This window comes from Spermophilus citellus (assembly GCF_964194105.1).
Source record: "Spermophilus citellus genome assembly, chromosome: 10".
NCBI lineage: Eukaryota > Metazoa > Chordata > Mammalia > Rodentia > Sciuridae > Spermophilus > Spermophilus citellus.
Genome location: NC_138197.1, coordinates 98002543 through 98146721, shown reverse-complemented (window position 1 = coordinate 98146721; position 144179 = coordinate 98002543). Strand labels below are relative to the sequence as shown.

Below are 144179 nucleotides of genomic sequence, written 5' to 3'. Positions count from 1 at the left end.
TTTTCCAGAGCAGGTATATCATTCTATATTTCCATCAGCAATGTCAATTGATCTAGTTTCTCTCCATCCTAACCAGAATTTGATGTTCTCCTCCATTTTTCACATGCCTATTTAAAATCTATACATTGTCTTCCGTGAAATGTCTTTTTCTCACTTTGTAATTTTTTTTTTTAACTGTAGAGTTTTGAGAGTTTTTGGTTTGTTTGATGTTTTTGTTTTTGTTTTTTACAGTACTGGGGATTGAATACAGGAGCACTCTACTACTAAGATACCTCCCCAGGCCATTTTATTTTTTATTTTGAGACAGATCTTGCTAAGTTTCAGAGGCTGACCTCGAACTTATGATCCTCCTGCCTCAACCTCCTGAATTGCTGGGATTACAGGTGTGTATCCCTTTGCCCAGGGAAAGTTCTTTATATATTCTAAACTTTAGTCCTTTTTTTTTTTCATCTCTTTAACAGGATCTTTCACACAGCATACATTTTTTTTTATTGTGATAAAGTCCCATTGATCCATTTTTCCTTTTCAGTTTCTTTTCTCTTTTCTAGAGTTCTTTTGTTTTTGCAATGCTGGGTGGGGACTGAAACCAGAGCTTCATGCATGCTAAGCAAATGCTCTATCACTGATATACACCCCACCCCTTTGTTTTCTTTTTATGCATCCTGTTTTTGTTGTCAAGTCTAAGATCTCTTTGTCTATTTCTAGATCGCAACTTTCATTTTTTTCTAAAAGTTTGAAAATGTACATTTATGCCCATGTTCCATTTTGAGTTAATTTTTGGATAAGCTCTGAAATTTAGGTTGAGATTCACTTTTTCAAATGAATGTCCAATTGCTCCAGCAATAGTTTCTTTTTTTTTTTAACCTTTATTTTATTCATTCATTTATTTATTTTTATATGGTGCTAAGGATCGGACCCAGTGCCTCACATATGCAAGGAAAGAACTCTACCGCTGAGTTACGTTCCCAGTCCCTACAGCAATAATTTTAAAAAGGCTTTCTTCCACAGTCCTTCCTACTACATTCTTCTTTTTCAAATTAGTTTTAACTATTCCAATTTCTTGGCCCTTCTGTATAAATTTTAGAATAATCTTGCCTATATCCACAGAAATCTTCCTGGGGTTTTGGTGGTAATTACAAATTACATTCACTTTGAATATCCAATCAGGGAAAATCAACATCTTTACTGTGTTGTCTTCTAATTCCTAAACCTGGTTTGACTCTCCTTTTATTCACATCTTTGGTTTCTTTCACCAGTGTTTCATAGTTTTTCAGTGGAAAACCCTAGTACATATTTGGTGATATTTATGCTTAAATATTTCACTTTTTAAAAAAGACAAACTACATTTTAACAAGTGAAAAATAATACCTATAAATATTATAATACATTCTTAACCAGTGATTGTATCACTACCTTTTTATATATATTTATTCAAGCAACAATGTTCAATAAACATGCAAATTCTCATTAAGAGTAATGCCAGGGGCTGGGGTTGTGGCTCAACGGTAGAGCGCTCGCCTAGCACAGGTGAGGCCCTGGGTTCGATCCCCAACACCACATAAAAATAAATAAATAAAGATATTGTGTCCAACTACAACTAAAAAATAAATATTAAAAAAAAAGAGTAATGCCAGATATAGACACACCTAGACAATGCTTTTTTTGAGTCAACAACAATCATGTAAAGAGGAAGCAAGTGATATTTAAAATACTGTTGCTGCTTTGGGTTCATTATGCCCATAAATGATTTTTCACGGTGTATATTTTTGATCTAGAAAGACACAAGGACAATCTCACAAAAAGTCATTTCTATGAAATAAAAATCTTATAGAAACAAACATTCTAAAACACAAATTTAGCTCAAAAAATAATAGGGAAAATCCCCAAAAAACAAAGGACAAATGTTCTCTCTGATAAGTAGATAGATGCTGATCCATAATGGAGTGGGGAGGTGGGAATAACGGAGGAACTTTGATTGGGCAAAGGGAAGCAAATGGTGGGGTGGGGGAATGGGTCCTAGAAAGATAGTGGAATGAGATGGCCATCATTACCCTAGGTACATGTATGACTGCATATACGGTGTGATGCTACCTCATGTACAACCAGAGAAATGAAAAGTTGTGCTCTATTTGTGTACAATGAATCAAAATGCTTTCTGCTGTTATATATACCTGATTAAAATAAATTAATATTTTTTAAAAAACAGTAAAAATTAATAGGACAAAATCAATTTTCTTTGCCAAGAAATTACTAATTTCTTACAAAATGTTGGGTTTGCTGCTGTGGAGACGCTATCTGAACATTTCTTTGGTATGTACCAAAGAACTGAAAAGATTTAATAAACTATATTTAAATAGACTTTAAAAAATTTTTCTTAGATGTTGATGGACCTTTTTATTTTATTCACTTATTTATATGTGGTGCTGATAATTGAACCCAGTACCTCACACATGCTAGGCAAGCTCTCTACCACTGAGCCACAACCCCAGCCCTTAAATAGACTTTTAATAAACTAGTTTATTAAATACAGCATATATGCTGGGCATGGTGGTACACACCTGTACTCCCAGCAGCTCAGGAGACTAAGACAGGAGGATTGAGTTTGTCAGGTATAGAGTGTTGTTGGTTGATAATGCTATTGAGTTCTGTATCTTTACTGATTTCCTATCTAGTTGTTCTAGCCTCTATTAAGAGAAAGGTGTTGAATTCTCCACAGATATTATTGTAGATTTGCCTATATTTCTATTCAATTCTGTTTTCTTCTTTACACATATTGCAAATATGTTTATTGGTACACAAATATTTAGGACTGTCACGTCTTTGTAGTGAATTAACTTTTTCCCCCCTTTACAATGTTCTTCTCTGTCTCTGGTTATTGTCTCAAGGTTTCTACCTTTCTGTATTTCCCTTCTTGTCCTTTAGTTAAAGAAAGCAATCTTTTTAGGGGCCATTCCTTCTCAGTCTGTGCCTATTGGAATTTTTGGGTCATGCACTTCTCTTGCAAATGATTCAAGATATATAAAACAAAAAGAAAGCAAACAAAAAATTACTACTGTGTCATTCCTTGAGTCCCAAGATCCCCAATTGTTCTTCCTTCTCTATACTATTCAGAGATTGTCTTATAGATAATACCAGAGTTTTGAGTTTACTTAGTAGTATCAGTATGGAAAATTATGTTTAGTCTGTCTTCCCAGAATTGGAAATCTCATTTCTGGTCTTTTTGAGATCACAGTATCTACCTGCTGTAGAAAATAATAATAAAGATATTTCACACTATGTGATTAAGATCAAATACAGAAGAGATTGTTCTTGTTTAAGGACTCTATGAAGCAAGAAAGATTTGAGCTCTCATCTTAATAAGTAAATGTTTTCCCATAATTCCTACAATTCTCCAAATAGTATCTAACAAAAAAACTCAGAAAGAATGAGCTTTTTTTAGTTTTTACTATAAGCCTGATACTGCGTTTATTGGCTTAAATGCAGTTATATTCTCAACAATCAAATGCAGTAAATATTATTATTATTATCCCTATTTTGCAAATCAGGAAACTGACGCTTATAGACTCAAAATAAATAAGCTAGGTTTTGAATTTGAAAAACTTTTGTCTAAAACCAAATAATGAACTTTAATCACTCTACAATACTGATTTAGTCCTTTTGCAATCAAAACACATGCTTTTAAAAGGACCTCTGGGCACCATCTGCCAAATGCAAACCAAAGCTAAACAGGTACAGATAAACAATAAGTGAAAAAAAGTATTTGATAAAGAAGCAAAGATTTTACTTCTGACAATGTCAATTGCCTTCATGTTCCTCAGTTTCTCTGTGGGAGGATGATGTGTAGAAACAGGCACTGTTCTTTAATTGAGTGTGATGTAAGATGTGCCAGCATTATGAATCAACAAGACAATGAAATATTTCATGTGGCTTTAAAGCTCTTGAGCCTCAGGGGAAAACACATTCCTGGTCAATGAAGTGTTAGGAGGTTGTACATCAATTTCTACATTTTCAAGTTATATAAAAGCACTTTTCCTTTAACCATTAATGTTGTCCTTTTCATTAATCAAATGCATAGCAACTGTATCATCTTTGAATTCATTATTTTTCTTTTTAAACACATGGGTCTCTGGGAGTGTCATTCTAGACAAACACCTCTCACAATAATTTGAAAACTCAATCTGAGTCAGTCTTTTCTTGTTTGTATTCTACTTCTCTCACCAAATTTCAAAGTATATATTTAGCAAATATCCTTGGTCTTTTATTCTGACCATTTGAATCTCATCATATGTAAAAACATTCTAGTTCAAAGATTGTCTCCTTAGAGTTGAAGACTGTGAATCAGCATAGCTGTGCTAAAGCTAAATAGAAACACAATATAGGGATTTGGATCATGAACCACCCCTCAGACACATGGCATCCCCTTTACTAGGCATCTATCAATCCTGTGTTGCCTCTCTTCATTGACATACTTATCAAAATGTGCTTTTGTTTACCAGAAGACCAAAAAGTATTTTGTTTCAAGTTTTTATATTTCTGTCACACAGAACTTTATAACTAGAAATTGTGGTTTTTATTAGTATGTTAAGTAATATTTTTAATGTTTCTATATGATCCTCATTTACAAATTACTAAATTCTTCATATATTTGAATTATATAAAATGGAGTCCTTCCAGAATTTATATATTCTTTAAATGTCTAATTAGCTTTTTAAAGAATTAACTAGGCATTAGACAACTACTGAATATTTAAGGACAGGTTTGTGAAATAAACAACATTTTAAGCTTTTTTTAAACAATTAGATAATTTTAGAAGAAATATCTATAGCATACAGGTCAATGTACTTAACTATTAATAGTAATAGCTACCACTAATTAAGTACTTTATAAGATTTTGGTTGAGGATTTTAAAAAATAGTTTCCTTTATTTTTTTACAACAAATATATGAATTAAGTACATTTTTTGCCCATTTTACAGATGAAAAAGATGATGCTTAGAAAAGGTAAAGAAATCCTTCCAAAGACAAACCCAGATGTGTTTAATCCCTAAGTCTGATCTACCCTGGAATATCTATAAAAATAATTAGGAACTCCATATTCTTATTTCCCCCTACATCATGACTGCTATGGTCATAGTTTTCTTTTTTGACTGAAAAGGTCTAGTGGGGATAACATCCATCTAGTAGAAAATTGTTATATGCCAAGCACAGTTCTAAGCTCTTTATAGTTTTGTCCCATTTATCTTACACAAACCAAATGAAGTATTATCATTTTCCCCTTATGCAGGTGAAGAAACTAAGTCAGAAGAAAGTAAGTTACTTGACCAAGAGCACAGAGTAAGTAGAATAGACAAGATTCAATGAAAGAAAGTCAGACTTCAAAATTCATATCTTAAAGAACCACTATATGATGTAGCAGTTCCATTACTGGGTGTATATAATTCAAAGGAAATGATATCAGTATGTAAAAAAAATCTGTATTTCAATATTAATTATATATGTTTTTTACAATAGCCAAGATATGGAACCATCCTAAGAGTCCATTAACAAATTAATGAGTAAATAAAATGTAAGACATACAATGGAACATAATACAGCCTTTTAAAAAAGAAGAAACTATATCTTCTGTGACAACATGGACAAACCTGGAGTACATTACATGGAATAAAATAAACCAAGAAGAGAGAAATGCCACCTGATCTTATTTATATATATTTATATACATGTGAAATCTAAAAAAATTGAACCCATAGGTGTAGCAAGTAGAATGGTGATTTCCAGGGGCTGGCGGAGGAGGAGTTGGGAAAATATTTGTCAAAGGATACAAAATTTCAGTTTGATAGAAGAAACAACTTCAAGAGATCTGTTGTAAGACAATAGCAATATTTTTTGTTTTGGTTTTGGTACTGGGGATTGAACTTGGGCACTTTACCACAAAGCTATATCCCCAGCCTTTTTTTATTTTATTATTTTGAGATAGGGTCTCACCAAATTGCTTAGGGATTTACAAAATTGCTGAGACCAGCCTTAAACTTGTGATCCTCCTGCCTCAGCATACTGAGTTGCTGGAATTATAAGAATGTGCTGCTACGGAGCCCAGCAGTAATAAAAGTGTATCCTTGAAAATTGCTGAGAAAGTAGATTTTAAATGTTTTCATCACAAAAAGGTAAGTATGTGAGATAATACATATATGTTCATTGACTTGGCTTAGGCATTCCACAGTGTACACATATTTCAAAACAACATATTGTATAGGGTAAATAAATATGTATATAGTGTATTAAAACATTTTAAGCTGGGTGTGGTGGTGCACACTTGTAATCCCAGAAGCTTAGTAGGATGAGGCATGAGGATTGTAAGTTCAAAGCCAGCCTCAGCAATTTAGCAAGGCTCTAAGCAACTCAGCAAGACCCTGTCTCTAAATAAAATATTAAAAAGTGCTGGGAATATAGATCAGTGGTTAAGTGCCTCTGGGTTCAATTCCCAATACGAAAAAAAAAGGTTTTAAGACTCTTTAAAAATAATAACAACGATAAACAATCTATATTTTAACCTGTAAGCTATATAGTCTCTGGTTAATACTGATACTTTCATTTTTGTGGAACCCTTCAGAAGATTAATGTGGCATGAACATATCTTTTACTTTTAAAATAGTTTTAATCCATTTCAGCTTTTTTCTGTGAAGTTTAAGCTTATGAATTGGCTGATATTAAACCATTTTTAATGACAAAATGGCAATTTTTTGATAATTTGGTGGAACATGCTTGTCTTATCTTACCTCTCCCTTGATTTCTTAAATGGCCCTGCTATTTTCTCTCACTGCCCAAATCTTTCACAACTTTATAGACACACAAAAGTATCATCACACAAGAAAAAGAAATTTTGGCCCCATTCTAGGCAAGCACTCTGCCACTGAGCTACAACCCCAGGACCCCCATCTTCACTCTAATATGGGCCTATTGCTTTCTGATCTGCAACCTTTTGAACATTACTTGGTACATTTACTGTAGTATTTATACTGTAATAGCTAGAGCCATGGGGAAATCAGTCATGATTTTAGGGAGTTTGAGAATGGCTATGTTTTTCCCTGTTATTTACCTAGATTTGAAAGAAATAGGCCCAAGGCAAAAATACAGTTGGATTTTTTTTTTAAACTCAGGGGTACTTGACCACTGAGCCACATCCTCAGCCCTATTTTGTATTTTATTTAGAGGGTCTCACTGAGTTGCTTAGTGCCTCGCAGTTGATGAGGCTAGCTTTGAACTCTTGATCCTTCTGTCTCAGCCTCCCAAGCCATTGGGATTACAGGCATGTGCCACCATGCCTGGCCAGTTGGGAAATTTTTCAAAGGAAATTTCTTCTTTCAACAGTTTTCAATCAGCATGTATTAAGTACCCAAAAAGGTATTGGCATTCTATGAGACTCTGAAGTATAGAGGGTTGTAAAATGGGGGGGGGGGGGAATCACCTTGGCCTTAGAAGAACTCCAAGAATAATTTATAATTTTTACAAAAACTGAACAATTAAGATTTCTTTGAGATTTTCTGGTTTCTGACCATCAGCTCATAAGAGAATGATATAGAAAAATCTGACAGGGGATCTTTATTTTTCATCTATTGTTGACTAACTTTGCAAATTACCAATTAGGATTTTTAAAAAATTCTGATTGAGAGTTCACAAAATAATTTCAAAAGTAACAGCCATATGAATCAACTGATTATCAGTCTACAAAGTTGGCTGGCAAAAAGTCACCTCAATTTCTTGGATCACTCCGGTTGGTTAGTCTCACAAACCTGGATTCAGGGAACACTGAAGACACAAAGCGTCCTCGAGTTCTTTCATGCTCTGGGGCCCACACCACACCAGTGGACTTTACACTGGGGGCTGAGACTGTAGGAGGGACCAAGCCTTTTTCTTTGATCCTGACTTGCTCCTCCAAGATGAAGTGATGTATATAGTTCATAACTTTTAGGTCTCATGTTATTTATTAAGGGTGGTTCTTTTTCACATTCCCATCATTTACTTATTCATTTGGCAAACATTTGCTCAGGGCCTGCTTTCTTGCCAGGTCCAATGCTACATTTTGAGAAAATGACAATGTACTCAATATTTCATTAACCTTGAGGATCAAGTTCATGCAAAAAAAGGTAACAATTATAAAATAGGATAAAAGTAAAATACAGAGGAAGAAGCACTCAGATCCTTTGGGAGTGGGCATAAAGAGCATCAAAGAAGGTTTACTAAGGGCAATATTTGAGCTGTTTTTTAAAGGATAAGTAGGTATTTTCAAAGCAGAAGAGGGAGAAAAGGGAAGCCACTATAGAAGAAGAAAATAAATTTTTACATGCTAGTCTGTTTGTATGTACCCAGACTTACCTAAAAAGCAGGTAAAGACAAGATTTTTAAAATAGATTATGAAGAGGAGACTTGTAACTTACACCAAAGCAAACTAGAGAAAAATATTCTTGTAGTGTATCATTCAATTTATATTATGGAACATCATTCTCCTTTTAATGTAGAGAGTAACTTCATGGTTAATGGGGTTTTCCCGTCTAGAACAGAAAAGAGTTTTCCAGACTGGAAGATAAGGCAGAAATCTGAGATTTTGAAAGTAGAAATTCCAGTGACTGGTTATTGATAGAACATGAGAGTTGAGAGAGGGCAGCCTGATGATGACCTTTAGGTTTCAGACTGGATTGTAGTAATAATACATATTTCATCAATTTTAAGAAGGACCTTTTCACATTTTAACATCTCTGAAATTGAGATTCATCTTATATTTTATGGTCTATCTACCTAATTGGCAGTGTTTTATTCTTCTGCTGTGATAAATATATAGTGGTACAACCTCCACATGATGACACATTAGATTTAGTAAAATATGGGAAATAAGTTTTTAATATAAAACTGCTTATTTTAAAATAAGCAGTTTTTAAAGTGAGAGATCAAATTTAGATCATCACCTGTGAGAGATGAGAGAGATGGTGTTGTTTGGTGCTAGGGAGTAAACACTACTCTACCACTGAGCTACACCCACAGCCCTGGAATGATGTTTTAACCATTTTACATTACTTCATTAATTAAAACCCACATTCCAATTCTCTGCTTGAGTTGATAACAGGACATGGAACACTTTATTATTGATTAGGCAGATGAAATTTTCTACTCATATTTCTGGACATTATGGACAGAGCTCAGGTTGACATCTTGGTTTACAGAAAGATGAGGCAGTTTCTCACTGACTCATCTTCTTTTGAATTTGGAAACCTTCATTGTTAGATGTTAATTATTAATAAAAACTCTTAATATAAATGAATATCTCTAAATCTTCAATCTTGTAGTACTTTAGCAGTGCAAAATACTTCGATTTATCCCATTCTAAAAAAATAAATAAATGATCACAATCCTATCAGCAGACACCATGAGTCAATATGTGCTACTCCTATGGTGCCCTAACGTCTCTTCACCTTTTGCTTCTTCTTTTGTATTCATCACATACCGACCAGAGTCATCACTTAAAACTAAAATTTCATGTTATCACTATGCTCAACCCCGCCCCCCCCCCAGTATTTTCTATTACCTTTCGAATAAACTCCAAATTTATCTCAGTCTGTAAGTTACTGTATAATCAGGGCTACTTACCTAACTGACCTGATCCTTCATGTTCCTCTCTAGTCAAACCTGCCAACATCACCATTGCTTTGTCACCTCAGGATCAGTGCCTGAGTTTTTCTCTCTGCCTGGATTGTCCTGTATCTAGATTTTTCCAATGTATGTCTCCCTTCATTTGGGTTTCTCTCTGTCAAATATCACTGATCCAGTGAGGTTTTGCCCAAACACGTAATCTAAAACATATAACACCCCACACTGCCATTATCTCTGTCTTCAGTCTATTTCACTTTTCCTCATTGTATTTACCACAATCTGAAATTGCATATTTAATTGCTCACCCCATAAAAATGTAAAATATAGAGGACTTTATCTGATTCTAGAACTGGGCTCAGCACAGTAAGTTTTCAATAAATAAATATTCATTGAATGAATACTATAGCATTCAAGATCTGAAATAAATGTTGCTGTACTAGGTAAAAATCCATGCTGTTTTAAATGCCCAACATGGCCACAGTGGTCAAAGATCCTTGTGTATAGATCTCAATATACTTTGCCTTGACTGATTAAACCAGGGAATGAGCCATCAGAACCAAAGACTAATATGTTTAGGTTTACATCTCAAAGTGTAGTCAAGCATTAGCATCTCCTACAAATCTGTTAGAAACAAAACTATCCCAAAACTATTGAATCAGAATCTGTGTGTGTTTGTATGTGTGTGGTGTTGGGGATCAGACCCAGGACCTGATACATGCTAAGCACATGCTGTACCACTGATCTATACCCCAGCACAGATTCTGGGTTTTTTTGTTCTTGTTTTCAGTACTGGTGATTGGCTCTAGGGTGTTCTACCCCAAGCTAGAGTCCTAGCCCCACATTTCCCACTTGTATTTAATTTTATTTTGAGACTAGGTTTCACTAAGTTGCTGAGGCTGGCCTTGAATTTGTGACCCTCCTAACTCAGACTCACTGGGATTATAGGCATGTGCCATCACACCCAGTCAGACTGTGTTTTTAACAAGATCCCTAGATGACTTGTGTGCACACTAAAATTTGAGAAGTAATGATCTTAGTACTATTTTATAACTCTCAGAGTTACAAAATCAATTCAGCACATACATCACAACTACAAATTTTTAAATGTATACAGTAGAATGGAATAAGATAGGATTAAGAATAGAACCTATCAGAAGATAAAACATAGATTGGTTAAGTATTATCTTAAAAAAGCACATGCTTGTATGCATAAGATCACATGTAAAATTTTTTTATTACTATGAATTGTCAAAATTCTTGATAACTCTGATCCACAGAGCAGCCTGGAACTTGATGTGAGAACCTATTGAGGACCACAATATTATATTATAACAATTGAACCAATTATATCTTCTTTCTCCTGGATTTTTAATACTATATATGCTAGGGAGTATGAACTAGTAAGGAAAAGTAGAGTGAGTGAACAGGAGCCAGTAAGCCATGAGAAAGCAAGATTACTGAATCTGCCTTTGTAATTTACTATAGATGTATTTTATTTAAGTCTGGCCTTTTCTTTGCTGCCATGACTTCCTTTCTTCCTCACTTTCCTTATTTTTTCAATAAATCTTCATCACCAGACAGACAGACCCTGCGTATAGAGCTCACCTAACAACTGGAAACAGCCCAGAACATTGGCCATTGCCGGTATAAGGTTGTGAGAAACCAGCCTCTGACGCATCTAGAAGTCCTTAACACTCACTTAAGTGAGTCACTGAACTTATCCACTAGGGGAATCTCAGGACCGGGGAATATATACTTTACTATTACCACTGTCCTAAGTAGACTGTTTACATATCTACTTTACCATGCAGGACCTAATTATTGGACTAGAGTTCATTTCTCAAATAACTGTGGGGACCAAGCAGGTAGGAAAAAGTATTTGAGGCAGCTGAGTGAAAAACAAAGGAGATAACACAGAGATTAGGAACCTACAGAACTGACAAGTGTTTTACCTTCAAAATGATTAAAATTATGTTTAAAAGACAAAACAAAATCAAATAAGAAAGCTAATGTGCTAGTGAGGAAAAATCTGAGAACCTGGTAGCCACCAATTTGAGTCCTGTGTTAGAGGCTATCTAGTGTTGCTTCTAGCTTTCTCTGATTCTGAGATTCCTCTATTGGATAAGTTTAGTATCTCACTTAAATGAATGTTGATGACCAGCCATCATCAAAAAGTATCATGTAGTACAGAAAACTTTATTTCCTGGGATTATCTTATATATTAACTGTGTTGAAATTATGAAACATTGAAAGTGACTCTGAAGATAAATATGAACATTTTCTTATTCAAATAAAAATGTTAGAGAATTATTATGAAACATTTCTTCCTAATTAAAAAAAATTTTTTGTAGTTGTAGATGGATAGCATGTCTTTATTTCATGTGTTTATTTTTATGTGGTGCTAAAGATCGAACCCAATGCCTTACACATGCTAGGCAAGTGCTCTGCCACTGAGCTACAGCCCCAGCCCTATTTCTTCCTAATTATATTTCAGTAGTTGAAACTACTAAGTCTGAGCTGTATCCCTTAAGTAGAGAAGTTAATATTCTAAAAGGAAATCTTTATTCAGTTTACTTATTCATTTAACATCATTTAGTAAGTGTCTTCCAATTGATTTGAATATTAATTATGAAATATACTAACTTATAGGATTAAGGTCTTTTTTATCAATAGCTCATATCAAATGAATAGCTAAGAGTTCAGAGAATTAAACCAATGGGGCTATTCTGAAGAAATTGTTTTTCCCAACTATTAAATTTTTTTGGTTTTGTCCTTTCACACATAGAATATGTAATATCACACGTATTCATTTCTTTGTTCCCACCACTGAAATTTGAAAGACAAAAATAAGAGACTAAAACATCTGAAAAATCAGCAATTTGGGCATTAGAAATATCCTTACCTCAACATATGTACTCTTAATAAATAACAGATTTAGAGGTTATATAGTGCCTTGGGGGTGTTTTAAAGGGAAAAGAAAAAATATCAGAGGATAAAATAAATTTTATTCATAATGCTTGATAGTATTTCAGTATAAATCCAATTGTTAGCAATCCATTAAACTCAATATTTTTGTAGCAATATGACATTTTGAAACTATCTGCATTTATCACCTTTTTAAAAGCTGATGCATATGTTAGACTAACTAAAGTGTTTCATTTGTTCGGCAGACATTACAACACATCACAAATATGAAACCACACAGGGTGCACTAATTACCTAACATTCATTCAACAGATATTTTTAAACATCTGTTTTACTTAAAGCATTGTGGAGAATGAAAATGAAAGCCTTTGCACTTCTCAAAGCAATTTTTTTTTGACAGGAAATCTTGAGTATTGATAGATTATATAAGTAGAGACCAGATTTTTGTGTTTGAGAAAAAAAGAAATAATCTCTAAGCTAAGGCCAAATTTTGGCTAATTAAGGATTGATGAGTTTGTGTACTACTAGGGAACTTGACTCTTTTAACTTCTTCCTATTCTTATTTGGCAATTTCATTATTTACCAGTACATCCATTAAAAAATGCACAATTTCAGAGCAAAAAGTAAAATTTTTATCACTTACAAAAGGTTTCCTTTTGGAAAATGTTGCTGCTGAATATAGCCTATAATTCTTGAGGAGATAAATTTCAGACAATCCCTTGTTGTGTAAAAGTGTAAGGAAGATGTTAGTTTAGCAAAAAGAAAAAAAAAAAAAAGAATGAAAAGAGTAATTAGCAGCCATACTGTCAAGGTTTCTCATCTCCCTTAGTTTCCAAACAACCTTATGATAAACACCCATTACCAGAAAGAACCTATGTATAATCATCCTTATTTTCAAGGAGTTTGGTTCTGGGTAAAGCACTCAGATTATGATGATTAAAAACCTGTCAATTTATTTATTTTTTATTTTTTAATATTAAAATTGTTATTTCTTTTCTTTTAAAATTTTTTTTTATTTTTAAAATACATGACAACAGTGGAATGCATTAAAATCCTTATTACACATATAGAGCACAATTTTTCGTATCTCTATATATAAAGTATGTTCAAAACCTGTCAATTTAGACTTCAGCTTCTAGCTATGACAAAGCAACTTGTATGGGAGTTCCATTCCCAGCAATGTCAGGAGTAGATAAAGGACCTTCCTTGTCACCAGGACTATTCAGCCATCACAATTAGTTAACAGAAATGAATACAAATAAACACTGGGAAAACTAAAGCACAATAGTCATTAATTGCTAATGGTAAGTGATTATTTACCTGGATAACTTAAAAGAATCATATGATAGCCTGCTGAAAATATAAGAATTCAAAATTAATATATTAAAACTAAAGGTTTTTATATAAATGGAAGAAAAAACTTTGAAAAAATAAAGTATACAGAAAATATGAAAGATTTGTATGAAGAAAGCTGAAACACTACTGAGAGATACAAAATAAGAGGTATCAAATGATATATGGAAGTCTTGCTGTAGAAATTTTAGCATGACTAAGGTTTCGATTCTCCCTAAATCGATCCTATGAATTTAGTACAATTCCATAGAAATACCAAAATGATTTATTTTGGAACTATGTAAGTTGATAGTAAGGTTCAAATAAGAAACAAGCGAGGAAAGTAAAAACAAAAAAACAAAACAAAACAAAAAAAACACAAAAAAAAGTAAAATGAGATGCATTTCTCTATCAGATAGTAAAATGTAAGTTCAAACATTGTTAAAAGTGGCACATGTGTGCACATGTACAGAACATAGCCTGGCACAAATGATAGATATTTGTAGAATAAATGAACAATCAAATCAATGGAATTGAATAGAAAATTCCAAATTGGAACCAAATGCTTTGGAATTTGATATATGGAAAAAGAAGGAGTTCAAATCACAGACAAAAAGAATTATTATTCTATAAATGGTATTCAGAAAACTGGGTAACCAATTGGAAAACAAATGAAGACATGCCTATACCTTATACAGAATGAATTCCATATGAGTCAAGTATTAAAAATTAAGGATAAAATACTAGAATAAAACATAGGAAATTTTTAAAAGTAATTTCGAAGGCAAAAAAGATGATTTAATTGGACAAAAAAATAATAAAAGTTTCTACATACATTAATACTGTCAAAAGGAAGCAAACAAGTTGGGTAAAATATTTACTATCCTCATCCCAAAGGGTTAAATTCTATACTAAAGCAGGGCTTCTACAAATAAAAAATGAAAACATGCAAATAAAACCAAAACATTCCACCACCATCCTTGAAAATTAGCAGACACAAACAGTTTACAGGAAACAAAATGATCTGAAAACATATAAGAAGACAGACACACTCTATCAAAAAAAGTGTAATGCAAATTAGGTCTATTATAATGGAATTTTATATTTTACTCATCAGGTAGGCATATATAGTGTTTATATGACTGCAAGCTCCTTGAACACGAAGCTATTATTCTTCTTTGAACTCTTTTGCCTAGAATAGTAACTTGTGTGAAACAAAAATTAGGGGCCATCATACTTTTGGACTGAGTTCCTGCACTAGATACCAACAGATCAGACCAAATGAAAATGGTGTCATTCAAGCTAAAATCAAACCGAAACTTTAAGGAAGTGTATAGATCTCAAAATTGATCTGTTTTCCCAGAAGAGAGGAGATTCTAGTCAATTCAATAAGAAAGTCCTTCTGCTTTAACCCTTACCAAAAAAGTTACCAGATGTTAGCCAGTTAGATTTTCCCCTCATCTTGTTCTGTTTCCTTGTTTTCACAAGGAAGACCTCTGCTCTGCTGTTGCTCAGTTTCTGGCAGCTCCATTCTATTTTGTATAATGAAAGGTGTCCTGGTTTCATAAATTGCAAATAAAAACTGATTGATCATAATAAAATAGGTGTAATATTTTTACAGTTACATAGAACAAGCCTGGCACACAGTAGGATATACTCAATGGTAACTTTTGTGTGTGCTTGGAGCCAGGGGAGATTGAACCCAGGGACACTTTACCACTGATCCATATCCCCAGTCTTTTTTACTTTTTATTTTGAGACAGGGTCTCACTAAATTGCAGAGGCTGGTCTCAAACTTGGAATATTCCAGCCTCAGCCTTGAGTCACTGGGATTTCAAGTGAGAGTTGTCACATCAGGCTCCAAAATGTATCTTGAGTGAAGGACTGTGATCCTTTTCTTCATGTAGTTTATAAAATATTAACTTTAAAATTAGGAGCAATTTCTGTTAGAAGATGAAGAACTCTTTTGAGTGGCCTTTGAAAACATTAGTCACCGGTACTCTGAAGTTATAGTAGAATGGCCACTAATAAAATTGCCCTGGGAAAATTAAATTTTTTAATGTTAAAAAATTGATTTTGCAGATCTTTTGGTTCATAAGCGTGATGATTGAGTATTCACGCTATTGTATGATATGTGCCTCCCCCTAAACCTTGTTACAACATGAACTTTGAGAAAAAAAAATTGACTTTGCAGATATGCAAATTCACTTGAAAGAGATCTGACCAAATAAACATAATCATAACCAGACTAAAAATCATGAGCATATACAAAGAAAGAATGTGTTTCTCAGTAGCAGGGTTAGTCAGCCTTCTTAGCAGACAGGGTCCCACTGCAAAGGTCCTGGGAAGAACCATTCTGTTCTGTTCACTTTGGCAGGACTTTCCTTATTTGTGGAGACATGTGTTGTGCTCTCTTAGCTGAGACCAGTAAATACTAGATGCCTCTAATTAACCCTCCCTTATTCATTTTCCATACTTACCAAGTAAACTGCCAGTTACGCTTTCATTACTGTGTAGGTCTGCCTTCTTGGAAAATACAACACTGATCATGATGACTTTAACAATCTTGTATTCCTGACCATATATTTTTTTTCATTATCAATAAATTATCTGGGTCTAACCCATCAGGCAAATGGGCTTTGTTAATGTGACTGTGCCCTTGAGACATTAATATGCTCTTCAGATGTGATAAAAATCAGCATTCTAATCAATTTTGCAAGACTGAGGATCGAACACACTCTATGTACAAATATCAAGAAATATTTCCTCAACCCAAACTGTCACCGTGTCTCTAGCAAAGACCTGGGATAAGTGAGCTTCTTCTGAGGCAAACTCAGGAGTCATCTTGATTGCATGCCACTTGACAAAATATTTATTCATTGAGCACCTATGGATGCTGCACATTGATGCAAAGAGCGACCAAAAAAGACTCCCTATGCAGCCCAAATTATGTGGTTGATTTAATCCAGTGATTCTTAGTCTTTTAATGATTATGAAGCCCTTAAATTTGAAATCTGAACAAATGGTCACAAAAAATGCACAAAAATTAAACTGTTTGCATTCAGGGTATTTTATTGCATCGAAAATTAACTCCTTTGGTATATAAACTATGAATGGGCTCCAGAATCAGAGAGATGTGTGCTGAAAGACTTGGCATTATGTACTAGTTGGACAAGTAACACTGGACAAGTTACTTTATCTGTTGTGCCTTCTTTTTCTGATAGGTAAAGAAAAGTAATATTAATGCTCCTTTCATGGGACTGAAATTAGACTAAATTAGACACTATATAAAATGGCTAACATAGTGCTCAGCTTATAGTAAGAAGCAAATCTCTGCTATAATTATTAAGCAAAATATTATATTTAGCAATTTCAATTAAATCCAAGTTCATTGGTAAAATAAATTCAATTTTTAATTTTGCTCAATGGTAAAATGGCAGTGGAAGACTTTACTTTTGATTTGAATAAGAAGTTAGGTTATGTTATCTATGTTATGCAATTTATTTCTTCTCTTTTTTTTCTAATTGTAGGAAACACCAAGAAACAGTGATTAATATAAGTCAATACTGAAAGATGAAACTGAATTCATGTTATATCACCATTATTGTACATCAACAGAATCATCTTTGGTGAAGTATATATCTTTGAAGCATTTTTGTAGGCCAAACAGGATGATGAATTCATATTTAATTTTAAATTCATCTAAGCAGAAGTAACATGCAAAAGTATCCAGTGGTGATGTTTAGGTATTTATACAGAGTATAAATTTTTGCTTGCAAAGAAACCAGCAAGCTTTTCAATGTGCTTCAGACCATACAAAGTCTTTCGTCCTCCACATTCCACCTCCACTTTTTGCAATTGTGATTAAAATAATTGGAGTATGGCAGGTGCAGTGGCGCACACCTGTAATCCCAGCGACTCAGGAGGCTGAGACAAGAGAATTGCAAGTTCAAAGCCAGCCTCAGCAAGGGCGAGGCACTAAATGACTCAGTGAAACCCTGTCTCTAAATAAAATACAAAATAGGGCTGGAGATGTGACTCAGTGGTTGAGCGCTCCTGAGTTCAATTCCCGGTACCAAAGAAAAAGCTGGTATAGCTTCTTTTAGCAGCATCCATAATATTCTGTGTAGAATCAAAAGATTTATCTTAGTCTCATGATAAAAAAAAAATATACAGGCTGGGGATATAGCTCAGTTGGTAGGGTGCCGGCCTTGCATGCACAAGGTACTGGGTTCAATCTCCAGCACCAATAAAATTTTAAAAAATATTTTTAAAAATCTACAATGTATTAAAACCATTAATGATTTCTCCTAAATTGTTCTGAGAAGGTCTCCCCCACACCAACTTACCCCTGAATTTCAACCACAAACTTCAAGATTTGTTCCTTGGGAAAGTCAGAGGACAATGGGTACTAGAGAAAAGCTTTCTATTCTGATCTTCTTTTTAGACAAAATTTCTTGAGGACACTAAGGTCAGGATCCAGCTCCGATAAAGCTGATGACTTTCACAACAGCAAACTCCTTTCAAACTTGCTGGCGCAGCCCCTGTTGATGGAAGGAGCAGTGAGTCACAGCCATGTATGGAGCGTCTGCAGCAAAGCAGCCAGACCAGGTGTGTTTCTGAGCTTCGGTGCTCTGTTGTGTAGACACACTGTCTCTATGAAGTTTTCTTTGACAAAGATGCTTTTTCACCATTTTGAAAATGAAGGGGGTTTGTCAAGTTTCCAAGAGGGGCTTCAGTGGCAATGGCAATGGCACTGTTATACAAATAAAGAGTAACAATGAAGAGCTAAAATGAGAGGCATCAGCAGTTTTGCCCAGCTGTTTGCCTGTGAAAGTAAAAAGGTTTAGGAGCCAGTTGAGATCTGTTTCCAGATATTAGAAGAAAGATCAGTGAGATTAGAAGAAAGATCAGTGTTTCTAAAGGGGATGGTGCTTTTTGAAATTGGCCTGGCTTCAGTTTTCTTTTGCTCCAAGCCACAAAACATTTCAAATATTTCCAGGGTACATGGCTTCAATAAGTTCATCCCACTTATGTGGGGTTTTTGCTTGTCAAAAAAATAGGGAGGTTTTAAGGTTACCCCATGACAAGCTGGGACAAGTCCAATTTTGTTAAAGTTGCAGCCTTTTAAAATCAATCTGTTCTTATAAAAATATTTATAAAAATCTAGGCATTTTACTTTAAAAATTACTTAAATTCTGGTATATTTCTAATGTGCAAAAGTACAGAGTATAAAAGTATCTCAAATACTCCCACTCAGATTTAAGATTTTTATTAGATCACTTTCTTTTTAAATAAAACATTATAAAACCACAATGTCTCAGCTTCTATACTTTTTTCTCTTCATTTTTTCCTAAGAAGTATCTAATAAAGGGGTTGGGGCTGGGGCTCAGTGGTAGAGCGCTTGCCTGGCATGTGTGAAGCAGTGGGTTTGATCCTCAGCACCACGTAAGAATAAATAAAGATAACTGTGTGTTTGTCTACAATTAAATAAATATTAAAAAAGAAGCATCTAATAAACTGAATTTTGATGTACTTGTATTTTTACTACAAATGTATCTATCAACAATAAATGTATCATTCTTTGTACATTTTAGAAGTTTATATGAATGGTATCATGCTTTTGATGCCCTTTTGAAACTGTTTTTTAAAGATGCTTCTGAAATGCTATAAAATGGTCCATTATATTAGAAACAGATCCACCTGACCGCTGGTTAGTCTTTCCACTTTATCAGTCTTACCATTAGTTGCAATGCACATTTACATCCATGTGTCCTTGTGGCTCATCTTTTCACTGTTTATCATGAGTGACTTTTTTAGTGTTAGTCAAATTATTCAGTCTTTCGTGCTTCGGTGCCTTAAAGACATTTCCCCTCATTCTGCTATCTTAAGGAATTCTTATTTTCTTCTTTTGGCCATCTAATTACAAGACAGAAGATACTCTTTCAGCTTTGGTGAAATAACCTTTTATTGGCAACAGTCTTTCTATATAAAAGAATGCTGTGGCTTTTGTGTCTCAGTATGTTCAGTGGTTATGTAAAAAGCAAAGTCAGAGGATAAGTTTCATTTAGTATACCCAGTAATATGGTGAGGTGAATATTATGACAGAAAATTTAAGTAATTAATGTCACATCATTATAGTGAGCATGAAGGAGTATAATTTAAGTTCCTGTTCTTGACCACACCTTACCTACCTCTGTAGTACTTTCTTCTTTAATATTTATCAACTTTCATATTTACCAACTTAAACTAGGTTTGATATAAGCAAAAGCAGAAGCCCATTATTATAATGACAGAATATATTAAACTCCTAACAATAGACAGATCATAATATGAAAGTCATACACTACTTAACCATATTAGTATTTCTTTAAGTCATAATTTGACATACTAAGTAATTTTCTTTGTATTCAGATAAATTTTATTTTTATATATTTTTTCTTTTTTTATTCGTTCTTTTTAGTTACATACGACAGCAGGATCCATTTTGATTTAATTATACAAGCATGGAATCTATCTTATTCTAGTTAGAATCCCATTCTTATGACTGTACATGGTGGTGGGATTCATTTTTTTTTAATATTTGGGAAAACTAATACATTTTAAATAAGAAAAAATCATCATGAAAAAATAAACTGTTTTTCTCACTTGATTTGTAAACCTTCCTAAATCTATCCAGAGAATTCAGATTAGTTGAATACCTCACATTTATTGGCTGGCAGGTTGAATACCTAATATTTATGGGGAATTACTGGTGTTGGAGATACACCTGTGAAGAGAATAGGCAAGATATCTGTATCAGCATGTTTACATTCTAGGGTGGGAGAGATTGTCAATAAACATATATGGAAGGGGGGCTGGGGATGTGGCTCAAGCGGTAGCGCACTCGCCTGGCATGCGTGCGGCCCGGGTTCGATCCTCAGCACCACATACCAACAAAGATGTTGTGTCCGCCGAGAACTAAAAAATAAATATTAAAAATTCTCCCTCTCTCTCTCTCTCTCTCTCTCTCTCTCTCTTTAAAAAAAATTAAAAAAAAAAAAACATATATGGAAGGGCTGGGGATGTATGTAGCTGAGTGTTAGACTGCTTGCCTAGCATGTACAAGGCCCTGGGCTTGATCCCCTGTACTGCAGAGCAAAAATAAAAACAAAAAGACTACCTATGGCTAATTTCCAACAATGATAAGTGTTGTAAACACTATAAAACAAGGGACTACAATAGTGACTGAGGTTTGGGATGAAGAATTTGACATTTTTATATTGATCAGGGAAGGCATTTGGGAGGAGGTGACGGTTAAGCAGAGACTAGTTAAAAGGCTGAACTTAATAAGAAAGGGAACAAGTCAAAATTAATTGTAAAGGTGGAAATTCTATCATCTAGGATCTGTATAAGTTAACTTTTCATTACTTAAATGAAATACCTCAGGGTAACTTTATAAAGAAAAGAGGTTTAGTTAGCTCACAATTCTGGAGATTCAAGGGTATGGCATTGACATCAGTTTGGCTCTGGTGAAGACTTCATGGCAAATGGCAGGAGCATGAGCAAGAGAGAGCAATCACATCACCAAACAGGAAGGCAGAGAGGCTAAAATCCCATAGTCATGCTCCCAGTGTCTTAAGGACCTCCCACTAGACTCCACCTCTTAAAGGTTCCATCATCTTACACATTCATCCTGGGGACCAAGCCTCCAATGTATGACTCTCTGGAAACAAACCAAATCCAAACACTCTGTCCCTTGCCCCTAAAGTTCATATTCATCTCACAGTGCAAAATGCATTAAAATTTTATCCTCAACAGTCCAAGATTCAACTGTTCCAAATCATTCAAAAATCTATGTCCAAATGTCCTCTGAAACTCAAGGCAAACTCTTACAACTGTTAACTCTTGTAAAATAAAACAAACAAAAGCAAACAAACAAAAAACCAAGTTATATGCTTCTAAGACAATGGTGAATTAGGGATACGATAAACATTCCTATTCCAAAAGGGAGATGGAGAAAGGCAACTCAGCCCAAAAGAAGATCAGAACCCAGTAGGACAGACATTTTATAAAATCCTAGAGGTCCAGATCCAGCACCCTTGGCGCAACTCTGTAAGGGGTAGAACCCCAAAGCCTTGAGCAGCCTCTTGCCCCTATGGCTTTGCTGTTTGCCACCTACCTGGTTGCTCTCTCGGGCTGCACACTGATGCTGGAAGCTTTATAAAATTGGCATGGCACACATATGTCATTCTACCTTCTGGGACCCTCCCTGTAACTGTACTCCCACAGCTCCACAAGGCATTGCTTCATTAGGTGCTCTCTGTGGGGATCCAACTCAGGAGCAAATTTCTCCTGATTGCCTTTGCTTTCCTTTGAAATCTCAGTAGAAGCTTCCAGAACTCCAGAACTCTTGCATTCTGTACAACTGTAGAACAAGCACCACATGGGGGGAAAAAAGGTGCTGCTGGCATGAGCTACACATGGGACTATTCAGATCAGAGCTGCAGGCATGGAAGGGTTTAGGGATGAATACAGGGAAACAAATCCCAAAGCAGTCCTGGGTCTGAGTATATTTTGAGAAGATCATTCTGGTTGTTATGAAGAATAAATATATTTTGAAATTGCTGCTGACAGGATGATGGACTGGATTATGGGGTAAGGGAAAGAAATGAACCATGGAAGGCTTTTAGGATTTTGCTCAAAAAACTGTATGGGTGATGAGACCTTTTATCATGATGGGGGAGAGATCAGAGAAGAAAGGATTGGGCCAGAAGGAGAAGTGGCTAGAGAATTTTATTTGGCTATAGTCATTTTAAGAGGATTTTTAGACATTCACATGGAGATGTCAAATGGTCATATGGGATATGCGACTCTGGAATTCAGAGAAGAAAGGTTACTTTGAGTTTTGGCAGTGATTTGTAAAACTAAGGGATTCCATGGCATCATCTAGGAAGAGAATGTTGCCTGAGGGGAAAAAAGAGGGCTAATGACTGTGTCCTGGGAAGACCTTAGTTTTTAAAGGTTAAGCAGCAGAGGAATGGGTAAAGGAGACTGAAAAGAGTATCCATTGAGGTTGGAGGGGAAAGAAAACTTTTCTGGTGGATTAAAACAAAATTATAAGAAGGAAGATTTAAAGGATGAGGGAAACATTATTTGTGCCAAATAATGCACACACACACACACAAAAACTAAGTAGGATTTTTTTTTTAAAAGATATAAGCACTGGGTTTGTCGACATAAGGTTTACTGATAATTTTGACAAGCATAGTGAGTAATAAGTGGAGTGGTGAGGAGGACCAAAGACCATTTGGAAATGATTAGAGAAAGAATGGTGAAAGTAGAAGCAGCAACAGTGACTAAAGATAATTCTTCCAAGAATTTTGAACTGAGAAACAGAACATTGACCAGATTAGATTCTAGAGTCAAAGGAAGTTTATTAAGATGGTGTGGTAGACAGATAATGATCCCCCAAAGACTTCCAGGCACTAATCCATGGAATTGGTGAATATATTTAGTTACATGGCATAGGGGAATTGAGATTGATAATCAACTGACCTTAAAATAGTGAGATTATCAGGGAACATCCAGGTGGTCCCAAGGATCCTTAAAAGTGGAAAAAAAAAAGGCAAAAGAGAGACTCATAGGGTGATGTGAATATGGTGCACAAAGAGGACCACCAGCTTGCTTTGAAGATGAACAAAGAGGACCACCAGCCAAGGAATGTGTGTGGTCTTTAAAGGTGGGAAAGAAAAAAAAAACATCTAAAGGATTTTCCATAAGAACTTCTACCTTCTAAAAGGAAATGTGACCCTATGGGCCTCTTGATTTTAGCCCAGTGAATCTGGTGTAGAACTTCTTAAAAAAAAATTATATATATATATATATATATATATATATATATATATATATATATATATATATAAAAGTTGTGAATGGACCTTCATTTTATTTATTTACATGTGGTGCTGAGAAATGAACCCAGTGCCTCACACATGCTAGGTAAGCGCTCTGCTACTGAATCACCACCCCAGCCCCTGGTATACAGCTTCTATCCTATGAAACTTTGAGAAAGAAAAGTTTAAAAATGACTTGTGGAAATGTCTTGTAAGAGTAAATAGGAAACCAATCAGAGGGAATTAATAGAGCTCGTTTCTGTGCTTAAGAAAATGATTTAATAGAGAAGAAATTGATTGTACATGACAGTTATAATTGTAGGATCAAAGCCCTTAAAAGGAGAGACACAGGCAAAGAAGTTCATCTTAAAAATAAGAAGGCAGATCAGGTGGAGGTATATGGGCAGAGTTGTCTTAGAAAGATGAGGAGCTGTATTCTGCGTAGTTACTACTTTAGTCAGTGAAGTATGAAGGCAAGTTCATCAACTCAAACTAGTCATTTTAGAGGACAGGCAGGGAGGCCCACTAGGATTTGCCAGACAGTGTGGACTTCCCAGTCAACTGTCTTGCATTTAAAATGGGATTAGGAAACATGTCACATTGTTTTAAACCTAACCTTATTCCACTGAGCAGGTATACACAGAGAGGAGGCTGATAATGATAAACTTCAGAACTGAAGCTGAATAAGGAAGTTAGGACATTCAAAGGATAGGCAATGAAAAGTTAGTAGGACCTGTAGAACAAAAAAAAAAAAAAAAAAAGGCTGGAGTAGGGGTACTAGAGTAGGTATGTAGAAGAGGTGGGAGGTAGTGGTTGAAAAATAGAATGGCCAGAGCTGAGATTTTAGAGGTACAAGTACAGGTGATGATGAAGTCAAAAGACTAACTGTGGGTGAAGAGGGGTGAAGAGGAAAAAGGTTACTGGGAGTGAGGAGGTCAAATATCTGAGATTCCAGCAGATTAATGATATTTTTAGCTGTTATCACTAAGAACTAGACGTAAATAGGAGTGCAGAGGAAGATAGCCAGTCAGCAGTTCCTTGGTAAGTAAGAGTAACTGGGAAGTGGGTTGATGATAGAAATGAGGAAATTCTTCCAATTATCAGATGTGTAATATAAGCAGAGAATTCTGTTTTCACTGACATCTAGTCAAAACTGAAGTTTTATCTTAACAGGAATATAGTAAACCATACAAGGAATAAAACATGAATGCTAGGGCTGTGGCTGTGGCTCAGTGGTAGAGCGCTTGCCTGGCACACGTGAGGCACTGGGTTCAATCCTCAGCAGCACATAAAAATTAAATAAATATATCTTGTTCACCTACAACTAATATATATATATATATATATATATATATATATATATATATATATATATCTCCTCATACACACACACATATGAATGCTCAATGAATTATTATTTTTTCCTTATGGGAATAGTATGAAACAGAATTCTTGAGTCTATGATACATTGTTATACCTTTAAATATGAGCTCATGTGTGCGACAATGCAAGAAAAATTAGAGGTAAGATGACTGGATTTTGAAAACCTTAACCTAATCAGTACATTGATCCACTGATAGGATTAACTGGGTGGTCACTGTAGGCAGGTAGGGTGTGGGTGAAGGAGGTGAGTCACTGGGAGCATGCCTTTGGGATTTATATTTTGTCCCTAGTGAAAAGAGAGTTCTCTCTGCTTCCTGATTGTCATGTCTTGAGATATTTTCCTCTGCCCACACTCTTCTTTGGTGATGTCCTGCCTTACTTTGGGCCCAAAGTAATGGAGCTGGCTATCCATGGACTGAGACCTCTGAAACCGTGAGCGCCAAATAAACTTTTCCTTTTATAAACTTGTTCTTGTTGGATCTTTTGGTCACTGTGATGAAAAAATGGACTAAAATATGAATAAACACATATTTACTTATATTACAAATAGTGAATACATCTGGATGTGAAATTACACATACTTTATGTACCAATATATAATAACAAAATCAATAATAAAGTGCACATACAACAATATTGTGAATAGGTCAGGTTTTTAAAATATTCATCGAATTTGTCAATTTGTTTAAACATAATTAAAAATATTTTTCATTCAAACTATTTATTTTTATACCTATTCTTTCTTAAAGAAGGTTCAAAAATTGTATAAGCTTCAGGTACCATAGAACCCAGATCTTTCCTGGTAAAGCCAAAATTCTGGTATTAGATTACCTGTAAGCAATTACAAGAAGATAAGTCTCTGGCTATATAATGTATAGTTTACTAGGGTTAAAGAAAATGAAACAGCTGGAAAAGAGAAATACATCAGTAAGTAACACAGATGTCAGAAAATTTCCCCCCTTTTAAAAAAATAATAGAAGCATCGTATAATGTAATGCGACCACATAGTAAAAACAGCCTACAGAGAATAAAACATTTTGTAAAGTTCTTTCTTACAGTGATAATCAGTAGTGGCTTAAGATGTGTAATTCAATGACTAAAGAAATAAGATGTAGAGGTCTCTACTGATCTGAACCTACAGAGCACATTTCACAGTATCTGGAAATCTGCAAAGTAGATGAATTGGATTTCCTACTATAGACAACAGATTAAACACACGTTTATCCTTTTTTCACTTAAGTCACTTCACTGAAATAAAAAATAAAATGATAAACCAGTAACAATGAAGAGGATGGGATATAAGAAGGTAACACTGGAAGATGCAAGATGGATAACAGCAGGTAAAGATGAGTTCTAATGATGTACAGGAGACAGAGTCAATAAGGAGTCATCCTTTTTGTTCTGCAGACCCCTGAAGAAAGTTTAGGAAATTGTAAGCAGCAGCATATAATTCTGAAAAGGAGCAAAGGATGGAGAGAAAACAGAAAGATTAGTTCAAAATTGACACAAGAATGGCTGGATTCTCGTGTGCTCTCTGCAGGGCTCATTAGCAAGGAAAGCTCTTTCTCCTGATCCTGCTGGAGGACTGAAAACTCACCTTCTGCAGATGTTGAATCACAAATGCACTGCACTTGAGAATGCCAGGCATACTGAGCATATGCATTCATTAGAAACCTGCAGATTGAATAATGAGACTCCCCCTGTCCTTCTTCCTTGCTTGGCACCTGAGACAGTTGGCAACAGGCAACACAGGCAGAGACACATTTTTCTTATGGAAACTGATGCAACCAAAAGAGAAGCTGCTTAAATGCTGACATATGTATGACATGACACATGTCTCCACAAAATGCCTGGGACTTTTTAAACCTACACCCTTAAGTCATCAGGTTCCACCCTTTCACAGAAGGGCTTCCAATCAACTTTCTAGTGCTTCAATCAATCTTAAAGATGAATGAACAGATGATTGATGAACAAAGCTCTCACTTGAAAGATTAAGATTAAACAAGAAGGAAAGAAGGGAAATATAGGCAAGGAACAGTGCAGGATCAGTAGAAATTAAAGACATTTCCTCAGGGAGGGAAAAGATGCTATAAATGTGACCTAAAAAACAGCATGCTATGGAAAAGGAACATTTAAAGAACAAGAAACAGATCTTAGAAAAAAGTAGTGACAGAAATAGAAATTTAATATGCTGGCATATAAAATGGAGAAAATGTCAACAAAAGTAGAATAAAATCCCCCAAAAGACTGAAAATAGGACAGAAAAGATTAAAAATGTACTAGAGAAATCCTAACAGTCTAATACCTACTTAACAGGAGTTTTAGAAAGAGAGAATGGAGAAAATAAAAGGAAAGAATTATCAAAGAAATAGGATAAGGGAATTTCCCAACTGGAGGGCAGTTAGCAGATTAAAAGGGTCTACTGTAAAGCTAACAACAATGAAAAAAGATCAAATCAGAGCATATCTTCAAGATATTTCAGGAACTCTCATTAAGAAAGACTCAAAAGCTTTCAGGGAGAAAACAGAAAGGAATCAGTCTTTGAAACAGCAACTCTGGAAAATAGCAGACAATATACTGATGACTTCAGAATTATGGAGGAAAATGATTTCCAACCTGGAGTTCTGTTCCCAACAAACTATTAGTCAACTGGGAAGATAAATTTAAACTAATTTCCATCATGCACAGTCTCCATGAATGTGTAATTTATACCATCTCCAGAATATACTGAGGATGGACTTCACTAAAATAAGTGAGAAACAACAAGAAGGAAAATATGGAATTTGGGAAATAAGTGGTCTGCACAGAAAATGATTCCAAGTGTTATAATAAAAACATAATTCCTGGATGACGACAGAGAAAGAGGCCTTAAAATCAATCCAGGGGATAGAGGGCTCCAGGAAAGATGTCCCTAAAAAAAAGAGAAACAGAACTGATAGATTACCAATGTGGGTATAAATTTGTGTATAATATATAGAAAACCATGACAGTGATTAAAACAAACAATGGGGAGTTGTAACTGCAGAAAAAGGAATGGTAGTTCTTTTTTTTAAAAAAAAAAGCGAGAGAATTTTTTAATATTTTTTTTTTTTTTTTAGTTTTCGGCGGACACAACATCTTTGTTTGTATGTGGTGCTGAGGATCGAACCTGGGCAGCACGCATGCCAGGCGAGCGTGCTACCGCTTGAGCCACATCCCCAGCCCCAGGAATGGTGGTTCTTTAAGGAAAAACAATTGTAAAAGACATGACAGAAATGCATTCATAGTATACCACATAGCTCTGCTGTATTTGTATTGTAACCATACTATACACATTGAATATGTATTCAATAAGAATTATGATATAAATACAGTGGGAATATAGGAGTAAGAAAAGTATATGTATAGCTTAAGACAGCTAAATCCTCTCCTTTAGTAGGACATCTAAAAATGTAAAAATTAAGTACACTAGTAGATACATACATTAAAAAACTCTTACAAGCAGCACAATTCATAATAGCTAAATTGTGGAACCAACACAGATGCCTTTCAATAGATGATGAATGCATAGGGAAACTTTGATACATATATATACAATGGAACATTACTCAGCATTAAAAAAGAATAAAATCATGGCATTTGCAGGTAAATGGATGGAGTTGGAGAATATAATGCTAAGTAAAGTAAGCCAATCCCCAAAAATCAAAGGCCAAATGTTTTCTTTGATATGAGGATGCTGACTCATAATGGCAATGGTGGGGGCATGGGAAGAATGGAGGAACTTCAGATAGGGCAAAGGGGAGGAAGGGGAAGAGAGGGGTTAAGGGGTAGGAATGATGTGGAATGAGTTAGACATCATTACTCTAAGTACATGTATGAAGGCACAAATGATGTGAGAATACTTTGTGTACAATCAGTGACTTGAAAAATTGTGCTCTGTGTAATATGAAATGAATTGCATTCTGCTATCATGTATAACAAATTAGAATACATAAATAATTTAATTTTAAAAAACCCTCACAAAGAGCAGAAACAATAAGTAGAGTTGAAAGTTCTGCATAAGGGTTTTTTGTAGTTGGGACGGTAAGAAGGGATTGCTGTCTTTTGTTATAATCCTCTGGAACTAAATTATTTAACTTTTTATAGTATGCAAATGTGTTAAGATTTAAGGATATGTTCCAGAAATATTTGCATTGAAGTCAAAGTGGCTATTTCCCAATATATTATTAGTTATTTCAACATATAGAAACAAGTTATTTCACATCATAGCATAGCTAATCCACTGTCTGGAAAACATTAAGTAAGACTTAACATATATAATAAGTTTCACTATGACATTTAAAAATGAATTGTTTTATTAGCATCATCATATTTTTCTTTACTATTAAGGGCAATGGGTCGCTAAAATTAGTTATTTCAGGCCAATTCAATGGTTCTCATTGTCACCCGGGACCCCATCACCAATCCTGAACATTTGGCAATGGCACAATGGGGATAGGAGGGAGGAGGCTACTGGTATCTAGTAGGTAGAAATCAATGATGCTGCTTAATATCCTACAATGAACAGGGAAAACCCCAGAACAAAAATTTACCCAGCCCTGAATGTCAATAATGCCGAAGTTGAGAAATCAAGCACTGAGTCTTTGAGGATTATTACATCAGAACTCTATTATACATAAAGATTGATGATGTGTAAACAATGTAGGACCAACTCAGCTAAAAATATCTTGGTGCAATGTTGGGAGCAGCCTGGCTGTGAAATATCTTTGGAAATACTGAGAATGGCAAAGACAAAAGGTATAATAAATGATAACAATAATAAAACACTGCTTTGTACCTCAATAATCTCTTTAATCTGTAGTTCCTAGGGCACTTTATAGACCAATAATAACTACTCTGGTACTCATATACTACCTTTTATCTAAGGACCTTAGGCACTTTCACAACACTCTGACAATGTAGGAAGTATTATTATCCCCATTTTATATGTAAGTAAACAGAGGCACACAAATTAACCAACTTGCTCAAAGCCACAGAAGTCAATGGTAGCCAGCATTCCTGACTCAAGAGTCTATTTAATACTAAGAGAACTGGTAGAAGTGATGCAGTGACAAATTTATGTGACATAAGTGTTATCCTAGTTCATTCAAAGTCTATTGTTTTCAGGTTAATATTGTATATTCAGTCCCTCATTTTTTTTTAACCATCTCCAGACACTTCTTAGAAACCCAAGATTCTAACTGCTATCTTATTAATAGGAGGTACTATGTTGAGTGCCTTCCTGAACAAAGCACATTCTACTTGCAGTATCACTTTAAAATAAGTCATTATTGCTGATTTTATAGTCAAGAAAGCTGCTGAGTTTCAGAGAATTTAAACATATGCTCAAGATCTTGCAAGTATTTAACATGTTTGTACCCAGAATGACTATCATCTTTCTACTATATCCTACAGCCCCTCAAAGAGAAAATCCTCAGAGAAGTTATGAAAGCCCATTAATGTGCATACATTCAATATTCAAATCCCCTTTTCCCCATCTTAAAACTCATAAAACAAAGTAGTGAATCTGTAATTGAGAAATTTCAGGTGGTGCACCTAGGTAGATACCAGGTAGGCAAATGGCCACTCAGCCATTTAAACCTATTCCCAAGGAAGGCCTTTAATTTTCCACTGAATTTTCCAGAACCCCAACAGTCAGACCAAAGCCCAGAACTGTGTGACTCTGTCTTTGAGAAATACAGGGCATGTGAATCATTTTCTCATTCCCACAGCGGGCACACATTGATTACCCACCTTCCATGTACTACCAGGTCCAAATATTAAGTAGGAATATTAAGTAGGACAAACAGTTTTTGTTAGGGAAGAGTGTGGCTCAGGCCTTCCTACTTTTTACAAAACAGAGACCTAGCATTTGGGGCTTACAACAATGATGTGCCCTGACATTTGATATTATTTGGATATAGTGAAGTCAGTCTACTCTGGTGTCTGCCCATGGTAGCCCACCCAGCCCTGATCCAGAAATCTTCGATAACTGTAAATCTTGTAAATGTAAGGATAAGTAAGGATGGAAAAATAGAGACTATCACCGCTCCAGCTCATTTCAAATCAAAATCAATGCTGCTTTCGTACTTTGACAGGGAGTTTTGCTGCTGAATTTACTATTCTGGAAAGAGAAGGCCTATAGAATGGTTTAAGAGGAACATTCCAAATAGAGTCAGCATCACCAATAAAATAAAGTGTCCAAAGGAGGTTTGATACTTCTGCAAGCCTAAGATAAAATAGTAAACTCTTAATAATTCACGGGACAGTTTTAGCCTTTCTTTTTAGGCGATTCCTTTTCACCAGGAGATGCGTTTCCTTAGGTTTCCTCAGGTCCACCATCCTAAGACATTTCAAAAGGGGTCAGCGACCAAGAAGAGAAACGGGTGGGTATTTTCTCATCCTGGCCAGTTAGATCCTGAATCTTCACAAGTTGATCGCACTTTCCCCCTTGGCAATATTCGAAACTTTCGTTCAAATAAGATTATGTACTTAAAAACGAAGAGTGGCGGGACACTAGAGAGGCGGAGAGGGGAGCCGGGAGAGGGGCGCTGGAGTGCCGTTCCCGCCCCAGAGTCGCAAGCGCCAGGAGGCCGGACGCCCCGCGGCTGGCGGCCCAGGAATGTGCGGTGGGACCCGCCGCTGGCAAGGAGCGGCAGGCCGGGGGAAGGGTTGGCGCAAGGCAGGCGGCAGCCGCTGGCCCGACGCAGCGCCGCGCACCTGAGTGCCGGGGGCGGGGCGTCGCCGGACACTGCCTCCTCCTCACCGGGAGCCGCGCCCCTCGTGCGCCCCTCGGCCTTTTCCGCTCGCGCTTCGGCACCGCTCGGCTCCCCTCCCGCCCCTCGCTCCCTCCCTTTCTTCTTCCCTCCCTTCTAGTCAGGGACTTGGGAAAGCAGGACAGCGAGTTTGCCGCGTTCCTTCCGCGCGTCCGGAGGTCGCGCCGCACCTTCGGCTCACTCGGGGTACTCACTCCCCGTCCCGCGCCTGGTCCCCCACAAACTCATCGGAGGTAAGGGGCTGCTCTCGGGCCACCAGCACTCGACTCGTGCTTCGTCCCCGCCTCCTCCGCGAGCCGGTTAGAGGCTTTACCCGGGAGTCGGGTTGTCGGTGACGAGGATCTCGGACTAGCGGTGGCCAGAGCGGGCGCTAAGTTGGGCCGACAGGTGGCGGGGTCTGGCCATGGTCCCACGTCCCCCGCAGGCGCGGACCCGGGTGGGATGGGGCGGTCGGGCCGGGGGTGGGGTCACGCCCTCTCTCCTCCCCTCGAGGGGCGGTGATCATCGGGGCCGGCGGTGTAGGTGTTTCGGAGAAACTTTGCAGGGTGGGGACGGCGGCGTCTACTCGCCGTTGGAGACGAGTGGGTGCGCTCTGGGGGTACTCGGAGGGGCGAGAACGGGAGCCAGACCTTTGGGTCCGACCAAGACCTCACGCCTCCCCTCCCCGCCCCCCTTTGTATTTCTCTTCAGACCCTCTTGCTGCTGGGGGAGTTTCCGCCGCCCGCGCCAGGGGTCCTGTTCCTTGCGTCCTCGCGGTTGCGGGAAGGAGGCGGCGGCGGGGATCAGGAGCTGGGAGCCCTGGTGGCCGTCTGAGGTGAGCACCCAGCCAGCCCCTCTGGGAATATGGCGACCGGTGGCTACCGGACCAGCAGCGGCCTCAGCGGCAGCACCACAGACTTCCTGGAAGAGTGGAAGGCGAAGCGCGAGAAGATGCGCGCCAAGCAGAACCCCCCGGGACCCTCAGCCCCGGGCGGGGGCAGCAGCGACGCGGCCGGGAAGCCCCCGGCGGGGGCGGTGGGCACTTCGACGGCGGCTGCCACGGCCAACGAGCTCAACAACAATCTCCCAGGCGGCTCGGCCGCACCTGCTGTCCCCGGCCCCGGGGGCGTGAACTGTAGTGTCGGCTCCACCGCGCTGGCTCGGGCGGCCCCCGGCCCGCGGCGGCCAGAGGACGAGACCCCCGCCGCCGCCGCCTCCGGAGCTCCGCCGCCTCGGGGTGACGAGGAGGAACCGGATAGCGCCCTGGAGAAGGGCAGGAGTTCGGGCCCAAGTGCCAGGAAAGGCAAAGGGCAGATTGAGAAGAGAAAGCTGCGGGAGAAGAGGCGCTCCACCGGCGTGGTCAATATCCCCGCGGCAGAGGTGAGCGGGCGGGGGCCATGCTGTTCCTGGGGCCGCCACCGTCTGGGCTCCTGGATCCCGGGGCCCAGGTTTCTCCCTGACTCGTCCTGCTGATCCTTTGACCGAGCTGGGCAGGCAGCGGGTGATGGAGTTTTGCTTTGAGCAAATACTTCCTGGGAAGTTCCCCAAACCCACAGTGTAGGACACGTGCTTTTCCAAGCTTCCTGGATGAGGTCTCAGATCCTGAATACATACTTGTTTAGAGCGGTAGAAAGACAACTTCTGGACTTGCCTACCTAGACCTATCTGTTTATGCTTGATCAGTTAGGAAAATTGATTAGTGGTGACGATGACGTACTCTAGTTTCCCACGTGTCGGTCTCAAGTTATCAGATTATCTCCTCTTTTGATGTTTACAAGCACCGGTAAAGAAAATGTGGCCTTAGCAATATCCAAGATAGCTTTATCTTAATGAGCCGATGATGAGTGTATCCAATGAACATATGCATGATATTACACACACACACACACACACACACACACCCACTCTTTTTAAGTGGTGCTCCCCATCACGGTTCCCCCACCCCCAGTCATCCCAGTCATATTTAGGACAATAGGGATGCTGCAGCAATTCACAATTCTGTTTGCTTAGAGTTCTCTTTTTGTACTTAAATATCTGGAAAACATTTGTGGTAGGGGTGGCGTGTTTTTTTTTTTTTTTGTTTGTTTGTTTTCTTTTTTTTTTTTTGGTGTTTTTGACTAGTCTACAGACATTTCTGCAGTCAGCAGCAGCATCTCATTAGATGACTGGTAAATACTTTTACGGAGTGTATAATCACACCTCTACCTGAAACAAAACAATCCTGAACAAGTTTGGGTTACTTTAACAGTAGCTCATCATGTTTGGGAAGTGATTGAACTACTTTTTTTTTTTTTTTCCCAGAATAGGCACACCTTCTCATTGGCTCTGCAGGTTTCACTTTTTCCCCTCATTTTACTCCTTGCCTTCTAATTCACTCAATTTTGCTACACACCAAATAACTATTAAGAATTTATCAACTTTAATTGTGGTTTAAATAAAAGCATTTGTAATAAGTTAGGGTGTATTATCAAGTATACCTAAAGTTTTAGATATTAATATGATTCCATTCCCAGAAAATCAGAGTATGTCTTTGTAGGGTGTATTTTTGTATGAATGTTTCAGAGATTTCTATTAGCCAGCAAACTGTCCTTTGTGGTTTGCTACTTGCACAAAATATCTGTTATTCATTAAATTACTTTAAAAGGAATTCGTAAGAGTGGTAATCAAATTTCCAGGTTTTTTTTTTTTAACTTAAAAATATGAAGATTAAGGGGAAATTGAAGACAAGGCTTTGGAAAACCTACATTCCTCAACTTTATTTTTAAAAGCTGTGATCCAAATATGAGAATTTGTCATTTTCAATCTTTACTCATTGTTCATCTGACAGGGGTCTTATTTTGGCAAATATCTTGGCAGATGTTAAAATTCGCTTTTTGTCCGGTTGCTTGTGCTAAGATTATTTTTCAAGTATTTCTTCAAAACAAGAGCAATGTTTACTAGGGGAAATAAGTAGGGTGTATCTTGTGAGATCCTAAGAAACATCCTTTGTTAGTACTCCTGCTTTGAGTGAGAGAACTTAGTGCTGAGAATGTAGATGACTCCCCACTACAATTGAGTCTAATTCTCTGGAATGTTTTTCGTTTGGGTGTTGGCAACTCCTAAATTTAATCTTACTTAAAACAAAACAACCCTGGGCACCCTTTTTTGTGTGTGGAATTTTTTTTAATTGAGTAGGGAGTTGAAGACTGCTTTCTTTTAGTGGTAACTATGGCTCTATCTGTTTCAAGCTGTGGGACCCAACAAAACATGGTAATATTTTACCACAGTATCTAATTATCAGGCTTGAGAGCCTCCTCCCTGTATTTTTAAAAAAGTCTTTTATATTGTTTCAATACTACTGAAATATGTCAGGAAACTTTGAAGGTAAATTATTTTCATGTCTTTAGATTTTTTAGAATTATATGCCATTTCTTCTAGTAGTTTCCAAAGTGAGAATGCCACTTGCTGTGGAGGTTCTTAAGCACTCCTGTTTTAAAAAGGCATATTGCATTTTATACATATTACATTTTATAAACTTTTCAGGTACTGAAAATACTACAGATGGATGAAAATCACCAATCTGTCAATAGTCAAAAGTACACTTACATTTTATCTAATGTGTAGTAAGATCCACTTTCAATTTTCCCAATCAAGTTTATATTAGAATAGTATGTAGTTTGTATATAGAGAGCCTATTTTAGTGAGTGATAAGTTCCTTTAGGAAATACACATTAAACATCTGTGTGAAACAGTTGTGGTTTTTATTAACTCATTAGAGTATTTCATAACATTGTTGTAAAGATGTATGACAGCACCTAAAGGTAACAAAGTCAGCTAGGAGATAGTTTAGCAAGGAAGCAGGCTAAAAACTGAAACTGCCAGTACCATCAAAAACCAAAAATAGGGGTTGGGGTTGTGGCTCAGTGGTAGAGCACTTGCCTAGCATGTGCGAGGCCCTGGGTTTGATCCTCAACACCACATAAAAACAAATAAGCAAAATAAAGGTATTATGTATAACTAAAAAATAAATATTAAAACAAAACAAAAAAACCCCCCAAAACACTCTGGCTGATGCAGTTTGAATATAGGGTAGGTACTGAGTGTGACGACCATAGAAAAGTCTAAATATCCAGCTGCTCCTTAATAAGATAAATTTTGGTTTTCATTTTCTAAAAGATTTTTTTTTTTTTTTTTGGTAACAGCTTGCCTAAATTGAACAATTTGGATGTGACATACTTCCTGTCAATAATTTTTGTGTATGTTTATCAGATTAGACAAATGTTTATTACATGACTGTGTTCAAGGCACTGTCCTAATAAGCACTGGAAGAAACAAGAAGAATAAGGTAGTGTATGTTCTTAAGAAGCAAGACTGTAATCTAGAAAGAAGACGTAAGACATAGTTATATGAAAAACTTAAGTAGTGAGTTAACAGTTTAAAAGTCATTGGAGTACAGCATGGAATTGATTATTCATTACAAATATTTTGTTTAAAGGCAAGAGATGTTAGGATTGGGAGAAGCTATTGAGGTTGAGAGTTTTGACTTGAATCATGAATATTTCTATATCTATGTTTATATGTATGTCCTCACATACATAAATATAGTATTGTAAGCTTCAGATTGCAGATCCACACATTGATATCATGTGTGGATCTCCCCCGTGCTGATTTTTTACCTTCTCCACTACCCATTCCCACTCCCTTATGATTTAATGCACCTGGAATGGATCCCAGGCATTGATACTTTTATAAGCTCTCACTGTAATTCTAAAGTGAGTCAGGGTTAAGAACTATTGGACTATAATTAGGGTATACCAAAATGAACACAGGCATTTTTAACGAGGTGTTCTTTCAAGCAAAATAAGGAAACAGATAAATACCATAAGGAGTAGTATAGCCTAGTCCCTGATCAGGGTACCTAACTCAATAAAGAGGGATAGTTGAAGAGGTCTTCCTCAGTAATTGGTTCTCAGAGTGCTTGTGAAGTTACTGCTGTTGAGTAGTAGGTTTGCATGAATGAATTAGTGGATATGATTGCCATAGAAAATATAATCTTTCCATAGGTAGGGGTAGCATTGAGGTATAAAAGTTAACGTCTTAAAGCATTTTTGCATAGTTCTTAGCTAAAGTGCTTTATGTACTTTTTTAATGCTTAGAGCAATCTCACATGATAATTACACTCTTTGCCCCCCATTTTCAGAGGAGAAAATGGAGACTTTTAGAGCTTAAATGACTCAAGATCACAGACATAAATATATACAATTATTATATGTCAGTTATAAAGATTGCATAGAAAGCGATAAAGCACAATTTTAAATGTTCTGTGTGGTTTTATGTGTGTGCATGTGCATGTGCACGCACATGCAATGGGGAAAAGGGAAATCTTAAAGAATTAACCTATTTTGCATTATTTAACATTTTCCTAGGTTTTCTTATTGATTGATTGATTGATTGATTGTTGTAGTTGGACACAATACCTTTACTTTATTCATTTACTTTTATGTGATGCTAAGGATCGAATCCAGCGCCTTGTACATGCTAGGCCAGTGCACTACTGCTGAGCCACAACCCCAGCCCTCCCTAGGCTTTTTTAAAAAAAAACTTTTTATATAAATATAAATTAAACATTTGAAGAAAACAGTGAAAGCATGGAATTGAATAGAAATTAAGATCAAATTTATATAGGCTTAGAGATTGCTTTCTGATCATTTTATCTGTAGTTTACTTGGCAAAATTTTGCACATCAGACTATCAGCAAAATGTAATTTTATTTTTGGTTAGTGGTCCAAAAATAGGAACTTTGATATTACTTAATGATGTATTATTTTTCTGTCAGGATGGATTACTCCTCCATAATTTGAACTCGGGATGTAAAAGGGAGGGAAAAGGAGCATTTAAAATACAGAAAACACTTTGACATGAACACAATTTAAGTCATAATTATTTAGTGTATTTACTAAATATTGCATAGATCTTGTTCCACTTAATGTTTTTTGGTATTGCCATTATGTTCCAGACAGTCTACCTCTCTATGTGATGAGTCAGGAGAGAAACTAATAATGACTCAAGTAGAGAAAATCTGATTGTGAATGGAATAAATATAGGATAAACACTGAGGCTAATAACATAATTAGCCCAGCTTTCTTAATGTTCAAGCTCAGTAGTAAGGTAAATTGAAATCTTAATGTTATCAGGATTTGTAATGAGTTGCCTGTTGCCTAAGATGGAATGCTATTTCTTATAACAATAGTAATTGCATAATTAAAGTAGGTGACATTGGTAGTGTGTTTCTTAAGTACCAGGCACTGTTCTAAGCACTTTGCATTTAATTATCATTACACTAAAGGACACTAAGGGAAAACTGGGCAGAGAGTAAGTTATTTACCTGCCAGAGATCATATGTGTAGAAAGAGGTAGAAATAGTTTGCTTTCACAGTCTGGTGGTTAATAGCCATCTTACTATTCTTGAATGTATTACATACTGTATATCTAATTTAAAAATACAAAGATAATTTTTAAACATATTTTTTAATTGTAGTTGGACACAATACCTTTATTTTATTTATTTATTTTTATGTGGTGCTGAGGATTGAACCAAGTGCCTTGTGCATGCTAGGGGAGTGCTGTACTGCTGAGCCACAACTGGCTCCATAATTTTTTTTTTTTTTTTTTTGTAAGGGCTGGCATATAGCTCAGTTGGTACAGTGTTTGCCTTGCATGCACAAGGCCCTGTGTTCGATCCCCAGCACCACACACACACATAAAATAAATAAAGAAAAGAAAAAGAAAAAAAAGATGCTAAAATGATTACTATACAAAATTTGAAATTTAACTTGTTTATAAAAGATGAAGTGTATTAAATTACATGAACCATTAAATGCCCTTTGTTTTTTATTTAGGAAAAAAAAGATGAAGTGGAACTTTGGAAAAAATTGAGAGCAAGTAAATGTATAGCTAATGGTATTAAAATTCTTAAAATCATTATCAAGCTAGTGGCCAATTTATTGTCTTTATTGTTTCTCTTTTGATTTTTAGACCTATGATGCAGGCCAGAATATAATTGTCATTTAATAGTAATGCTGATACAGTGTGTTAGAAACTAAATTTATTGGCAAATATTAAGATTAGAAATTTTCTCAGTGCTTCTATTTTTTCTTTTTAAAAATTGAGATCATTCACATGTCATAAAATTTTCTCTTTTAATAAGTGAACAGTTGGGAATGGGAGTACAGTACAGCTCAGTGGCAGAGTGATTGCCTAGCATGCATAAGGCCCTGGGTTTGATCCTGAAGCACAGTACAAACAAAAATCCAGCTCAGTTAAGTGAGTTTTAGTGTATTCACAAAGTTGTACTGTAGGTATTTATGTTTTCATGTTAATTTTTCATTCTGCTCCTAGAACCTTTAGTAGCTAAGTTTTAGGTCAAACTAAAGCCCAATGGTATTTGAACCATGAGAAGCGAATAATCACTTAAAACAATTCAATATCAGCTTTTCCTATAGTTCACTGAGAAATTGTGGTAGAATCTTCCCAATTTTAAGTTCTTTAAAACTTGGATTCTTACTAACATTAGTTTGTATTAGAATTTGGTAAAACAGATACTTATTTAATTTAACCCAATATAATATTTCATCTAAATTTTTAAAATTTTATTTAATTTATCTAAATTTTTAGATATTTTTTGTGGAGATCTGTACCGCTCTATGTAAACATTTGGGAACATTGATTCAGAGGGAAAAAAGAGGACTTTAAGACCACTTACAGATTTAGTCATTTTACTATAAATAACGTCCTAAAATATGTAGCTGGGGTGGGAGGGACAGTCTACCTATGCCACTATGACCTGTGTTTGTTTTATATGCAGACTTATCCATGTTGGTGGGCGCAGTTAACTAGACTGCATTTTTTAAAATATTTTTTTTTTTTTAGTTGTGGATGGACACAGTACCTTTATTTAGTATTTTTTATGTGGTGCTGAGGATCGAACCCAGTGTCTCATGCATGCTAGGCAAGTGCTGTACCACTGAGCCACAACCCCAGCCCAAAACTGTATTTTAACATGTTCTTGTGTGATTCTTGTATATGCTAAAAGTTTGGAAGAATTGACTTAAAATGCCTTGAAACTGGTTTATTGATATCTCCCCAATGAAATTGATCCTGACTATCAAACAGGATTATTGTATGGATCAAACAAAATGTTTGTAAAAATGTTATACAATGCTCAAATGGTAAATTAAAATTATTGCATAGGTTACATTGGTAACTATTGATGTCTAATGGAAACTTCTTATAAGGATGGTAAATATCTTATTTTTTACTTTATATTTTATTTATTTGAGTTATTATTTGTGGGTCTGGGTATTGAACAGTGGTGCTTTTACCACTGAGCTATATCTCTAGCTCTTTTTATTGTTTGAGATCCTTCTGAGCAAGTTTTCTAGGTTGGCCTTGAACTTGCAATCATCCTGCCTTAGCCTCTTGAGTAACTGAGATTTTCTGTGTGCACTACCACATCTGCTGAAAAACTTATGTATATTTATATATGTTTATACATATTTTAACAGATAATGAGTTACTTTGAAATTCTAAGCACTTTAAACATTTCTATAATGTCATATATTTAGTGCAAAATGTGGTGCCTATTTTGCTTGTGTTCAAAATTTGTTAGAAGTCTGTACTACAGAAAAAAAAAACCCTATAATACTTAGTGGGTAATTAGAACTTAACTGTCTGGGCTGGGGATGTGGCTTAAGCGGTAGCGCGCTCGCGGCCTGGGTTCGATCCTCAGCACCACATACCAACAAAGATGTTGTGTCCGCCGAGAACTAAAAAAAAAAAAATAAATATTAAAAAATCTCTCTCTCTCTCTCTCCTCTCTCACTCTCTCTTTAAAAAAAAAAAAAGCCCTTTAAAAAAAAAAAAAGAACTTAACTGTCACTGATTTTTCATTTTTACGTCTTTAAGGAAAAGTATATATTATCGTTTATAAATATGTTTAATAATTAGCAATTTAAATTCTTAAAATGGTTTTCTGGCCATTTGTCAAACTCCTATCAAGTGTAAGAATTGTTTTGTTTTCTAATCTTACATATGAGATTGTTGGACTTGGCTAGCAATTGATTGTTAACATATTTGGTTAACTACTGAGGCAACTTTCAGTTTAAATTTTAGGTATTTGTGGAATTACCATAGTATCTACTATATATAATCAGCTATAGCTTCAACTGTTATTTTTCCTTAGGTTACTTAAAAATACACTGGGTATCATGTGTGAATGAAACTGTAGAATACTTAATTTCTAAAAATGGCAAAATTATGCATTTCAAAAGTAGAAATAGCTGAGCATGGTGATGCACATTTGTTAATTCCAGCTACTTGGGAGATTTAGGTAGAAGGATTACAAAATAAAAGTTAGCAGCCTGCACAACTTAATAAGACCCTGTCTCCCCCCAAGAAGAAGAAGAAGAAGAAGAAGTAGTAGTAATAGTCAAGGGATGTAGCTTGGTTGTAAAGCACTTGCCTTTTATGAAGGAGCCTCTGGGCTCAATCCCCAGTGGTGGTGGTGAGGATGGGCATTGCCTTTGAATAATTTCTCACATGGTATTTACTTACCTACAAATGTTCCCTCCCTGCCTTTCCCCTACTCGTGTATCTTTGAGGAACTCCTGTGCTTCTCTAAGCTATGTAACATTCTAGGTAGAGCAAATGGTATGCACCGAGGCACAGAACATGTCTATTGCCCAACACTGAGCAGGGTGGTTTTCATGTTATTTCACATTATTTGTGATTTTCACATTAACTCACAAGTTAGATATTTTTACATCATGATTTTTTCCCATTGTTTTACAAGATGAGGAAATTCAGTCTTGAAGTTGTGAATTGCCCAAAAGCTGTACTGGTAGAACTTGGCTTTGACTCCATATTTGCTTGGATGCCAGTGCCAACACATTGATTATCATCATTGGAAATAATTAGGATATATTCTAACACAGGGAACTTTGAAGTGGGGAGAATTCATGGTGAGGAGTGAATGGAGAACACTTAAAAAGGAATGATAAAGACCAATTGTTATGGAATCTCCTGAATGACATGCCCAAAATTCAGAATTTATTCTCCTGTTCTTTGTTAGTATTTTTGGCTGGGCACTTGCTTCCTCTATCTATACCTATTTATACAGTAACTCTCACAATTTCTGGATAGGAAACAATTTGCCTGTTTAATATGAAATCATTAAGAGGGGTTTCTTGTTCAGGGACAAACTTATTCAAGAGTTGTAAGGTGTGTGTGGTGATGCACTCCTGTAATACCAACTACTCTGAAAGCTGAGGCAGGAGGATTGGAAGTTGGAGACCAGCCTCACCAACTTAATGAGACCCTATCTTAAAATCAAAAGGGTTGGGGATACTGCTCTCAGTGGTAGAACATTTACAGGTTCAAACCCCAGTACTGCCAAAAGAGAAAAATAAGTAAATAACAAAATAGTAGGATGATGGTAGAATAAATAAATCCAAAATTCTTATGAGCTAAAAGGAAACTAAAGGCTAGGATCCAAACAGAGTTTTATCAAATGATTCTTTTTTGATTATAAAAATAATTCTAATGAAAAAATTTGTAAATGACTTTGGAGGCAAGCCAAACGGAATGGAGATGAAGTGCTCTGGTGATATTAAATTGCCATAGTCTGATCTGAGTGTAGTTAACCATGGAGAAGTTTATAGCTTTATGTTGTCTGTGAGTTTAGACTTTGCCCTGCACTAACTATAAAAGCAGATGTTATTCCATTTTCAGGTTCTTCCTGTTCTTGAAATACACATGCTTAAGGATGGGCATTGCCTTTGAATAATTTCCCACACAGTATTTACTCACCTTCTACAAATGTTCCCTCCCTGCCTTTCCCCCCTCATATATCTTTGAGGAACTCCTATGCTTCTCCAAGCTATGCTTTAGGAATAATGTTTATCTATTTATTTTTATCACAAAAAGTAATGACTTCTTACTATAAACATTTGAAATAAAACAGCAAAGCCAAGATTATGCAAGATCAACTATAGTTTGACATATTTTCTTCCATTTTTCCTTTTTTTTTTTTTTGGTGGTGCTAGGGATTAAACTGAGGACCTGTGCATTCTAGGCAAGCACTCTACCAACTGAGCTATATCTCCAGCCCCTGTGTTATTTTTATATGTTGTGGTTATATTATGTGTACATTTTTTAACCTACCTTTTGATATATCATGAATATTATTTTAAACTTTTTGACAGCAGATATGTTAATAATCATATTTCTTTGTTAATATAAAACGTTTATAGGGGCTAGGGTTATAGCTCAGCGGTAGAGCTCACATGTGCGAGGCACTGGGTTTGAGCCTCAGCACCACATAAAAATAAATAAAATAAATAAAGGTTTGTGTCTATCTTTAAAAAAAAGCTTATAAACATGTTTTTAGTTTTATATCTAACTATATGTTAGTGTTTTCAGTTGGAGTACTTAGTGGGGCTTATGATTACCTTGAGTGATTGTTTTTATCTTTGATAATTACAAAGACAACACTTAAGCCACAAATTGCTTATACTACAAGTTGAAGTTTAGAATATTTAATTATTTTGATTATGGATGAAGAAATGTATTTTAGAATGAGGAAGGCATATTAATATTAGATAACATCTGTTTGCTTACTGGGCCTGCCTGGTACTATTCTAAGACATTTATACATATTAACTTGTTTAAACTTTAGAAGAGCTCTAGGGAGGTTATATATGTCCTATTTTATTGATGAGGAAAGCAAGGCACAGAGAGAATAAACCATATTGAATTTTTGATTTGAGAAATTAGTTGCCAGCTTTGCCCTTGCTTCAACTGTTGATTGTTTCCCCCTGACTACACTTCTACTTTACACTGGGGTCAGTGTCACATTTTAGTACTAGCCTAAACGAAGTTGACATCTTATTAAGCTTGCTGCTTTCATGTTTTTATTATTTTCTTTCCTGCTTGTTCTGATGTAAAAGTTGTATGTTACAGAAGAATGAGTGAAAGATCTTATTATCTTAAAAACGAGTAGGTAGTTTATAATATCTGGGAGAGCTGAGAGTACAATTTATCATGGTTAATTCATATGCAGATAATCTAAAATTAACTGAATATGAAAGACCTGTATATCTGATACAAGAGAATTCTAAAGTCAAAAGAAGTGCCATAAACTTGCTTGATTTTTTTAAAAATTTCTCAATTTCTGAAAATTCCCCAGTTGTGAGGTGTTTTTGTGAAGAATCAAAAATGCTAATATAAAGTGTTCTGTTTAATCTTAGCTCTTATTTGTAGTTCACACAAATCTGCTCTAAATCAGAGTAATGATATTCTTAATAGCTTCATATTAATATTTATCTTTATTAATGAGCTAAGAAAGTACACTGTCATCAGCATCCAGTCTCCAGTTTGGAGATAGAAACCACATCAATTATTAATTGAAAATTTAATGTAAAGAATTAGGTAACAGAATATGCAAGCAGAGAATACTAAAACATCATGAATTTAGCAGCTGCAGGAGACAATTATCACTTTTAGAACTGGGAACAAAAAGTGTTAAAAATATTTTAGAAGCATGTTGAGGGCCTGAGGAGCCAAAGCTCAGACCTCTGAGAAGGGGCCTGTTTTCACCTGCTGCCACTTGAATCAGAGCTGTCACAGTGAAGATATGAGGCTAAGGTGAAACTTAGCAGAATAGGGAGAAAGAAAGTTTTAAGAAGCAAACTTGAAGGGACAAATCCCCTCTTCTCTAGCCTTGAAGTTTCCCTCTAGTTCTTTGTATATGATGTAGCCTGACAGACATATGATTAAGTTGACTCACTAGTAATGGTCATAGTAATTGAGAAAGTTGACATCTGGTTGGTTATTTGATAATATTGAGGAGTTATTATTTTAGTTGTAATCATATAGTTTAAAGGAATCCCTTTAGAGATTGTACAGTGGTTATATTTAGAGGTAAAATATGCCTGGGATTTGCTTATGGGAGGGGCAATAAATAGAAGTAAGTGTAGATAAAATTGACAGTTGTTGAAATTGTGGCAATGGATTTTCTCTACTGCTGTATATATATTTGAAAATTTCTGGAGTAAAATGTGATTAGACTTTTGAATTGAGATCTGAATTTTGGAGAGGAATCTGTCAGAGCTAAGGAGAATAGAGGTTACAGAAATGCAAAGGCTGTAAGGTAGGAAGTTTCTTGGAGTATTCAACTTATATTAAAAAGGTATGCATAGCTAGAGTGATAGAGATGAGGAGAGAACAGGCAGGTACCAGGTCATGTTAGAGTTTGAACTTAACATTCTGAGCCACTGTGCAGTTGAAGCAGGAGACAGACTTGATTTAAACTTATGCCCAGAAAGTTTTCTCTAAGTTCTAGAGAAATAGTGGGCTTTATGTGGGAGAGGAGAGAAGGACCATTGCAGCAGTACAGAAGAGAGAACAGATGGCATTATGGGTAATGGAGAGAAAAGCTTACACAAGGACTATATTTTGATATTTTGGAAGTAGAACTGCCAATAATTTCTGTGAGAAGTAGGCAAAGGTGATAAGTAAGTTTTTGTTTAGAATAATTTGGTCAAAGTTGATGCCATGAACTAATAATATTTTACATTTCTATTTGTGTGGTAATAGAATGTCATAGAATTCAGCCTTTGAATATAGATAGTTATCAAGCCTCTTCTCTATTTGTCTCTAACATTTTGAGTTTTTAAATGCTAGGCATTGTTCTAAGCCCATTATATATATTAACTTATTTAATTGTTTTTCACAATTATATGAACCATGTACTACTATTATCCTCATTACTCATATTTAGGAAACCGAACAAAAGTATAGTAAAATCTTGTCTAGTATGAGGAAAATTATATACCATGACATGTACAGTTTATCCCAAACAGGCAAAACTGGCTTAACATTTGAAAGTCAGTTAATGTGTCAGTGATGTCATTCTATCAACAGGTTAAAGAAAAATCACACAATGATATCAATAGATGCAGAAAAATCATGTGACAAAATCTAATACCTGTTCATGACAAGATCTCTTAGTACTGGGAATAGATGGGAACTTCCTCAGATTGATCAAGAATATCTATGAAAACCTGTACCTAACATCATTTGTTCAACAGACCATGTTAAATTATTAAGGGAAATTCCAAAAGAGGACCACTAAAAATATTTTGGCTAATGATAGTTTTTTTTTTTTTACAAGAAACCTTATAAAAAGTACATAAAGCTTTGAGAAGATAATATTTATGTGATCATGTCAAATAAGACATATTTATGTTTAAATATTAATTACAAACTTTTTATTCCAGACCTATGAATTTTGTGTGGTTTCCCACTAAATAGCTTATCAGGTGACTTTCCAAAGATCCTTAGAAAGAAATATTTGTTTTTCATTTATTTGATGAAATGTCAGAAAGCCAAGCCCTCCAAGTGCTTTCTTTCCGCCTGGCTTTCTTTCTTTTTAACATTGTTCTTTTTAGTTATACATGACAGTAGAATGTATTTTGACATATCATACACATCTGGAGTATAACTTCCAATTTTTGTTGTTGTACATGATGTGGAGTTACACTGCACATGTACTCATATATGAACATAGGAAAGTTATGTCTGATTCATTCTACTGTTTTTCTGATTCTGAACTCCCTTCTCTTCCCCCGACTTCTCCCTGTCCAATATGGTGAGCCTCCATTCCTTCCTCCGTCCACTGATTGTCAGCATCCACATATCAAAGAGAACATTCACCTTTTGGATTTTTGAGATTGGCTTATTTCACTTAGCATGATATTCTCAGTTCCATCTCCATTTACTGGCAAATGCTATAATTTCATTTTTATTTTATGGCTGAGTTTTAGTCCATTATGTATATATAACACAGTTTTTTCATCCATTCATTGGTTGTAGGGCACCTAGGTTAGTTCCATACTTTGGCTATTGTGAATTGAGTTGCTATAAACATTGATGTGGCCACATCATTATAATATGCTGATTTTAAGTCCTTTGGTATAAGCCAAGGAGTGGGATAACTGGGACAAATGGTGGTTCCATTTGAAGTTTTCTAGGGAATCTCTATACTGCTTTCCATAGTGGTTGCACCAATTTGCAGTCCTATCAGCAATGTATGAGTGTACCTTTTCCCCTTACATCCTCACCAACATATGTTGTTACTTGTATTCTTGATAATTACCATTCTGACTGGAGTGAGATGAAATATGAGCGTGGTTTTAATTTGCATTTCTCTAATTGCTAGTGATGTTGAAGAGGTTTTTAATATATTTGTTGACCAATTATATTTCTTCTGTGAAGTACCTGTTCAGTTCCTTTGCCCATGTATTGATTGGGTTATTTGTTTTGTGGTGTTTTTTGAGTTCCTTATTTATCCTAGAGATTAATGCTCTATCTGAGGTGCAAATGGCAAAGATTTCTCCCATTTCATAAGCTCTCTCTTTATGTTTTTGATTGTTTTCTTTGCTATGAAGAAGCTTTTTAATTTGCTACCATCCCATTTATTGATTGTTGATTTGATTTCTTGCACTTTAGGAGTCTTGTTGAGCAATTCTGTTCCTAAGCTGACAGGATAGAGATTTGGGCCTGCTTTTTCTTCTAGTAGGTGCAGGGTCTCTGTTCTAATGCCTATGTACTTGATCCACTTTGAGTTGATTTTGAGAATCAGTTGTGGGGTTCAAGATTGGGGTCTATTTCATTTTGTTACATATGGATTTCCAGTTTTCCTAGCACCATTTGTTGAAGAGGCTATCTTTTCTCCAGTGTATGTTTATGACACCTTTGTCTAGTATGAGGTAACTATATTTATGTGGATTTTGTCTCTTATGTCCTCTCTTCTGTACTGTTGGTCTTCATGTCTGTTTTGGTGCCAGTACCATACTGTTTTTGTTACTATAGGTCTGTAGTATAATTTAAGGTCTGATATTGTGAGGCCTCCTGTTTTTCTTTTCTTGCAGAGGACTGCTTTGGCTATTCTGAGTTTCTTATTTTTCCAAATGAATTTCATGACTGCTTTTCTGTCTATGAAGAACCTTAATAGGAATTGCAGTAAATCTGTGTAGTGCTTTTGGTAGAATGGCCATTTTGACAATATTAATTTTGCCTATCCAAGAACATGGGAGATCTTTCCATCTTCTAAGGTTTTCTTTGGTGTCTTTTTCTTTAGAGTTCTATAATTTTCATTGTAGTGGCATTTCATCTCTTTTGTTAGATTAATTCCCAAATATTTAAGCTTTTTTGAGGCTATTGTGAATGAGATAGTTTTCCTAATTTCTCTTTCAATTGATTCTACTGATGTATAGGACCACAGCTGATTTATGGGTGTTAATTTTGTATCTTGCTACTTTGCTGAATTCATTTATGAGTTCTAGAAGTTTTCTGGTGGAGTTTTTCAGGTTTTCTAAATATAGAATCATGTCATTGGCAAATAGGGATAGTTTGAGTTCTTTGCCTGTTCATATTCTTCTTCTGTCTGATTGCACTGGCTAGAGTTTTCAGGACTATGTTGAATAGAAGTGGTGAAAGAGTGTATCTCTGTCTTGTTCCAGTTTTTAGAGGGAATGCTTTCAATTTTTCTCCATTTAGAATCATGCTGGCCTGGGGTTTAGCATCTATAGCTTTTACAATGTTGAGGTATGCTCCTATTATTCCTAGTGTTTTGAACATGAATGGATGCTGTATTTTGTCAAATGCTTTTTCTGCATCTATTGAGATAATCATGTGATTCCATATTTAATTCTGTTAATGTAATGTATTACAATTTGTTGATTTTCGTATGTTGAACCAACCTTGTTTCCCTGCAGTGAACCCCACTTGATCATGCTGCACTGTCTTTTAATGTGTTTTTGTATTTGATTTGTCAGTATTTTATTAAGAATTTTTGCATCTATGGTCATGCGTGCTTTTGGTCTGAAGTTTTCTTCCTTGATGTGTCTTTGTCTGGTTTTGGTATCAGGGTGATACTAGTTTCATGGAATGAGTTTGGAAGTGTTTACTCCTAAAAATTTCATGGAATAATTTGAGGAGGATTGTTGTTAGTTCTTCTTTGAGGGTCTGATAGAACTTGGTTGAGAATCCGTCCAGACCTGGGCTTTTCTTTCTTTGTAGGCTTTTGATGGCATCTTCAATTTTACTGTTTGAAATTGATCTGTTTAAATTTTCTATGTCCTGATTCAATTTGAGTAGGTCATATGTCTCTAGAAATTTGTCAGTGTCTTCAAGATTTTCTGTTTTATTAGAATATAAGTTTTCAAAGAACTTTCTGATTTTTATCTGTATTTCAGTAGTGTCCATTGTGATGTATCCTTTTTTTTTTTTAACATGAATGTGGGTTTGTCTCTGTGTCTTCTGTTCTCTACCATTGGTGTTTATATAAGTAATTTGAGTTTTTTTTTTTTTTTTCTCTTCATTAGCTTGGCTAAGGGTTTATCAATTTTATTTTTTTTCCCAAAGAACCAACTTTTTGTTTTGTTAAATTTTTGAATTGTTTCTTTTCTTTCAATTTCATTGATTTCAGCTCTTATTTTAATTATTTCCTGTCTTTTACTGCTTTTGTTAATTTGTTGTTCTTTTCTAGAGCTTTGAGATGTAATGTTAGGTTATTTATTTGTTGACTTTCTATTCTTTCAGTAAATGAGCTCAGTGCAGTGAACTTTCCTCCTAGAACTGCCTTCATACTGTCCCAGAGATTTTGATTGTGTTGCTACTCTCGTTTACCTCTAAGTATTTTTTTTTTAAATTTCATCCCTGAATTCTATTATTCATTGGTCATTTAGTAGCATATTGTTTAGTCTCCAGGTATTAGAGTAGCTTCTATTTTTCATTTTATAGTTGATTTCGAATTTCATTTTATTATGATCTCATAGACTGCATGGTATTCTTTGTATTATTATTATTATTATTATTATTATTTGTATTTGCTAAGACTTTCTTTATGGCCTAAGATATGGTTTATTTTAGAGAAGGACCCATGTGCTGCTGAGAAGAAAGTACATTCAGTTATTGATGGATGAAATATTGTATGTATGTCTGTTAATTCTAAATTATTAATTGTAGTTTTTAGTTTTGTAGCTTCTTTATTTAGTTTTTGTTTGGAGGATCTATCCAGTGATGAGAGAGACATGTTAAAATCACCCAGTATTATTGTGTTGTGGTCTATTTGATTCTTGAAATTGAGAAGGGTGTGTTTGATGTACATAGATGCTCCATTGTTTGGGGCATAAATATTTACAATTGTTATGTCTTGCTGATGTGTAATTCCCTTAAGCACATGAAATGTCCTTTTTGGTCATTGTGATTAACTCTGGCATGAAGTCTACTTTATCTGATATGAGGATAGAAACTCTTGCTTGTTTACAAGATCCCTGTGAATGATATGTTTTTTCCATCCTTTCAACTTTAGTTGGTGGATGTCTTTGTCTGTGAGGCGAGTCTCCTGGAGACAGAATATTGTTGGGTCTTGTTTTTTAATCCAGTCTGCCAGTCTTTATCTTTTGATTGATGAGTTGAGGCCATTTACATTTAATGTTATTGAAAAATTACTTTATTCCCTGTCATTTTGATTTATTTCTGGTTTTTAATTAGAATTAGTTTCTCCTTTGACTGTTTTTCTAGTGTAGTTCCTCCTTTTGCTGGTTTTCACTTTTATTTTTCATTTCTTTATGATATATCTTATTGAGTATGTTTCGTAGTATAGGCTTTCTAGTTGTGAATTTTTAAAAACTTTTGTTTATCATGGCAGGTTTTTATTTCATTGTCAATTTTTAAGCTTGATTTTACTGGGTATAGTATTCTTAGCTGGCATCCATTTTCTTTCAGAGCTTGGTATGTATTATTCCAAGACTTCATAGCTTTGAAGGTCTGGGTTGAGAAATCAGCGGAGACCTGGATTTCTTTCCCTCTAAATGTGACCTGTTGTTTTTCTTTGGAATCCTTTAAAATTCTATCTTTATTTTGTATGTTAGGCATTTTCAGAATAGTGTGCCTTGGTGTGGGTCTGTTGTAATTTTGTATTTTTGGGATCCTGTAAGCCTCCTGTATTTGATTTTCCGTTTCATTCTTTAGGTTTGAGAAATTTTCTGACATTATTTCATTGAAAAGATTGTACATTCCTTTGGTTTGTGTCTCCAAGCTTTCACCTATCCCAGTAAATCTTAAGTTTGGTCTTTTAAGGTTATCCCATATTTTTTGAAAGTTCTTTTCATGGTTCTTTAACATCTTTTCTCCATGATCAACTTTGTTTTCAATGTTCTATATTTTGTCTTCGTTGCCTGAAACTCTTCCAAATGATCTAGTCTGTTGCTGATGCTTTCAATTGAATTTTCAGTTTGGCTTATTAATTCTTTCATTTATGAGGATTTCTGCTTGATTTTTTTTCAGAATCTCTATCTCTTTATTGAAGTGATCTTTCATTTCCTGTATTTTCTCTCTGATTTCACTCCTTATATCATTCTTTACCTAGCAGATCAATTTTACTATGTGCATTCTAAACTCCTTCTCTGACATTTCTTCTACTGTGGTGTTGATGAATTCTGTTATTGGAATATCTTGGTTTGTTTGGGGTGATTAGTTCCCTTCCTTTTTCATTTTGCTCATGTGTCTACCCATCTAACATGCATCTGAGGCAGTAGAGTTTCCATCTTAAGGACTTACGGTGTCCCTGAAGATTTCCCTTACCAACAACAACCACCAATGCAAATAATATATAATATTAAACGAAATAATTCCTGCTATGATGTCGACGAAGTAAATTGTCACAGTAAACAGAAATGATATGTTCTGTTATTGCCTATAATAAGAACAGCAAGTTTGCCAAAGGATTTACAGTTTTAGATGGTGTACAAGGAGAGAACAGAAGTGATATTGGATGTGATGATTATGATGGAGGATGAGAGAAGACAGAAGTAAAAAGTTAGAGGGCTGTAGTTGTAGTTCAGTGGTAGAACACTTGCCTTGCATGTGTGAGGTACTGGGTTCAGTCCTCAGCACCATAAAAAATAAATAAATAAAATTATTGTGTCTATCAATAACTAAAAATAAAAAAGTTAAAGGAAGAGTTAAAGAACAATAGAGATTAGCTGTTAGCAGAAGAGAAAAAGAGAATTAAGGGAAACAGGTGAGAAAAATATAAAATAAAAAGTTTAAAAATTAAAAAGAAAAAAGAATAGAAAACAGGCTGCTGGAGTTGTAGATCAGTGGTACAGCATGTGCCCAGCATGTGTGAGGCACTGGTTTCAATTCTTAGCACCATATATAAATAAAATAAAGGTCTATCAACAACTAAAAAAAAGCATTTTTTAAAAAAGAGTAGAAAACAAAACTGAAAAATACTAATAAAACATCTTAGTTCTCAAAAAAACTGATCCATGAAAAATAACTGGCTTCAGAATGCTATAAATGAGAATAAAAGCAAATATGAATATGTATAAATGCCCATTAAACAAAAAAGAAAAAGAAAATAAAATTTCAATGAAAAGTTAAAGAATCGTTTCTGTTGGGAGTTCAAAAGATTCTCAACAGTGTTAGGTGGTGTAGTCTGGAGTGTGGTGCTCCACCCTCTGGATGGATTACTGTAGCAGGAGGAGTAATCCTGTAGTTGGAACTGCTGGATGTGGGGTTTAGGCTTAGGTGAGCTCCAGGCTTTTCGTGGAATGCCAGTTGGTCTGGAGATTTAAATCAGCGCGTTTCCAAGGCCCAGCAATTGGTGCAATCCATGCTGGAAGACTGTATCCCAGGGATGTCCCTGGGGTTCCACTCTGTGGTGGAGAAGCCAAATCTTTGATCACTATATAACATGTAGACTCCACGTTTTCATCTCTCCTGCCCCTGTCCTTTGGAATTCCCAGTCAGGCCCTTCTCTCCCAGCTGGTCCTGCAAGCAGCTGGATTGGAGGGGGCGGGGGGGGGGGGGAGGGTAGCTGGATGGGTTTCCATGACCAGTATTCCTCTGTGTAAACTTATCTCCGTCTTTGATTTTCTCCTAGTCTCTTAGGCACACTCTGTGTTTTGTAGTATTGGTTTGCCAGGCCTGGATTTCAGGCTAAACCCTGGTTTTCCAGGAATCGGCTTCACTGACCCCTGCACTAGGGCTACAGAATCATTTCTTCCTCTGTCATCCACCTGTAGCTGGGAGAGATTCAGCTTCTTTCTGCATAAGGATATTCAGAGTGCACCCTATAGTTTAGTCAGGTAGAAATATCCTTGATCTGTAACTCTCTGTACCCAGACATGCCTCAGGCCTCCTAAAAATGCTGGTTCCTTTAATTCCCTTATCCCTCCACTTTACTCTTGGAGGGACCTCTCTGGCTGGTATCTCTGCCCTGGCAGTGGCTGAGGTGCTGAGGATTTCTTCCTTATTTTATTATATCCACCTCCTGAGTCCATGATCTGCTTTGAATACCAGTTTTAAATTCCAGTAAAGTCTCCCCTCCCCCCCCCCCCTTTTTTTTTTTTTTTGGTTCACCCCCATTGCTGAGTGTCTGCTTTCTTGATTTCACTACAGAGCAGTGCCTGGCCTTATTTCTAAATGGCAATATGGTTAAATTCAGATAAACTGTTTTCACCTTAAATAAAGAGAACATTAGGCCCATGTTTCTAGCATATTGATTAAGGGCTTCGTTGTATTGATGAAATCTGTCTACATGATTTTTCTTACAGAAGGGATTAAGTTTTGACATTAGTGGAGTATTTTAAATGATAAATTGATTAGGGCAAAGAAATTTTTCATCACATTGTCCCAACATATTTAATTTTGTTGAATTCAAATTTAAAACATTGAACATTGAACATCAAATTGTCAGACTGACTATTTGAATGTAATGCTTTTTTCTTTTTTCAGCTAGGTTTTTCCTGAAAAGTAACTTAGTATTCAGTACTTATTTGGCATGTTAGGATTAAGATAATTATTAAGAATGGAACAAAATGTCCTGATGGAGTAATTCCATTTATAATTGTGTTTTCTCCAAGAACTCCTAGAATTCTGCTATAAAATCACAAAATATTGAGAAGTATACTTAAATATTGGAGTTAAAACTCATGATAACCCCTTTTAGAATTGGGAGGTACAATTTCAATATTCAGTACTAAAAACTGCCAAATTTTTTCTGTGAGCTTTAAGAAAAACCAGTTACAGTAATTGTTTACTAATAACTCCCTTTGTAATATTTGGTGTCTCAGGAAACATCATCATCATCATCATTGTCATTATTTTTGTTCAATGGAATTTTTCAAAATGAAATTGAATAGAAGATATTTTTAGCATTTTGAAACCTATTGTTTTCTCCTTTTTTCTTTCTTTTCATTCTTTCGTTCTGTCTTTCCCCTTGTTTTTGCTTTTTCTTCTTTCTTTTACTGGGGATTGAGTCCAGAGCCATGCACTTGCTGGGCAAGTGTACTTCTGAACTACATTACCAGCTCTTTTTATTTTTTTTATTTCTTGAGACAGGATCTTGCTGGATTGCTGAGGCTGGCCTCAAACTTGAGATCCTCTTGTCTCAGACTCCTGAGTAGGTTGGTATTACAGATGTGTGCTACCACTCAGGGCTCAAACCTATTGATTTTTGTATAAAGAATTTTTATTCTTACTAATTGGATTTTTTGTCTATGAAAAAAATTAGTCACATATAAGATGGGGATTTTCATGGTAAAATATATTTATCTACTCGGTTTTTCTCTTGGTTCCTGGAGCAGATTTGATTGTTTGGGTTTTTTACTTCATGTTATAAATAAGCAAACTTTTTTATAATTTAGTAGCTTTCTCTGCATTTTTCCCTTGATCTTGTCTTATACACTGTTAAATAGTTCTTTAAAAGCTTTTCTTTTGTGTTAGAATTGTTTACATTTTTAAAAAGGAGGGTTGAGCTGGGGTTGTGGCTCAGCGGTAGATTGTTCACCTTGCACGCGCAAGACCCTGGGTTTGATCCTCAGCACCACATAAGAATAAATAAGTGAAATAAAGGTATTGTGCCCAACTACAACTAAAAAATAAATAAATAAATATTAAAAAAAAAAGGAGAGTAACCCCCCGAATTTGCTGTGGTTCAAGGAATGAAACGGTGTGTTTAACAGCTTCATTATTTCAAACACACACCTATAGATAGCATTTTGTATACTGGTAGGTTAAAAATGTTGACATTTTTTTCCTTAGGAAAGTAACCCACTAAGGACAAAGAAGGGAATTTTTATCCATATATAAATAACTTATTTAGCAGCTTCAGTCTTTTTTCCATGTATCTGATTTAAAAAAAAATGAACTCTTGAGAGTTACTCAGCATAAGGACAGATTATCGAAATATTTGTTAGAGGGCTGGGGATGTGGCTCAAGCGGTAGCGCGCTCGCCTCCCATGCGTGCGGCCCGGGTTCGATCCTCAGCACCACATACCAACAAAGATGTTGTGTCCGCCGAGAACTAAAAAATAAATATTAAAAATTCTCTCTCTCTCTCTCCTCTCTCACTCTCTCTTTAAAAAAAAAAAAAAAGAAAAGAAATATTTGTTAGAGATGATATGTACATATGTTTCTTAGTTAAGTTGCATGGGTACAGTGACCCTATTTCCCAAACTAGTAATCGAGGATAAGATCTGATGACAACATAGTATATTTGAAATTTGAATGATCCTGAGAGAATAGACATAGCTCTTTTGTGTTATATGAAACTTTCCTGCCATGTAAAGAAAGTTTGAGGCCTCATTGACTCATAAACTATTATGCAGATTAAGTTTTGTTGTTTTAAATTCCATTAATGCTATTGTACAGGAAATCTCCAATTTAAGATTATTGGATTTACATCTTGTCTCTATTGTATTGGGATTTCTGTTCATGTTTCAGGTCAACAACTTTTAGGGATAGTGTGTGACCTTACCAACTTGCTGTCCTGGTACTTGTCTTCTTCATAACCTTCCTTTCTTACCATTTGTTTGAGAAGTAACATGCTGAAGGGCTGCCTTTTGAAACAGAGATACCTAGAGAGAAGAAATGCTGGTTTTAATATCCTCCTGTGTCCAAGGAGACCTAGTAGCATAAGAGTAAATTAATTAACTTATTTAAGGAAATAAATTTTCTTTTAGCTTGAAACAGTAAATGAAAAACTTAGTGTTTACTATAGGAAAAATCAAGCAGGAAAAAGCAAGATAGTATAAAGCCTATGGTATAAATGTATCAGTAATCATCAGTTTATGGCCAATTTTCTTTCATCCATTCCCTCAACCCCTATTATTTCTAGGCAAGTCTAGATATCATATATAAAAATTTCATTTACAAATAATATGAATTTATGAATTCATTTTAGGGATAACCACAATACCATTATTATATGTAAATAATTCCTTAATAATAAATACCTAGTCATTGTTTAAATTTCCATGATTGAGTCATACCTTTTTATATTTTGTCCAAATAAGGACTATGCTGGTTGCTGTGACTTAACATTCTTTTAATCTTCACATTCTGTTTTATCTTTTTGCAACTCATTTATTGAATAATGGTCAGTTGTCATTGAGTTTTCCCATAGTCTGGATTTTGCTGATTGTATTCCTCTGGTGATATTTAATGTAATTCTTTGAATTGCTTTATTTCCTATAAATCAACAGATGTGAATTAAACTAGAGGTTTGATCAGATTCATTCAATTTGTTTTAGCAAGAATACTTTATAGGTGGTGTAAGTCTGGTCAGTTCTCTTTCTGTAATGTTTGCAGGCATTGGTTAATTGCCTAGATCAGCTATCATCAAACTTTGAAGTCTCAGGATTCCTTTATATTCTTGAGCATTATTGAGTAATCAAAAGGTGTTTTATGTTTAAATATCATATCTAATAGTATTTGCCTTATTAGAAACTTAAAAGTGATAAATTTTAGAAATGATAGTAATAAATTCATTACATATTTGCCTCAACGTATTTTTGGGAAAACTATTCTATAATACAAAAACTTAGGAGATTGACATCGTTTTACGTTTTGTAAATTTCTTTATTGCCCAGCTGAAAACATGTGGATTTTAACATCTGGTTCATTCTTTAATTTGTTGTGATATCACAGATCACACACTTAATGTAAATCATGAGAGAATGAAGGGATAAAAATATCAAGTAACAGCATTATTGTGAAAATAGTTTTCATGTTATAGACCAGAGTTACTTGTACTGTGCTTTGGGAACTGCTGGTTTAAGTTCATTTTTATTAGTGGTTATAAGATGGAAATGTTTTTTTCTAGGCAAGTCTAGATATCATATATATAAATTTGTCATTTTGTATTTTATAAATTTCCTTTCATCAATGTAGTTCAGGGTTTGTATAGCTTGTAGAAAAAAAGGTAGGCTAAATGCTTGCTTCCTTTCTTAAGGAGATGGAAGCTTTATATTTATTTAACTATATAAGAAAGAGATGAGAGAGAACTAAGTCCAGTTTGTACTATTTGAAACCACTTATACCTAGAGAGTTCTACAAATGAAAGAAAGTCTCCTCTAATACATTTGAGTTGCCTTCTTAAATTATTAAGATGCAGTTTTTATCTTACAGGTTGCTTAATTTACTAGTGTATCAAATAACATCATAATGTCTTTAAGAAACTTGCTGGAGGAGTCTAAAATGAATTGGAATCCTCCAAGTTATAAATGATGTCACCTGTTTGCTTTCTTATAGAAATGTTGTAAAGATTAATAAGATAATGTCTGTGAATAGTATAAAATGCTTGTTTATTGTGAGCTATGTTACTGTTAACTCCATCAGAGGAAAATATATAAGCCCTATAAGGGATGTCAACTTTTGCTGTAGTTTGATTTTGGAAAACAGAACTGTTTAATCTGCTTCCAGAATTACTTTTAAAATTTGAACCCTCTTGAAGCAAGACAGGGAGTTGTAAGCTGTCAAAAATGATAAAACCCAGAGACTAAAACTTGGAATGGAACGAAGTCTAGAGAAAGGAGATGTATGTCAGAGAAGTGTAAGCAGTGGATTAATTAGGCATAATAAAATTTCAGTTCTTATTCTTCAACACAAATGAAAAGGGAAGGTCATTTTAATTCCATCCATGTATATACTTGTAATGTGAAGTCAGTTTTCCTGTACTTAACAATTTTTATTTTAATTGACTGCTGGAGCTTTTATGATACAATAGAAATATGTTGAGACGAGTTTATTGAGCCAACTATCTATAGATCTTAAAATATTTGGCAGTTTAAGTACTTAATTAATGTGGGTTAGCAGTGGGAAGGATGTAAGTTGAAGGATGTAAGTTGAAGGATGGAAGGAAGCTGAACCAAATAGAATAATCTGTCAGCAAAATAAATCTTTTCCAGTTAGACTTAATCTCTTGTTATTTTTGGACCTGATGAAAATTGTTTTGGAGATAAGAACTTAATAGCATGGTTATAGCTTGAAGATCTATTTTAGTTATATTTTTGTAGATTATAAGAAAAATAAAAAGTAAATATAAATGATTTTTGAATTTATAAAATTTATTTGAAAAAACCATATGTACATTTTAAAAGAATTTTATGAGAAATACCATCATTCCAGATTGGAGAAGAAATTAAATCTTTCTTTTATTGTTTTAGCTTTTTTCTTAATTCATTGGGGGTACATAGCAAGCTTCAGAGCTGAACCCTAAAATATAACTATTGTTGACATTTGGAGAAAGATTTATTGAACTGCTATTCCTTCCAAATTGGAAATTGAAGCGTTATTGTCTGGGGTCAATTTAAAAAAATTTTTTTTTAAAATTTGTTTTATGTAAATAGTAGATATATATTAACTGTGCGTACACAATTATCAGTATGTTTTCTTTTCACATGTTTTTAAAAAATGTACACTTTGAAGCTTTAAAGAAGTCTATTCTGACCTTCAAGTAATTTGCTGTCACAGTTGGGACTTTATTTTAAGTATTGCATTTAAAAATGTTGACTTTCTAAAAAATAGTTTATAACCCCAAACAAGATAATGGCATGAATTTAGAAACAGGCAAAAATGCCTTTGTAATATCATACTAGTAAATACAGATTTGGTGTAAAATTTTGATGAAAAATTTTGGTAATTAATGGCTTAAAAGTACAGCATGATTCTAACTGGCCAAGAATTTAGAGAAGATTCTAAATAATAAAGAAAACTTTTTGAGTGTTTAATTTAATGTGCATGTGCGGTGTGTACACACACAGACACACACACACACACACACACACACACAAACTTTTTAATTGAAGGAGAGTTTTGCAAAGGTGGAGTGAAAAAAGAGGATCCTCCTTTAAAAGTAAACTCACTTTTAAAAAAGTTGGGCTGTAGTTGTAACCCCAGCCCTTGAAGTTATAGCCTCTTATGAGTATTTTAAGAAGATTCAGTTTGTACAGCTCTTAAGAAAATAATCCTTTATGAAAAGAAGGTAAATAGTCTTAAATTTCTCACTAGGTCTAGTTATTGTTAATGGCAAATTTATGTTTGATATATAAGATGGACTACTTTTAAGCTATTTTCTTTGACAGTTTCATATTTGCCAATAACTAATGCTTTTCCCAGAATTTATATTTGTATATGCTTTGTATTTGGATTTGTTTTGTCAGTTTATTACATTATAAACACTTAGCCTAGTTAATCATCTATCATTCATTTTTTTGTGTGTGGTGCTGGGGAAAGAACCCAAGGCTTGGTATATGGGAGGCAAATGCTCTATCACAGAGCTACATCCCCAGCCCTCATATATCTTTCTTTTTTTTTTTTTTTTGATATTTTATTTTTTAAACATTTTTTTTATAACTTACTTTATTATGTGGTGCAGAGGATTCCAGTGCCTCATATATACTAGGCAAGTGCAAGTGCTCTACCACTGAGCCACAATCCTCATCCTCATGTATCATTAACTGAATTGTTACGAAATCACTATAAGCAATATAACTTATTTCTCTTACAAGTTCTCACATCAAAAGTTCATAGTGAGCTATTTAAAACAAATGTTATTAAACTTTATTTGCCTGAAAATCACTAAGGGAAATTTAGTAAGGCTGTATGCCTTACTAAATAGACCTGATTAATCTTCTTTTAAAAAAATCTCCCCAGTTAATTCTCATGAAGGTAAATCATTAACAATGCTTTTGAGAAACTTTGATTTACAGAATTTGTTAATAGCCTCATGTTAGTGGAAACAAATTACCTACTTCAAGTCTTATTTGCTTTCTTTTCTTTTTCTTTTTGATTTAAGCAATTTTAACATGAGCAGTTTTATTTTATTGTATATATTTGTGGAGTACCATGTAATATTTTGATACATGTATACATTGTATAATGTTCAAATTGGGGTGAGCATATCTAATTAAAATACTTAACATTTCTTTGTGGTAAAAACATTGAAAACCTTTTCTTCTAGCTTTTAGGAAAACTACAGAACTTTATAGTCACTTTCTTGTCCACTAGGACAACCCAGACTTATTTCTTCTTACTAGCTATTACTTAGTACTTATTGACCCTTTCCCTAACCCTCCTTCCTCTCTACCTACTCTCTCCCCAGGGTCTATATCAACTTATGTGAGATCAGTTTTTTTAGATTCTACATATAAGTGAGTTCATGCAGTACTTGTCTTTCTGTGCCTGGCTTACTCATTTAACATAATGATCTCCAATTCTATCCATGTTGTTGCAAATAAAAGAACCTCATTGTTTTTTCTAATGACTGAATAGTATTCCATTCTGCATTTACACAACATTTTCCTTATCCATTTATATAGACACTTGATTGTTTCTTGGCTATTGTGAATAGTGTTGGAATAAACATAGGAGTGTAGATGTCTTTTTGACATATTGAACCCAGAAGTGGGTTTGCTGCATCATATGGAGTTATATTTTTAAGTTTTTGAAGAATATGCATACTGTTTTCCATATGCATACTGCTATCCTACTTGATGTTCCTATGAAGAGCGTATGTAAAGACTCCTTTTTTTCCACATCCTTACCAGCATTTACATTTTGCCTTTTTAAAAAATATTTTTTAGGTGTCAATGGACCTTTATTTTATTTATTTATATGTGGTGCTGAGAATTGAACCTAGTGCCTCACACATGCTAGGCAAGTTTCCACTGAGCTATAACCCCAGCCCTACATTTTGTCTTTTTGATAATAATCATTCTTTAAGGAGTTAGGTGATATTTCATTGAGGTTTTGAATTACATTTTCTTCAGATTAGTAATGTTGAGCAGTGATGTTGAACATTTTTTCATATGCTTTTTGGCCATTTATATGTCTTCTTTTGAGAAATGTCTGTTTAGGTCTGTGGCGTGACTTTAAAATCAGATTATTTTTGCTATTGAGTTGTTTTGAGTTTCTTATGTATTTTGGATATTAACTCTTGATTAGAGGTATAGTTTGCAAATATTTTCTCCTGTTCTGTGCACTGTCTCTTCATTCAGTTGTTTCTTTTGCTGTGTAAAAGTTTTTTAGTTTGATATAATCTCATTTGTTTATTTCTGTTTTTGTTTCTTGTGCTTTTTGGGTCTTGTCCAAAATATTCTTTCGCATTCTAGTATCATGAAGAGTATCCCCTATTGGGATTATTTTTCTTGACTTTCATTTTAAAAATCTACTTTTTCTTATATTTCTTAAGATTACCTGGAGTGTGAAGATGGAAAAAGAAAGCATCCAGAAAATTCTGTTTTAAAATGCTAATCATTAATTACAAGACCATAAAGAAAATGCTATGTTTTCATGCTGTCATTATAAATTAAAAATAGCTACCCTGGGGCTGGGGATGTGGCTCAAGTGGTAGCACGCTCGCTTAGCATGCGTGGGGCGCTGGGTTTGATCCTCAGCACCACATAAAAATAAAATAAAGATGTTGTGCCACCAAAAACTGAAAAATAAATATTAAAAAAATTCTCTCTCTCTTCTCTCTCCTCCCTCTCTCTCTTCTCTCTCTTAAAAAAAAATAGCTACCCCCTTGTTTGAGAACTCTTATGTGGCAGATATTTTGGGTAAGTGCTTTTATTTAATCCTTAATCTAAAATAGGTAGATGAATCTTTATTTCACTGAGAAACCTATCTACCTTCCCTAACTTTACACAGCAAATAACTGATGGTCCTGTTTATTTTATGTTTATTTCACTCCAAAATTCATCAACTTCAGTTTTTGTGTAATACAGTGAGTGGACAGATATTTAGCAGTGTGAAGCTTTCTACTTTGGTATGGCTATGGAATCCCAATCACTTTCTGGGTTTATCAAGTTTTTCCACAGGAGGTATGAAATTTTCTGAGATTCTTGATGTTGTCCTGTTCCTTTTTCCTGTCTCTTGCAGAATTTTTTATTCACATATTTTAGAACTATTTCTGTATCTTCTCTGCCCTCTAGGAATAGGCATAATGGAAAATGAGTGCCATTTTATGACTTGGAAGTTTTCAGATGTGTAAGTAGACTTTATGTGATTTGGTTTAAGCTTTATGGATTTCCCACTCTGGAATCCATGAAGAGCTAGGATTCTACTTTGATCTGTGTATGAATGATACTTTTGCTTCATATAGGGGCTAGAGGGAGGCAAGCAGAACTGTTCATTGAGTTCAGCTTGGAACTCCATCAAGGGTTCAGGACTAGAATGTTAGTGGAAGCAAGAGATTAATAATTGCTGGGTATCTAGATTTCCTCATACAGTAGGTACAGTAAGAAGTCATAGGCCAAGGACTAAAAGATCTCTGACTTGTTTCTAGCTGTACAACTCTGAGCAAAATGGCATGACAGCCTTTTGCCAGGGTTGTTGGGAGATTAATACAGGATACTCTCTGTAAGAACTGTTTAGTTTAATGTAAAGTTGTATCCCTGCAAATGAGTTGCAATATGGTTTTTCTCCTTTTTCAAATCTTCAAGCACTATTGTTCTTACTGATGAGATTTTTTGCTGTAATTCAGATAATGTGTCCTGAGTCCCAACATAGAGTAGGACTCTTTGAAAAGATTATTTTTTAGTTTGAGAATCTTTTCTAACATTTTTGAGTGTCGTTATTTAGATTATTGTTAAAGGTATTTTTACTTTTGCTTTTTGCTGCTTTTCAGTTTTACTTTCTGAATGATTAACCACCCCATAACCACCTTACTCTGAACCCTGTAGTCTTTGAATTCATATTAAATTTACTGATGACACATAAGCTTTTCATAGATGCTTATTCAAATAAGTATTTGAATAAGCATCTATGAAAAGCATATGACACATCAGGGCAGGTTTTTTTTCTTAGCTATAAGTATATATTTACTATTGGTATTAATTCTGTAGTTGTATGATTCCATCTTTTATTTTATTTTGGTACTGGGGATTGAACTCAGGGGCACTATATCACTGAGCTACTTCCCTAGCCCTTTTAAATTTTTATTTAGAGACAGGCTTTTGCTAAGTTGCTGAGGCTGGACTCAAACTTGTGATCCTCCTGCCTCAGCCTCCTGAGTTGCTGGGATTACAGGCACGGGCCATCAAACCTGGTTGATTCCATTTAAAAACAACCACAACAACAAAACTATGAAATGTTTTTTGGCCATCCTGCTAGATCTCAAGTCTAATTTATAGGGAAAAGGTCAAACCTAGAGATAATGATTTGTAACTAGTCTCTAGCAGTGGTTCACAGACATTATTGTACATCAACTTCACTTGAAGGGCAGTTACAATTTACATTGCTGAGGTATATCTGTGTTAGTTAGTTTTTTGTCACTATGACAGAATGCCTGAGAAAATCAGCTTCAAGAACAATTTATTAGTCTCACTGTTCTAGAGGTTTTAGTCCATGGTTGGATAGCTCCATTGCTCTGGGCCTGAATGCTGACCATCATGGTGGAGAGGGTGTGGCTTTGGAAATCTGCTCACCTCATGGCATCTAGGAGCAGAGAAAAGAGGGCTGGGGATCAGATACAGTCTCCAAGGGTATGCCCCCAAAGACACACTCCCATCAACTAGGTTCCACTGCCTATGGTTTCTACCACCTCCCAAATTGCCCATTCAAATGAATCCATCAATGGATTAATTCACTGATGAGGTTAGATTCTTTCACAATCCAGTCATTTTCTAGAAGCCCCATCTCTGAACATTGCTGTATTGGAGAGCAAACCTTCAACACATGATCCTTTGGGGAACATTCCAGATCTAAACCATAACATTATTCAAACAGTTTCTGATTGATTAAAGCTGGGTTGGTGTTTGAGAATTTGCATTTCTAACATGTTTCCAAGTGATGCTGTTCTGGGGATCGCTCTTTGATAACTAATTATATTAATTAAACCATGTAAGAATAGACAGGTTACCTACGGAGGTAGCTTGGATATAAAAGAGTCAGGGTCTACAGGCTAAGCATGTTTAACACATGAAGGCAGTGGATGGATGTAGGTGGGTAGGGTGATGTTCTGATGTGGAGGAGTTCAGCTAGTTAGATAAAATTGGGAAGTCCTGTATAATATATTGCTCTCTTAAATTCAAAGTACACACTAGAATAATTAAAGGATTTGAAAAGTTCCTGAGAAGGAAAAGCAAAAGTTTTGAAGTAAAGTTATGTGTTACTGCCTTGAGAGCAGGAGGGGTTTGTACTTTATTGTTTCTTTCTAGGGCCATGCAGAGAAGGTGGAGATGTTATTGGGCAAAAACAGAGTCATTTGGATTTTTTACCAAAAGAATATTTTACCAGTCAAAAGGTTTTAGAAGAATTTCCCAGTTCTGAAGCAAGCCAGTTTTTCTGTTTGGCTGTGTTTGGGAATCACTGATTAATACAGGTATTTGTAGTTTTTATAGGTGAATATAAGACATAGTCTGTACTCTGCTGTAAGTTAATTTTCACTTTCACCAGATGATTTTCTTCGGGGTCTGGATTGATGATGTACCACTGAATCATTTTAATTGTGCAAGTGCAGAGGTTTATGCCTTTTGTGTTTTATTATTTTCAGTTATATCTTTTTGCATTCAGTTTCACAGTTTTACTCTGATACACAGTAAAAGGGGAGATGAATAAAGGCCTTCACTTTTAATCACTTTAGCAGATTAGGTAGGCATGAATGTAAGGAATTTGTAGTCTTCAGTTCACTGAAACCTTTGTATTTCCTTGCCTGGTTCCTTAACACTAGTCATATCTTGACTTTTGAGCACTTGCAAAGTGAAGGATCTTGAATTGAGTTGTACTGTGCGTATAAAATACACTTGGACTTTTCAAAACTAGTTATGAAAAATATTAATATTGAATTATTAAAATATTAAAGTATTAAACCTCAATTTTTAAAATAAATTACATGTTGAAATGATATTTTCATATATTGGATTAAATAAATACATTATTAAAATAAATTTTACTTGTTTTTTTTTGTTTTATTAATGAAGCTCTAGAATGTTTAAAATTATATATATGTTTTATAAGTATATTTCTTTTCTCTTTTTCTTCTGTTTTTGGGAATTGAGCCCAAACCCTTATGCATGCTACTCATGTACTCACTCTAGCATTGTGCTAGATCTCCAGTACTTTATAATTTATTTCTGTAGGACAACATGGATTTAGAGGGGACAAGAGTCACAACAGAAACATTCAAATTCCAATATTCAGGCCTTTATTAGTGGACAAAACCTTTGGAAGAGGGCTGGGGTTGTGGCTTAGTGGCAGAGCGCTTGCCTAGCATGTGTAAGGCACTGGGTTCAATTATCAGCACCACATATAAATAAATGAATAAAATAAAGGTTCATGAACATCTAAAAAATATTAAAAAAACTTTGGGAAAAAAAGTTGAACTAGATAATGAATTGCAACATTATTAAAAAGTTTAACACAAATCTGTTATCTTTAAATGACTTGGCAAAAGCAATTTGTGTAGGTAGTTTAATGGTAGAGTAGTAGAGAATCTTCTGTAAATGTTAATTATAATATATACTTTTAGTAGAAAATCATTTGTTTCATGAGTCCTTTCCTCAAGCAGGCAAGGTAGGTCATAGATTTAAAAAAAAAAAAAAACAACATAGCAGTCATTAGTACTCATGTAGATAGGGCTTGGCAGCTTAAATGAAATGCACATGAAATAATTTGATAATATGGACTTCAATTTTGGTAATTATGAAAAAACACAGTGTTATGCCACTTACAGATTTATTATACAAGCTGATGCTTTTCACATTGCCACCAATACTTCTGGGCATGAAAAGATATAATTCTATATTGTAAGGTGCTCAAGTTGTACTATTATGGATACTTAGTTCTTTGAAGACTCCTGTCCCCCGAATCATTGAATACTTTTAGTGCTTTTATGTCACATATATACTGCATCTCTGCAAACTAGAATGCCATGGTATATTTTAAGGAAGGGTATGTGTATCTTAAATGAGAAATCAAGCTTCTGAGATAGTAAAAATTTATTAGATCAGGTATGTCTTAAGGGTCTATATGACTCTATGAGTTTTGGATATAAATAGGAGAATATAATGTTATTTGCTTGCTTTTTTTTCTCTTTTATATTCCCTTTCTGACTATTGTTACTTGGAGCTTACTTCTGTTGCAAATTATCTCCCTCTAACCTGTACTCCAGTTTTCAACTCTTCCTATGTATGGGAACACCCAATATTTTTGGTTTCTGAATTACAGCTTTTGAAAATAAAATTTTAATTAATAGTATTTTGTGTATGGATATAGTAACCAAATTTGCCAGATACTTCAATACGGTTTATATCCTGGGTCCTACACTCTCCAAGCTTCAGCTTCCTCACTTTTAAAACGAGGCTAGTATTTATCTGTGTTGATATATGCATTAAGAATGGTAATGACTACAGCAATTGAAAGCTACGTTTATTACTAGACATCATGTCGTTGGTATCATGATTATTCCTGTTTTATAAATGAAGTAATTGTTGTATCTGAGATTCAGACTCATCTCTCCTGTGTTTATTGACTTTATACCCTAGCACCCTTGACCACCATATATCATTTACCACCCAAGGTACTCATTAAATGATAGGTTAAAACTAACAACAAAGAAAACCATAAGAGCAAAAACTTATTTAATGAATGGGACAATAGTTGAATAAGAAATATAAAGGGTAGATAATTTGTCCAAGGCCAATTGTCTAGGAGATGAGGTAGAAAAACAGATTTAAGTTTTGGTCTTTCTTACTAGGCAAATGGTTTAATAAAGCCTAGTTTATCTGTAAAATAGAATAATTATCTCGTTAAGGGTTGGTTAAAATGTAACTGCTTAATATAGTGTCTGACTCATAGATATTTAATGAATTTTAGCAATGATAATGATTAGTATCATAGCTAGCTAAAAAACAGTACATCCATAACAAATCTCTTCTTCACTTGCTTTTAATTCACTAAACTGTCCTTTGTATAATATCTTTTTAATGATATAAAAATCATTTTTATTCCTAAACTTGTACTTTTTTTTTTTTAAGAGAGAGTGAGAGAGAGGGGGACAGAGAGAGAATTTTAACATTTATTTATTTTTTCTTAGTTCTCGGCGGACACAACATCTTCGTTGGTATGTGGTGCTGAGGATCGAACCCGGGCCGCACGCATGCCAGGCGAGCGCGCTACTGCTTGAGCCACATCGCCAGCCCAACTTGTACTTTTTTTCTGCCTCATTGTCACTCAGATTCCTCTGATTTGTGACCTCCCTATGAAATTAGTGTCCACTTACTGCAATTTGCATTTAGACTAGAGCAGTTCTTGCTATGAACACTTAATTTTGGGGGTGGTGGTGGTGCTTGAGGACAGAACCCATTGCTAGTAGGTAGGTGCTGTACCAGTGATCTACGCTCATACTCCCCAACACTTACAAATGTGTATTCTTTCTCTGTCTTTATATGTCTATTTCTCTTTTTAGTTACGCACCTCCACCCCCACCCCATGCTTTCATTCACTTCTGTTTTGTCCTTCCTTCCATGTGTTTCACAACCATCTGTAGTAGTAAATAATTTTTGGATACTATGATAAATTATTCAGTGTGCTATAATCCATACAGTGGTAGATTAGTAGAGTCCCTTTCCTCTGAAAAGACAGATATTAAGTAAGTGGTACTGAGTTGGATGAGTGTTACAAAAGGGTAAGTATAGAGTAATGTTCATAATTGTGCTTCTGGGTCTAGCCATACCATTTCCTAGGAACTTGTTAGAAATACTAATTTCCTTGCCTCCCCCCAATCCTACTGTTATAACAAACTCTCCAGGTATTGTTGATGCATGCTAAAGTTTAAAACCTTTTGGTATTAGCTATTATAAAAGTATATAACGGAGGGAAGTAATTTTGACTGTGAGAAGGAGGTGCTGCTATTGTGGTGGCTTGTGGTTTATGTGTGGTTATCACCAGACAGTGATTCAAGCTTTGCTGTCTTTCATTCTCCTCTCTTCCTCTATTCTCTTTCTCTAGATGCAACCTGGCTAGCAGTGTTGTCTGCTGCTTGTTTCTATTTCTATCATCTTGAATTGTTATGTGGTAGTACTTAATAATTTCTTTCTCTGCCTCATAATATTTTCAGTTGATTAGGAAAGAACCAGATTCTGTTGCTACATGAGGAAGTTTACCCCTAAGTAAAAGCATTTTTATCTCTGCTGTTTCCTGTTTCCCTCATTTCATTTTCCCTTGCTATTTTTGACCTTTTAAAAAAATATTAGTTGTAGTTGTACACAGTATCTTTCTTTCTTTCTATGCTGAGAATCGAACCTGATGACTCACACTGTAGCACTGAGCCACAACCCCAGCCTTCTGTTCTTGATTTTAAGACAACTCACTAGCTGATTGCAGACTTTCAGGTACTAACATTTATAATCTTTATACCTATGTTTTGTTCATTTAATGGCTAGTTATGTCTCCCAAATTGTTAACATGGGCCTAGCACTAAATACAGTGAGAAGTATATTGTTTTCAGCATTTTCTTTTTACTATTGTTTCTTGTAGCTTTGTCTAATAAAATAGTGGATTACGAAGAATGAATCTTTTTTCCATGTCTTCACTTTTCCACACGGTTGCCTTTAATCTGTCTTCTTTTGCACAGATTTGTAAAACTACTTTTGGGGAGTATGTAGTTTTTTAAACTCAAATATTTTCTTTTGTTAAATATCAGAAAAGAAAAAAAATGTAAACAGGATGGGCCACAGACGGAATCTTTTATAAATATCACAAAATAATTTCTTAAAACCTAATATTCTGTTTTATCAATGATAGAATTTTTAATTAACTCTCAAGCCACTATAGTTTATTTTTCTCTAGCGTTGCATAAGAATGCAATAAATACTCTTGAGTGATTGCAGATAAAAATGTGCATAGTTGTAAAATGGGATTTACTGTGAAAAATTTTATCTAACAATTTAGACTTATTTAGGGATTGGTTAGTTTTGATAATATAGTGGATTAGTAGGCTTTTTCTAGTCATGTATTACTCTGTACAAATGTAGATTAGGCTGCTAATGAGGTAGAATGCAGAGGCAGTGTTTGTAATGACATGAACAAACAAAGCCAATCTGTATTTGTTAACGTATATGGTCATATTTGACTTTTTGCTTCTTCTTTTAACTAATGTTTAAATGCTTTTGTTAAAATATATTACAGTAATTTTTTAAAACTTGAATTTAATTTTTTTAAAAATATGCTGAGTCAAGACACTTGATAAAATCTATTTTAAGCTTTTTTTTCTTTTTGAGATATTTAGTGAATTGAATGTCTCTGCAATTATGTTTGTTTACTTTGAGGGGTAACTGGTTTATACTATTGAAGTTTTAGGGTTATGTATTTGTTTTGAAGATTGATTGCTTAATTTAATTTGTTGAATTGTGTGTAGTGATGATGTGCATCTGGATGTAAACATAAGTTTTTATTCTAATGTGAGGCAAAAACAAGTCTTGTTTTTCTGCTTGGTTGTCTGATAGGAGGAACATAAATAACCCTATTACTTATTAAAAAGAAAAATTGGAAGAATTTCAAGTATTTTGTTTCCTCTTAAACTTAGATGGGGAGATAGACCTCCAAGTTGAACTTTCCTTCTTCTTAGTGTATGTATTAATAACTCTTAATTCTGATTTAATTTCTTTTAAAGAGTCAATTAACGACAATTAAAAACTGTTTATGTTGAATATAGTATATAACGGGGCGGGGGGTTGCTAATGCCAAATGCAAGAATTTGTTGGCATCTAGGATTCATATTTTTTCTTAACTGTCAAATCTAAATAAAAATTTCTGTAGAAAACCTAGGGGTATAGTTCTTTTGTAAGATCACATACACTCTGGACCCTGGGTTTTAATCTTAACATTCAAAACAAAAGCAAAAAGACCCAACTCCCTATCCCCAAATCCTTTAGATTTCTTAGTCTTTCTTTTCTTTTTTCTTTTTTCTTGGCACTGATGATTGATCTCAGGGGCACTCGATCACTGAGCCACATCACCAGTCTTATTTTGTATTTTTTTTTTTTAATTTTTTTTTATTGGTTGTTCACAACATTACAAAGCTCTTGACATATCATATTTCATACATTAGATTGAAGTGGGTTATGAACCCCCAATTTTACCCCAAATGCAGATTGCAGAATCATGTCGGTTACACATCCACAATTTTACATAATGCCCTATTAGTAATTGTTGTATTCTGCTACCTTTCCTATCCCCTACTATCCCCCCTCCCCTCCCCTCCCTTCTTCTCTCTCTACCCCATCTACTGTAATTCATTTCTCTCCTTGTTTATTTTCCCATTCCCCTCACAACCTCTTATATGTAAGTTTGTATAGCAATGAGGGTCTCCCTTCATTTCCATGCAATTTTCCTCATCTCTCTCTTTCCCTCCCATCTCATGTCACTGATTAATGTTACTCTTTTCTTCCCACTCTTCCTCCCTGTTCTGTTCATATTTGCTCTCATTATATCAAAGAAGACATTTGGTATTTGTTTTTTAGGGATTGGCTAGCTTCACTAAGCATAATCTGCTCTAGTGTCGTCCATTTCCCTGCAAATTCTATGATTTTGTCATTTTTTATTGCTGCATAGTACTCCATTGTGTATAGATGCCACATTTTTTTTATCCATTCATCTATTGAGGGGCATCTGGGTTGGTTCCACAGTCTAGCAATTGTGAATTGTGCTGCTATGAACATCGATGCGGCAGTATCCCTGTAGCATGCTCTTTTAAGGTCTTCAGGGAATAGTCCGAGAAGGGCAATAGCAGGGTTAAATGGTGGTTCCATTCCCAGCTTTCCCAGGAATCTCCAAACTGCTTTCCAAATTGGCCGCACCAATTTGCAGTCCCACCAGCAATGTACAAGTGTACCCTTTTCTCCACATCCTCGCCAGCACTTGTTGTTGTTTGACTTCATAGTGGCTGCCAATCTTACTGGAGTGAGATGGTATCTTAGGGTGGTTTTGATTTGCATTTCTCTGACTGCTAGAGATGGTGAGCATTTTTTCATGTACTTGTTGATTGATTGTATATCCTCCTCTGAGAAGTGTCTGTTCAGGTCCTTGGCCCATTAGTTGATTGGGTTATTTGTTATCTTATTGTCTAATTTTTTGAGTTCTTTGTATACTCTGGATATTAGGGTCTGGATATTAGGGCTCTATCTGAAGTGTGAGGAGTAAAAATTTGTTCCCAGGATGTGGGCTCCCTATTTACCTCTCTTATTGTTTCTCTTGCTGAGAAAAAACTTAAGTTTAATTAAGTCCCATTTGTTGATTTCTTGTTGTTAACTCTTGTGCTATGGGTGTCCTATTAAGGAATTTGGAGCCCGACCCCACAATCTGTAGATCGGAGCCAACTTTTTCTTCTATCAGACGCAGAGTCACTGGTTTGATATCAAGCTCCTTGATCCATTTTGAGTTAACTTTTGTGCATGGCGAGAGAAAGGGATTCAGTTTCATTTTGTTGCATATGGATTTCCAGTTTTCCCAACACCATTTGTTGAAGATGCTATCCTTCCTCCATTGCATGCTTTTAGCCCCTTTATCAAATATAAGGTAGTTGTAACTTTGTGGATTAGTCTCTATGTCCTCAATTCTAAACCATTGGTCCACCCGCCTGTTTTGGTACCAGTACCATGCTGTTTTTGTCACTATTGCTCTGTAATATAGTTTGAAATCTGGTATCGCTATACCACCTGATTCACACTTCCTGTTTAGAATTGCTTTTGCTATTCTGGGTCTTTTATTTTTCCATATGAATTTCATGATTGCTTTATCAAATTCTACAAGATATGCTGTTGGGATTTTGATTGGCATTGCATTAAACCTATAGAGAACTTCTGGTAATATCGCCATTTTGATGATGTTAGTTCTGCCTATCCATGAACAGGGTATATTTTTCCATCTTCTAAGATCTTCATCAACTTCTCTCTTTAGGGTTCTGTAGTTTTCATTATATAAATCTTTCACCTCTTTTGTTAGGTTAATTCCCAAGTATTTTATTTTTTTTTTGAGGATATCGTGAATGGAGTGTTTTTCCTCATTTCCGTTTCAGAAGTTTTGTCGCTGATATACAGAAATGCCTTTGATTTATGCGTGTTGATTTTATATCCTGCCACATTGCTGAATTCATTTATTAGTTCTAGTAGTTTCTTTGTAGACCCTTTTGGGTCTTCTAGGTATAGAATCATGTCATCTGCAAATAGTGATAATTTAAGTTCTTCTTTTCCAATTTTTATGCCTTTAATTTCTTTCATCTGTCTAATTGCTCTGGCCAGTGTTTCGAGAACTATATTGAATAGAAGTGGAGATAGAGGGCATCCCTGTCTTGTTCCGGATTTTAGAGGGAATGCCTTCAACTTTTGTCCATTCAGAATGATGCTAGCCTGAGGCTTAGCATAGATAGCTTTTACAATGTCAAGGTAAGTTCCTGTTATCCCTAATTTTTCTAATGTTTTGAACATAAAGGGATGCTGTACTTTGTCAAATGCTTTCTCTGCATCTATCGAGATGATCATATGGTTCTTATCTTTAAGTCTATTGATGTGGTGAATAACATTTATTGATTTCCGTATGTTGAACCATCCTTGCATCCCAGGGATGAATCCTACTTGATCATGGTGCACAATTTTTTTGATGTGTTTTTGTATTCGATTTGCCAGAATTTTATTGAGGATTTTTGCATCTAGGTTCATTAGAGATATTGGTCTGTAGTTTTCTTTCTTTGAGGTGTCTTTGTCTGGTTTCGGAATCAGGGTGATGTTGGCCTCATAGAATGAATTTGGAAGAGCTCCCTCTTTTTCTATTTCCTGAAATAACTTGAAAAGTATTGGTATTAATTCTTCTTTAAGGGTTTTGTAAAACTCCGCTGTATACCCATCCGTTCCTGGGCTTTTCTTGGTTGGTAGTCTTTTGATGGCTTCTTCAATTTCATCCATTGATATTGGTCTGTTCAAATTGTGTGTATCCTCCTGACTCAGTCTGGGTAAATCATATGACTTAATAAATTTATCGATGTCTTCACTATCTTCTATTTTGTTGGAATATAGGTTTTCAAAATAATTTCTAATTGTCTTCTGTATTTCTGTAGCATCTGTTGTGATATTGCCTTTTTCATCCCGTATGTTAGTAATTTGAGTTCTCTCTCTTCTTCTCTTCATTAGCATGGCTAAAGGTCTGTCGATCTTATTTATTTTTTCGAAGAACCAACTTTTAGTTTTGTTAATTTTTTCAATAGTTTCTTTTGTTTCAATTTCATTGATTTCCGCTCTGATTTTAATTATTTCTAGCCTTCTGCTACATTTGCTGTTGTTTTGCTCTTCCTTTTCTAGGGCTTTGAGATGAAGTGTGAGCTCATTTATTTGTTGGTTTTTTCTTTTTTTGAGGAATGACCACCAGGCGATGAATTTTCCTCTTAAAACTGCTTTCATTGTGTCCCATAGATTCCGATATGTTGTGTCTGTATTTTCATTTATCTCTAAGAATTTTTTGATTTCCTCCTTTATGTCTTCTGTAACCCATTGATCATTCAGTAACATATTGTTCATTTTCCATGTGATGTAGGATTTTTCCTTCCTTCTTTTATCATTGATTTCCAGTTTCATTCCATTATGATCAGATAAAATGCATGGTATTATCTCCACCCCTTTATATTTACTGAGGGTTGCCCTATGGCATAATATATGGTCTATTTTTGAGGATCCATGTGCTGCTGAGAAAAAAGTATATCCATTTGATGATGGTTGATATATTCTATATATGTCAGTTAAGTCTAGGTTATTGATTGTGATATTGAGTTCTATAGTTTCTTTATTCAATTTTTGTTTGGAGGATCTGTCCAATGGTGAGAGAGGTGTGTTGAAGTCACCCATAATTATTGTGTTGTGGTCTATTTGATTCTTGAACTTGAGGAGAATTTGTTTTATGAATGTCGCAGCACCATTATTTGGTGCATAAATATTGATAATTGTTATGTCTTGTTGGTGAATGGTTCCTTTTAACAGTATATAATGTCCTTCCTTATCCCTTTTGATTAACTTAGTCTTGAAGTCGATTTTATTCGATATGAGGATGGCCACTCCTGCTTGCTTACGAGAACTGTGTGCGTGATATATTTTTTCCCATCCTTTCACCTTCAGCCTGTGTATGTCTTTTCCAATCAGATGTGTCTCCTGGAGGCAGCATATTGTTGGATTTGTTTTTTTAATCCATGATACCAGCCTATGTCGCTTTATTGGAGAGTTTAAGCCATTAACATTCAGAGTTACTATTGATATATGGTTTGAACTTCCATCCATGTTTGATTGTTTATCCTTTTTTTAAAAAAAATTTAGTTTGTTTCTTTGTGATTATCTTTCCCCTCGCCCTCTGTCTTTACTGAGGCCCTTCCCACTGATGGTTTTGGTTATTGTTTTTCATTTCTTCCTCGTGTAGTGTTTTGCTCAAAATGCTTTGCAATGCTGGTTTTCTGGCTGCAAATTCTTTTAACTTTTGTTTATCATGAAAGATCTTTTATTTCGTTGTCATACCTGAAGCTTAATTTTGCTGGATACAGAATTCTTGGTTGGCATCCATTGTCTTTCAGTGTTTGAAATACATTGTTCCATGACCTTCTTGCTTTCAGTGTCTGTGATGAAAAATCCGTTGTTAACCGTATTGGTTTACCCCTAAATGTAATCTGTCTCCTTTCTCTTGTAGCTTTTAATATTTTCTCTTTGTTCTTTATATTGGATATCTTCATAACAATGTGTCTTGGCGTTGGTCTACTGTGATTTTGTGTGCTCGGTGTCCTGTATGCATCTTCAATTTGTATATCTGTTTCCTTTTTTATTTATGGAAAGTTTTCTGTAATTATTTCATTCAGCAGGTTTCTCATTCCCTTGGTTTGAATCTCTGTACCTTCTTCTATCCCGATGACTCGTAAGTTTGGTTTCTTCATGTTATCCCATAACTCTTGGATGTTTTTCTCGTGATTTTTTACCAGCCTTTCTGAGTTGGCTAGATTCTTTTCAAGATGGTATATTTTGTCTTCATTATCTGACGTTCTGGCTTCTACTTGCTCCACTCTGTTAGTGATACTCTCAATTGAGTTTTTAATTTGGTTTATCGTTTCCTTCATTTCTAGAATTATTGTTTGATTATTTTTTATAATCTCTATCTCCTGATAAAGATGCTTAACTTCTTCTTTTATCTGTTTATGTAATTCATTCTCAATGTGTTCTTTCGCTGCTTGAATTTGCTGTCTTGTATCCTCTTTAAGGTTCCATTCCATCTGTCTAAGGTGTTCCTTGAGGTCTTATATGACCATTTTTCTGATGACTCTAGGTCCTCCTGAATATTTAGGCTGTCCTGCATTGTTTGTACTCCTTTTCTTCCTTGCTTCTTGAAGCTGCTCATGTTGCTTCTTGTTCTGTTTGACTGCTGAGTTACTATTTACTCCTATAAATTTATTAGATGCTTGGGAGGAAAGGTATTAGAAGGGAAGGGAAGAAGTCACTAAAGAGAATGAGAGTAGGCAGATAGAATTCAAGGAAGGGGGGATAAGAAAAATGAAAAGACAAAAGAAGAAAGAAATAGGAACTAAAAAAAGAAAAAAATTAAAAAAAATAATAATAATTAAAAAAATTAAAATTAAAATTAGAAGAGAAAGAAGAAGAGAAAGAAAAAAAGATAGAAAAATGAAGATGAAAGAAAAACCCAAATCAAAAAAAAAAAAAAACTAATAAATGCCGTCTTAGAGTTTGATTAACTTCTCTTCCAGTAGGTGGCGCTGTGCCCACCAGGTCAAGTCTCTCCTCTCAGTACGCGGGAACCAATCACTGTGCAGCAGCTCCTCCTCCCAGACTGGGCGAGTCTCCAATCCTGAGTGCCTAGGGCCTCCTCTTGTGTCCAATCACTTCCACTTTTCCTCTAGCCAGGCCCCTCTCACCACAATATTGGCTACAGGCCAGGGCTGCTGCTCCCTGGAGCCCTGTTTTCATGAACGACTGGGCTCACTCCTCCAGTTTGCCATTCCCTCAGACCCTAATTTTGTAGAGCTTGGGGCTGAGAATCCTCAGCGAATTTTACTTGCCCTCCAGTAGCCACTCCCCCGTAGCTGGTGCAAGAGACCTCAGCAGTCAGCCTTGGCGGGAGCGGCAGTCCCGCACCGACACCGCAGGTCCCGCACCACCTCTGACTCCCTCGGGCTGACTGTAGCACTCACGGGAGAGCTGGGAGGGGCCCTTAAGGTTTCCCTGATGCGTGGAGAGGGAAAGCTAGGGGGTTACACACCTGTAGCAGCAGGCTTCAATGAAGTTATCTCCTCCGCCGCAGCCCTGCAACACCAGCCCTCCACCACAGTGGTGTCCCCCCGCAAACGGCGACAGTTCGCCTCCCCCTGCCGGGCGACCAACGCAACTGGCGGGTCCCCACTGTCTCTCCCAAGCCCCGCCTGGAACCTGTGGCCACTACCCACGAAGGCCCGGCAGGCATCCACCTCCGTAGGATGGGAAGGGCTGACCAGCCGCCTCAGCCGGATGGATTAATGCAGAGTCACAGCTGTCTGTCTCAGCTTTTCAGACGCTGCGGCGTGGGGCGCGGAGCACGGAGAGGCTTACTCACTTCCCGCTGCCATCTTCCTCTTCTCGCTATTTCGGGATGATGGCGGGGCTCTCGCTCCGCTCCCTCCGGTGAGTCTCAGTCTCGGGCTCCCGCGCCTCTCTCCGCCGCGGCCTCCACAACCAGCGCTTCCCCGGTCACTCTCTCTGCCCCCAGCGTTCCCGGCTTCTGGCCACACCGAGGCCCGCTCCGTGTCTCTCCGGCTCGCGGCTCCAGCGGCGCCCGGGGCCGGGGCTTGTATTTTATTTAGAGACAGGGTCTCAATGAGTTGCTTAGCGCCTCATCATTGCTGGGCCTGGCTTTGAATTCAGGATTCTCCTGTCTCAGCCTCCTGAGTTGCTTGGATTGCAGGCATGTGCCACTGCGAGGGGCTAGATTTCTTAGTCTTTCTAGGTGAATGATGCAAATTATTGCAAAAGGATGAGGACTGTGGGTCTTGGTGTTCTTTCTTCTCCACCTGATGCCTATTTTATAATCTTTCTCCTTTTTGTACTTTGGATTTAGTCTTTATCTGTGTTCAACATTGTAGATTGTTCTTTCCTTTTCTCTTGTTGAGAGAAAATTTTTCTTTGCTTCAGGGAAGCCACACTCTTCAAATTTCTAATTCTTTGAACAGTCTCTTTGCTTTACTACTTTCTTAAATGTTGGCATTGTTTATAGTCCTCTTATAGTCCCTCCCTTGAATCTGTATAGGATTTCACAGTAATGTCAGCACCTCTTTAACTTTAGTTACTATGTGCTATGCTGGTAGGTTTTAAATTTTTTTTTTATTGAGGCATAATTGGCATATGATAATTTCCCCTTACTTGAATTATAAATTTTACATGTTTGGGCACATGTATAAATTATCACCACAGTCAAGATACTGAAGGAAAAATCTATCACCCCCAAAAGTTCATCTGTGCTTTTTTGTAATCCTTTCTTCTAGTCCACATCAACCACTTTTATTGTGCTGTTACAATAGATTACTTTGTATTTTCTAGAATTTTTATTTTAATTTTTCTATAATTATATATTTCATAATTGTACTTTATTCCCCTCAAACCTTGTTTTACTCTTTACAGTTAATTTGAGATTCATCCATGTTGCCTTTATCAATTTTGTTTTCGTTTGCACCCTTGAAACCTTTCAGGTGGTTCTCTTTGCAGCTCCATGAAGGTGACTTGTCCACTGTGCATGTACTGGTCAGTACTTAGATTAAATCTAAAAAGAGGCCTCTGAGCTAATCCCTCCTTTTAAGAACTCTGACTTACAAACTCAGCTAGCCTTAGCCTTCCTGGATTCCCACTTACATTGTTTCAGTTCAGGGCGATTGCTAGGCTTTCCCCAGGAACTTACTCACTTGTGCCTGTCAACTACAGTAATTGAAGAGCTCACTCTGTTTTCTGTCTCTCAGGGATCCTTATACGGGCTGCCTTATGTTGCATATCTGCAATTCATTGTATCAAATGTTTGATCTATAGTTTGTTATTAAATTTGGCCCCCTCTTATTCCAGCTTGACCAGAAGTGGACATCATTACTAAATTTATTAATCTGCATTTCCAGTGAATATGGTCTTCCTGCATTTGAAACCGGTGTGCCAGTCAGCTTATTGCACATTTCTGTTTTTTTTCCCTAAAAATCAATAATGTTCTCCTACTAAGTTTTATGGTTTTTGTGTTTCCTGACTTGTCAGTAGTACCACCATTACCTAATTGTTCTAAGTCATCAACATGAACATTCTGAATTGGAGTCTTTTCCTTATTTCCTTGCCTCACCTCATATCACATCCATTCATTGAGTGTATGTTATGAATATTTAGCTTTCTAATTGTTGGTCAGATTAATCCACTTCTTTCCCATCCTTATTAATAGTTCAGTCCACCAATATCACTCACTTGGATCACTAAAGTGACCCCTAATATGTCAGTCCTCACCATCTTGCAAATTAAAGTTTGCCTTTAAGGCATAAATTTATTCATATAATTTCCTGTTACCTTTAGGAAAAGTCCATAATATTTAAGATGATTTATAAGATTCTTTATGTGCTGGCATTCGCTGCTTTTTTGCTTTCAATCTTGTCTCTTAGATAATCTCTTTCACCTTCTTGACCGTAGAAATAGTGAATACTGGGTAACTTTACTGTGACATGTTTTTTTTTTAACCTTCAGATCTTAAGATGTATTACCCTTTTCCTAGAGGAATTGTGTCCCACGTGTGCTTCTCTTAGATGTCACTTTAAAAATCTTCCTCTGTCCTCATATAGGTTAGATACTTCCCATCAGCATTCTCTTAAGTGCTTATTTTTTTTCTTTCACGTTAGATTATGTGCTCCATGAAGGTGACTTTGCCTAAAACAGTGTCTGACATGTATGTGAATGTTGTAAATTGGAAACCAGATTCATACTTGACTGTGGAGAAAAGAGGAATTGAGAGCAAAGCTTGTGGTTTTACTTAGTTTTTCCTGAGTTCTTGGATCACAAGAGCAGAGGCCAAGCAGTTTCTTTTCAGAATATTGTTAGAATATAGTATCTTAGGCCTCAGTACAGACTGAATCAGAATCTTACTTTCAACAGATACATCAACTTAATGGTTGCCTTTAAGTTTGATAAGCCATGTTCAAGTTTACTGATTATCCTTTTTTCTTTTCTTTCCTTTTTTTTTTTTTGTTGTCAGTGAATCTTTTTTTTGTTTTATTTATTTATATGTGGTGCTGAGGATTGAACCCAGGGCCTCACATATGCCAGGCAAGCGCTTTACCACTGAACCACAACTCCAGCCCTACTGATTATCTTTTTTCTTTTTGGGTACTGGGGATTGAATTTAGGGACACTTGACCACTGAGCCACATCCCCAGCCCTATTTTGTATTTTATTTAGAGACAGTGTCTCACTGAGTTACTTAGCAGCCTCACTCTTGCTGAGGCTGGCTTTGAACCTGCGATCCTCCTGCCTCATGTGGGAAACATATGCTCAGTATTTAATTTAATCCTTTGCTATAGGTCCTGGACACTGATATGTTTTATAAAGCTCCTTTAGGGTTTTCAGGAAAGTTAAGATTAAGAACCTAGGCATTAATTCAAGTCCTCTCTCATTTTAGTCTGGAATTTGAGAAAGTGTCAGTTCATATTCAGATATGCTTTCATATATCCATTCTAAAGATTAAATATTTGGAAGCTGATGATAAGTAATTTTGCCTAGGGCAAATTGGGGATATCAGATTGGCTGGTATGACCATGTTAGACTAGGAGGCTCTTTTTGAAATGCAGAATTTGTTTAAAGAAATTGGAATTTGTTTGAAGGTCTAAGATTGTGCATTTTAACAAGCTTCCAGGCAACACGTTGGAAAACTAATACATACGCTACATGACTTTAATAAAAACAAATTTTGCACTTCTGCTTCCTTAACTTTTCCATCAGAATACATCAGCAAAATGAGACCACTTTAGCAAGTTGAAAGAATTTCTTGATTGTAACTGAACAGAATAAGGACATTTAAGTGCTGGCCATCCCCAGTACTCAATTGGTAACTCCTCCTGTGGGGTGATAAAGAATTAACCATAAATCGGCTTTAAATTTTTTTTTTAATATATGACAACGGAATGCATTATAATTCATATTACACATATAGAGCACAATTTTTCATGTCTCTGATTGTATACAAAGTATATTCACACCAATTTGTGTCTTTGTACATGTACTTTGGATAATGATGCCCATCACATTCCACCATCGCAGAAATAGGCTTTTTGAGCAGCTTTCTATGTTCAGAAGGGATGCCACCTCTCCCATTGTTTTGTTTAGTTGATTTATGGGGACAGGTTACACATTGCTTTTTCACAGGGGACAAAAGAGCTATCTTGATCTGTTGTCTTGGAATTGATGCAGAAGTTTGTTACATGGAAGTATAACCCTTAAAAAAAACATTGATCATGTGTTCTGCCTTATTGTTATTTTCGGTCACATTCTAACCGTTGATTTTTGGTGGAATAGCATTTATACTTAAGATAAATTTTAAATGCAGTTATATTTAACTGAATATATTTAAACATTTATGTAAATTGAATGGTGGGTGCCAACATTGTGGGAGGACTTTCATCCATTATTCTAATTACTGTTATTGTGCCAATAAAGATGCTGTTTCCCTGAGTCATAGGACTGGAATATTCTTCACAACAAGCTTGGTTTTTTTCCTGTCCTTTTAAGGACTATCAATTCATTATTTTTAATCTTTTCATCTTGCTCTCTCAGGTTTGAAGCAGCTGTTCTAACATGCTTCACTATGTAAATTAAGTTGCTTGACAGTTTGCTGGTTATCAGGAAGATTTCATATAATTTAGTTAGTACTTTAGTATTATTTGATTTTTCTGTGATTTACCACTCTACAAATAAGGTTACTTTAAATCAGTTTTTAGGCCTAAACTAAAAGCTGCAGGATTAACTGAGTTCCTGTTGTGTACAATTAAAATAATTTTTAACTAAGTATTTGAAGAATAAACCGAATGAAGGGGTGGATTTTTAAAGAATAAGCTCTGAAAATGTTCAAGTGAAAAATATTTCAGAAAATTAAAATTGCATCAATACACACACACACACACATACACACACATACAGTGCTGCTTTTTAATAGAAAACTCCTGTTCCTGAAAAGTAGATCAATTAAGTTTTTAAATGATTTGAAGTAGGATTTCCTGAAGTTGGAATAGTCTTCATCATAGTCTTCTTTTCCTCCTCTTACTGAAAAAGAAAGGTGATTTCAAATACTGTATTGTGGTAAACAAATAAAGCTCACACATAAGTGTGGAAAATAACCAATAGATAATTCAAATTCAGCTTCCATTTTGTTTTGTTACTGATGTTGAAAAAACATAACCACGTAAACACATGGTAGAACAGTTGTTCAGAACAGAAATTCTATCATATCCTAAATCCAATTCATTGCTTATAAGCCAGGTTTCAGTCCTTCACAAACTAATTTAAATCCTCCCAGGAATGCACAGTGTCTCTGCCAAAGGTTTTCACATGGTGATTGATGAAAAGATTTACTTCAGAGTATACATTCTTTGTAAATACATTTCAGGAACAGGTTAATATAAAGGTTGGAAAATGATGTAAGTGGGAGATATGCCATATTTTTGTCTTATTTTATGATTGAACCCGTTCCAAACATCTTTTGAAAAGACACATTTCCTTCACAATCACAAGGAAGAAAAGTTTTCATACAAAAGCTTTAAAGTGACTTGTATTGAAAGCTACTCTTTATAATCAGCTAAAATCCTCATATCCATAAGATTGTAATTTGTATTACAAGGTATAGTTAGCCAATGAGTATCTCTCTATTACTTAATACATTAAATGTTTAAATTTCAGTAATGTTGTTGAAAGGTTTTTAGAGTCTTTGCATTTGTAAACTTAATTGCTTTCACCTTTTCTTCCTTCTTTATTAATGTAAAATATACATAATATAAAACTTGCCATTTTACAGTATACAGTTTAGTGGCATTGAGTACATTTGTCTTGTGCAGCCATCATCACCGTCTTTCTCTAAAACTTCTTCATCTTCTCAAACCGATACTCTCCATTCATTGAACAATAATTTCCTAACTCCCCCTACCCCCAGCAGCCCCATTCTTTCTTTTTCTTTGAATTTGATTACCCTAGGTACTTCATAGAAGTGAAGCCGTACAATATGTGTCCTTTACTTAATTTTAGCATAGTGTCCTCAAAGGTTTGTCCACATTGTAGCATATGTCAGAATTTTCCTCTTCAATATGTTTATAAGAGTATGTATTCATCAGTAGGTTGGTAGACACTGGGTTGCTCTCTCTCCTTTTATAGCACAAATTTAAAATACTGATTGTGTCAGTATCTTCTGGTGCTTTACAGATGGTTAGGAAATCCACCATGGAAGGGACCAAAGAATTTAACCATGGAATTATTCCTTTATTTTTTGATTTTATCATTGTTAATTGAGGTTTTGTTTGTTGGACTAGCCTGAATATAAGAATAGTCTGATCATCTGACCTGATTTAAACAAAACTGCTTGATGAGGCAGCTGTATTTGGAGGGACTGAGCTGAGATATGGAAGACTGTGATCTGGGACCCAGGATTCAGACTCACGAAGGAAAACATCAAATGTAAATTCCTTGTCATAGTTTCTTTAACCAGTTTTTCTCTCTTGTTGGTAATTTGCTTTTCTTTGAGATTGTGCACATTTAGACTTATTTATTGGATGGTGTTTCTGTTTCTGAATCAGCTCTTTATGTTTACAGTATATTTTGTATGCAGTCACTTAGAGTAAGCACTTGAAGTGTCAAGAAAGACAAATTTTTAAATTTTAGAAATGTAACATTTTAAGTTTTTGTTTCTTGAGATTATCCTTTATGCATGTTCCAAGTACCTGGTTATTTCTAATCAAGCACTGAAGTATTTATTCTAGCACTGAAGTAGGTTTGCTAATTGTAGATTTATTACAGTAGGATGTATTTATGTAAAATTATTTCTTTCTATCATACTGGCTTTATTCACACTGCTGTGCTATAATACAATGAAAGGTTGCTTTCATATTAACTTTTTGAATTTGCCTTCACATCAAAACTTCCCTTAAAGCGTGTATATTGTAACTTGCAAATTGAATGTTTGCATAATCAAAATGAAAACATGCAGTCTAAAAGTTAGCCTTCTCTATTATTCAAACTAGAGAACTTATCTCTGACCTGTTAACTAATTCAACTAAATATGACCTTTGGTATGGATTCAGTTGGAAACATAGTAAGAAGGAATGGATCATGATAGTGTTTAAAGTATTAGTTCAGCCCTTGAGTTTTGGGTGAAAGAATGATGGAGATAATGTGACCTTCCATTGCTGTATGTAAAAGGAAAATTTTAAAGTTAAATTGTGATTGGCTTCTAGTCAAAGAAGAATGTTCAGCTAGAGCCAGTGGTATTTACCAACTGCGCCTGTGAAAACATTCCTTTTTACCCTCAGATGCTCACTCAGCCTTCTTTTTCTAAGTGACATTATTATAGCTTTTAGTTGTCAGAGAAATTAAAAGCACATTTTAAAAGCACGAATAGCAGAGTCTTCCTTCAGTTTCACAAAATTATTACTTTTTATGATAATATAAGTGTGGAAAGATTTCTGAAGACTTAGGGAATTAGTTTAATTGCTAAATGTTTTCTTTGATTTTTTTTTTAAGGGTGCAAATTATAAAAGTGTAAAGCACGTACCCTTGGGTGTGGATATGGATGTTGTCTTTTTTTGTTGGGTTGCATAAAATTTCTGAATTTGCTTAATTGAAAAGTGGAACTATGACCATTTGAGATGTTTGGGGCATTCAGTTTGAAATGATTCTTTATCAACTGAACCAATAATGTAATTAAGTTCCCAGGATAAGAATGATGTGATGAATTCAGGATCCTCCCCCCCAAAAAAACCTCTTTGGAATGTCAAATGCAGCAAATCTAATTTATTGACGATTGTTTATCTACCTACCTGTCTTTTAGTCATTTTATTTACCTTATGAACTTTATAGGAATTTTCAGGTTAGGATGTGAAAAAATCATATAGGAAATTTAATTGTGATGGTTATCAAAGTTTTTTTTATTTTTTAATTTTGTTATTAGTTGCTCAAAACATTACAATGATCTTGACATATCATACATTTGATTCAAATGGGGTATAAATTCTTATTTTTCCACGTGCACAGATTGCAGGATCACATTGGTTATATAGCCACATTTATATATATAGCCATACTAGTGTCTGTTGTATTCTGCTGCCCTTCCTATCAAAGATTTTTTTCCTCCTCTTTTATCGTTTTGGGATTCACTCTGTTGTTTTCATATATGTACATGAGAATACTATGTCAGTTTCATTCCACTGTCTTGGGCCTGGTTAGTTCTTAGATAAGAAACCACTTGTTCTTGATTGAGATGCTAGACGTTGTCTACTGAGAGTGCTACCTCTGAATTGCTATAACTGGATCACAATGAATAGACTCATTGGACTTTCACATTATATAAAGAAACACTATAATTGGAAGCTAATAGCTCTGAAAGCATTTTGGAAAAGTTTTGTGCATTATTAATAATGTTATCATTGATAAAATATTTGTTGTTACCAAGACCTGTGTTAATTTGTTGAAGAGTTTTGGGCTGTTTTATAAAAATACTAGATGGGGCTGGGGATGTGACTCAAGTGGTAGCGCGCTCGCCTGGCATGCGTGCGGCCCGGGTTCGATCCTCAGCACCACATACCAACAAAGATGTTGTGTCCGCCGAGAACTAAAAAATAAATATTAAAAATTCTCTCTCTCTCTCTCCCTCTCTCTCTCCTCTCTCACTCTCTCTTTAAAAAAATAAAAAAAAATACTAGATGTATTTTTATGTACCAAAAGAGGAAGGTGATACAGTGTAAACAGAGTATTTTTCTCTGGAGAGAGCTGTAGACAAACTGGACTTTTTTAGGCCAGGACTGGACTTCACAGTTAAGACAAGATGGGAGCAGGTAGAAAATGTTCTTTAAAAAGGTGAAACTCAGACATTTGTATATAGATTATAACAGCCTTCACACAAGTCTGATGGCCTTTTGATCATAATATATGCTAAAGAAGCTAATTATTGGCTCACTGAGTTTAATTATAGCTCCAGTGGAATTTCAGTTTATACCATATCCAAAAGTTCCCCAGACTTTCTCAGTTCATTATACTCTTTAAAAAAATTTTTTTCAGTTGAAAATGGACATAATGACTTAATTTTGTTTATTTATTTTTATGTGGTACTGAGGATTGAACCCAGAGCCTCACACATGAGGCAAGCACTCTACTGCTGAGCCACAACCCCATTCCTCATTATACTCTTAGTTGACCGTAATTTTCCCTTTTGCCCTTAGTTCTGAACACCAAATACAATCATGCATTGCTTTTTTAAAAATATTTTTTTAGTTGTAGATGGACACAGTGCCTTTATTTTATTTTTTTGTGGTGCTGAGAGTCAAACCCAGTGCCTTCCACATGTGAGGTGAGCACTCTACCACTGAGCTACAACCCCAGCCCCATGCACTGCTTAAACAATGGGATACATTCTTAAAAATTTTATCATTTTGTGAATGTGATAGAATGTACTTTGATAAACCTACATGGTATAGGTCAATCACTTGACATGGCCTCTTGATAAAATCAGATGACTCAGGAAACTTGAGATATATGAGGTTGCTGCTGGTGTAACAATGCATGCCTCTGATTTATAGTAAACTATAAGTAGAAGGAATATATTCTGTGATTAAAACTATGTATAAACATAAACCAGTAACAGTTGTTTATCATTATGAAGTATTGTGTTGCTGTGCATAATTGCACATACTATATACCACTATACTACTGGTAGTGTAATAGATTTGCTTACACCAACATCACAACAAGCACCTGAATAATGCATTGCTCTATGATGTTGATTGCTGTGACATTACTGTGAGAGCTATGTATGTTACATGGTGATAGAATTTTTTAGTTCTATTATAATCTTAACAACTATAGTTAATGCAGTTGATCCTTGACTGAAATGTTGTTTATAAAACACGGCTATAGTTTCATTTACTTAGTTAGGTTCAAACAAGTATATATGTTCTAATAACTTAGTAGTCATTACATAAATAATAAATATTAATTCTTTGAATTTGTTTGAAGCAATTTTTTTATTCTTGCGTAGCCACAATTTCTTTCTAATGGGATAAGTGTGTTTCTTGGGCAATGTACAATTTTCTTGGAATCAGATTGTATACTCTACCCTCATTTCCTACACCATATTGATTTTTTTTTAATTATAGAAACTCAGTTTTGGAAAGATATGGCATGGAAAGGAATATAATATAATATAATTTTGAAACGGTGTACCTCTGTACACCAAGTGTACACAAGTGGTTTAAGCAGTGTTCCACAAATAGATAAAGTTACTGTTTTCCCTCAGAAATTTAAACTGTCTTTTGAGGAGACTAAGTTTATTGCACCTTTGTGTGCTGTTTGGAAACTGTCACCCTTATTTAAGAATTGTTAGGGCTATTATTTGGATTCTATTTGAAATCTAAGGGAATTTTAAATCCTATTTTCAGTTAAGACCTCAGGTGGTCTTTTCTTTACCTTGGATTTTTAGTCTTTAAATTGGAAATCATTGCAAACAAAATTAACACACAAAGTTTCCTATTTTGCTTGCAGTTTTTTAAAGATAATCATTAACATAAGAAACAGGTTTTTAAACATCTTTCTGGAAAAAGGCACTATGTAAATAACAGTTATTTGATAAAGGGAATAGGAAAATAACTGAGGTATGAAGAAATGGAATTTTTTGTTACCTAGTGTCCTATTTTAAATCTTGTACTTAAGTGATTCAGTGATTTGGTCAACAATAAATGTATTCTGAACACTGAAGGAAGAAAGTATGTAAATGAATGCTTCATGATTATAATTGTTAAGCATATAATTTGATCTCAACTATGTAATAGGAAAGGCATATTATTTTCATTCTTTAAAAGACTTTGAAAAGAATACTGCTCAAGAGCATTTTTCAGTAAACATCAAAATTAACTTATTTTCTGTAGACATTTTGTTTCTCCCTTTCTCATTGTAAAAGTCCGTTTCTATCCTGATGAGATCAAGAACTTTGGATCTTTTAAAAACAAAACTAAAACTCTGTGTTACTGGATTTGGGCAATTTGAACAAATATTAAATATCAGTTACAAAGAAGAAAAACCACATAATAAGCACATTTATACTGAAGGAATGTTTTACCTTCTAAATAACTGTTGAGTGTTAATGTTTGATTTGATACGTCTGAACCAATAAAGCAGTGTTGTTGACTTACTGTTTGCTCCATGATAAATTGTCTGAATTTATAAAGAAGCATAGACTCAATATGTCAAACTATATGTTCCTGAGGCTAATATTCAATCTACTGACATTTTATAAAATATTTTTTTCATATGGTTGACACCAACAAAACATTTGCATATTGCTTTACTTTCACTATGTAAAATTCTGGTATTCCTTGATAGATGAAAAATAGCCAGTCACTATTTATGAATATCTCTTTAGTTTATCCTGTTTTCACTATTCCTTTGTAGACTTGAACCACAGGTATAAAAAAACCCCTCTGAGCTGGCTCCTCAGTGAAGGATTTATGAATATGTAGGTTTTAGAGCCGGTATTGCATGTAAATTCTGTGTGTTGTGAAGGCTTTTTGTATAGTAGATTAATTAAAAGAAAAAAAAATTTTTTTTTTTTTTTTTTTGAAACAAAGTGCTGGCTTTACAACACTTAGGGCTGGAGTTGTAACTCCATGGTAGAGCAAGTACTTAGCATGGGTGAGGCCCTGGGTTCAATCCTCAGCATCAGCCCACTCCCTGGCAATTATAGGCCTCATAAGCTTTGAAAGGTCTTTTTAAGTTATGTCTGTTTTGCCTTTTAAATAACATTTACATGTTCATTCAGGGGGAGTTGGATTATTTTATTGAGAAGATTTTCTATTTTTATGAGATATGACCATGAAGTCAAGATGCAACCAAAGTTGATGTTATACCTTAAACTTCTCTCTATATATTCATACCTTTAAGTATTTTGATTCACAAATAATCTGTAGTGCACCAAACTAAAGCAGGTAAGAGTTAAGAGTGTTTTACCCTAAATTGATAAATATCTAACTTATTTTCTTCTCCTTTCCCTCTTGTTTTCCTTGATTGCCTTCCCCTTACTCCTTCTTGTATTTATTGAGCAAGTACTAAGCCGATCATTTTGCAAACTACTAGCAAGTCAGATAAACAGTGGTTCTTATTGTAAGTATTGTAGAAACTGTTATGTGGAAAATTGCCTGAAATCAAGATTTACCTTTTTAATGCAAAATGTGAATTGATTCTAGCGTACAAATATAGCAAGAACCAAAAGTAAGAATACTTTATTTAGCCTTAAACAATTTTTTAAAATTCATGCAATTATTTATTTTAGTATCAATTGACTACCTGGTCTTTTTTTTCCCCTTCTGAATTGTTGATCCTACAGGTATTACTGTTACCTCAATAGTGACTTGTTATCATAAATACAAAATTTTATGTTCTAGGACTGGGTTCAAATAAAATCAGTTGTTATGGACTGTTTTGACTAGATTTGGAAATAATGCCATTAAAGAGGTAACTAAGGTTAGATGAGTTATAAGAGTGGAACCCTAATCCAGTATGACTGGTGTCCATATAGAAAGAGACAGAGTTGGGGGAAACACACACACACGTACGCCAGATGCATGCACGCAAAGAAAAGTTTATGTGAGACTGCTACAAGAAAGTGACCATCTGTAAGCCAAGGAGAGAATTCCCCTCAGGAGGAATCACACCTAATGGCCATTAGAACTATGAGAAATAAATTTCTGTCGTTTAACTCTCATAATCTGTGATTATTTCTTTATGGTAGTAGTGACAGATTGTTGCATACATCCCAATGTAGGGATGTATTTGATAAACAAATTTTGCTTATTGTCTTAAATTCTCTTAGCCACAGTTTAAACCCCAATCCTAAGCTGTTTTAAATTCTTGATTTCTTCCAAATATATAGATTCCTGGAATGATACAGCAGATATCAAAAAAAAGCTTTTCTTTTTTGTTCATGTGTATTGAGGGGGTCCTTGATATTTGACTGTGTTTTATTGACTTAGTTATACTGTTGTTCATTTTTAATATAATGGATTCTATAAAATTTATCTGCTGTATTTAGGATCTTGTTTTATATCATGATAGATAGAGAACAAACTATTTAACTATCATTAAATAGTACACATGACCTAGTGGTTAGAGTGTTGGCTTTTCAGCCAGATTATCTTGTTCAAATCATGGTTTCATCATTTATTAGCTTTGTAACTTTACGAAAGTTGCTCAGCTACTTCCAAATCTGTAAAGTACGGATAATGATTATATCTGTCTTTTAGGGTTGTCATGAAGGTTAAAGTTTTGCTCTCAAAATCTCTTACAACAGGGCTGAGCATAGAACTGCAAAATGATTGTTAGCTGCAGCTGTTATTGTTGTATTTAATTTAATGTGTATAGTATTTTATCTAAAAAAATTCTAAAAAATAATTATAAAATTGCTTTTGTGTATATTCAACAAAACCTGATAAGGTTACAAATAGGTCAATTAAAATTTAAAAATTTAAAAGTAAGATGAACTCAGTGTTTTAATGATGGATGTGTTGTATGATAATAGATAAAATTAGGATTAGTTTTTTCACTTCCTTTAGTATCAAGTCATTGCCAAAATAATAGAATATATGATTTAGTTATCCCTCTCAGACTTTCAGATGTACATGTACACATACATACTCTCATCCAAGATCTCTACTTGTCCAACTTCCAGGACTGATTTCTTTGGTTTTGCATCTCTTGCTCCCACCCAGTCTTCTGCTATGTCTTCTATATGTAAGAGATGTGTGTGTCTAGAGTATCACAGAGCTTGAGGAGACAGAATCTCTGTTGGTCTTAAACGCTGAATTGTCTACTTGAGTCACGGGCCAGAGAAAGAGAGAAGATACAGCAAATAGGGCAGAACCTTGAATCTTGGGTCAGAGAGATAAGAGAGAAGTGGAGGCTTTAAGACTAGGAGTGTGCTGTATGTAGAAAGAACAAGCAGTCCTTCCCTTTATGAGTCGGGAACAAGCTGGGGTACTGTAAAGTTGTTCATTTGTCTAATAGTTCATAAGTACCTGTAGTGTGCCAGCGTCAGTGCTAAGTGCTAGTTTACATTCAAGGCCAGTTTTAGTTAAAAAAAGAAAAACTTCAAATTTCTTTAAGAGGAACAGTGACTTAGGAGGTTGAGGCGGGAGGATCACAAGTTCAAAGCCAGCCTCAGAGTATAGCGAGGTTTGAAGCAACAGCAAGACCCTGTCTCAAAATAAAAAATGAAAAGGACTGGGGATGTGGCTCAGTGGTTAAGTGCTTGGTTCAATCCCTAGTATCCCCTCTCCCTCCCAGAAAAGTATATATTAGTATGAATGATGTATATGAAAAGTTTAATTTTTTCACATGAATATATGGGTGAAGAGTGAGGATGTGCAGGGTACAAGGAGATTTAAACAAGAATGTAAAGCTTTTTGATAGGGACTTATTCCCCTGTGATGAATGAATATTCCTAAGGGTGGGGGTGGAAAGAAAAGCCAAAATGAGCCGTACAGATCTTTAACCAGAAAGAAGAATCTGCTTTGTGCTCTGCATGTGGGAATCTAATCATAACTGAATTCATTCTTCTCTGGGATCCCTTTTCCTATAACCTTATGTTATTTAGTAATTTCATTTTAGCAGTATTCACCACTGGTGCTGTTTTCTTGAAAATTCTGGCTGAAGGAGACAGAAGCCATTTGATTTTGTTTCTCAAAGCAAGAAAGTGAAGAGATGGATTTAGAGCCCCTGGGTATGGACCTTAGAGGAGTGACGAGTGAGGGATGGTGGGTGGGGCCCTTACTCCTGTAGGAGCCATAACTCACATAACTCACTGCCAATTTTGCAGCTCTGGATTATTCTCTGATTATAACTAGAACAATTGCTTACAATGTATTCCAATCTCAGTATACAGCATATTAAATATGAGGTGAATTATATTAAAAGTAGTCAGAATTTAAAGATATATGTGTTTCTTAGATCTTGAAGTAGGGAAAACCTTTTCTTAGCAAAATGACAGAAAAATCTCAAGGAAATACCAATAAAAATTGTCAGAGAAAGGGCATCAGCAAAGAAAATGAAGATACATAAAGTCAGTAAAAATCTGCCAAAAGAGCATCCTGATGACTAGAATTCAAATGAAATCATTATTTTTAAAAAAGGAAATAAGGGTAAGACAACCTTTTTCAACTGTTCTGGAGGAAAATTGGCAGCCTATTTTAAAAGTCATAAAAATTAGAGATGTACACAAAAATTTGTGTGAAAGCCTATTTAGATTTTGTGTCCCACAACAAAGATAAAATTAAACAAATTATGCTGAATTTACAATTTGTACTGTGCCGCTACTAAAGTTTTTGTTGTAAATGATGAGGTGATATATAAGTACATCTCAAAATGTGATGTCCACAATTTTCTGTTAAGAAATGCTTCTAGGAGAAAGATTTGTACCACAATGAAATAGCTAAAGATTAAGAATGATTTTTAGTTTTTCTTATATTCAGTTTTAAAAGTGACTTTATAAGGTACATAATTAATTTTGTAACTAGGTGAAAATGTCATTTTTCTTTAAAACTACTTTATTACAGTTTATTTAAATTTGTTGGAACAGATGACAGATCTGCCTTTGTAATCATGAATATTGCTGTTTAGAGAACTGGATACTGTTGAGCCCTGAGATGTGATGAGATACAATAATAGTATGAATGGGTACCAGCCATTGCTGAATTATATGTGATAGCATTACATGACATTTCAACCATGGGTGCTTTAAAAATTGGAGAAGAATGGAATTTTGTCTGTTTTTGGAGGGTTACAATTTCAGATCGTTTGGAAATGAAATTTCTTTTTTTCTAGAATACTCTTATTTTAAATCCATACAATCAAATGTTCCAAGACATGTTAGCAAGTTGTTATAAAGAATAGCTAATTTGGTGTGATCAATCAAATTGGTTGCAAATTTACAAAGTAAATCTGGGTGTTTGGTCATTACCCTTGAAAATTCATATATTTTAATTTGTTCTGCTTAATAGCCAAATTTTCTAATTCAAGAGTGTGTGTAGCCATTTTGTAATAAGGAACACAGATAGGCAGTAGCTTTTTTTCAGCTACCTAATTAGGATTGATCATTTGTTTATATTTCCCAGTTCTTTTCACAAAGAAATTATTTATTGAACTTATTTTAGTTTTCTTTTTGTTGAGAAGATTTTTTTTTCATCATTTCAAAATAAATTTTGTCTTAGAAAACAGGGATAGAAGGTAAGGAAAAACTAGGTCAAAGTTGAGTGATGACAGAGTGCTATATGCAAAATAAATGACTTGGAGGATGAAAAGGGTATTAGGAGAGGAGGAGGCAGATAGATCAGCAGCAATACTGATGGGATTGACATGGTATTGCTGAAGAAAGAAGTGGAATTCATTCTAACTCCCCTACTTTCATGGCTATGGTAACTTTAATTTTGGAAAGCAGAGCTATTTAATCCACTTTCATGGTTTGTATAATCCCAAATATAGACTCCCCCACTCCATGGAATTGTAACTTTTTTTTGTTTTTAATTTCTAAAAAAGTTTTGCAAAGATTGTTTACTTAATTGTCTCTTCCATGCCATTGACAATCATCCTGCTTTTAGAACATAGTTGTATGACTTATACATAAATACAATGAATTTACTTCATTATTTGGAATTTTCATTTCACCTTAGTTTTACTGTAGTTCTGTTCCTCATTCTGATTCACTTAAAAAAAAAAGTGTTCCAGAGCTTTGTAGGAAAGCATATTTGATGTTTATTGAAAACCTAAAACACCTAAGGGATCTTATGTGGATTCTTTATGTTAAGGTCAGATTTGTGTATGTTACTTAGATTGAGGCATTTATTTAGAAAAGAATGAGATTAATTTTTTAAAAATTATTTTTAACATTTTGAAAATTAAAGAAGCATTATGGAAGATCAGTATCATTTAAATAATTTTTATGAACTGTTGTTTTTATTCTCTATTTGGAGATGAATGAATTATTGAATTCATTTTTAAGACTCATCACTTATGAAGGAAACAAGTGTGAAAAGAAAAAGGAATGTGAAGCCATATCCATCTGAATTCTTTGAAGAACTAGATAGTATGACAAAGAATTTTTTAAAATAAATGTTTTTTAGTTGTAGTTGGACACAATACTTTTATTTTAGTTATTTTTATATGGTGCTGAGGATTGAACTCAGGGCCTCACATGTGCCAGGCGAGCACTGTACCTCTGAGCCACAACCCCAGCCCCAGTATGCCAAAAAATTTAAGCTGTCAAAATAATCAGTTAAAGGTCCTCTGGAATATACTATTTAATCTACATTAGAAGTATCTTAAAATGTGTTATGACAAATTGTGTTTAAAATAGGTAAGTGTTCAGGGCTGGGGTTGTAGAGGCCCTGGGTTTGATCCTTAGCACCATATAAAAATAAATAAAAAAATAAAATGTATGTAAAAAATACTCTTTAAAAAATAAAATAAAATAGGTAAGTGGTATGTTGATTGCTTTTTCTGAACCCCTGAATTTGTGCGATTGTTCTATAAAATTTCTAAGAAAAAATTACCATGAAAGAGTTCATTTAAGTTGTTTCAGTCTATGAACTTGTCAGATTTCTTGATACATTAAAAACCTTGGAGGTGTAATAATAGAAATCTTAGTAGTAGGAAACTATTACCCTTAAGACCACCAAGTCAAGTGTATTTCAGTGCTTATCTCTCTCTCTCTCTCTCTCTCTCTCTCTCTCTCTCTCTCTCTCAAGAAGTTACTGTGATTGGCTAGTTTCTTTATATTTTAGACTTCAAGTTTCACTTTCTCCCTAGCCTCAGAGCCTTTTTGTAATCTGATCCAGTCATTCTACCACACAGTCCCCTATTTAGCAAACATTTCTTGAAAAAAAGTTTACATATATATATTTCATGTTCTATAATAGGAGCATGAAGTACTGTGGTGATGCTAAAATTGTGATTGTGGAGTCTGTTGCATTAAGCAAGATCTTAGAATTATAAAAACATAGTATGATGGCTTTCAAAACTTTTTTTTTTTTTTTTTAGATAAAAATGTGCTTCATTGGGGGTAGGGTTGTGGCTCAGCGATAGAATGCTCGCCTAGCATGTGTGAGGCCCTGGGTTTGATCCTCAGCACCACATAAAAAATAGATAACTAAAATAAAGGTATGGTGTCCAACTACAACTAAAAAATAAATACTAAAAAAAATTTTTTTTTAAATGTGCTTTGTTAATGATGCAAATACCATGAATAGTTTTTCTGTTAGTGATGTTTTCTAAATGTCAAGCAACTTTTTAAGTAAAATTACAAACAAATGAAAATTTAATATTCCCTGGGTTTACAAGATAGCTGTCTTCCTGGAAAAATCTTGTATATTTTAAAATACTGCATTTCCCTCCTCTCCTTTGTTTTTATAGGTAAGTGGTTGACCTCAGATAATTATGAACTACTTTCTGTTTGCATGTCTATTTGCTATTACATTCTACAATAAGATGGGATATGAGTTAGTTTTTCTTCTTCTTTTCTTCTTCTTTCTGTGTTGGGGTTTGAACCCAGGGTCTTATGCATGCTAGGCAAGCACTCTTATCACTGAGTTACACCTCTAGCCATTAGTTATTTCTTAACTATCTTTTTTTCCTCTTCAAATTTCAAAATATGTAGCATTCCAGACTTCTGTAGTAATTACTAGCAGCTCCTAGTAATTCCATATTCTACAAAATGACCTAGCATATACCCAAGGTAACCTACACAAAACGTTTTGAAAAGCAATCACTGATATTTTCTATTCAGTTGCACCTTTTATTTCTTATGCTTACCTTTTCCTACTGACTTGAACTGACAATAATAATGCTGTATAGAAGTGGTGAAAAAAGAAGTGGTGTACGGAGCCAACCTGATTACCTTTAGGGAAAAGATCTGTTTATCTTACTTTCCAGTGGGATGTTATATATGGATTTTCCTGATCAAGTTAAGACAGCTAATCAAGATGATGTATGTTTCTGTCATGCTTCTTATTAATGTATGATAATTTTATATGTATGTTTTTTCCCCTTTATTTTGTAAAGATGGCAAATTGTGCTGATACTTGAACCATGCTTTCTTGGGATAGATCCTGTTTTGGTCACGATTATACTTTCCTAATATTTTTCATTTGCTTTGCCCAAATTTTGTAAAGTTTTTTTTTTTAAACCAGATATATTGGTCTGTTCTTGTATATTAAGGTTTTGTTTGTTTTTTGAGGAGGTAATTGGATTAATGCCATCTTATAAGTTGAGAAGTATTTTCTCCTTCTGGAAGAATTTTTATACAAATGGTATTTCTTTAAATGTTTGATAGAATTTACCAACCATATAGTTTAAAGTTTTCATTGTAGGAAGGCTTTTAAACAAATTTAATTTCTTTATTACATAGAGGATCATTCAAGATTTTGCTTTTCGGTAGCTTTTCTTTTTTCTTATTTTGGGTAGCTTTCAAGGAATTAGAGTGTTTCATAATATTCTTTTAATCTTTTGCCATCATAAAATATCATTTCTAGTGATGTTTCCACTTTCACTTGTTATAATAATTTTTTCTCCTTCCTGTTTTCTTCCTGATCAGTTTGGCTAGAGTTTTACTAATTTTATTATTTCCAGAAAACTGCTTTTGGTTTTACTTTTTATCTATTGTTTTCAGTTTCCTTCATTGTTTTTTCACTCTTATTTTTTCCTTCCATTTACAGAATTTTGGTTTAATTTGCCCTTTTATAGCTTTTTACGATAAAATCATTGATTTGAGACTTTTCTTTTTTCTAACAAACATTTACTGATATTGAATGTGTCTATTTTAAAAAAATTTTTTATACAACTTTATTTTATTTATTTTTTACTTTTTATGTGGTGAGGATTGAACCCAATGCCTCACCATGCTAGGCAAGTACTTTACCACTGAGCTACAGCCCCAGCCCTTGAATGTGTCTGTTTTTTACCAGACATATTGGTCTGTTCTTATTTATTCAGTTTATTATTGTTTTGTTATTATTGTTTATTTTTGTGTCTGTTTTTTTAACCAGATATATTGGTCTGTTCTTATTTATTCAGTTTTTATTTTTATTCACTGCTAAATGTTTAAGCACTGCTTTAGCTGAATCTAATTTTTTTTAATATTTATTTTTTATTTATCGGCAGACACAACATCTTTTTTTTATGTGATACTGAGGATCGAACCTGGGCCGCACGCATGCCAGGCGAGCATGCTACAGCTTGAGCCACATCCCCAGCCCATGAATCTAATTTTTTAAATAACTCATTTGAAAATATTTTCTTCTTGTGATTTCTGTGACTCAAGAATTATTTAGAACTTTGTTTAATTTCTAAATATTTAGAGGATTTTTTAGACAGCTTTCTGTCATTGATTTCTTATTCAAATTCATTAGTGGTCAGAGAACATTCTTTGCATGATTTTACTCATTTTTACATTTGTAGAGATGTTGTTTATGTTTCAGAAAATTTTCTGTCTTGGCAAACATATTGTGTGCTTTTGTCAAAAGTATATGTTCTTATTTTTGTGGTGTGTGTGTGTGTGTGTGTGTGTGTGTGTGTGTGGTGTTAGAGACTGAACCCAGGGCTTTATACATATTAGGCATGTGATCTACCACTGAACCATAAGAGCCTTTATTTTTATAGAGTATTTTATAAATGTCAGTCAAATTAGTCGACATGGTTTAAAATATTTGTATCTCTAAATATTTAGTATGTCTTGAGTTTATTTAATCTCATATAACATTCACCTTTATTTATTTTAATTAAATTTATTTATTATAGTTAGGCATATATAACATCAGAATGCATTTTGATTCATTGTACACATGCAGCTCAACTTTTTTCTCTGGTTATACATGTAGCGTCACACCATATGTGTAGTCATACATGTACCTAGGTTAATGAGGTCTAACATCCACCTTTCAATTGAAATGGCTAGATCATGTGCATTTAATATAATTATTGAGGTTAGATTTAAATCTTTCACCTTGGTATTTGTTTTCTATTTATCCTATCTTCCTCTTTTTTTCTTGTCTTCATGTGGGTCAGGTATTTTTTTAATCATTCCATTTTCTTCAGTATTGGCTAATTACCATACCTGTTTGAAAAGCTTTTTTTGGTGGTCATTCTAGGGTTTACTACATATAACTAACTCTTCTCAGTCTGTTTTTGTGTACTATTATAACTTGTCATATGAAGAGTAAGAACCTTGCCACGTCTATATCTTGCCTCCTGCCTTTGTTTCTTTACCATGCTTTTTTACTTTTCTGGATGTTATAAATCTTACAAAATATTCTTATTTTTGCTTTAAACAATTTATTATATAAGGGGATTGTCAAAAATTAGAAAAATACAATTTCTTGTATTTATTCATGTATTTATCATTTCGTATGCTCTTCAGAAGTTCTTTAAAGGTTCTGAATTTCCATGTAGTATCATTTTATTCTAGTAAGGAACTTCATTTAACTTTTAAAAAATACTCAGGTGCTATTGTAAAAGTCTATTTTGCATTTATTTTTGAAATTTTGCTGTGCATAGAATTCTTGTTTCTTTAAATATGTTTTAATTTGTTCTAATTACTTATACATGACAGTAGAATGCATTTTTGACACATCATATATAAATGGAGTATAACTTCTCATTTGTCTGTACATTATGTAGAGTTACACAGTTATGTAATCATATGCACATAAGGTAATAATGTATAATTTTTCTGCTATCAGTCCTACTCCTAAACCCCCTCCCACCCTTTCCTCCCTTCTTTCTAATCCAGAATATCTCTATCCTCACTCCCATCCCATTGCAAATTAGCACCCACATATCAGAGAAAACGGCCTTTGGTTCTTTGGGATTGGCTTATTGTGCTTAGCATAGCATTCTCTAGCTCCATTCATTTACCTGAAAATGCCATGATTTTATTCTCTTTTAGTGCTGAGTAATACTCCATTGAGAATATATACCACAGTTTCTTTATCCATTCATCTACTGAAGGGCATCTAGGTTGATTCCACAGGTTTGGCTATTGTGAATTTTGCTGCTGTGAACATTGGTGTAGCTGTGTCACTGCAGTATGCTGATTTTAAGTCCTTTGGGTATAAACCTAGGAATGAGATGACGGGGTCAAATGGTTGTTACGTTCTATTCAAAGTTTTCTGAGGAATCTCCATACTGCTTTCCATAGTGGTTGCACCAATTTTATATTCTCATAAATAGTAAACTATAAAATGGCCTTAGTCACTAAGCTATCTTTATGTATCTTATCTTCTTTACTGGATTATACATTACTTGTTTCTAATGTATCTTTTGTCACCCTCTATCCTATTTAGGATAGACACAAATTACTCGTTGAAAGATTAATAAAGAACAAGTGAACTTCATCCCTATAAGAAACCTTGTCACTGGTGATGAGAACTTAGAAAAAGATATGTTGCCAGGTATATAAATGTAGAGATACCCGTTTTAAGCAAAGGATTTAATTTACAAGAATTAAGTATAAGCAAAGGATTTAATTTACAAGAATTAAGTATATTGCTGAAAAGAACACAGATTTCTGATGCTATCAAATACATTTTCATATACCATCAAAACATTAATAATTCTATTATACTTGGAAATAAAATGGAAACTTTTTTTTTTTTCAGTGCTTAGATGAATACGAAGATGACGAAGCGGGGCAGAAAGAGCGGAAGCGAGAAGATGCAATTACACAGCAGAATACAATGCAGAATGAAGCTGTAAGTTTATTAGATCCAGGCACTTCCTGTCTGCCACCGGTGAGTATTTAAAAGTATCGGGAAGTCACTAGCTAGTTTAACAACAATTTCAAAGTTGTTGTTAATAATTTTTTCAGTTTCATTTGGTAGCAGCAGCTTTTAAAAATTATTTCTAGTAGATTTAACCATTGATTTCCTTATATTCAAATACTTTTTGACTTAAGCAGTGTTTAGCTTTAGTTTCTTATCAGTGAGTATTTGCCAACTGACTAGCAGGTTTAAGTAGCGTCAACTGTAAAAATAACAAAAGAAAAACAATTACCTCCTTGCTGTAAAAAAAAAAAAAAGTATGAATTAGTAAATTGGATTGAGTGACCGTTTCTATGCTAGGCTGCTTTTTGAGTTAGAATCACATAGCAAATAATTGAACATAATATTTTCTCCAGAGTCAAATGTTTAAACATCATAAGAACAATATATAGATCATGAATTTCTAGGAATATCTATATTTCTGTGTAATTATACTTTTAAACTAAATTTTAACTCACTTTGTAATTAGCTGCTATTTTAGACTTTTGTGGTACAGAAAATTTGATTGGCAATAGAGGTTACAGGGATGTCTCGGTAGCTGGGTGTAGTGTTGTATGTCTGTAATCCCAGAGGCTTGGGAGGCTGAGATAGGAGGATCTTGAGTTCAAAGCCAGCCTCAGCAACAGTGAGGTGCTAAGCAACTCAGTGAGATTCTGTCTCTAAATAAAATACAAAATAGGACTTAGGGCTCGGGGTGTGACTCAGTGGTTGAGTGCCCCTGAGTGCAATCCCTGGTCGTGTCCTCCCCTACCCCCTCAAAAAGAAGGGATGTCTTAGTATATAAGAAAAATCACTATAAGAGAGAGAGAGAGAGTGAGTGTGTGTGTGTGTGTGTGTGTGTGTGTGTGTGTGTGTGTGTTTGTGTTTTGCCAGGAATCAAACCCAGGGCCTTAAACATGCTAATATGCATTTTTTTTTTTTAACCACTGAGCTATATTCCTAGCCCTAGAATCTTTTTATCTAAACTGTAATTTGGAAATATTCTTAATATAATCTGGTCTTAAATTATTATTTTTTTTAATTATTGTTGGTTGTTCAAAACATTACATAGTTCTTGACATCATATTTCACATTTTGATTCAAGTGGGTTATGAACTCCCATTTTTACCCCGTATACAGATTGCAGAATCACATCAGTTACACTTCCATTGATTTACATATTGCCATACTAGTGTCTGTTGTATTCTGCTGCCTTTCCTATCCTCTACTATCCCCCCTCCCCTCCCCTCCCCTCCCCTCCCCTCCCCTCCCCTCCCCTCCCCTCCCCTCCCCTCCCCTCCCCTCCCCTCCCCTCTTCTCTCTCTACCCCCTCTACTGTAATTCATTTCTCCCCCTTGTATTATCTTAAATTATTTTTGTGGCATTTTGAGATCTTAAGCTTAATGTGTGTCTTTTCAGAGTTCTATCTTGACTTTTTAAATGTGCTTTATTATAACACTTTAAAAAGAATTTCAGACGAATATACACATCTCCCCATTTTATTGATTTAAAATGATGAAATATATCAACTTATATAAGATTATGAAGGTAAATAAAGGCCCAATATTTTGAAGTGATTAGGAACCACAGAAGTGAAACTTCTTTCTCCTCTACTTTCAGAGGCAGAATGTATTGACATGCAGTTTCATGGAGTGATATAGGTTCATCTGTTTTGTATCCCCCCAAGTTGCTGCTACTGAATTGTGATGGTAATCATCACAATTCTAAGAAAAATAGTACTATATTTTAACATGGTATAATCTATCAGCCAACTTTCTTTCAGCATTTTTGTGACTGTTCATTATCTAAAATAATTGTTCCATTTGTGTAACATAGTTGAAATTAAATTTTAGTGAAGACTTCCTGCAAGATGAAAGCTTAATTCATTGAGTCTAAAATTGGTTTCAGTTCTTTCCCATGCTTACTTACTCTGGCATACCCAACCTCAGGCAGTGGCTTAAGAAAGTGAGCTTTCTTTTGTAGCCATAAGGCTCTATCCACTCACAGTCTAATATTATTTCCAAATATATGGACAGATTTGGAACTCTGTTAACTCAGCTGACCCGTGCTCTGAAGAGCTTTTCATTTCATTCAATTTTCCTTCTTTGCTGTAGCTTTTCTAGTCTTTTTCCAGGCCCACCCCACCGCCACTCCCTACCCCCCACCCTCTGTGCATGCTTTAAATTATTATTTGGGATTAGTTATTGATCACTCATTGGTGACCTTGGTTTCAAGTGTCTGTTTTGCCAGTTATTTGCTTAGAGTGAGAGTGAGGGTAAGATTTTCTTGTGGGCCTCCCTAGTTGCCCCATTAAAGTTGGAGTGGGAATAGGGAATACTCTGTCCATATAGTTGATTTCTCTGAGTTACTATCTATATTCACATATTCTGTGACTCATAAAGGATACACATTTGTAAACAACTCCAAACAACAAGAGCAGAGAGAGAGAACAAAACTATTTATGTCATTGGTTGCTTTAAAGCTTTTGGAATAGGACAGAAAGACTATTCCCAGTATTGTGACTGAATCTTAGCCCTGAGGTGGAACAAATCTTTAAAAATGAACAGGATGGTAATATGAGTATGGCATGACAGTGTGCTTTATGAAATTTTAGAATATTTTAAGTTTCTAATTAAAAATTTTTAAATGCAAAATAGTATTAACAGATAATGAGAATTCAGAAGTTTTATATTTTATCTATGATTTTATACATATTTAAAACTTTTTAGATGATATTAGTTTTTCAAATGAGAATTTCTGATCAAATGGCAAATTTCAATGATCAATGAAATTTGGAAAATAATAAAGCATGTGAAGAAAAGGGAAATTATTTGGGTTGATCAGTTTTCTTTTATGCTCTGTTTTTTAAAGAACAGTTTATTAAATTTGAGACTTTAAACGTAATTCATTGCCAAGCATTGTGGCATGTGCCTGTAATCCCAGCTGCTCAGGAGGCTGAGGCAAAGGATTGTAAATATGAATAGCCAGCCTGGGCATATAGCACAAGACCCTCTCTCAAAAACAAACAACAACAAGAAAAATCGTTTTTATTTAAACTTAATTTTTAAAAAGTGGTATATAGTTTTATGTTAGAAAACACAGAAGCATAAAAGGATATATGATAAAAATGCTTCTTCACCTACTTGGTTACCTTCTCTGGAGATAACTAATACTTTCCTTTTTTGTATATTCTTTTAGGACTGATCTATAAACAAAAATTTTTCTATATCCATACTTATATGTCTGTATATATATTTCTTTAAAAAATTTTTTTATTAATGCCTAATAATTATATACACTTGTGATTCATTGTGACATATTTGCTCATGTACATGAAACGTAATTTTATCAATTTCACTTCCCAAGGCTTCCTCTAGCTTTCCCCTCTCCCTGACCCTCATCTTGTGCTCTGTTGGTCTCCCTTCTATTTTCATGAGATCTTTTTTTTCCCTTCTCACTAACCTCCACCTATGAGAGAAAAAATGTCCCATGATTTGCTGAGCTTTGCTTATTTTTCTGAACTGGATGTTCTTCAGTTTCATCCATTTTCTTGCAAATGACATAATTTCATTCTTGTTTATGGCTGAATAAAACTTCATTGTGTATATTTATGGCATTTTCTTTATCCATTCATCTACTGATAGTCACTCAGGCTGGTTCTGTGACTTGATTATTGTGAATTGTGCTGCTGTAAACATGGGTGTGTATGTGTCACTATAGTACATACGTTACTTTAATTGTTTTGGATAAATACTGAGGAGTGATATGGCTGGGTCATATGTGGTTCCATTTTTAGTTTCTTGAGGAAGCTCCATACTATTTTCTCTGTGATTATACAAATTTACTTTCCTACCTACAGTGTGTAAGAGTTTCTTTTTCCCCATACCCTCAATGGTATTTAGTGTTGTTTGTATTCTTAATGGTTGCCATGCTAACTGGAATAAGACGGAATCTCAGTTTAATTTTTAAAAGTATTTTTTAAAAAAATTTTTAGATGTTTATGGACCTTTATTTTATTCATTTATTTATATGTGGTGCTGAGAATTGAACCCAGTGCCTCATACATGCTAGGCAAGCACTTTACCACTGAGCCACAACCCTGGAACTCAGTGTAATTTTGATTTGCATTTCCCTAATTGCTAAAGACATTGAACATTTTTTCATATATTTGTTGGCCATTTGTACTACTACTTTTGAGAAATGTCTTTTTCATTCATTTTCTCACTTATTGGTCAGGGTTTTTATTTATGTTTTTTGAGTTTTTCATAGATTCTCAATGTTAGAAGAGTAAATTGCAAAAAATTGTTTCCATTCTGCAGGCCATCTGTTTATACTTTTGTTTCCTTTTCTGTACAGAAGTTTTTTAATTTGATTCTACCCCATTTCTTCATTCTTGGTATTATTTCCTGAGCTTTAGGAGTCCTACTGAGGAAATTTTTGCCTGCCTGTATATTGTTAGAGTGTTTCTCCTATGTTTTCTTTCAGCAATTGTAAAATTTCTAGTCTAATTTCTAGGTTTTTGATCTACCTTGAGTTGACATTTATGCAGAGTGAGAGGGACATACATATGGATACCCAGTTTTTCCACCATTAGTTTAAAATGCTGTCTTTTTTTCCAGCATATGTTGTTTGTGCCTTTTTCAGATATCTGTGTGGGTTTGTCTGAGTCTACATGTTCCATTGGTCTGCTTGTCTCTTTTTATGCTGGTACCAAGCTGTTTTTGTTACAATAGCTCTGTGGTATAATTTGAAATGGTATATTGTGATGCATTCAGTATTGCTCTCTTTTACTCAGAATTGCTTTGGCTGTTCTGGGTCTTTTATTCTTTCATATGAATTTTGGGATTTCTTTTCCTAGTTTTCTGATAAATGTCATTGGTATTTTGATGGTAATTATAGATCACATAGCCAAAACTTGAGATGTATCTGTGTCTTCTAATGTCCTCTTCAGTGTTCTTTAATTTTCATCAGAGAGATCTTTCACCTCTTTGTTTAGATTTGTTCCTAAGTGGGCTTTTTTGTTGTTTTTTGGATTTTTTTTGTTTTGTTTTTGTTGTTGTTGTTTTGAGGCCATTGTGAACAAATTTGTTTTCCTGATTTCTTTTTCAGCAGCTTTATTATTGGTGTACATAAAAGCTATTGATATTTTTATGTTGGTTTTGTGTTCTGGTACTTTGCTAATTTATCTTTTCTGCCAGGCTTCTGGTGGAGCTTTTTGCATATTCTAGATACAGGATCATATCATTTGCAGTGTTAATTTGACTTCTTCCTTTCTTATTTATATCCCCTTTATTTCCATCTCTTGCCTAATGGTTCTGGTTAAAATGTCAGGATGCTATATTGAATAGTAAGGGTGAGAGTGCACATCACTGCCTTGTTCCTAATTTTAGAGGAAATAGTTTCAGTTTTCCCCCATTCAGTATGAAATTGGCTTTGGGTTTGTCATCTAGAGCATTCATAATGTTGAGGTAAGGTCCTTCTTTTTCCCTTGTTTCTTCATGAATGGGTGCTGAATTTTGTTGAAGGCCTTTTCTGCATCTGTTAGAATGATCGTGTGATTCCTCCCCTTCGATCCATTTATGTGGTATATTGTGTTTCTGATTTGTGTATGTTGACTCATCCTTGCATCCCTAGAATGAAACCAACTTCATCATGGTGTATAATCTTTGCAATATGTTGTTGAATTTGATTTGTTTTATTGAGGATTTTACATCTGTTTTCATCAGGGAATATTGGTCTGTAGTTTTCATTCCTTGACATATCCTATTTGGTTTGGTATCAGGGTAATAATTTGCTTGGTAGGATTAACTTGAGAACATATCTTCCCTATTTCTTTTTTTTTTTTTTTAAAGAAAGAGGAGAGGGAGGGAGGGAGAGAGAGAGAGAGAGAGAGAGAGAGAGAGAATTTTTTTTTTTTAATATTTATTTTCAGTTCTCGACAGACACAACATCTTTGTTGGTATGTGGTGCTGAGGATCGAACCCGGGCCGCACGCATGCCAGGCGAGCGCGCTACCACTTGAGCCACATCCCCAGCCCCATATCTTCCCTATTTCATAAAATAATTTGAGGACCATTGGAATGAATTCATCTTTAAGTGTCTGGTAGAATTCAGCTATGAATTCATCAAGTCCTTTGCTTTTATTGGAGGGATTTTATTACTACTTCAATCTCATTGCTTGTTATTGCTCTGGTTAGGTTTTCTATTTCCTTTTTGTTCAATTTTGGTAGATTGTATGTGTCAATCTATCAGTTTCTTCAAAATATTCCAATTTTTTAGAATATAACTTTTCAAAATAGTCCCTGATGATCCTCTGGATTTCAGTGGTCTGTTGTGATAGCTCCATTTTCATCTCTAATTTTATGAATTTGGGTGGTCTTCTTTCTTTGGCTAAGGGTTTTATCAATGTCATTTAGCTTTTCAAAGAATGAACTGTGTTTCATTGAGCCTTTGTATTTTTAAAAAATTCTCTTAATTAACTTCAGCTCTGGTGACATTTATTTGTTTCCTTCTGTTGGTTTTGAAATTGGTTTGTTCTTGGTTTTCTAAAGCCTTCAAATATATCATTAGGTTGTTAATTTGGTGGTCATAACTATAAACTTTCCTCTTAGAACTGCCCTTAGTGTGTTCTAGAGATTTTGGTATGTTGTCTTTCTGTTCTCATTAGAATTTTAAAATTTCTTCCCTGATTTCTTCTATGATCCACTCATCATTCAAAAGTGTACTATTCAATTTCCATGTACTTATGTAGTTTCTATAGGTTTCTTGCTATTAATTTTAAATTTCAGGGCTGGGGATGTGGCTCAAGCGGTAGCGTGCTCGCCTGGCATGCGTGCGGCCCGGGTTCGATCCTCAGCACCACATACCAACAAAGATGTTGTGTCCGCCGAGAACTAAAAAATAAATATTAAAAACTCTCTCTCTCTCTCTCTCTCCCTCCCTCCTCTCTCACTCTCTCTTTAAAAAAAAAAATTCATTCCATTATAATATTTAAAGATGGAAGGAAGAATTATATGGACTTTTTGTTTGTTTGTTTGTTTGCTAAGACTTGCTTTGTGGCATAAACTATGATGTATTTTGGAGAAAGTTCCACGGGCAGCTGAAAAGAAAGCATATTCAACTATCTTTGGATGCAGTATTCTGTAGATGTCAGTTTAGTCTGTTTGGCCTGTATTGTATTTAAGCCTGTTTTTTCTTTGCTGATTTTATGTCTGGATGACCTATTTATTGGTGAGAGAAGTATATTGAAATCACCCAGTATTATTGTACTAGGATCTATTTGAAACTTTATGACAATTAGTGTTTGTTTTATGTAATTAGGTGTGCCAACACTTGGGGCATCAATATTTATTGTCATTATATCTTCTTCTTGGAGTGTTTTTTTTTACCAGTATATAGTGATCTTCTTGTTTCTTTCAATTAATCTTGACTTGAAGTCAGCTTTATTAGAGTAACCATTCTTGCTTATTTTCAGATTTCATTTGCATAGGATATCATTTTCCATCCATTTGCTTTCAGCCTGTGGATGTCTGCCTTTGTCTTGGAGATGTTTATTGTAGGCATCATATAGTAGGGTCTTGTTTTTTCATTCAGTCTTCCAGTCTATGTCTTAATTGGAGAATTGAGACCATATACAGTCAGCGTTATTTTAGGAGGTATTTATTACCTCCTGCCAATTTGATTCCTTTCCAATATTTGATTTTGATTCTTACTCTCATTAGCTTATCTACTCTCCCAATGAAATTTATTGTTTCCTGGGTTCTCTTGGTTGTTTTAATCTTCTCTCTGTAGGGATTTCTATAACTATCTTTTGTAATGCTGGTCTAGAAGTCATGAATTCCTTTAGTTTATGCTTATCTTGAGTGGGTTTTATTTCTCTTTTGATTCTGAGGGATAGCTTGGATATAGCAATCTTGTTTGCCGTTATTTTCTTTCAGGGCTTTACTCACTGCTAAGCCCTCCTGGATTGTAACTTCAGATGAGAAACCAGAAGTTATTCTGATTGGTATGCTTCTAATTGTGGTTTGATGTTAAGGCTCTTTTAAAATTCTATCCTTGTTCTGTACATTAGGCATTTTAATTACAATGTGTTGTATAGAGGTTCTTTTCTGGTCTTGTCTATTTGAGGTTCTAAATGCTTCCAGTATCTGAATGTCCATCTCATTCTCAAAGTTTGGACATTTTTTTGCTCTTATTTCACTGAATATGTTACCAAACCAGTGGCTTGTATCTCTACTCCTTCCTAGGTACCTATGAGGCTTGAGTTAGGTCTCTTATTGTTGTGTAAGAGTTTTAGAGTCTATGGCCATACCACTCTGAACATGCCCGATCTTGTCTGTACAAGAGTTCTTAGGTATTCTGATCATCGTTTCTTTCTTCCTTTCCCTTTCCTTTCTCACTTTCTCTCTCCCTCTCCTTCCTTCCCTTCTATCTGAATGTTTCATCTTTGTCTTCAACTTCTGAAATTCTGTCCACTTAATCAATTGCAGAAACTTTACTAAGTTTTTATTTGATTCATTGTGCCTTTAATTTCCAAGATTTCTGATTGGTTCTGCTTCAGAAACTCTTAAATATTGAAATACTCTTTCATATCCCATATGTTCTCCCTTAGTTCCTTTCTTAGATCTTTTTAACTCACTGATCATTTTAGCAGTCAGCTTTTTAAATTCGGGGCATTTGTCTACTTTAATGTTTGTGGATTTTGTTGTTCAGTGGTTGTAAACTTTTGGAGGTATCTTGTTGGTTTGTTTTCTCAGACCCTAAGATTTGTGCATCAGCTGTCAAGGATTCCTATTCCTCGTTTGTGTCAGGGTCTTTTGGTGAGCAAGAATCTCATTATAACCCCTGGACTTGGTATGTCTTAGTATCAACACATCATATCAGATCAATAAAAGTGCTAAGATCCACCACCAGCACTGCTTTGAGAGGAAGGAGTAACTGCCAATAACACAGTGGTTTTTTTTTTTTTTTTTTTTTTTTTTTTTTTTTTTTTTGGTCCTGGGGATAGAAACCAGGAGTGTTTAACCACTGAGCCACATCCTTAGCCTTTTTTAATATTTTATTTAATGAGACAGGATCTCACTAAGTTGCTTTAGGGCCTTACTAAGTGGCTGAGGCTGACAATGAACTTATGATCTCCAGCCTCAGCCTCCTGAGCCACTGGGATTACAGGTATGTGCCACTGGGCCCAGCAACCATGGTAATTTAAGAACAAACCATATATTAGCATATTTTAAAAAAACCTTACTGCTAATGATCTCCATAATTCTGCTAACCAAAGAAAAGTGGGTGTGAAGTAATACAGAATAGGATGAAAAGCTAAGCATTAGTGATAATGTACCTATACTAACTAAAATTGGATGAAGAGAAAAAAAAGAAAGGAAAAAAGTGTGGGAAGGGGAAGAGACAGAAAAAATAAGGAAATAAAGAAGGAAAAGAGAGGGGAGAGAATGGAGCTGAGAAGAGTGGTATCAAGAAAAATTCCAGTGGAAAGACTACATAAAATTAATTGTAACTATTAAAAATGCAGTAATAATCATGAAAAGATTCAGGTTTTTTTTTCTGAGATATTTAAAATGGAAAAACTTATTTCGTACGCTGTCCTGGTTATAAAACAGATGTGACCTCATCCATTTGTAGTTTTCATCCTTTGGGTGAGGCAGCACACAGAAGAGGCATGGGGCTCCACAACAGCTGGGGTGTGGGGTAGCAGCTTGTTGATGCTTGTGGGTAGTGGCTGGGCATGGAGGAGAGGGTAAGTTGCAGGGGGGGCTTCAGGGTGCAGGATGGTGGCCTGTGGCTGGAGTGTGGGGGTGTTGTCATGGCACAACTGTGCCAACTGTGGTGGCACAGGGGTGGCTGGCAACAGAGGCTTGCATTGCTCCCTAGGCACTGCCCTTACCAGCAAAGTGGTTGGCAGAGTCCTGCATTAGTATACAGCTCCATAGCTGTCACACACTCTGGAAGTGTGGGGTACCCTTCTTTACTTCAACCTACACCCATTGCAGATGCTTGTCAGTCCTCCAGTCACAGCAGTTCTGCACAGGTTACTGTCTACCTGTGTCAAAGGCATTTCCTATGATATTATTAACTAGTATCTATAGGTGGGATGAAGGTGTAGAGATTTAATTGCTTCCTAATCTTAGATGTGGTCTCTGCAAAATGGCTGCCTGGCACAGTTCTCTGCCAGTGAATTGAGAAAAAATGAAGCATTTCTTGTATACAAGGTAGCTTTGAACTCCTGTCCTAACTTAACTCAGTCTTTCTTCTCTACCACTGTTTCGAAAGTAAGCTTGCTGTCTTTGCCTCTTCTTTGTCCCTTTGTTATTCCTCCCCCCAGACCTGTCCTGATAGTGCAGATGCTTATTAATGGTTAACAAATACTTCCCTGTTTTCTCTTCCAGTAACCAAAATTTTCAGGTCCCTTAAAGTCTCTAACCTTCCAGTTATTGTGAATCAGTGCATTTGGTCACCCACCTCTGATCAGCTGTTTTCTTATTGCTCTGATTTCCTGAGGAGTTGTGATCTGCAGCCTATCTCATCTCTTCCATCTTGTCTCCCTCAACCCACATGTGTTCATTTTTCACATTTTACTCATACAGTGTTTAAGCATGCTATTTTGCATCTTGTCTTTTTTGCTTAAGACTGTGTACAGACTTCTGCAATAGTACATAAAGAACTTCCCTATTATTGTTTTTTTTTTTTTTTTTTTTTTTTTTTTTAACAAATGTGAATGTTCCATTTTATAGCTACACTGTAGTTTTTCTAACTATTGAGGACCATTCAGGTTGTTTATGTTTTGCTATTATAAATAATACAGTGATGAAAAACTTTGTACATGTGTTATTTTGCATATTTGTGTATAAAATCTATAGGATAAAATCCTATAGTCCCAATTGTTTCCTAGTTTATAACAGAAGGATCTAATTCAGAATCATGTGTTACATGTACTTGCCTGTGACAGACTCTTTAGTTTTCTTCAATCTTTGAGATTCCACAGTCTTTCCTTAATTTTTAAAATATTAACACTTGTGAAGATTATAGATGAATTATTTGGTGATACATCCAGCAATTTTAGTTATCTGATGTTTACTTCTGATTAATTCGGGTTATACATCTTTGTTGGGAATGTTATAGAATTGATGCTTTATTCTTTTTGTTGCTCCTTATCAGGTGGTACATGATTTTGATTTGTTCCATTGATAGTGATGATCACTTTGGTCATGTGATTATGTCAGGTTTCACTGTAGGATTATTTGTCAGGTTTCACTGTAAGATTATTCTTTCTTCCTTTTCTAAGAAGAATTTTGTGGATAATTACTTTGAGTCATCAAACTTTATATCTATCCATCCGTCTATCTGTATCCGTAGCGACTCACTATTACTTAATTTATTTTATAGATTATATGCCTTACTCTGTTAGTTTCTTTTGTCTTAAAACAACACAAATTCATTGTCTTAAAACCTTTTGTCTTAAAATAATACAAATTTATTGTCTTCTTCTGTAAATTAGAAATCAGACACAGGTCTTTTGGGCTGAACTCATAGGCTAAAATCAGGTCTGTGTTCCTTTCTGGAAACACAAAAGAGGAATCTGTTTCCTTGATTCCCCCACCCCCCACCCCCACACCTTAGAGGCTAACTGTATTCTTTAGTCCATGGCTCCTTTCCTTCTTCAAAGCCAGGGACTTGTGAGTTGAGACCTTCTCACATTGTATCATTGTGGCCTTTGTTCATCAGTCACATCTTTCACTGGTCTTTTTCTGCCTCTCCCTTTCACTTCTAATGAAATTTAGTGATTACATTGGGCCCATTAAATAATCCAGAATAATCTTATTTAAGTTCAGTTGATTAGAAACTTTAATAGTCATGTAACCTTACAGATTCTTTGAGGGGTATTATTCTGCCTAGCTCATTGTCATTATTTGTTTTGATATTAAAATTGTACTAGCTTTGGCCAGCAGGAATTCCTTTACATGTTTGTATCTTTTGCCATGTCTCCATCATTCTTGGAGCACCTTCTTGTTTTCTGGCATAATAAGATTACAGACTCACTTTGAACTTTTCCTATCACAGCTTAACAGCTGTGTCCCTAAAGAGCCCTGGTTCCTTTTTCTCAAATGATATTTTGAAGTCCCCAAATCTGTGCTTTAGATTTCAAATATTTTAAGTCCATTGTTTTTGGGGTGTCATTATCCCCAGTCCTCTATGCACAGACCTACAAAATGTATGTTTGTATACATACCCATACACACACACACATACACCTGTTTGTTTTCTGCCTGTCTAGCTGCCTACCTATATTTGTCCATCTAGATATTGAATTTATTTATACTGATACTTCCAATTCTAACACTACAGGTTGTTCTAGCATTTGTAATTCCCCTTTGTGACATTGAGAAACCTGTTTCCCACTATCCTTAACATGTTTTCTTTTTTGTTCAAACCCTCCACATGTAATCCATCTTCCATTGTCACCTTTCCTCCACACTTATGCTGTTCATACTGCAAGTAGTTCTGCCATCACATACTGGCTCTTGCTGGACACTCTTCTCACTCTTTTCAGGCTTAGGCATGTCATGCCAGGCTACAGGGTGCCTCCTTATCCTGCTGTTTTGACCAGCTACTCTTCCCCAGGATTTCTCTTCAATTATGCTCAGACTTTGCACCTTTATGCTGGATTGATCCTCCATGGGGACTGGTCCTCAACCTGATTAGGTTTTTAAAAAATTTGTTTATTATTTATTTATTTATTTTTGTTGATGGGCCTTTATTTTATTTATTTTATTTTTATGTGGTGCTGAGAATCATACCCAGTGCCTCCCACATGTTAGGCAAGTGCTCTACCACTGAGCTACAACCCCAGCCCCTGGTTAGGTTTTGACTTCTCCAAGTGGACATACTCTTCATCCTTCCTGAGCTCTGGTACAGAATACCCAGAGCTCTCTGAGGTTCCATATTCTTTACTCTTCTAAAACTAACATTCTAACAACACTTTATTCTGTTTATTTTCAGAACAAATTAACTTCATACCCTGCTTGGAGCTCTAGCTGATCCTTCATGGGACTCCCTTTCTAACCTTACCTTAGAACCTTCTGTCCCTGCTTTGTAGACACTGTTCTCATTTTGCTTAGGTTCTGGTTTCTTGGGCCAGACTAGTCTTTCTGTTATATAGTGATCTCCTCATTTTGCTTGAACTCTTTACTTTCTATGCCAAGCAGCTCTTCTTTGTGTAATATGCTAGTCTCTTGGTACCCTGGTCTGAATCATGAAGTTTCTTCCCTTCCTTGTTCTACCCCATCTAATGGCTTTGGGGTTGACTTATTCAGGAAAGGATGGCAAAGTATGAGGATTTCCCCCCCTTTAAAAATCTTTCTTAATAAAGTTCTTTTTTAATTCTTTAGTTAATTTTTTATGCATTATAGGAATTTGCAGCCATCTTCAGCAATGTATCTGACTAAATTATATAACCAATGTAGATATTTTAAGTTAGCACTGAGAGCCAGTTAGTGTGGTATACCAAAGTTTTACTGAGGGTTCTGGCTTTGTTGCTAATTAGTTTACTTGAAAAACCTCAGTGTTTTGCTATATTCCACTGGACTTGTATTTGTCTGATCTTATTTCAAAAATGCCTTCCAATTTGTTTATATGTTACAAGTTCTTATCTGTAAAGACTATGTTCACGGGATTTCCTATTGACCATTCTAAGCTTAAATGAGGCAGAATGTTTAATTAAACTCACACAAAACACTGTGTTTTGCCAACATTTTCTCAGCTCTACATAGTTGTTTCCCTTTTCTTTAGTAATGTCAACTGTCTCATTGCAAGGAAGATTATTCAAGGAAAAGGATATTTGAAATCAGTTGTATAATAGACTTTGGGGTTTTTAGAATATCTAATTACATAGTTGCTAAAACTTTTAAAACCAATATCAGTCTTACCAGTTGTACTTCCTATAAGCAGTTTTAGTGATAGTTGTATTTCTCCATTTTTTCTATATTTAGAATGAAATTGTTAACTTAAATAATTATGATAATTATTAAGGATGTTCTTAGTAATCATATAGTTAAGTTCCTTTGTTTAGAATTTTTTGTGGCCACAGACATTTCTAATTAACAAATCTAAGGTGGAATTTATATTTGTGTAGAATTTTATTACAACGTGAAGGAATGTTTAACATTTTTCTCTTTAAAATTTTAAAGTACTCTTGCTGTACTATATGGTTGATTTTGTTTATTCTATCTAACATTTCTAATTCATTTTATGTCCAGTTTTCTCGTCTTTGGCAAGGTACAGAGATCACTTTAAAAATCCATTTATAGGTGTCAATTTCTTATGCATGTAAGAAACAAGCTGCCACCGCTTCTAATCTCTAATAATGCTAATACAATGTAGTCTGACCAATTTCGTTGAACATCCATCGCTAAGGTTTATAATTTCACTTTTAGAATCACTGCAAAATAACATTTAGCTTCAAGCTGTGTAGTCTGATAATAATTCAACTTTACCAATGAAGAATAAGCCTAAGTGTTACCTGTCTGCATCAGGATTTCTTAACTATTGAAGTACTATTTATTTAGAAATATGTATAGCTTAAATTCTAATTGTTTACATGATTTGGACATAGAATGATAATGATCAGGCATATCAGAGTTCTCATTTTATTAGCTGCAACAAGTTAGTCATATAGAAAATATTGTGCTAAACTTAGTAGATGGGGGTTGGGATTGTGGTTCAGTGTTAGAGCACTTGCCTAGCATGTGTGAGGTACTGGGTTCCATCCTCAGTACCACATTAAAAAAAATAAATAAATAAGATTAACTTATTAAAAAAGAAGAAAACTTAGGAAATGTGTTTTAAGTGACTAGTGGCTTCGAAAATATAAAATTTTGTAAATAAATGTAGAAATCTGATGTTATTACATGACTATTTGTTAGTATTCTTAGCTGGAGTTTATTATTGTCTTTATTTTATAAACTTGTCAAAGTGTAAAATTTATTATTGTGCTGTTACAGGTTAATGTTGCTGAAAATGTCCTACATTTCCTTTTCTGCATTAAAATTCTGCTTTCCATCTGTATTAATATTTATGGAAAATACCTATCTCAAGCTTCAGAAATAGTATTTGTTCTTAACATTTCAGTTGGTAAACTAGTAACCTACAAATCCATAAATCTAGTATGTGATTGCTTTCTTTTAGCAATTCTGCTTACTCCATTTCAATAAGAGGTAGCTTACACAATCAAGCATAAATGTGGCATGTACTAAAACATTTCAGATTAGGTGGAATGAGAGATGTGATGTTTCAGAACTTTATTTTAGAGAGGTTGACATTATCAACATTTTTTCTCATGTATATTTATTATGAACACTAAGGTATGTTTGTTTTAGTTCATATAGGATGATGATTTTTTAAAAAACATATAAAATATTAATTGAAATACTGTTTGAGAAATTTTAGGTGGAAAAGTTCCATATGAAATCATTGTCCACATTTAGTAATATGAACTTTGAGTGGATACATATGAGTCTAATACTTCTGCTTTATCTAAGCAGCCAGTGATAAACACTTTAATCTAGCTATTAAGCTTTCAAAAATAATTTTAAAGCTAGATCAATCGATCTATCTATCTATCTAGATACAGACCTATCCTATCTATATATGTCATATATATATATATATATATATATATATATATATATATATATATATATATTGCCATTATTTGCTGGAGATACCATATTTTTATAAGTAGTGGATTTGTTTGTTACATAAAGAAGAGTCAGATTCTGTCTCCTTATTGTTAGGAGGCATGGTTTAAGGGAATCCGTTTTAATGATAGGCAGGTAATAAATCCTTTAAAGTTTACTTTTCTAGATTTTTGTGGCTGACTTTGTAATAAGACCAGCTGATTCCCAGTGATATGTAAAATGTCTTTGTATCAACTGTCAGAGCATGACTTCCCTAGAAGTAATTCTGTCCATGGGATAAGGACCCCCCTCCCCACACTAACAGCCCAGGATACTATCACCTGATTACTTCATACATTTAATTTCCCAAGTGGTGCTTTCCCAACTGTGGATTACAAAGGAAGTTATTTCCCTAAGCTGTCCATATATATTTATTGGGTTTAAAGAGAGAAAGGTGAATCATGGGGGTATCCGTATCTTTCAGAAGCTTATATTTTACTTAGAAAAGAAGATATATAAATGAAAAATTGAGATAAAGTTATATTTAAGTGATTTAGGCTGTTCTAATGGGAATTTATTGACTTGGAATGATTAAAACAGATTTATTAAAATTTTATATAGAGTGGCTGGGGTTGTCGCTCAGTGGTGGAGTGCTTGCCTAGCATGTGAGGCCCTGGGTTCTGTCCTCAGCACTGCATATAAATACATAAAATAAAGGTCCATTTACAATTAAAAATATTTTTAAAATTTTTATATTTAAAAAATAAATATTTTTCCATATCCCAGTTAGCTTTTAAAAAATTTAATCAAATTTAAATTAAGCCCGTTGAAAAGGTGTTGTGTTAATTGTTTTACTCATGTCATTTAATCCCTACAACAACCAATTGGCATCATTGTTATTCCATATATAATGAGGAGACCAAGACTGATAGAAGTTTAAATACACAGTTTTATGTCTACCAGGTTGCCTGTCTGGTTGGAACTTTGCTTAATTCTTCCTTTTAACCATCTGGTTTGCTGTACTAATTTTCCAAATGGCTATCTTTTATTGTGTTATGCAGTCAGTATTTACTGTCTAGCTCTGGAACTTGGTCATTTCATAAAGGGAGCTTATTCTTTGATTTCAACTAGGTTAGAAATTAATTATAGAGTCTTTCCTGGAGACTTAATGATAAACATTTTTTAAAGGTTATTAATCAGTTTTTTAAAGACTCATTTAATTTTAACCTGTTTTATTAAAATTAAACTGTAAAAATATTTGGAGAGCCTTGGCTATAAAAATCACTGCTTGCCTGGTTAGTTGCAAGGTAATTTTTCCACTCTAGTGGTTAATGTTAACTTTCAGCAGTCTCCTTTTTCCCTTCCTCCCTCCCTCTGCCTGCCTGCCTGCCTTCTCTCTCTTACTCTCCCTCCCCCTCCCTCCCTCCCTCCCTCCCTCCCTCCCTCCCTCCCTCCCTTCCCTCCTTCCTCCCTCCCTCCCTCCCTTCCTTCCTTCCTTCTTTTTCTGTCATCACAATAAAGTATACTTTCTCACTTTTCATTTTTTAGTTGTATATAGTCTAAAAATAATGATCATTGTTTATATGTAGTAACTTGGCTTTTTATTTAAAAAACAAGGCATAAAAAAGTTAAAGGGAGGTTTATGGTTGTAGCTCAGTGGTAGAGCACTTGCCTAGCATGTGTGAGGCACTGGATTCACTTTTAAATAAATGAACAAACAAGCAGACAAATAATAAATAAATAAATGGATAAATGAATAAATAAATAAAGGTTCATCCATCAACAGTTAAAAAATATATATTTAAAAAAATAAAGTCAAAGGGAAATATATGAAGATTATAATGGTTGACTTTTAAGTGTCCATTGACTTCTAAAAGAATTTTTTTTTGAGAGAGAGAATTTTAATATTTATTTTTTTTAGTTTTCAGCGGACACAACATCTTTGTATGTGGTGCTGAGGATCGAACCCAGGGCGCACGCATGCCAGGCGAGCGTGCTACCGCTTGAGCCACACCCCCAGCCCTTCTAAAAGAATTTAAATTGACTAATGATGTCCTATGTACCCCAACCATTTTCTAAGCTTTTTAAGTACTTAAGCTTTTTAATTATAAGAGTGATTGGTTTGGACTGAAAAATCAGATATAGTTTTTTTGTTTAACCAATGGTGTGAATTCTTAAAAAATAAAATCATTGTAAATTGCTTCTTTCAAAATTTGATATTCTCAACTTTTTTTTAGTTTTTCAACTGTTTTTATAATCATGCACACACACACACACACACACACACACACACACACACACACACCCACCCCGTCCAAACTGATTTGTCATTACTTTTACTTTACAGGAAACATCTAGAACTGTTTCAGGCAGATATAAAAGGTAAGAATCCTTATGTTTTAACTTATATTGTATAATGAGTGTGATGTCTGTCTGACATCAAGTAGAACTCTACCTAACCAAGTAGAACTGTTCAAGGCAGCTCTTTGAAAAGTAAGAAACTTTAACATTGTGCTCTTAGAAAGAAATTACATTATAGGCAGGAGTTTGATGTCTTACCATGATTCTATTGTATCTTGTAGTTTTTGAAAACTGCCTTCCCCCTGAATTTGCATGGGTCCAATGAACTTTGCAAATAATAACTTTAAAATGGCTTACAAGTAGACCAGTAAAATAATCAAAAGACTGGGTGTATAGCTCTGTGGTAGAGTGCTAACTGGATTCAATCTCAGTATCATAAGAAAAAAGGAAAAAACCCACAAATCTAGAATCTGATTTTATATCTGAAATTAGTATCAAAATCTAGTATCTGAAATTATCCATTCTTAAATCTGATAGGAATGTGTTATACCTTATATCAATAATTCATTTCTTTTATCAACCTATCAACCTATTAGCAAGTTGTAGCAATGACTAGAATATGCATGTTTCTTAATAAGGGTATCTCAGATGGAGATGGTAAAACTAAAGAATGGGTTGAAAGAGAAAACTTTGATATCATATGATAGAAAAAAATAGCATACATTGTGTAAATGTATGTAAGTACACACACTAACAGGTGGAAATAACTCAGAAGCCTTTAGAGGAGTCAAGTAACCACAGAACTAGTTTTATGTGCATATATGTGTATGCGCGCATGCATTTTTTTTGGCACTGGGGATTGGAGATTGAACCCAGGGGCATTTAACCACTGAGCCACATCCCCATCCGTTTTTTGTTTTTTATTTTGAGACAGGGTCTGACAGAGTTACTGAGGCTGGTCTGAAACTTGTAATCCTCCTGCCTCAGCCTCCTGAGCTTCTGGAATTAACAGGCACTGCACCCATCTTTAAATATATGCTTACAAATTACTAATTAAGTATTTAATTCCTGTCTCAAAAATGTCAAGAATGTACTTTTTTTGTCTGTTTTAAGCACTGAGTCTGTTAAACATTCAAACTAGGTCTGCTATATTTTAAAATGGAATCAATTCTTGTCAAGAGCTTTTCAGTTCTCATTTGATTCTAAATTTGTTTCATAGGAAATTGATTAGAACCTTTTTAATTTTGGAAAATGAATTATTTATTTAGAAAAAATTTTATGCAAGATTTAAAATGTTGCAATACAACTATGTTAACTTTTTTTTTTTCTAAATGGAACTTTCTTATACCATTGTTTTAAAACCAGTAGTTCTTATTTGATTACACATGTTTCGAGAACCATGCAATAGCAAGAAATATCCTTGATTTGTTGGCCAATGATCAAACTAGAAAAACCTGTCAAATTCTTTAAAAAGTGAGAAATCCAGACTAACAAGTATCAAATGTGTCTGTATTACATATATTGTATATTTTGCCAAATGTTTCCAGGCCTCCAATATCTGTAGCTCTTTTGGCTAATGAATTTTTCAAAAGAACATGAAAACCACAAAGTGGTACTTTAAAGTGAATTGGCATATTGGTGCAGTTTATGGACTGAATTTTTCCCTGGTGGATTTGTGAATTTATCTGTTGTAAATATTCTTAGCTAAGATTTTTTTATAATATTTACTATTTACCAGTTACTGTTCCTTTTTACATACATCCATTCCCCAATAGTATTATGAGGAAAGTGCTTATATTATCACCATTTTACAAAGAAGGAAACTGAGGCACAGTGAAGTTTAATGATTTGTGTGAGATTAAACATATTAATTGGCAGATTTTGTCAACATATATTTCTTTACCTCATGGTAGTATCAGTTTGCCTAGTATGGGTAAGAATAGGGCATTGTGGAAGTTTGATATAGCTTATTTAGTCTCTTAAGTGTTTGGAAGGTTCCAATAGCTAGAATTTTTTGTTTAATATAAGCTTGAAAAAAAATTTTTCCCCAGTGACTACTGCATATATGATCCTGGATTTCCCAGTCTACCCAGCTCTCTTTGTGAAGATAACTTTTGTTCTTAATTATAATCTTGAGGTTTTAGAAGTTCTGAAGTATCTATATAATTATGAAAGAGAAACTATGCACTAATGTTTGGCATAATTTTACTTCCTTTTTTGTGTTAGGGATTTAACACAGCCCTTGCATAGCTTAGTAGGAACTGTACCATCCCCTTCCCCATAATTTTATTAAATGCATTTTATATGTTTTATTTCTTGGTAAATTAACCACTAAAGCTGAAAAATACTGTTGTCATTTTATTAATTTTTAAAAAGTCTCATTAAAATGTAATTTAAGTACCATAAAAAATCACCCTTTTAAGGTGTATAATTCACCATTTTTTAGTATATTCCCAGTTTTTAAAAATATTTTTTAGTTTTAGGTGGACACAATCTCTTTATTTTTATTTTTATGTGGTGCTGAGGATCGAACACCATGCCTTGCACACACCAGGCGAGCGAGCTACCACTTGAGCCACACCCCCAGCCCTATATTCCCAGTTTTATAGAGGTATCATTACTGTCTGGTTCCAGGGTTTGTTTCTCTTCCCATATCTCCTAGCAGTCAGTTATTTGTTTTCTGTATATAGGAGAGATTTCATATAAATATAAACACATAATAGGTGGCCTTTTATGTCTGTCTTTTTTCAGTTAGTATGTTTTTAGGATGTATATCATATCATATCACCATGTGTGAATATACCACATTTAATTTAGCCATTTATTAGTTGATGGTTGGTATAACAAAATATTATATACATTGTATAATTTGATATAAAAATTCATGTACAATTTTTGTGTAATCTTTTATTCTTATAACACAGAAATTTTTTATATTGTTTTGTTGAACCCCCCCCCCGAAAAAAAAAAGAAAAACATAATAAACATTATATGTCATTATTGATTCATTCAGAATCAGTGCTAGTTGTTTGGGAGACTCATGTTAAGATGAGGAGTATACAGTTTTAGCTGTTCTTACTGAATATTGTGAACTACATTTGAAAAAAAAATGTTTTCTGGATATGTTTTGTCTAGTTCTCAAGTGGTAATATTTGAATACTCAGGTGTATTTAATGAAAAAAAATTAAACATAGTGAATATATTATATATTTAATAGCTATATATTCTACTATATTCTTTATATAATAATATAAATTTACTGTATTTACTTTTAGAAACCAGAAATAAGGATGTATAATGATATCCTATAACTGGGGGGCGTGTACTGAGGACTAAACCCAGGGGCGATTTACCACCGAGCTACACCCGTAGCCCTTTTTAATTTTTATTTTGAGAGAGGGTCTCACTACATTGGCCTGGACTGGCCTCAAAATTGAGATCCTCCTGCCTTAGTCTCCCAAATCACTGGGATTATAGGCATACACGACCATTCCCAGCTGGAACAACTTATATTTTTAACAGTGAGATAGGTTATAAGCTATTACATTCATGTAAACAATACAATGTAGCCATTAAGATACTATAGATGGAGCGGGGCATGGTGGTGCACACCTGTAATCCCGGTGGCTCAGGAGGCTGAGACAGGAGAATCACGAGCTCAAAGCCAACCTCAACAACAGCAAGGCACTAAGCAACTCAGTGAGAACCTGTCTCTAAATAAAAATATAAAATAGGGCTGGAGATGTGGCCTGGCCTAATGGTCGAGTGCCTCCTGAGTTCAATCCCCAGCACCAAAAAACCAAGATGCTATAGATGGACTAGAGTTGTGGCTCAGTGGTAGAGCTCCTGCCTGGCACATGTGAGGCATTTGGTTCGATCCTCATTACTACATAAAATCAAAATGAGTAAATAAAATAAAGATCTATAAAAAAAGATGCTATAGGAAAAAAAATGAAACGTAGGAAAATTATTACCAGTTTATGTTAAATGGGGAAGGACCACTAGAGCATAAGACTACAATAAAACAAAATTTATCAAGTATTCTTAATCTGAGATCTGTTGATGTCATGAGCTGTTAAAATTGTGTGTAAAAAGATATATTGCTTATTTTTCTGAGAAAAAAAAAAAGCTGTTTTTTTTTCATCATATTGTTAAGGGATCTGTGATCCAGAAGGAAAACTTAATGTTGTAAAATGTTAATAGTAGTTATCTCTGGGTTGATGGGATTGCTGAAATATTAATTTTTATTTTTTAAGTGAATATATATCAACATTTTAATAGAGAGTCTAAGAGTTGATTTTGATTGTTAGTTGTTGGAATGTTCGTATTTTAAGGAAGAAAGGAGAGAAACCTATAAAGAGCATAGGGCTGTTTTGAGGTGTGGGAGTAGTAGTAGGAGAGCACAGGTTAGTGAAACACTAAATACAGAAACCAATCATGTACTTATTGGTTATAGGTATTTTGTGATATATCCAAATACTTCTGGATATTTAATATCCAATCTGAAAGTAGATTTTTACCCATGAGTCTTATAATCATTAAGCTTTAAAATGTCTATATTAGTGGAAAATTCCTCTAGCCATAATCTCTTAATGCTGCCAATCTCATTCTCATGATAGTTTTAGAATAACAGTGCTATTTCTATGACACCCTCTCATCTTTCCACAAAAGATGAGAAAATTCCCAGAAGGGGAAAAACTTCCAATAAAGGGTGATATTTATCTCTGATGATACTGTATATTCGTTTCCCTTTTCTGAACATTATGGTTAATATCTTTGTAGCTAAGAGCAAATGGAGGATTCCTTTTGGATCTTATTAGTTAGAGATTTGTGTTAACATTCCTAAGTAGAACATTACAAACTTTTTGGAGTTAATGAAACAATCTTTTATTGTAAGTATTTTCCATTGTGCATATCTGGCCTACAAAATAGGTTAAAAATGCTCTGTTTTTAGGATAAGCAGCTAAATTTGGCAGTAAAATCAAGTAACACAGTTCTTCATAATTATGACAGTATTCCTTTCAAACCTAATATGTACTGGGGATACAAAACACTGATTTTATTTTCAGTAATAATTATTTCTTACTTTTAAACTTGCATAATGGTACCATTTGTGTATTAACAAGCATACTATGAAAAGAGATTTTTAAAAATTGTTGATAGATTAAACTTTTTAAAAAATAGTGTTTTACTTTTTAATTGACATATTTATACATACTTACAGGGTCTAGTAAATTCAGTATACAATGTATAATGATCAAGTCAGGTAATTAACACTTCCATCTCATTTATCATTTCTATATTTTGGGAATCTTTTGACTATAGTTATTTTTAAATGCATCATAAATTGCTGTAGACTATAATTACCCTACTGTGGTATAGAACACTATAGCTGATTCCTGCTGTTTTGGTGTTCGATATCTTAAGACCTCACTCCTGCGTCCCCTCTTAGTCTCAAGTGACCTCTACTCTATCATCTTTTTTGCTTTTATAGGTAAGTCTTTACTTCTTCATTTCTGAAGGATAACTGCGCTGGGTATAGTATTTTGGTTGGCAGGTTTTTATTTTGTTTCTTTTTTTTTTTCCAGGACTTTGAATATATCAGCCCATTCTCTTCTAGTTTGCAAGAAATCTGTTAGTCTAATGAGTTTTCCTTTATATGGGACTTGATGCTTTTTTCATTGCTGTTTTTAGAATTCTCTTTGTCTTTGACTTGACAATTTGATTCTAGTATGTCTTTTACAGGGTATCTATTTTGGTTGAGTCTACTTAACATTCTTTTAGCTTTCTGGATCTGGATGTCATCTCTTTCAAGACTTGGGAAGTTTTCGGTTATTATTTTGTTAATAGATTTTTTTATACCTTTATTGAATTTTTTTTAATGTGGTGCTAAGCATCAAACGTGTAGTGCCTTACACATGCTAGGCAAGTGCTTACCACTGAGCCACAAACCCAGTCCCTGTTAAATGGATTTTTTAAAAATTTTTTTAATTGATTATTTAAAGCATTACATAGCTCATGATATATCATCTTTCATACATTTGACTCAAATTGTGTTTTGAACTCCCATTTTCACCCCAAATACAGATTGCAGAATCACATCTGTTACATATTCACATTTTTACATAATGCCATATTAGTGACTGTTGTATTCTGCTACCTTTCCTATCCCCTACTATCCCCCCTCCCCTCCCCTCCCCTCCCCTTTCCTCCCATCTTCTCTCTCTACCTCCCCTGCTGTTGTTCAGTTCTCTCCCTTTTTTTCCCTCCCCCTTGCCCCTCATGACCTCTTATAATTTTATGTATCATTGAAGGTCTCCTACCATTTCCATATGCTTTCCCTTCTCTCTCCGTTTCTCTCCCTTAAATGGATTTTTAATGCCTTTTTCCTTATCCTTTGGAACTCCAGTAATGAGAATATTTGTTTGCCTTAGTGTTGTCCCATAAGTTTCTTTGGCTTCCTTCTTTCCAGCTTTCCTTCCTTCTTCCCTTCTACCATGTCTTCCATTCCTGTTAGGGATGGCCTATCTTCAGGTTCTAAAGTTCTTTTTTCACCTTGGTCTAATCTGTTGTTGAATTTCTCATTTGTATTTTTTATTTCACTGATTGAATTCTTCAACAACAGGATTTCTGTTTGGCTTTTGTGTGTGTGTGTGTGTGTGTGATTGATTTCTTTGTTGAATTTCTTATCCAGATTATGAATTGTTTTCTTCATTTTTGTCGAACTGTTTATCTGTATTCTCTTGTATCTTGCTGAATTTCCTTAGGATCCGTATTTTGAATTCCTTTTCAGGTATTTAATAGACTGTTGGAATCTGTTTTTGGAGAATTACTGTTTCTCTGGAGAAATCATGTTTCCTTGCTTTTTTTAAAAAGTTTTTTTTTTTTTTTGCTACAAAGGGACATACAATATTTTTGTTTAATTTATTTTTTTTATGTGGTGCTGAGGATTGAACCAGTCCTCACACATGCTAGGTATGCACTCTGCCACTGAGCTCCAGCTCCAGCCCCTCCTAGTTTTTTTATGCTTATGTCCCTTTGTAGATATCTATACATCTGTTCTAACAGTTGCTTCTTTTAATTTTATGTACTAGCTTTTTTAAAAATATTTTTTAGTTGTCAAAGGATCTTTATTTTTATTTTTTTTATGTGGTGCCAAGGATTGAACCAAGTGCCTCACACATGCTAGGCAAACACTCTACCACTGAGCTACATCCCCAGCCCTATGTACTAGCTTTTGCAAGGAAATACTTTAGTTTTACATAGACTGAAGGGTGTTTGTTGGGTAGGGTCTTGGGCTTTGGCTTTGGTTCTGAGTGTATAACGTCTATGTGCTTTGTTCAGCTGTAGTTGTCATCATCAGTGTCTGTAAATGCCTCAGCAGTCAAGATTGCAAGTGTCTGTGGAGGCAGTAGTGCAATTTGCAGTGGAACATGAGCTGCCAGAAGTGTGACCCTAGGCCCTGAGGAGGCAAGTGTTGATGGTGGTGGTAGTGTTAGCTGCACAGCTAGGGATGCAGACTGTAAGGATGGGGTTCCTCAGACTCTCAAGAGGTAAGCATTAATGGTGGTGGCAGTAGCCACAATGCTGAGGCAGCTGGCTGCAAAGGACCATGTTCATTATCAGCATGTACTTAGGGTGCCAGCACCTTTGGCAGTGGTACCCATAATGCTGGGGCTATAGGTCATGGAAGAGCTTGTTCTCAGGCCCCATGAGGTGAGCTATAATAGTGGTGAGGCATGTCCTTGGGCCCCATAGAGGAGTGTTAGTGGCTGCATCTGAAGCTGAGATACTAAGGGTAAGGAGGGTGTGGAAGAGGTAGATTTTCAGGCCCTCATGCTTGAGATTGTCAGTTCCCCTGGTTGGGACCTGGGTCACCTATATCCTGAAGGGCAGGGTGCCATACGGACTAGTGTGCTAGAGTCAAAATTGCATAGCTGGTTTTAGCTGGGTTCATGAAGTTTCATTCTTTTATGCAAGTATGGTAGAACACTTCTGGGACTTCAGGGATGGCAAGATGCAGTGGCTACTTATCCCTAGGGCAGAATGAACTGTTTTGGTGTCTCGGTTGTCAGATGGCATATGCTGTTAGCACTTTGGACTCTGCAAGTTGGAGGAGGGACTCAACTTGAATTTCATCTCTGGAGCATCTCTGGATGCAGTCACAACTGAAGCAGTTCTCCAAACTGACTTCAGAGCTAGTGAGGACTGTGGAACACCTGTAGGTCGTGTGATGATAGAGGGTCCTGTGGGGCTGTCCTGTTTACCTTCCTGGCAATGTGGAGTTATATCTGACTGGGGTGGGGGCAGGGGTCCTACTTGTTGTAAGCTTTGTTCCTCTCTTTGTGCTTTGTTCTTGTCTCTGTGCTGTCTTCCCAGGTCTCCATGCCTTAGAGTGTTTTTGCCACTCCCTTGAGTTTCATTGTTCTCCCTCAGTCACTGTTCTTAAAGTATGGTCATTCATTTGTTGTCCTGGTTTTTCTCTATGGAGGAGGTGAGTATTGGGCATATTTTTTTAAGTGAAAAAAGGATCCTTTAAAATGTTGCTAATGCTCTTCTATAACACAGCTTGGCTTCATTGGTATCTTACTCTTGATTTTTCTTCCTGTCATTTTGCTGGTATTTCTCAGTCTTTGTAGTTCTTTGCCTTTCCTATATCTATTCTTTATGTGTTAGCATTATTCATCTCTCTATTTCTTTTTGTTCATTATATCTGTACTAGAAATTTCATTTATTCCAATAACTTCAGTTACTACCTATACATGTTCTGATGACTCCCTATCATTAGCTTCATACTGTATAACCAACAAATATTAATCATCGGCTTTTAGAAAGCTGGGCATGGTGATGCACATCTGTAATCCTGCTGCTTGGGAAACTGAGACGGGAGTGTCACAAGTTTGAGGTCAGCCTCAGCAACTTAGTGAGACTTTATCTCAAAATAAAATATAAAAAGAACTGAGGATGTAGCTTAGTGGTAAAGTGTCCCTGGGTCCAATCACCAGTACTGCAAAACAAAACAGAACAATCTACTTTTAGATATATGATAAGTATACTAAACTCAGTGTGTTCAAAAATAAATTTGTGAACCATAATGAATTTTAGTAGTGTATCCACATTTACTCTTGCCAAAGTCAGAAACGGTGTCATTGTTTATGACACTTTGTAAAATTACCTTACTGTATTCAGTCATTCACCAAGGCTTGTTGAGTTTATTTACTGAATTGCTCATTGCCACAATTCATACTAGAACATCATCATTTCTTACCTTATTATCATTTTCACACTAGGACATCATTACAGTAGCCTCCAAACTGGCCTCTCTACTTCTAGCTTATCTCCTGTTCATTTTGTAAAAATGATTCTGTAATGCTCCCTGTTTTAATGACTTCCCATAACTTTTATATGAAACCTAAACCAGTAGTCAGTAGAGTTGTGCACAAGATAATCTGCTAGGGTGCAGGAGGTAATTATTAGAAAGTCTATTTGTATTTACCATTTTTTCCCTGAAAAACAGTAATACATTTATATTTAATAATTTGTACTGTTTACTAGTAGTCATCCCTTCTTTCATATGTTAGATGGCTACTTAATACTGAAGGTAACCTAAAGAAGTATTCTTTGTTCCCTTTCTGCATGTTACATGATACTGTAATTTGAATGTCTGTTTAATGGACATATGTATTATCTAGTTATAACTCTCAAATGGTTAAGTCAAACCAAGTATGTAACTGCAAAGATGTTGGTCATTCAGCTGGCAAGATACACAAAATCAGGCTGGGGATATAATTCAGTTGGTAGAGTGCTTGCCTCACATGTACAAGACCCTGGGTTCAATCCCCAGCACCTCCCCCCCCAAAAAAAAAAAAAGATACACAAACTCAAATCTCTTCTCATAAATTAAAAAGACTATATGCTGATTTTGAGATTTTAAGTGAAACTTTTTAATTCAGTCATATTTGTAATCCATGTCTTTTTAATGTGATAGCCAGTAAGAGTCAGATATGCAAACTGATAGCTCTTTGAATCACTATCACAAAATGTTAAAATAAGATTTTCAGAAATGATGAAGATAAGATTGGGGATGTGGCTCAATAGTGGAATGATTGAGGCCTCTAGCATGCACGAGGCCCTGGGTTTGATGTCCAGCATCACATAACTTCAGGGAAAACAGAAATGATGACAGTATATAGTCACTTTTTATGAGAACAAGTGTTTGTACCATAAACAATTAAAAGTTTAATTTTAGTTTTTCATCCCTTTATGTTCTATTTTTCGTGATACAGATATTTATAAATTTTATATGATTATATTATAAATCCTATAAAACAACATACAAGTAAATATATATCGACATGGGTACATAATTAACAAATTTCGAGACCATTATTTTAAATTATTATATAAAATAACTTTCAGGTTTTCTGCTTACTTTTCTAGCCTCTTACCTGACCTTTTATGATTACATTTCATGCTTTTGTCATATTGGACTTTTTTGTATTTTAAATGGGCTACATACTCTTTGCTTCAGATATTTGTGCATTCTTAGTCCTCCTTTAAGTCTTAAGTTTAAACATTTTCTAGAGTAGTGCTATCAGATTGTGGCCCTTGAACTGTCTCTTACCTATCTTTGACCAGTTAAGAACACTAGAATGAGCATTGAGAAACCTGAACTGCAGCCAGGCACAATGGAGCACACCTGCAATCCCAGTAACTAAGAAGGCTGATTGAAAGTTTGAGGCTAGCCTAAGTAACTTAGTAAGATTCTATCTTGAAATAAAAAGGACTGGGGATGTACAGAACAGACTGATTCAAGTGCCATGGTGAGTTGTGTGCTAGTCATGCTCAGCAACACTATCTTCACCATCTACAACATTTTTATGTTAGCCATTTATAACTCAGAAACGTATAAAAATTGAAGAAAATGTAAGCATTTATTATTTTAAAAATCATGCTATTAATCAGATTTATATTTTGGTCTACATATAATTAAAAAATATAATAATAAAAATAAGTAAAAATTATTTTCATTTTTTTAAAGTTTCTGCTTTTATAAGTATTATCTAAATCTTAGAAATAAAACATTATTTTAAATTCTAACTTCCTGATAACAAAGCAAGCTTTACTGGTCTTTTTTGGACCAAAAAAAGATAACATGTTTTCTGAATGTGACAGTAGTAATGAACTAAATGATGTCAGTGTGACAGTAGAAATTATTTTAGAGATATAAACCAAAGGAGGTTGCACTCGATTTTTTTTTTTTTGAGAAGCACTATCTCTTAATATGATTGAGATCAAGTTTTAGTTGTAATTGATGGAAAAGTGCTAACCACAGTGGATTATTTGAGGCTATGCTGGCATGTATACATATGACATAAATATGTCTAAAACCAAATTCATTATTTTAAAAACTATTATTATTAAAAATTGATGAAAGCAGATGTTCAGGATTTCATATGTAAAGTAGTATTTTGTGAGCTTCAATAAAGTTTCACTTTATATTGCCAACACTGAAAAAAAAACTGCATATAAATAGTAAAATAAAGTGCTTGCTTGGAAATGTTGATTGAATCTGTAGCTGAGAAGGCTAACATAGCTTGATGCATTTAGGAGGATAGTTCTAATAAAAATTCATTTGTCTTACCATTGACAAATAAGGAGTTTTGTTAAAATTTGTTGAATGCCTTGATTTTGTTAACATGACAATAATGTGAAGTAAGAATTTATTTTTCAGCTTCATTACTGGTAAACACAATCTGCACTAAAGTACATAAAACTTTGAAGGGCTACAATATTAATGAATGTGGTTTGAAGTTTTGCTTTGCTTTTGTAGTAATACATTCTAATTATACAGAGGTAATGACAAAAATTGTGCTGGAGATTGACCCATAATATAATCAGTGTCTTGCTTCTTTGCTTGAGAAAGTCTTGCTGTGTCAGTTGAATGTATGCTTGCCTTATCAACTGAATTAACAGTTTACTGTGAATTATTTAAACACAATGCATTAAACTTAAGATTCCTAAAAAATTAAATATTAACTTGTTAACATTTTAATTAAATCAGTATTAACTGTTAGATGTTAATAACATAATTAAACATTAACTGTTATATGTTGAAATATATGTTGGTTTTCAAAGGGAAAATTTTAGTTGAGTATTTGAACTTTGAGATGAACTCTTAGTATTTTTACAAGATAAGAAACCGGTTTGTGGGGGCTAGGGCTGTGGCTGAGCGGTAGCGCACTTGCCTAGCATGTGTGAGGCAATGGGTTTGATTCTCCGTACCAAACAAACAAACAAACAAATAAATAAATTTAAAAAAAAAACACAACAGTTTGGTCCCCAGCTTTTTATATATGGGAAATACACTTTTTTAACTGATGGCTTCACTTAAAAAAACAAAAATCTCAGCCTTCTATGCAAGGCAGAAATGTCAAATGCTTTTTAATGGCAGACAGCATCAAAGGACAAAAAAAAGTTAGAAATTTAGGGGGATGTTTCTGTGCCTTGCTGTGATGGATTCTATAATATAGCAACAATCAGTAAAATAGGTAGTGATCTTGGTATTTGAAAATATTATAATCAGATTACACTACCAATTTGATATTTGATAAATAAAATTCCATAAAATGTTAAATAAATTTTCTCTTTTCCATAAAATTTTTTACAAATTTCATTTTCCATAAAAATAAAATATATGAGTAGGAAATTCATAAATCAGGAATCCTTTTTCATCAGAAGTTATTTTATATTTCACTATAATTTTTCTGGATAAAGTATTACAGCTGGCTGCTAATGACAGATCAAGCACAAATGTTAAAGAGCAAATATTCTGCATTTTGGATAAAAGTTCTTAAAAATGAATATCCTGAGTTTGCTGAAATCTCTTTAAAATCTCTCCTATTCCTGTCAGCATACTGCCATGGTATAAGTTTGTTCAAGTGCTATTAAAACAAAATATAGAGTTTATGTACACGTTTATCTCTTGTGAGTAAAACTGTCATTAGTCCAACCTAGATTAGATAAATTAATAAATGTTGTGGCTAGCCTTCAATGTAGCCCCCAATGACCTACCTCTTTAATCCCCTTTCATACCAGGATTAATATGTGTGGCAGATGTGTTAATGTGTCACTTCAGAGGTTGGATTATAACACTGCATCTTCTGTCTTGGTTGCTTTGTCATTTTCTCTCTGGATAATTTTTATATAGTAATAGATACAGCAAACAAGAAACAATTCATGTAGTTCATTAAAATTTTTAAATATTGATATATGCTATTAATTCGGTACATAAATTGGTACTTAATTTGAAGAGTTGCTTTTCACTCATAACTTTTGGTTAAATTAGAGGTGTGGAATGATAAAAGTTACTAGTGTGAGAGTAGGTTTCTGTGTGAATTGCCTATATGTATACTGTCAATGAAAACTCTTATATGATCTTTTTTACTTTTATTTTCCAATATCATTTTAATTTAATTTTATTTTATGAAAATACTGGTCCATGAGCGATTGGGATTTTTAAAAGAAAAAAGGAAAGGAGAGTGGTTATTCACACAGATTATCTAGATCTTCTAAGATCTATTTGGTCATAGTTCTTGTGGTACTGTATGCTGGTGTTATTTTTAAATGGTCTTATTGCTACTATATTATAATTGAATGTATTCCCTGTTAACTGAAAGCTAGAATCCATGTCTGTTTTTGCTTTTAACATCATCAATACCCAGAACAATGTATAGTACACAGTAGATATTGGTTGAAAGATTAATGTTCCTTTTACATTTTTCTTATTGTGTTAGAATGATGATTAATTTTTGTAGTTGTAAATATGCCATCTATTATAACCATTTGTCCTTGGGGAATGTTCATTGCGTCAGCTGAATAGAAAATATTCTTAGCATTTTTCTTGTGGAGTACTAGGGACTTTTATCAGATATATGTTTTTATATTTCCATAGCACAACTACTGCCTCTGAAGATGATGTCTCAAGTAGATATACCCGAATAGACAGAAGTGGGTTCAGTAGGTACAACAGAGATGCAAATGTTGCGAGTAATTTGGTCTCAAATAGCACATTGGAAAAGAAAATTGAAGATCTTGAAAAGGTATGCTATATAAATTATTTAAGATTGATAAAATTAATACATCGCCAGGATTTTTTTTTCTTCAGTTTCAGAGCAGCTGAGAGAGGAAATAAATTGAAATTTGCTGGGGAGAGAAAGTGTCAAAAAAGAGTGGGGGAGAGGGTACTAATGGGAGACACTAATATTGATCCATATTTCCATGCTAGTCAAATAGCTTTTAGTCACTGTCTTATGTTTTAGTTCTTAGATACATAGTGACAGGGTATTTTCTGAACTTCCTTAACACTTTTCTTTCCAATTTTGATGATGTTTAAAATTTAGGCCAAGTATGGTAGCACACTCCTGTAATCCCAGTGACTTGGGAGGCTGAGGGAAGAGCAACACAAGTTGTTCAGTTGGTAGAGTGCTTGCCTTGCATGCACAAGGCACTGGGTTAAACATCCAGCACCACAAAAATAGATAGATGGATAGATAGCTCAGTGGTTCAATCCCCAGTACCAAAAACAAAACAAAAAAAAACATTATATTTCTAATATTTAATGGTCATTCCTATTTTGCTAAGTGTGTAAATCTCTAATATACTGAGCAGTCTTTATCTGAGCTGGCAATATGTTCTACTGTGTGTTTATTATATTATATTATCCAGACAGAATAATTGTCAGTAACTGGTAGAACCAGAAGTGAAATTAAGGACCATTGTTTTTCAGTTTAGAATTTTCAGTTGAAACCACTAAGTCATACCCCTAGTTTTGAAACTTTATACATTTAATAAAAATTTTTGATCTCCTCAGTCAAGACTAATTTTTCATTTTAAAAAGATCCATAACTCACAGTAGTGATAAGTTAAATAAAGTCATTGACTCTTTCAATATTTGTCAAAGAATTGAGTAAAACATGGGTTTTATCAGAAACATTTGACAACTCCTATATTCCCTCAATTCCCTGATTATTTACTAGGGTGGGCCCTTCCTTCCTTTACTGAGTGTCTTAAGGAGTTCAATGGAAATCTTCATATATCTAAGATAACTTTACCAAACTTCGCAAATGTGTGTGTCCTTTTGCCTCTTTTTGAGATAGAATGTCCTTGTGTTGCTCAGTCTGCCCTCAGACTCATAGGCTCAAGTGATTCTCCTGCCTCAGTGTTCCAGGTAGCTGGGAGTACAGGCACAGACCATGTGCTTAGTACAAGTTCTCTTTTTAGAGGAGCATGAAAAAATTAAAATTTACCTTTTCCTTGTTAATTTACAGATATTTTAAATTTTTAAAAATATCATGATTATAAATAATCTACTCTTTAAGAAATAAACGGCATCTGACAATCTTGCACTCAGTGTCAGAATTTGGCTAAAAGAATCTAAGGATCTTTTCCAATGGTATTAGGCAATTTATCTATGTTTAGAATCTTTCACTGTTACCTATAGATGTATGCCATTTAAGATTATAAATAACCATTTACTTCCCAATTAATGCTATGTTATTATATCTACTAGGAAGTAGTAAGAGAAAGGCAAGAAAACCTAAGACTTGTGAGACTGATGCAAGATAAAGAGGAAATGATTGGAAAACTCAAAGAAGAAATTGATTTGTTAAATAGAGTAAGTATTTCACATATTTCAGTTCCCAGATTGCCCTTTTTTGGCAACTGGATGAAAATACATAAAGATGAAGAAATTCTTTAAATGCATTGCTGAGTTTGTTCTTTTGTTAATAAGATAGTAATTTATGGTGAGAACCAGTATTCATTTCATAAACTGATTTTCTCTGGGCAATTATCATTTAACTCACTTAATTTTATTTTTTGGTGGATGGACTGATGAAATTGGATGTTTCTTTTGTGTTTCATTAAGAGTTTGGAGGTGAGAGGCAGCTTATATAAAAATGGATATTGGCACAGAATTGCATCAATAAAGAATTGCTATTTTATTATTAAGTAGAACTTCAGATGTCTTTGTAGGTAACTTCACCAGTTTTTGTATCTAGTTGTATTTTATACATTTCAACTTTAGGCTTAGGTTCCAAGCTGTGTATTATTCCTTTCTATAGCTGTATTTTTTTTTAACCTCCTACCCCAGCCCCCAAATTTACTTGTTCCTTAAGAAGCAGGCAGGTCAGACCTTTGTAATAGTGATGAGAAAATATGCCATAATTTTGCTTTTTGCAGGAATTTAGATAAAAATGAAGGAAAGAAATGTTTGCTTCAAGGAGAAAAGGAGCAGACACCCAATCCAGTCTTAACTACAGCCATGAAGGAAGAAAAGATACCTCCATTATGTGCAGAATTGTTCTTATAGAGTTTGAAGGCAATAAGTACAGGTTATAGAAAAGGACAGTGATACTCCCATTTGAACTTGCTGAAGGTCACATATAGTCATTGACTGAGCCAGTATTTGATTTTATATAGCCTTTCATCTTGGTTCCAACACAGGTGTTCCTCTATTTGTGATGGAATTATATTCAAAAAATTCTGTAAATATTTTTAATGTATTAATGTTTTTAATGTATTAATGTATTTGCACTTTTAGGCATTGTGAGCTTTAAAAAGAATAAAATATCTTGTTTTAACATATTTCATCATTTACTTCTTAATTTTAGTTAGATCTCAGTTGTGGTAATTTTAGGAATCCCATATTTTTAGTTGTTGTTTGAACAGATTTATTTCCTAACCTCATTCAGTTTGTAAACAAATGCGAATTCTGATTTTTGCAAGTTTTTAAATAATTTGCCTAATTATCTAAGACAGTGTACTAAATTTATAAGAATGTTGCTTGCTATCCTATAGCATACTTGTGATTCAAATTGTGTCGAGTTTTAGCATTATAAATAGTAAGGATAAATCTATAAATGTCTTTTCTAACAATGGATATATAGTCTGCCTTGAAATATTGTTTGTAAACTAAACCTTATAGAGGATTGTTTTCGTATTAACTAGATGATTGTGTATTTGAGACTAGGATTAATATAGAGAACATAGAGCTGAATCATATACTTTAAAGCTGGAGAGTGAATGCCTGCTTTTAGTGGCTTCCAGTTTTTTTCAGCTTTAAAACTTCTCCCTCAAACAAAATGACCATGAAGAAGCTCAACATATAAATTGAACCAGATCAATTGTGTGTATTCTAGATCCCCTCTTCTGATTGCCTCAGTTCTGTCATCTTCTTAGTGTCATTCCCAAATGTGAGGCATGGTGGCACATACCCATAATCCCATCAATGTAGCACCCCTGGGTTCCATTCTTCCCCAGTTTTAGGGGGGAAAAAAAAGTGGTAGGAGTATGTCTAGAACTTGAATGTGTATTCTTTGATGCCCAATTTGACACATAATTGTAACCTTGGACCCTATACCACCTGTAGCCTACGTATATATTTTGTTTAACCCTCAGTTTTGAAGAGGTGAATGGAATTTAATTTTAACCAAAAAATTAAGTTATTTACTGTAATTAAATATTGGAAAATTTACTATTTTAAAACCCTGTCTTTGGCTTCCTTTAAAAAACTGAGTGATCTGGAAAGAACTGACCCATATACTTATGATAAAAATGAAGAGTCAAGTAATGGATGCTCATTTTAGGTGGGACATAATCCACTAAAATTATTTCTAGAACTTTTCCTCATTTTAAAATTAACAATTAAATGAATTATCTTTGTGTACTTAAAAATGTTTTAAAATCTCCTTTTAAATATTTTAAAAGTATTATTTTTCTTTTTTTCCTCCCTTTTTAAGGACCTAGATGACATAGAAGATGAAAATGAACAACTAAAGCAGGAAAATAAAACTCTTTTGAAAGTTGTTGGGCAGTTGACAAGGTAGAAGATTCAAGGCCCAATATGGAAAAATATTTTAATAACTACTGATTGAATGTTACGATTAATACTAGGACAATATTCCTATGCTTGCAATACATTAAAGTAACTATGTATATTTATTTCTAGAAAATGGATGTTTATTTTCAAAATATTCTTTTTCATTATTAGTTTCAAAAAGCATCAATCTTTTATTTCATAAATAACATCTTTCAGTTATTGAAATGATAGGTAATGTCTCTTTAGGTTTTGTGTGGTATTCAAATAATTTATGGTTTAAAGTCACAGCCGTTTGAATATATTTTATCTGTTAGTACATTTTCTTCATAAAGGTATATCCGTAGTCATTGTTTACATGAATTCAAATATTTGGGGGAATTACCTACAAATGCCTTATTTTGCTGTGTGCAGCCTTTTATATGTTGAAGACTTGGTGGTTAAGGTCTTTGTCTACTGTCATTTGTTCTTTCCACTTATTCCAAATGATTTAGAGTAACAAGTAATAGTTGCAGTATTTTGTGTAACAGTAATCTTTTAAAGGAAAGCTGTTGTAAAAAGTCACTTAATATCATGTCCTAGTTGGCTAAAATTCAGAGAATGCTTGAATTATGCTATAGTAAATGAGTTTACTATTTTGTCTTTGAATATTGAAAAATTTTTCAATTACTTCAGCTTCTTAAAAACACAGTTGTAATTTTAATCTGTAATTTCCTGTGTAAGTACTACTTTTTTTTTGTCCCAAGTTTTATTAGTGAATATGGTATATTTTAAAAGATGTTTATTCATCAGGCCTCAAAAATGTGTTTAATTTCAATGTTTAAGAAGAAAATTCAGCATTTTATTATCCATATGCATGAAAATCAGAAACAAAATATTTATCCACACTTAAGACATTTATACATATTTTAACAGTATGTAAGCAGAAGTAGTACTAAAATACATTCCCTCATTTCTAAGTTGGAAAATCCTTTGACAGTGTTTCTCATGAGTCCATTCACCTATACCAGTTTTAAGGGCTTTTTCTTTGTAACACTGAAATTTTAAAAAAGTTATTTTTTTAAAGAATTATAAACATGGTCTCTTCTATTAAATATTCTTAGGGCTGTTTTATATTACATTTTTATGTTGAGTAAGAGCCCACCTCCTTCCTTAACATACATTAAGGATGTCTGCCTGCTAGTGAATCTCAAGTAGTAGTAATGATGTCCTTTTATCCTGTCATTGTATGAAAGTGGCTTGAACAAAATCCATTTTGGTTACCCTTTTCTTTTTTTCCTTTACTTGCAAGCTCATGCATTTATTCACTGTTAGAAAAATAGGGAAGGTAAGACAGTTGGGAGAAAATGTGGAGTAATTATAAATATCAAATGTTAAATTCTGAAAATTTCTATGTTCACCCAAGTTATCTTTTCCCACTCTCCACTTGAGAAGTTTCAAGATTGGGTGATCATCAAACTCACTTGAGAAACTACAAAGAGTTTCTGAGTTTAGTTCCTGAATAGGTTTAAGTTGAGATCCTGGATTCAAGAATTTTTAAAGCCTATGATCTGATGATTCTGATTATAACTTAGTTTTGGAATCAGATACTATTGTGTTTGTGTCTTTGCTCCAGTAATTCCCAGTGAAGATCCTGAAACTGACAATTTCAGTTACCTGTATTTTCCTCTTTTTAGTTTATTTAATGATTAATCTGGTTTGGGGAGCAGTTTTTATGTCCATATAAATGTTTACTGCTCGATATTAGATTCCAAATTTGGTATAGTTACAGAATTACTATTAAGCACTTCCTTCCTGGATTTTTACTTAGTATAGGAACAGTGATCTGCTGCCCACATGTCAAAGTAGTGTGCTAGGCCTAGTTACCATGTTGGTTGTGAGGTACTCATCTCTCTTTAGCCATCCTTAAGTATATGACAGAAATGTCCCCATTTCCTAATTCTTATTTACCTTTTATATGTTGTGAAGATGTTGTTAGTATTCAACCTCAAAAATATATTGGTATATTGGTTTTTCAGTAAAAGAATTACTTTGAATTTTCTACTTAATTCATTATGTAAATAAAGGAACAATTCATTTTACTTGTAAAAATTACATCAGTTACAGAAGTTTTAAAGACTGAGCTATTTTGAAATTTTCCCTTCTTTTAATGGGAACATTTCAATTTTTGCTTTTTTATCTTAATGATACCAAGGGCATATACAATAATTGCCTGACAATTTAGGCAAAGCATTTCACATGCAGTCCTTCCCCCACCTCCTTAGAATGTGTATGTATTTCACATACAAATTTTTACCCTATTGAAAAATGAATAGGATCTGCTCTAATTCTTCTTTGAAATTTATTTAAAATGTTGAGACTTTAAAATGTTAACTTAAGTAATGTGTACTGCCCTAGAAAATTTCATATGTTCAGTAAAGTACAAGTAATTTATGAAATTTAGTCCTATTAGGAAATATTGTTTCTCATATTTCCTGGGAATTTGTGGCAAAATAAAGCACATACAGAGTTCTAATGTATTTATGACATCATTTTCTAAAAGTTTATTATCTTTAAGATGAACATGACTTGCCTCCCTAATTCTTACATGGATTACTTTAAAAATAACTACTAATCTTTATTTCATTTTCTAGAATTATTGATAATTTTATTGTAATGCAATTATCTTTAGAAAGGAAGGAGAAGGATTTGTGATGTCTTTTTATCTGAGAGATTTACTAAATAATAGATTATAGCACTGTTACACTTAGTCAAGTAGTTTAAAATGTAGAAAAGTAAGTATTGGGGTAAGCACATGAAGCAGTGTAGTTATTTTTTTCTTAATAAATTTAAAAAATGTTAAATTGTGATAGAAGCGCAATGTGTTCTTAAGGTGAAAAACCTACCTCAGTTATATTTGGTTTATGTTTTCTGGAGTAATCTGGATTTTTATAATTAGAAATTAAATGTAAATTTTTGAGTCCACGTTTGCTTTGTTGAAAACAGTACAGGTTCATGTAGTAGAAGTATCCATATGCTCAATACCATAAGACGAAACAATGAAGACCTTGGATTTGATATTGGTCTGATGTCCTAAACAACCTTCACATTTTGGTTTGTAGTTTTATGAATTTGAGTAACTAGTAAGTTCTAAGTAGTGTTGGTACTTACTTAATAACTAATCATGACTTTGTTAACTTGTTCCAAGATTTAGGTGTATATTTTCATTCTTGCAGTATATGAAACCAAGGACATCAGTTTTTCGTTAGAGGGAATATGTTAAATGAGAAAGAATCAGCATTCAAGATTCAGACCTTTAAAATAAGAAGTTTAGATTTGTGTGAAATGTTTTCATTATATTTGTACCAGTCCTAATATGTAACAGCAAAGCTTGAGTCCTTTTGCATTGGAAGTATGCTTTCATAAGTAAAGGACATCCCATTAATGAGAATTTTAACTTACACTAGTGAGACACTTTTCTTTTGTTCATTAAACTGAAAGCATAATATTAATAGCAAATTTGCTAAATAAGCACAATGACCGAGGCACCTTCCTCTAAGCTATTCAGATTTTCCTTGATGTATATAAGTTGAAATCATATCCTCTCCTTATCCCCACACAATAATTATGTGTGAGTTTGTAAAAGTATGTATGTGGGTGTTGTATTGCATTTTCATACCTATTTCAGCAAGTATTTATTAGTCACCTGAGTGTACTGTTACAGGTGTTACAGAATTTTTAAATCAATGGACATGGACCAATTCTTCTGTTTAGCAATGTACAATCTATATAGTGTGTTTCAGTAGCATAAAACATACATAGTCTTATGCAACATTAGCATGTCTGATCTGAATAGTTCATTCAAAAATATTTTGAATTAATTATCCAGAAATTGTCTTTTAGATGTAGTTACTGTAGGTACTGTTTAATTTGATGTAACATTTACTGATGAGTGGAGAGAAAGAACTGATGCATAATAAGAAGTATCTTAGCATTTTTTTAAGATAATTGTACTTTAGGAAAAGAACATTATTAAGGAATTTAAAGCAGTAACGAAGTGAAAAGAATTCAGTGTATATCAGATACACCAAACTGTTGATAATATTCAAATGTGATTTCAAGTTAGTATTTCCATATATATTATTGATTAATGGTATATTTTTAAGTATGGAAATTGTCTTTAATCTATAGTTCACATACTGGCAGTCACTTTGATAATAATAAAATGTTAGTGATGATCACTTGGTGGACATTAAGTACTTGTCTTTTGTTTTCTTCTCTGGACACCTAATTAGATATGTGACTTTTTTGGTGAACTTGTTTTTTAAAAGATTTGGCTGTGCTATGCAGGGTATCTTCCTTCATGTTGTTTTTCCTAAATTTAAGAAGTAGCTGTTGGTACCAGCAAAGACCATGTGAGAACAAAAACTATATTTTGTTGAAAAACCAGGTAATTCAGATAACCCAAATATTGGTGGGAGAAATCCAGATAATTTATTTAACATATTAGTATTGTTTAGACCTTTTTTTGATCATTCCCATTGCATATGTTTTCATTGTGGAATAGTCAGGTTAATATAGATTCACTTTTAATATGCTTTGCATGTGAAAAATAATAAATACTCAATAAAAAGTAAGTTTTCATTTATTTTTTCAATGCTGGTTGTTTTTTGTCTGTTTTTGTTTTTCTCCTTCCTGTTCTATTAGTGAACTCCTCTCCATAAGTTTTATTTTTTAAGTTAATGGATAATGATAATCTAATTGGCTTTGTAAATCATACAGAAACAGTATGCAGCACTATAAAAATATTTACTTGATGTATTATTTTAGAAGAAGTACTATTTTAAGAAAAGAATACAGTGTTAAGATCTAAATACATTAATAATGGGCTTCTTGAATTGAGAAATGCACATATGTGTTTGCTGTGGAAGTTTTAACTGTCTTTGTGTTTTTAAAGTACATGGTTTTTTAATTCAAAATTGGAACTGTAAATGAAATCTAATGCTGTTCAAAGAATTTCAGACCTCTCATAGTTTGAAAAAGATAAGTATGACTCTAGAAATGTGCAAATCTAGTCTTTGTTTCTTTAGTAAATGGTTTACATAACCTTTTGTCTCATGTCATTCTTCATACTACTATACAAGCTAATCAGTCTGCTTCTAGAACTTCCCAGTAATGTCATACATGTCTAACAAGTAAACAAGTATCCTTGTCAGTCTTTTTAGGTAATATCTCAAGTCCTTATATAAGGATGTTTTCCACTAGCAAGCCTATTGACAAAAATTACAAGATCTAGTAATCTTAATTGTAACTAGAACCTAGGTAAGCAGCCCACCACTGAACTATATCCCTAGCCATAATAATGCTTTAAAATAAAGGAAAAAGTTCTGTTTGTGTCATGTATTTGAGCAACATGGAAAAAAATTAATAAAAAATTTTGAGGCCAATATATGAAGGTGAATTGAACTTCTTTAAACATGTGAAGAACAAGTTTTGGCTACAATGTATGCTTTTTGTGTTACAGTTTGCTCACTTGTTCATCATATAGTCTTATTCCATACTTAATCGGTTGTTATTCTTTAGACATATTTGGGGACATGAAATTCACCATCTTTATGTTGTAAACTTCCATCCAAAGAAATATTTGAATTTCTTTAAAATGTGAACTATTTATTATGGCTAACCAAAGATATATAACGCCATCAGTGGACATTTTAGATTTATAGATAAAAATTATTCAGAGAAATAAATAGAAAGATGTCTGATTTCTTTTATTATTCTTGTAGTTCAGGAATAAGAAGTGTCAAAAATATAGGATGCCAGGTATGGTGAAGCATGCCTGTAATCCCAGCAACTGGGAGAGCTTGAAACAGAAGGACCAGTAGGTGGAGGCTAGTTTTAGCAATTTAGGTACGCCCTAAATAACTTAGCAAGATCCCTCCCTCAAAAAAAAAAAAAAAAAAAAAAAGGAAATTCAGTCTGAAGAATCAATAACAGAAAATAAAATGATGCCAGTCATGTTCATATTAACTATTATTTAAATCTGAATTAGTGGCTACTTTAATGGAATGAATAGAGAATAGACACTTTGAAAATAGTAATTAATGAGCATAGGAGGCCTAAAAGTGTCTCCTGTTTTTTGTAATCCTTTTTAAAAAGATTAATGTGGTTTACATTCATCTAGACAACTCAGGTAACAACGAAGAATAGCTTTAACTCTACTTTATTATAGCATAATTGTATTCAGTAGTTACTAAGGGACCATATGTGTTAGTGTGTGAGGTTCATTGTGTGTGTGTGTGTGTGTGTGTGTGTGTGTTTTAAATGAGTTTTGTTTGTAGTACTGGAGTTTGAATCCAGAGGCACTGTACTGTACAACTGAGCTACATTTTTACCCCTTTCTACTTTTCATTTTGAGATAGTGTCTCTCTAAGTTGCTGAAGCTGGCCTTGAATTTAAATCCTTCTGCCTCAGCCTCCCAAATCACTGAGATTTTAGGTGTGCGCCACCACACCTGGCTACATATTATTTCATTTGATGCTTTAAAATCTGAAGGATATACAGATTGGAAGGGTAATGCTGCTTTATGGTGTAACACTCACTTTTGTGACCTAATCATTATCTGTTAAATATTCTGCCAGTGGTTCTCAAAGTGTGTTTACCACACCACTAGCATTCAGCTTCACTTTGAAATCTGTTAAAAATACTAAATTCTTTGGCCCCACCCAACACTTGAATTAGAAACTTTTGAGTGTGAAGCCTAGCTAGCAATCATTTTAACAAAGTATAGGTACTTCTGAAGTGGCCAAAGCTTTCAAACTGTTACATTATGCATTTCTATGTTTTAAGCAAAGATCTTCATTTGTCTTTTTGGACATTGTATCAATATATAAAATGTGAACTTTTTTTTTTAAAGGCCTTTTCTTTTGCTGTTTTCATTGCAAAAGATTGTCATCAGTAAAAACTTCATTGTGGATATTGGCAGCTTGACATAACCCCATTAGTTTAGTTTATCTCTGGAACTTGAATCAGTTTTCATGTCCAAGCGACTATGGAATGATATCTTTGTTGTTCCGTATTAATGTTTATCTGTTATTGCCTGAAGGTTTTGCTAACTGAAATTCATTTTTTTTCTACCTTTAAACCTTGACAAATAAACATGTTTCATAAGTTACAGGTTTGGTTTTTTAAAAAATGTATAGACACTGTGGGGTGGTCCTTGAGGAGTGTAAATCTTCAAGATTATTCCCTTATGAGCTCAGAAAAATCAGTGGCCCTTTCTAGCTAATGGATCAGTAGGGATAAATTCACAATTTGTATCCTTGAGAGTAAAGATAATAGACTATATGTATTGATTCATGGTCATTATCTTTTATATATAACATTTAAATAACTTTATTTTTTATTGGTTGTTCAAAACATTACAAAGCTCTTGACATATCATATTTCATACATTAGATTCAAGTGGGTTATGAACTCCCATTTTTACCCCAAATACAGATTACAGAATCACATCGGTTACACATCCACATTTTTACATAATGCCCTATTAGTAACTGTTGTATTCTGCTACCTTTCCTATCCTCTACTATCCCCCCTCCCCTCCCCTCCCATCTTCTCTCTCTACCCCATCTACTGTAATTCATTTCCCTCCTTGTTTATTATCCCATTCCCCTCACAACCTCTTATATGTAACTTTGTATAACACTGAGGGTTTCTCTCCCTTTCCCTCCCACCTCATGTCTCTGTTTAATGTTAATCTTTTCTTCCTGCTCTTCCTCCCTGCTCTGTTCTTAGTTGCTCTCATTATATCAAAGAAGACATTTGGTATTTGTTTTTTAGGGATTGGCTAGCTTCACTAAGCATAATCTGCTCTAGTGCCATCCATTTCCCTGCAAATTCCATGCTTTTGTCATTTTTTAGTGCTGCGTAATAATCCATGGTGTATAAATGCCACATTTTTTTTATCCATTCATCTATTGAAGGGCATCTGGGTTGGTTCCATAGTCTAGCAATTGTGAATTGTGCTGCTATGAACATCGATGTGGCAGTATCCCTGTAGTACGCTCTTTTAAGGTCTTCAGGGAATAGTCCGAGAAGGGCAATAGCTGGGTCAAATGGTGGTTCCATTCCCAGCTTTCCCAGGAATCTCCATACTTCTTTCCAAATTGGCCGCACCAATTTGCAGTCCCACCAGCAATGTACAAGAGTACCCTTTTCCCCACATCCTCGCCAGCACTTGTTGTTTGACTTCATAATGGCTGCCAATCTTACTGGAGTGAGATGGTATCTTTGGGTGGTTTTGATTTGCATTTCCCTGACTGCTAGAGATGGTGAGCATTTTTTCATGTACTTGTTGATTGATTGTATGTCCTCCTCTGTTTATTTTTGTAAAACTTTAGAACAGTTATAGATTTACAGATTATTAAAAGTGAAGATAATACAGTTTACTTGTATGCTACTATATCGTTACCCATATTAACATCTTACACTAGTGTTACACGTTTTTCACCATTAATGAACCAGTATCGATAGATTATTAAAGTTCACATTTGATTCATATTTCCTTAGTTTAACTTGCTATTCTGTTTATGCTATAGGATCTAGTCCAAGCTTCTATATTATGTCTCTCTTGGATATTACAGTTTTCAGTACTGGTCAGATATTTTTCATATTTTTCTATGGACATGTCAAATAGACACAAAAGTAGGGGAAATCATCAGTATCTCACCAATTTTATTTTGTTTAAACTAGGATGTAAATTCCAATCATCCTATTACTTCAACCTATAAATATTTTAGTATGAATCTAGTAATAAGGATTTGAAAACCACAATATGATCATACCTAACAAAATTAATACTAATTCCTGAATATTATTTGTTTAGTCAGGGTTCTCTGAGATGCAGGCATATAAAAGATTTATTGGGGAACACGCTTGAGGAAAATTTGGGAGGAGGTAAGAGGAG

General features: G+C 34.6%; 1 protein-coding gene across 2 annotated transcripts; it reads left to right on the top strand.

Moving 5' to 3' along the window:
• Window positions 1–31698: 31698 nt before the first annotated feature.
• PAWR (pro-apoptotic WT1 regulator) lies at window positions 31699–140307 on the top strand. 2 transcript variants are annotated; one of them, XM_081309477.1, is made up of 7 exons: window positions 31699–32183; window positions 32641–33309; window positions 99224–99355; window positions 117401–117435; window positions 131309–131456; window positions 132926–133030; window positions 135156–140307. In XM_081309477.1, exons 2-7 carry the CDS (start codon window positions 32794–32796, stop codon window positions 135240–135242), a joined length of 1023 nt encoding a protein of 340 aa, XP_081165603.1. In that variant the 5' UTR covers window positions 31699–32183; window positions 32641–32793; the 3' UTR covers window positions 135243–140307. The 2 variants fall into 2 exon arrangements, with proteins under 2 accessions (XP_081165603.1, XP_081165604.1); XM_081309478.1 differs by lacking the exon at window positions 31699–32183 and adding an exon at window positions 32267–32535.
• The last annotated feature ends 3872 nt before the right edge of the window (window positions 140308–144179 follow it).

Excerpts from the sequence above, each read along its gene's own strand:
- PAWR (XM_081309477.1), top strand. The coding sequence starts at position 32,794 with ATGGCGACCGGTGGCTACCGGACCAGCAGCGGCCTCAGCGGCAGCACC. Across the intron at positions 33,310-99,223 it reads TCAATATCCCCGCGGCAGAG|TGCTTAGATGAATACGAAGA; the intron begins GTGAGCGGGCGG and ends TTTTTTTTTCAG. Across the intron at positions 131,457-132,925 it reads AAATTGAAGATCTTGAAAAG|GAAGTAGTAAGAGAAAGGCA; the intron begins GTATGCTATATA and ends TATATCTACTAG.